At 38.4% G+C, this 144179-nt stretch overlaps 1 protein-coding gene and 2 non-coding genes across 4 annotated transcripts; 2 read left to right on the forward strand and 1 right to left on the reverse strand.

Annotated features, from left to right (window-relative positions):
- Positions 1 to 33590: 33590 nt before the first annotated feature.
- Positions 33591 to 33694, reverse strand: LOC112715726 (small nucleolar RNA R71). Its single transcript, XR_003159930.1, has one exon. It is a non-coding gene; the product is annotated as a small nucleolar RNA R71 (small nucleolar RNA).
- Positions 33695 to 54643: 20949 nt separating this feature from the next.
- Positions 54644 to 58955, forward strand: LOC112805275 (E3 ubiquitin-protein ligase At1g63170). 2 transcript variants are annotated; one of them, XM_072198584.1, is made up of 5 exons: positions 54644 to 55612; positions 56632 to 56751; positions 57052 to 57188; positions 57884 to 58044; positions 58385 to 58955. In XM_072198584.1, the coding sequence occupies exons 1-5, from the start codon at positions 55020 to 55022 to the stop codon at positions 58556 to 58558; spliced, it is 1185 nt and encodes a 394-aa protein (XP_072054685.1). In that variant the 5' UTR covers positions 54644 to 55019; the 3' UTR covers positions 58559 to 58955. The 2 variants fall into 2 exon arrangements, with proteins under 2 accessions (XP_072054685.1, XP_025703463.1); XM_025847678.3 differs by having other exon boundaries at positions 57052 to 57184; positions 57880 to 58044.
- Positions 58956 to 89840: 30885 nt separating this feature from the next.
- LOC112712932 (small nucleolar RNA R71) lies at positions 89841 to 89944 on the forward strand. Its single transcript, XR_003157983.1, has one exon. It is a non-coding gene; the product is annotated as a small nucleolar RNA R71 (small nucleolar RNA).
- Positions 89945 to 144179: the final 54235 nt, after the last annotated feature.

Here is a 144179-nt window from a genome sequence, read left to right on the forward strand (position 1 = left end):
GAGCAGAAGATGTCGGACCAACTGCGCGATCACCTCGAACGCAAGAAAGACATGTCCACATGATACACGATGGATTTGCCGGGGGAGGAATCTCCAAATAATCTCGCAAAAGACATCTCAAAGATGTATATCACGTCGTAGGAAAGGAGAAAGCACCCGACATCCCCGCGATCACTTTTACCAAGGAAGACGCATCCGGCATCGCATCAGGGCATGACGATCCCATGGTCATCATTATTATACTGGCAAACGCAAATCTTCACCGCACGTTGATAGACCAGGGGAGCTCCGCTGATATCTTATTTAAAACTGCTTTCGACAAACTTGGCTTGGAAGAAAAAGAACTTCGAGCATATCCAGACAACCTGTTCGGGCTAGGAGATACCCCAGTTCAACCGATGGGATACATCTCGCTCCACACAACTTTTGGAAAAGGAAGTCAGTCAAGAACACTCAAAATAGATTACATTGTAGTCGACGTAAGTTTAGCCTACAATGCCCTAATAGGTCGGACAACGTTAAATCAGCTCGGCGCAATAGTCTCGACTTCGCATCTATGCATGAAGGTCCCAACTGCAGGAGGAATAGCTATGATAAAAGCATATCAGAAGATAGCATGCCGCTGTTACAATGAAAGTCTAAACCTCAGAGGCAGAGGAGAAGAATTTCACACAATTGAGCTCGGTGGAGTTCAGAGGCGGGAAGAGCTCCGCCAACAACCCGAAGGTGAAATAGAGAAAATCCAGATCGGGGATACCCAGGAGCAAACGACCAATATCGGCACACTCCTAAAAGGAGACATAAAAGAATCACTCATACAGTTTCTACAAGACAATGCCGACCTCTTTGCGTGGAAGGCCGCAGACATGCCAGGCATAGATCCCAAGCTAATGTGCCACAAGCTAGCAGTCTACCCAAGATCTCGTCCGGTACAACAAAAGCATAGAAAGCTAGGACCAGAACGCTCTCAAGCTGTGGAAGAACAGGTACGAGCTCTACTGGAAGCAGGTTTCATAAGAGAAGTCAAATACCCGCTATGGCTTGCTAATGTCGTATTGGTAAAAAAGTCAAACGGGAAGTGGAGAATGTGCACTAACTATACCAATCTCAATAAAGCCTGCCCAAAAGATCCTTATCCACTCCCAAGCATCGACGCACTGGTAGATGCCTCCTCCGGATATAAATACCTCTCCTTCATGGATGCATACTCAAGATATAACCAAATCCCAATGTACCCACCCGACCAAGAAAAAACCTCATTCTTAACCCCAAAGTCAAATTACTGCTACATTGTCATGCCCTTCGGTCTTAAAAACGCGGGAGCCACTTACCAAAGATTAATGAACAAGGTTTTTTCGGATCACATCGGAAAGGTCATGGAAGTCTACGTGGATGAGATGCTAGTAAAGACACAAAACGAAGAGTTGTTATTATCCGACTTGACACAAGTATTCAACACTATCAGACGATACGGCATGCGACTCAATCCTGCAAAATGCACCTTCGCAGTAGAAGCTGGTAAATTCTTAGGTTTTATGATCACACAGAGAGGAATCAAGGCATACCCGGATAAGTGCAGGGCCATACCCGATATGAAAAGTCCGACTTGTGTCAAAGAGGTACAACAACTCAACGGGAGGTTGGCAACCTTGTCCAGATTCCTGGCCGGATCAGCGATAAGATCTCTCTCCTTCTACGCACCCTAAGGAAGGGAAAGGAGTTTGAATGGACAGCGGAATGCGAGCAAGCCTTTCAAGACTTCAAAAGATTCCTGGGACGACCATCTATACTAACTCGGCCACGGGAAAGAGAACCACTCATATTGTACCTCGCGGTAGGAAATCGGGCAATATCCTCAGCACTAGTCCAAGAAGACAACAGCGGGCAACAGCCCATATATTTTATCAGCAAAGCATTATAAGGATCCGAACTGAACTACCAGAAAATAGAAAAGTTTGCTTACACTCTCATACTAACATCACGACGACTTCGCCCATACTTCTAGGCTCACACCATTAGAGTTTGGACCAACTAGCCCATAAAAGGGATCTTACAGAAAACAGACTTGGCAGGTGGTGCACGAAATTGCAATCACACCTTTGCAATCCGAACAACTAACCAGCAAGTGCACTGGTCGTCCAAGTAATACCTTACGTGAGTAAGGGTCGATCCCACGAAGAATGTTGGTATGAAGCAAGCTATGGTTATCTTATTAATCTTAGTCAGGATGCCAACAAAGTTTTTTTTAATTTAATTGTAAAAAGTGAAAGTGTTTGGAATAAGTAATTGTTACTCAATAATGGAGAATATGTTGGAGTTTCGGAGATGCTTTGTCCTTTTTATTTCAGCTTTTCTCTTGTACTCCTCTTCACACACGCAAGGCTCCTTCCATGGCAAGCTGTATGTAGGGTGTCACCGTTGTCAATGGCTACTTCCCATCCTCTCAGTGAAAATGGTCCAAATGCTCTGTCACATCACGGCTAATAATCTGTTGGTTTTCGATCATGTCGGAATAGAATCTATTGATTCTTTTGCGTCTGTCACTACGCCCAACAATCGCGAGTTTGAAGCTAGTCACAGCCATTCAATCCTTAAATCCTACTCAGAATACCATAGACAAGGTTTAGACTTTCCGGATTCTCATGAATGCCGCCATCAATTCTAGCTTATACCACGAAGATTCTGATTAAGGAATCTAAGAGATACTCATTCAATCTAATGTAGAACGGAGGTGGTTGTCAGGCACACATTCTTGGATTGAGGAAGGTGATGAGTGTCACGGATCATCACCTTCTTCATGGTAAAGCGCGAATGAACATCTTAGATAGGAACAAGCGTGTTTGAATGGAAAACAGAGATAATTGCATTAATTCATCGAGATGCTGCAGAGCTCCTCACCCCAACAATGGAGTTTAGAGACTCACGCCATCAAAGAGTATAAAATTCAGATCTAAAAATGTCATGAGATACAAAATAAGTCTCTAAAAGTTGTTTAAATACTAAACTAGTAACCTAGGTTTACAGAAAATGAGTAAACTAAGATGGATAGTGCAGAAATCCACTTCTCGGGCCCACTTGGTGTGTGCTGGGGATGAGACTTAAGCTTCTCATGTGCCTGGGCTGTTTCTGGAGTTGAACGCCGGTTGTAACCTGTTTCTGGCGTTGAACTTCAACTTGTAACCTGTTTCTGGCGCTGAACGCCAGACTGCAACATGGAACTTTCTTTGAACGCCAGTTTACATCGTATATTTTCACACAAAGTATGGACTATTATATATTGCTGGAAAGCCCTAGATGTCTACTTTCCAACCCAATTAAGATTGTGCCAATTGGATTCCTGTAGCTCCAAAAATTTCATACCGAGTACAGAGAGGTCAGAATCCAACAGCATCAGCAGTCTTTTTTCAGCCTGAATTAGATTTTTGCTCAGCTCCCTCAATTTCAGCCAGAAAATACCTGAAATCACAAAAAAACACACAAACTCATAGTAAAGTCCAGAAATATGATTTTTCCCTAAAAACTAATAAAACATACTAAAATCTACATGAAATTACCCCCAAAAAGCGTATAAAATATCCACTCATCACAACACCAAAATTAAATTGTTGCTTGTCCTTAAGTAACTAGATAAATAAAATAGGATAAAAAGAAATCAAGAAACAATAATATCTCAGAGTTTCAAGTGAAGCTCAGATTCTAATTAGATGAGCGGGGCTAGTAGCTTTTTGCTTCTGAACAATTTTGGCATCTCACTTTATCCTTTGAAGTTCAGAATGGTTGGCATCCATGGGAACTCGGAATTCAGATAGTATTATTGATTTTCCTAGTTTAGTATGTTGATTCTTGAACACGGTTACTTTATGAGTCTTGGCCGTGGCCCTAAGCACTTTGTTTTTCAGTATTACCACCGGATACATAAATGCCACAGACACATAACTGGGTGAACCCTTTCAGATTGTGACTTAGCTTTGCTAAAGTCCCCAATTAGAGGTGTCCAGAGTTCTTAAGCACACTCTTTTGCCTTGGATCACGACTTTAACCACTCAATCTCAAGTTTTTCACTTGGACCTGCATGCCACAAGCACATGGTTAGGGACAGCTTGATTTAGCCGCTTAGGCCTGGATTTATTCCCTTGGGCCCTCCTATCCATTGATGCTCAAAGCCTTGGATCCTTTTCACCCTTGCCTTTTGGTTTTAAGGGGTATTGGCTTTTTCTTTTTCTTTATCCAATGATTCCTTGTAAATTTTTTTTTCACTGCTTTTTTTTGCTTCAAGAATCAATTTCATGATTTTTCAGATCAGCAATAATATTTCTCTTGTTCATCATTCTTTCAGGAGCCAACAATTTTAACATTCATAAAATTCAAGATAAAAAATATGCACTGTTCAAGCATTCATTCAGAAGACAAAAAGTATTACCACCACATATAATTAATTAGAATTTTCCTTATTAAATACTCAAAAAATATAAATTGCCTCTTTATTCTAAAAATCTACTATTTTATTCATGTTTGATGATGATGAGAAAAATAAATTATGACTTAATTGAAAATAAAATCAAAATAGATATACTAATTACTACTACTTATATATAACTTCTAAGGTAAATTCCTATAATAACAACTATCACAGAGTTAAAGCTAAAATTAGAACTCAACAACCTTTATTTTGGGAAGTGGATGTTTCTCTAGTCTGTGGGGTGTTTGGTCCATCAAGAGATAATTTCTGACGCTTCAGTTCCTTTAAGTCACGCCCTTACTCTTCTTGTTCCCTAAGCAATTTGCAAAGCATGCTATTTTGATTATTCTGTTCTTCCTTTATTTGGTCCATAGCTTCTTGCAACTTGGTAACAGATGCTTCAAGATATTCCCAATATTCAAATTGAGGGATTTCCGGGAGAAATTCCTATGCTCTCCTCTTGATGGGGTCATCCTGCACTTGTTGTTTTTCCATTGTGGTTTTAGTGATTGGCCGCTCAACTGAGATATACTCAGTTATTCCCATCCTCACTCCAGCATCTTTGCAGAGCATAGAAATTAAGCTTGGATAAGCCAACTTGGCATCTTTGGAGTTCTTGTTTGCAATTATGTAAAGTTCACATGAAATTAGTTGATAAACTTCCACTTCTTTTCCCAACATAATGCAATGGATCATCACTACTCTTTTAACGGTGACTTCAGAACGGTTGCTAGTGGGCAATATAGAACGCCCAATGAAGTCTAGCCATCCTCTGGCGACTGGTTTGAGATCTTCTCTCTTGAGTTGATTTGGGACGCCCTTGGTGCTGGTGGTCCACCTGGCTCCAGGGATGCATATATCCTCTAGAATCTTGTCCAGGCCCTTGTTTGTTCTCATCATTCTCCTATTAAAGGAGTCTGGGTCATCTTTCAGCTGAGGTAGCTTAAAGATCTCCCTGATTTTGTCAGGGTGGATGTGAACAATCCTTCCTCTGACCAAGGTCCGATAGTCATAGAGAGCAGTTCCAGATATTCTATGCCTGTCTCTTTGCCACAAATTAGCGTAAAACTCCTGAACCATAATCCTTCCCACTTTTGTTTCAGGATTAGCTAGGATTTCCCAGTTCCTGTTTCGAATTTGCTCTTGGATCTCCGGATATTCATCTTCTTTCAAATCGAATTTGACTTCCAGGATCACTGATCTTAGACCCATTATTTTGTAGTAATGGTCTGAATGTTCTTTGGTTAAGAACTTCCCTTAATTCCAAAGTGGTTTTGGAATACTCTATTTCTTGCCTCTTTGATTGGGTTGTTTTCCTTTAGAAGCCATTATCTTAGTGGGTATGATTTAGTGATCACGGATAAACACACCAAACTTAGAGGTTTGCTTGTCCTCAAGCAAAAGAAAAGAAAGGAGAGGGATAGAAGGAGAGCTAGTGTCGAATGGTGGATGAGAGGAGGGGAGCCGAATGTGGATTTAAAAGGGAGGGGTGGGTTTTTCGAAAATTTTAAAAAGATAAGATAGAAGATATGATTTGTAAAAGATAAATATGATAAGAAAAAGATATAATTTAAAAATAAAAAGTTGTGAATGATATTTGGAAAAGATAAATCTGAATTTTTAGTTTGAAAAAGATTTTAAAAGATAATTGAGTTTTGAAAAATTTGAAAAAAAGTTGGATTGGATTGGAAAAAGATTTGTGTTTATGGATTAAGATACATTTGATATTTTTGAAAAAGTGATTTTAGAAATTAGGATTAAAATTTTTGGAATTGAAGGATGAGAGTTTGTAAAATGTTTATGCAAGAAATCATGAATTGAAACATAAAAAATTTAAAAATTGTGAAGTAAAAATGAATTTACCTCCTCCCCACCATCCTGGTGTTAAACGCCCAAACACTGCATGTTTTGGGCGTTTAACGCCCATTTGCAGCTTCTTCTGGGCGTTCAACGCCTAGCTGTTGCTTCTAGCTGGGCGTTCAATGCCCAGATGGCTATTCTTCCTAGCTGTTGCCAGAAACTCCTTTGTCATTGGGCGTTTTTCTGAACGCCCAGGACGCTATAAATCTGGCGTTGAACGCCCAGAAGGTGCTTCTTTCTGGCGTTCAATGCCCAGAAGATGCTCCCTTCTGGCGTTCAATGCCCAGATGGCTATTCTTACTAGCATTGAACGCCCAGTGAGTGCTTCTTTTGGGCGTTCAGCGCCCAAAACAGCTCTTACTGGCTTTTTTCGCACTAATGAGCTTCTTTTTGCTGTTTTATCCTCTGAATCCTTTTGTAACTCAGTGAATTCAAGAAATTGCTATTTTACCTTGAAGATAATTGACATAAACCTGTAAAAATCAATTAATTAACAAATAAGCCTAGTAAATGGCTGGGTTGCCTCCCAGCTAGCGCTTCTTTGTTGTCTTTAACTGGACTATTACTAAGCTTTAATCAAGTCTCAGTTTTGAGCATTCTTGCTCAAAATTGCTTTCAAGGTAATGTTTAACTCTCTGTCCATTAACAATGAACTTTTTGTTAGAATCATTATCCTGAAGCTCTACGTATCCATATGGTGACACACTTGTAATCACATATGGACCTCTCCACCAAGACTTCAATTTTCCGGGGAATAATCTGAGCCTAGAATTAAACAACAGAACTTTCTGCCCTGGCTCAAAGACTCTGGATGACAGCTTCTTGTCATTCCATCTTTTTGCTTTCTCTTTGTAAATTTTTGCATTCTCGAAAGCATTGAGTCTAAATTCCTCTAGCCCATTTAACTTGAGCAATCATTTTTCTCCAGCTAACTTGGCATCGAGGTTTAGGAATCTGGTTACCCAGTAGGCCTTATGTTCCAGTTCCACTGGCAAGTGACAGGCTTTTCCATACACGAGCTGGTATGGAGAAGTTCCTATAGGAGTCTTGAATGCTGTTTTGTATGCCCACAGAGCATCATCCAAGCTTCTTGCCCAATCCATTCTACGGTTAATCACAGTCCATTCCAGGATTCTTTTAAGTTCTCTGTTGGAGACTTCAACTTGCCCATTTGTCTGTGGATGATATGGAGTGGCTACCATGTGGCTAACTCCATATCGAACCAAAGCAGAGTAAAGCTGTTTATTACAAAAATGAGTGCCCCAATCACTGATTAATACTCTATGGGTACCAAATCTGCTGAAGATGTGTTTCTGGAGGAATTTTAGCACTGTCTTAGTGTCATTAGTGGGTGTTGCAATAGCTTTCACCCATTTGGATACATAATCCACTGCATCCACTGCCACCAAAATATAAGTGTTTGAGTATGATGGTGGGAAAGGCCCCATGAAGTCAATACCCCATACATCAAACAACTCAATCTCCAAGATCCCTTGTTGAGGCATGGCATAACTGTGAGGCAGATTGCTAGATCTTTGGCAACTGTCACAATTAAGTACAAACACTCGGGAATCTTTATAGAGAGTAGGCCAGTAGAAGCCACATTGGAGGACTCTAGTGGCTGTTCGCTCACTTCCAAAATGTCTTCCATACTGTGATCTATGGTAGTGCCAGAGGATCTTCTGTGCTTCTTCTTTAGGCATGCATCTACGGATTACTCCGTCTGCACATCTCTTGAAGAGATATGGTTCATCCCAAAGATAGTACTTTGCATCTGTGATCAACTTCTTTGATTGCTGCCTACTGTACTATTTGGGTATGAATCTTACTGCCTTGTAGTTTGCAATGTCTACAAACCATGGCACATCCTGGATGGCAAAGAGTTGCTCATCCAAAAAGTTTTCAGAGATCTTAGTAAGATGGAGGGACACCCTTCTACTGGTTCTATTCGGGACAGGTGATCTGCTACTTGATTCTCTGTCCCTTTTCTGTCTCTTATTTCTATATCAAACTCTTGCAGAAGCAACACCCATCTTATGAGTCTGGGTTTTGAATCCTGTTTTGTGAGTAGATATTTAAGAGCAGCATGATCAGTGCACACAATCACTTTTGATCCTACTAAATAAGATCTGAACTTGTCAATGGCGTAAACCACTGCAAGTAACACTTTTTTCTGTGGTTGTGTAGTTCTTCTGTGTGTCATTTAGAACACGACTGGCATAATAAATGATGTGCAGAAGCTTGTCATGCCTTTGTTCTAACACTTCACCAATGGCATGGTCATTGGCATCACACATTAATTCAAATGGTAATGTCCAGTCTGGTGCAGAGATGACTGGTGCTGTGACCAGCTTAGCTTTCAGAGTTTTAAATGCTTGCAGACACTCTTTATCAAAGATAAATGGCGTGTCAGCAGCTAGCAAATTACTCAGAGGTTTGGCAATTTTTGAAAAATGCTTTATAAACCTCCTATAAAATCCTGCATGCCCCAGAAAGCTTCTGATTGCCTTAACATTGGCAGGTGGTGGTAATTTTTCAATTACCTCTACCTTAGCTTGATCCACTTCTATTCCCTTGTTCGAAATTTTGTGCCCAATGACAATTCCTTCAGTCACCATAAAGTGACATTTCTCCCAGTTTAAAACCAGGTTAGTCTCTTGGAACCTCTCTAGAACAAGTGCTAGATGGTCAAGACAAGAGCTGAATGAGTCTCCAAATACTAAAAATTCATCCATGAAGACTTCCAGAAAATTTTCCACCATATCAGAGAAAATTAAGAGCATGCACCTTTGAAAGGTTACAGGTGCATTGCACAGACCAAATGGCATCCTTCTGTCTGCAAATACTCCAGATGGACATGTGAATGCTATTTTCTCTTGATCCTGGGGATCTACTGCAATTTGATTATAACCTGAATATCCATCTAGGAAGCAGTAGTATTCATGACCTGCTAGTCTTTCTAGCATCTGGTCTATGAAGGGTAAAGGAAAATGATCCTTTCTAGTAGCTGTATTGAGCCTTCTATTATCAATACACATACGCCACCCTGTAACTGCTCTTGTAGAAACCAGTTCATTTTTTTCATTATGAACCTCTGTCATGCCACCCTTCTTAGGGACGACTTGGACAGGGCTTACCCAGGGGCTATCAGAAATAGGATAAATAATCCAGTCTCTAGTAATTTAGTGACCTTCTTTTGCACCACCTCCTTCATGGCTGGATTTAGCCGCCTCTATGGTTGAACCATTGGCTTAGCGCCACCCTCCAATAGGATTTTGTGCATGCACCTGGCTGGGCTAATGCCCTTAAGATCACTGATGGACCACCCAAGAGCTGTCTTATGTGTCCTTAGCACTTGAATTAGTGCTTCCTCTTCCTGTGGTTCTAAGGTAGAGCTTATGATTACAGGAAAGGTATCACCTTCTCCCAGGAATGCATATTTCAGGGATGGTGGTAATGGTTTGAGCTCGAGTTTAGGAGGTTTCTCCTCTTCCTGAGGGATTTTCAGAGGTTCTATTATTCTCTCTGATTCCTCCAGATCAGGCTGAACAGACTCTCAGTCATATTGACCTCTTTTACCAGAGAGATAATAATATCAATGCTCATGCAGTCGTTTGGGGTGTCTGGATGCTGCATAGCTTTGACAACATTCAACTTGAACTCATCTTCATTGACTCTCAAGGTTACTTCCCCTTTTTGGCCGTCAATAAGGGTTCAGCCAGTTGCTAGGAAAGGTCCTCCTAGAATGAGAGTTGCACTCTTGTGCTCCTCCATTTCCAGCACCACAAAGTCAGTAGGAAAGGCAAATGGCCCAACCTTGACAATCATGTCTTCAATCATGCCTGATGGGTATTTAATGGAGCCATCAGCAAGTTGGAGACATATCAGGGTTGGTTTGACTTCTTCAGTCAAACCAAGCTTTTTGATAGTAGATACAGGTATTAGGTTGATACTTGCCCCAAGATCACATAGAGCTTGCTTGGTACAAGTACCCTCTAATGTGCATGGTATTATAAAGCTTCTGGGATCTTTAAGCTTCTCAGGTAAGCTTTTCAGAATGACTGCACTGAATTCTTCAGTGAGGTAAACTTTTTCAGATTCCCTCCAATTCTTCTTATGACTTAAGATTTTTTCATGAACTTAGCATAAGAGGGTATTTGCTCAAGTGCCTCTGCAAACAAAATCTTTATTTCAAGAGTCCTGAAATAGACTGCAAAGCGGGCAAATTGCTTATCCTGTTTCGCTTGGCAGAGTTTCTGAGGATAAGGCATTTTGGCTTTGTATTCCTCAACCTTACTTGTTGTAGGTTTATTGCCCACAGATGTGGGTTGAGAAGCCTTTTTAGAGGGGTTGCTATCAACACTTTTATGTGTCTGATCTCCCACTGGCGTTTGAATGCCAGGGGTGGAAGCTGGAGTGGCATTAGACACCAACTCCTTGCCTGTTTCTGGCATTTGAACGCCAGAACTGTGCTTCCTTTGGGCGTTCAACGCCAATTCCTTGCTTGTTTCTGGCGTTGATTGCCAAGACTGAGCATGATTTGGGCGTTCAACACTAGCTTTCAACCCATTTTCTGGCGTTTGAGTGCCAGGATTATTCTTCTCTGGGCTCTTATTGTCCTCAAATGGATTTTGGGTGGTTTGCTCATTTCTTGGCTTCCTGCTACCTTGAAGTAAGGTATTTAATGTTTTCCCACTTCTTAATTGAACTGCTTGGCACTCTTCTGTTATTTGTTTTGATAACTGCTGTTCTGTTTGCTTCAACTGTACTTCCATATTCATATTAGCAATTCTTGTTTCTTGTAGTATCTCCTTGAATTTGGCTAACTGTTTTGTTAGAAAATCTAATTGCTGATTGAATTTAGCAGCTTGATCTGCAGTACTGAGTTCAACAATTACTGTTTTAGCCTCTTCAATGATGGAAGATTCACTGCTTAGGTACAGATGCTGATTTCTAGCAACTGTATCAATAAGCTCTTGAGCTTCTTCTATTGTCTTTCTCATGTGTATAGATCCACCAGCTGAGTGGTCTAGAGAAATTTGAGCTCTTTCTATAAGCCCATAGTAGAAGATGTCTAACTGCACCCACTTTGAAAATATTTCAGAGAGGCATTTTCTTAGCATCTCTCTGTATCTCTCCCATGCATCATAAAGGGATTCATTATCTCCTTGTTTGAAGCCTTAGATGCTCAGCCTTAGCTGTGTCATCCGTTTTGGAGGAAAATAGTGATTCAGGAATTTTTCTGACAGCTGTTTCCATGTATTTATGCTGTCCTTAGGTTAGTTATTTAACCACCTCTTAGCTTGGTCCTTTACAGCAAATGGAAATAGTAACAATCTGTAGACATCCTGATCTACTTCCTTATTATGTACTGTGTCAGCAATTTGTAAAAACTATGTCAAAAACTCTGTAGGTTCTTCCTGTGGAAGACCAGAATACTGCCAACTTTGCTGCACCATGATAATGAGCTGAGGATTCAACTCAAAACTACTGACTCCGATGGAGGGTATACAGATACTACTCTCGTATGAAGCAGTAGTGAGGTTAGCATATGACCCCAGAGTCCTTCTGGACTGTTCATTTCCACTTAAGTCCATAATGGAGAAAGGGAGATGATGTAAATTTATTTTATTTATTTTATTATATATAAAAATTTCGAAATAATAATAATAAAATAAAATAGAATAAAGATGACAATAAAATTAAAAATAAACAAAAATAAAAAAAGAATTTAAAAATATTTTATGAAGATTTTTGAAAAAGTGAGGAGAGAGAAAGTGGTTAGGATATTTTCGAAAAAGATATAAATTTTTTTTTAAATCTTAAAAGGATAAGGTTTGAAAAATCTTGAAATTGAAATCTAAATTTTTTTTAGTTCGAAAATATGGCTTAAAATTAGTTAGAAAAGATATTTTTTTGAATTTTAAATTTTATGATGAAAGAGAAAAATGCACAAAAGACACAAGACTTAAAATTTTTAGATCTAATGCTCCTTGTTTTCGAAAATTTTGGAGGGAAAACACCAAGGAACACCAAACTTAAAAAATTTTAAGATCAAAACACAAGAAAACTCAAGAACATCTTGAAGATTCACAAGAACACCAAGAACAAAAGAAAGAACACCAAACTTAAAATTTTTAGAAAATCACAATAAAATTTTCAAAAATTAAAGAAAGATTAACAAGAAAACACCAAACTTAAAGTTTAGCACAAGATTTAATCAAAGAAAAATTATTTTTGAAAAAAGTTTTAAAAGGAAGATACCCAATTGCCAAGAACATAAGCCAACACTCTAGCCAACTGAGCTATAAATGTAACGTGTTTTGATATTGTATATAAAAAATATATTTTTTGAAAACTAATATTTTGAAAAAACACAAGGAAAACACGAAAAATACACAAAATAGGAAAAATCAAAGATCAAACAAGAAAACTTGACAAGAACAGTTTGAAGATCAAGGAAAAATAAAGAACACAAATTCGAAAATTTAAAGGAAAATATGAAATATGCAATTGACACCAAACTTAAAGTATAAAACTAAACTCACATAAAAATTAAAAATTAATAAGGAAAAATAATATTTTTGAAAAGAAAATAAAGGACTCAGATTTAATGGCTCTATAGCAACAAAAATAAATTATTCCTAATCTAAGCAACAAAATAAACCTTAAGTTGTACAAACTCGAACAATCCCTGGCAACGGCGCCAAAAACTTGGTGCACGAAATTGCAATCACACCTTTGCAATTCGCACAACTAACCAGCAAGTGCATTGGGTCGTCCAAGTAATACCTTACGTGAGTAAGGGTCTATCCCACGGAGATTGTTGGTATGACGCAAGCTATGGTTATCTTATTAATCTTAGTCAGGATGCCAATAAGGTTTTTTGAATTTAATTGTAAAAAGTGAAAGTGTTTGGAATAAGTAATTGTTACTCAATAATGGAGAATATGTTGGAGTTTCGGAGATGTTTTGTCCTCTTTATTTCAGCTTTTCTCTTGTACTCCTCTTCACACACGCAAGGCTCCTTCCATGGCAAGCTGTATGTAGGGTGTCACCGTTGTCAATGGCTACTTCCCATCCTCTCAGTGAAAATGGTCCAAATACTTTGTCACAGTACGACTAATCATCTGTTGGTTCTCGATCATGTCGGAATAGAATCTATTGATTCTTTTGCATCTGTCACTATGCCCAACAATTGCGAGTTTGAAGCTCGTCACAGCCATTCAATCCTTGAATCCTACTCGGAATACCACAGACAAGGTTTAGACTTTCCGGATTCTCATGAATGCCGCCATCAATTCTAGCTTATACCACGAAGATTCTGATTAAGGAATCTAAGAGATACTCATTCATTCTAATGTAGAACGGAGGTGGTTGTCAGGCACATGTTCATGGATTGAGGAAGGTGATGAGTGTCACGGATCATCACCTTCTTCCTGGTGAAGCACGAATGAACATCTTAGATAGGAACAAGCGTGTTTGAATGGAAAACAGAGATAATTGCATTAATTCATCGAGACGCTGTAGAGCTCCTCACCCCCAACAATGGAGTTTATAGACTCATGTCGTCAAAGAGTATAAAATTCAGATCTAAAAATGTCATGAGATACAAAATAAGTCTCTAAAAGTTGTTTAAATACTAAACTAGTAACTTAGGTTTACAGAAAATGAGTAAACTAAGATGGATAGTGCAGAAATCCACTTCTGAGGCCCACTTGGTGTGTGCTGGGGCTGAGACTTAAGCTTCTCACGTGCCTGGGCTGTTTCTGGAGTTGAACGCCAGGTTGTAACCTGTTTCTAGCGTTGAACTCCAACTTGTAACCTGTTTCTGGCGCTGAACGCCAGACTGCAACATGGAACTGGCGTTGAACGCCAGTTTACGTCATCTATTTTCGCGAAAAGTATGGACTATTATATATTTCTGGAAAGCCCTGGATGTCTACTTTTCAACCCATTTGAGAGCGTGCCAATTGGATTCCTGTAGCTCCAAAAATTTCATTCCGAGTGCAGAGAGGTCAGAATCCAACAGCAGCAGCAGTCCTTTTTCAGCCTGAATCAGATTTTTGCTCAATTCCCTCAATTTCAGCTAGAAAATACCTAAAATCATAGAAAAACATACAAACTCATAGTAAAGTCTAGAAATATGATTTTTGCCTAAAAACTAATAAAAATCTACTAAAAACTAACTAAAACATACTAAAATCTACATGAAATTACCCCCCAATAAGCGTATAAAATATCTGCTCATCAGCAGGCAGAATCTTGCAATGGGCAGTCGAGTTGTCCGAATTCAATCTTCAATACGAATCTCGGATGCCCATCAAATCTCAATATCTGGCCGACTTTATTCTGGAATTCACGGACACACTGAAAATCCCGACAGAATGGAATGTCTATGTGGATGGTTCCTCAAATAAAACGGGAAGTGGCATGGTGTAATAATTGAAAGCGACCAGGGAACCCAAATCAAACTATCCCTCAAATTTGGGTTCCCTGCCTCAAACAATCAAGTGGAATATGAAGTACTACTAGCTGGTTTGAAGCTGGCTAGGGAGGTTGGAGCTCAAAAACTTATCATATTCAGTGACTCACAGGTAGTTACTTCACAAATAGCAGGAAGCTACCAAGCCAAAGATCCTACTATGAAAAAATACTTGGACAAAACCAAGGAACAGCTCGAACAATTCAGAGAATATAAGATTTGTCACATGCCCCGAGAACAGAATGCCCGGGCCGATGCACTCTCAAAACTAGCCAGCACCAAATCAGGGGGCAACAATAGAAGCCTCATCCAAGAAATTCTATAGAATCCATCAATCTCATAAGAAGAAAAAGTCCTAGTCATAACAGGTCGCGATCAGGGATGGATGACTCCCATAATTAACTACCTCAGAACAGAAGCTCTCCCCACAGATGAGAAAGAGACAAAGAGGTTAAAACGGGAAGCACAATACTATTCCATCATAAATAATACTCTATACAAAAAAGGGATTTTAATACCACTGTTAAAATGCGTGCCGACTTCCAACACAAAAGAGGTCCTAGAAGAAGTACATAGTGGCATTTGTTGGAATCACCTCGGAGCGCAGGCACTCGCCAAAAAGGTACTTCGGGCAGAATTTTATTGGCCAACCCTTCAAAAAGAAGCTGTAGAATTTGTAAAGACATGTTCATCATGTCAGAAACATGCCAACTTCCATATCGCCCCACCAGAGGAACTCATCAGCGTGACCTCACCTTGGCCGTTCGCAAAATGGGGACTCGACCTTCTCGAACCTTTTCCTCAAGGATCGAGACAAGTCAAATTCCTCATAGTGGGAATAGACTACTTCACAAAGTGGATTGAGGCAGAACCCCTAGCTAACACCACTGCTCAACAGGATGCAAAGAGAGCCTGGGTCGAGGAGCTCCCACAGAAGATAGGGAACTTAAGGCCAAAGAAGCATGTTTTCAATCAAAGCACATAATTAGGAAGGCAAATGTAAAACCATGCAAATAGTATGAATAAGTGGGTGAAGAGTTGATAAAATCCACTCAATTAAGCACAAGATAAACCATAAAATAGTGGTTTATCAACCTCCCCACACTTAAACAATAGCATGTCCTCATGCTAAGCTCAAGAGAAGCTATAAAGATGAAGGGGAATGGTAGGATGTATGAAATGCAACCTATCTATACGAATACAACTACATGCAGAATGTTTCTACCTACTTGGTTAAAGGTAAATAAGCTTTTCAAGACAAACATAAATCAGATTTCTCTAATTCAAATCATACAGTGAAAACAAGCAAGCTTGTAAGAAGATAGCTCATGAAAGCAGGGAATATAGAATCAAGCATTGAACCCTCACTGGTAGTGTATATGCGCTCAAATCTCTCAAGTGTCTAGAGTCAATCTCTCTACTCTTCTCTAATCATGCTTTCTAAACTTTTGTTCCTCATCTAATCAATCAACAAATATTTAGCATACCAATGCAAACATCATGAGGTCTTTGCAGGGTTGTAATGGGGCTGAGGTAAAGGTAAGGGTATATATAAGGCTAAGTGAGCTAATTAAGTGAATCCTTGATTAGTCTAAGATCTCACCTAACATACATGCTTTGTAAAGCAAAGCTTCTTTACCTATTCTCCCATATTTTTCCCACTTTTGATGTTACATGCTCATGTATTAGTTTTAATTTTGTCCCATGTGCATTGCTTTATTTTGCATTTGGGGAATTCTTTTGTATCCCCTTTATTCATACTGAATTAATTTTTTTTCTTTTTTTTAATGCACATGGTAATTCAATTATTTTGATTTCACATGAGCATGCTTCCCAAAATTTTTATTTTGAATTATTTCATTCTTTTCAGCTTCCTACCCTTTGTTTTTATCATCCATGTTCCCAATAGGTTTCCCACACTTAAACAATTACACAATTTCTATCTTAAGCTAACCAATGATTCAACTTGGGATTTTAAATTTGTTTTTCTGCTTAAGGCTAGTGTTGTGGTTTATAGAATAAGAGGGAATTAAAGGCTCAAGGGGGCTAACAAGGGTGATGTAAAAGGTAGGCTAATTTTGGGATAAGTGAGCTAGAATCAAACAATGGCCTCAATCATATGCAAGCATGTAAATATATTAAATATTGGACATATAGAATGGAACAAAATATAGATTACAATCATAGAGAAGGGAACACACAGGAATAAAATATTTATGCTTAAATAATGTAACCATATAAATAAGCTCAAAGTCTCACAGGTTGTGTGTTCTTTGGCTCAAAAACCATGTTCCAAATACAACTTCAAACAAATTTAACAAAAAATTTTCCAATTTAAATTAGTGAAATACTATAAAAATTTCTTGAAAAAGAAAATATTACTTCAACCAAGTAGTAACTAAATGCACAAAATCAAATAAACATGTAATTAAACATGCAAATGCAGCAACTAATTTAACAAAGAAAATTTAAACATTGGTGTTGAAATAGGAAAGTACTAACCCATGGAGATCGGTATCGACCTCCCCACACTTAAAGATTGCACCGTCCTCGGTGCATGCTGAGATGTGCAAGTGGACGGGTTTCTCCGACTAACGCTTTTCTCCAAAGATTATGCAGATGGACTTGTTTGTCTTCCCATTAAGAAACTTTTCCTCTCCCTTCGTGGTAGCCATCCTGAAAGAAGAGGGAAAAGAAGAAAAATAACCCAAAAATAAAATATGGGTATTAATGCCAGATAATAAGGGTCTCAATTACATGGTAGCTACAGCATGTAAGTGAGAAAACAGTAGAAGTACATGGCAAAGCAAGAGTGCAAAAATTTGCAACAGTGGGAAAGAGAGTGCAAGATAATATTAATTCATGTCAATGCAAAATTAATACAAATATCATAAAAGAGTAGCATTGACTTAAACAATATTACCCAACAGTATAAAACAAGTCACTGAGTACCAAAATAATACCAGAAAAGACACAACAGTTGAATATGAACAAGTAACACCAATGGAAAAATTAATAAATTTAGAAAAAAAAATAAAAAGATGCACAAAATTAAAATGCAATGGAAGAAAGTATGCAAATAAATTAAATAAAATAGAATGGAGGTTAAAAAGATGAGAAGTCAAAGAAAATAAGAAAGGAAGGAGAAAGAAATAAGAAAAAATAAGAAAAATAAGGATTTGGAGAAGAAAAGATAAGATATTTGGCAAATTAGGATAAGTTGTGCGACGCAAGCGACGTGGTCGCGTGGGGCACGCGGTCGCGCGACTTGCACTTATACTGATTGACGCGGTCGCGTCGGTCCCGCGGTCGCGTGACCCGTTTTATGCTACTGGCGCGAGGGCAGCCTCGCGCTCGCACAACTCTCTGTTCAAATTATTATTAGTGCCAAATTTTAAGTGACGCGATCGCATGGGGCATGCGATCGCGTGAGTGGGTTTTAGAAGAATGTGACGCGGTCGCGTGGGTAGAATTGTGCGTTCAGCACCAATCCAGCACCACTCTAGCACAACAATTGGTTGTGCACCCTTTTACGTCGAAATCCAGGGCACGCGGCCGCGTGGGGCACGCGGTCGCGTGGGAGGCCATTATTCCCATATGACGCGGTTGCGTGGGACGATTTGTGCCATTGGTACGCCTCCAGCCACGCTCTCGCGTGACTCTCTGTTCTTTTTTATTGTTTCCCCACTCCTTGCGACGCGAACGCGTCGCTGATGCGGTCGCGTCGCGTGGCAAATTTTTTTTTTTATGCATGAAAAATGCAGAATGCAATGCTAATATGAATGTTATGTAAAACTCCAGGTTCAATATAATAAGATAAAATAATACTCGGAAACAAATAAAACTAGATAAAAATGAAAAAGAAACGATCATACCATGGTGGGTTGTCTCCCACCTAGCACTTTTAGTTAAAGTCCTTAAGTTGGACATTTGGTGAGCTCCCTGTTATGGTGGCTTATGCTTGTATTCATCCAGGAATCCCCACCAGTGTTTGTACTTCCAGTAACCTCCGGGGTCCCAAACTAGGAATGTAAAGCCCTTAAGAAGCTTCAAATAGATTCTTAGGCTTCCGGGGTGACAAATGTCAGAACAGATTCCAGGATCCCAAACCTTACTTTTACACCTGTATTTGTCTCGATCTGCATTTTTCCAGCCTGGTGAAAGGTGATCTGAATTCTCACTGCAGTGACCAAACAGCTTCCTAGACCCATTCAGTTGAGCTCTATACCAACCTTTGCATTTAAGCTTTGAGCTTTCAACCATAATGAACCTTGCAGGACAATTCTTACCACTGGCCATCTTCCTCTTACTTTTAATGCCAAAAAGAGCTCTAAGCTGACCATCCGTCTCTAGTAGCCCATATTCAAGTGGGAAAGTAAAGGATAAGGATAGGAATTTTACCCACTTGAATGTTGTGTTGGACGGTAATGGTCTTGGGAGAGATATTTCTAATGAATTTGCAAGCTCCACTCCCTTGTGCTCTTCTCTGACAACTTCCACCTCTTTGTAAGCTTTTTCAATTTCAACCTCTTCCTCTTGGTAGCTCTCTTCCAATTTAATCTCCTCTTCATTGCTTTCCAAGGGCATGGGAGGTTGTGCTTCTTCTTCTTGAATCTCCATTTCTTGATCAACCTCTTCCAAGTCTTCAACTGTGATATGCCTTGGAGGTTGTACACCCTCCTCAGCATCAATTTCAAATGTCTTGGAAAAGGGTTCTATGACTGGACTTTCCCATGGAGGTTCTGCATCTCCTAAACCTTCAACCATTTCTTCCTCTGCAACTATTATGGTTTTATCCACTTGTTCTGATACAAAGCCATGTTCCTCATTGTCCACCGAAGTTTCTAGTGTCTCCTTCATGCTTTGCTCTTCTTTTGATTCTCCACATGCAGCCATGGGAGTACTTTGAGTGTTCAGATGTTGGGAAGCTATTAGATTTACTAACTTGCCTAAAGCGGCCACAAAATTTTGCACACTCTTATTCATCCTTTCTTGCCCTTGAAGAATAACACGAAGTCTGTCATCCATTGGAGGCTGGGGTGGATATGAAGATTCATTGGTTGGGAGAGAGGGTTCATAATAGGAAGGTGGTTCATCTTGATAATGATATGGAGATGGTGAATATTGAGGTGGTGGTTCATGAGAGTAGTTGTGTTGGAAAGGTGGTGGTTCTGTGTGTGGTTCATTTGGCTCATAAGGTGGTTGGTATGGTGGATGAGGGATAGGGTCATATAGAGGTGAATGGTGGAAAGGGGCTTGTGAGTATGGTGGTCCAAAGTTATGTTGAGGAAAGGGTTCATAGGCATATGGTGGTGGTTGTTGATAGTCCACTGGAGGTGGTTGTTGCCATGAGGGTTGATCAAATCCTTGTGGCTCCTTCCATCTTTGATTGTTCCAACCTTGATGCCTGTTCTCATTGTAATTTCTTCTTCCTGCAACATAATTGTAACCAGACTCGTAGCCAAAGGGGTGAGAGTTCATCATAGTAGGAGAAAATAGAAACAAAAACTAACAAAAAGAAAATCTTTTGAAAAAGATAAGATTTTGAAAAAGATAAGATAGGATTTTGAAAAAGATATGATTTTTGAAAAAAAGATAAGATAAGATTTTGAAAAAGATATGATTTTTTAGAAAGAAAAAAATTTGATTTTTGAAAGATAAGATAAGATAAGATAAAAATTTTAAAATCTGAATTTTTTTTTTGAAAAATATTTACAATAACCAATAATAAGACACACGTTTGCAATTTCCCGGCAACGGCGCCATTTTGAAGTTAGGATTTTTGCTAATAAAGAATTTTATAAAAATAGTCGCGTTGTAGATATAGTTTCTAAACCAACAAAAATCCTTTCGTGCAAACGTTTTGGTTGTCACAAGTAACAAACCCCTAAATAAATTGATAACCGAGTATTTAAACCTCGGGTCGTCTTCTCAAGGAATTGCAGAGAGGTATGTTCTTATAATTGGTTATGAAGATTGTAAATTTGGGGTTTCAAGAATGAGGAATAAGTAATTTAATGACGAGTAAATTAAATGGCAATTAAAATAAATAATAACTGTAAAGAAACCTTAGGCAAGGTAAGAGAAATTGGAAGTCCAACTCAGTTATCCCTCTCAACAATAATGAAAGTTGAATCTTAATTCCACTTAGTTAACCTTTACTAAAGCAAAGGAAAGTCAAGGGACTAATTAGTTTGACCTTCGAATCCTATTTATTTCCTAAGAAAAGGTTGGGATCATTGAAGTTCAGTTCAATTAGCAAAGATAGCGATTATCAATTATGCTGAGTTTGATAACTGTTGAGTTACTGATTTCTTAACCAAGACCAAAAAGGGAAAAATAAATTGCTGGAATAAAAATGTCCTTAGATGGGAAGCAACATTAACATAAATTAAAGAGAAAGCAATATTAAACTGAAATACCTCAAATAACATTAATTCAAATAATAATCTGTAACATGGAAGAATTCATAAATTAAATAGCAAAAGTAAATAATCAATCCAAAGTAAAATAAAATAAAAGGGAAGCTTAAAACAAGGAGACATTAAACCTGGATCGAGAGTCACTCTTAAAAACTAAGAGAAGTCCTAAATCCTAATTTCTAAAAATCCTACCTAAATCCTAAGAGAGAGGAGAGAACCTCTCTCCAAACTAAATCTAAATCATGGAAAGTGAATTATGAGAGCATGATTATAAATGGATGCATTCCCCCACTTTATAGCCTCTGGTTTATGCCTTCTGGACTTGGATTTGGGCCAAAAAGGGCTTCAGAATCTGCTATGAGCGTTTTCTGCAATTTCTGGTGTGTGGCCTCTGTCACGCGTCCGCGTGGGTCCCATGTGGGTCACACGGTCGCGTCAATTGGAGTCTTCCTTGTCGCGCGGTCGCGTCAGTCATGCGGCCGCGTCACTTCTTCTTCGCGCTTGGCATGCGCCCGCGTCGTCCATGCGGTCGCGTCGCTCCAGTTTCTTCACAAACTCCGTTTTATGCTTTCCTTCCATTTTTGCATTCTTCCTTTCCATCCTATGAGCCATTCATGCCCTATAATATCTGAAAACACTTAACACACATATCAAGGCATCTAATGGTAATAAGAGAGGATTAAAGATAGGGAACTTAAGGCCAAAGAAGCATGTTTTCAATCAAAGCACATAATTAGGAAGGCAAATGTAAAACCATGCAAATAGTATGAATAAGTGGGTGAAGAGTTGATAAAATCCACTCAATTAAGCACAAGATAAACCATAAAATAGTGGTTTATCAAAGCACCCAACATCCCGGCAATCACTTTTACCAAGGAAGACGCATTCGGCATCGCATCAGGGCATGACGATCCCATGGTCATCATTATTATACTGGCAAACGCAAATCTTCACCGCACGTTGATAGACCAGGGGAGCTCCGCCGATATCTTATTCAAAACTGCTTTCGACTAACTCGGCTTGGAAGAAAAAGAACTCCGAGCATATCCGGACAGCCTGTTCGGGCTAGGAGATACCCCAGTTCAACCGATGGGATACATCTCGCTCTACACAACTTTCGGAAAAGGAAGTCAGTCAAGAACACTCAAAATAGATTACATTGTAGTCAACGTAAGTTCAGCCTACAATGCCCTAATAAGTCGGACAACGTTAAATAAGTTCGGCGCCATAGTCTCGACTCCGCATCTTTGCATGAAGTTCCCAACTGCAGGAGGAATAGCTACGATAAAAGAACATCAGAAGATGGCGCGCCGCTATTACAACGAAAGTCTAAACCTCAGATGCAGAGGAGAAGAATTCCACACAATTGAGCTCGGTGGAGTTTAGAGCCGGGAAGAGCTCCGCCCACAACTCGAAGGTGAAATAGAGAAAATCCAGATCGGGGATACCCCGGAGCAAACGACCAATATCGGCACACTCCTAAAAGGAAACATAAAAGAGTCACTCATATAGTTTCTACGAGACAATGCCGACCTCTTTGCATGGAAGGCCGCAGACATGCCAGGCATAGATCCCAAGCTAATGTGCCACAAGCTAGCAGTCTACCTAGGATCTCGGCCGGTACAACAAAAGCGTAGAAAGCTAGGACCAGAACGCTCTCAAGCTGTGGAAGAACAAGTATGAGCACTACTGGAAGCAGGTTTCATAAGAGAAGTCAAATACCCGATATGGCTTGCTAATGTCGTATTGGTAAAAAAGTCAAACGGGAAGTGGAGAATGCGCACTGACTATACTGATCTCAACAAAGCCTGCCCAAAAGATCCTTATCCACTCCCAAGCATCGACGCACTGGTAGATGCCTCCTTCGGATATAAATACCTCTCCTTCATGGATGCATACTCGAGATATAACCAAATCCCAATGTACCCACCCGACCAAGAAAAAACCTCATTCTTAACCCCAAAGGCAAATTACTGCTACATTGTCATGCCCTTCGGTCTTAAAAATGCGGGAGCCAATTACCAATGATTAATGAACAATGTTTTTTCGGATCACATCGGAAAGGTCATAGAAGTCTACGTGGATGACATGCTAGTAAAGACGCAAAATGAAGAGTGGTTATTATCCGACCTGACACAAGTATTCAACACTATAAGACGACACGGCATGCGACTCAATCCCGCAAAATGCACCTTCGCAGTAGAAGCTGGTAAATTCTTGGGTTTTATGATCACACAGAGAGGAATCGAGGTAAACCCGGATAAGTGCAGGGCCATACTCGACATGAAAAGTCCGACTTGTGTCAAAGAGGTACAACAACTCAACGGGAGGTTGGCAGCCTTGTCCAGATTCCTGGCCGGATTAGCGATAAGATCTCTCCCCTTCTACGCCACCCTAAGGAAGGGAAAGGAGTTTGAATGGACAGCGAAATGCGAGCAAGCCTTTCAAGACTTCAAAAGATTCCTGGGACGGCCACCTATACTAACTCGGCCACGGGAAGGAGAACCACTCATATTGTACCTCGCGGTAGGAAATCGGGCAATAGCCTCAACACTGGTCCGAGAAGACAACAGCGGGCAATAGCCCATACACTTTATCAGCAAAGCATTATAAGGATCCGAGCTGAACTACCAGAAAATAGAAAAGTTCACTTACACTCTCATACTAACATCACGACGACTTCGCCCATACTTCCAGGCTCACACCATTAGAGTTCGGACCAACTAACCCATAAAAGGGATCTTATAGAAAACAGTCTTGGCAAGCAGAATCTTGCAATGGGTAGTCGAGTTGTCTGAATTCGATCTTCAATACGAAGCTTGGACGGCCATTAAATCTCAATATTTGGCCGACTTCATTGCGGAATTCACGGACACACCGAAAATCCCGACAGAATGGAATCTCTATGTGGATGCTTCCTCAAATAAAATGGGAAGTGGCATGGGTGTAATAATTGAAAGCGACCAGGGAACCCAAATCAAACTCTCCCTCAAATTCGGGTTCCCTGCCTCAAACAATCAAGTGGAATATGAAGCACTACTAGCTGGTTTGAAGCTGGCTAGGGAGGTTGGAGCTCAAAAACTTATCATCTTCAGTGACTCACATGTAGTTACTTCACAAATAACAGGAAGCTACCAAGCCAAAGATCCTACTATGAAAAAGTACTTGGACAAAACCAAGGAACAACTCGAACAATTCGGAGAATATGAGATTCGTCACATGCCCCGAGAACAGAATGCCTGGGCCGATGCACTCGAAAAAATAGCCAGCACTAAACTAGCGGGAAATAATAGAAGCCTCATCCAAGAAATTCTATAGAATCCATCAATCTCAGAAGAAGAAAAAGTCCAAGCCATAACAGGTCGCGATCAGGGATGGATGACTCCCATAATTAACTACCTCAGAACAGAAGCTCTCCCCACAGATGAGAAAGAGGCAAAGAGGTTAAAACAGGAAGCACAATACTATACCAACATAAATAATACTCTATACAAAAGAGGGATTTCAATACCACTGTTAAAATGCGTTCCGACTTCCAACACAAAAGACGTCCTAGAAGAAGTACACAGTAGCATTTGTGGCAATCACTTCAGAGCGCAGGCACTCACCAAAAAGATACTTCGGGCAGGATTTTATTGGCCAATCCTACAAAAAAAAGCTGTAGAATTTGTAAAGACATGTTCATCATGTCAGAAACATGCCAACTTCCACATCGCCCCACCAGAGGAACTCATCAGCGTGACCTCACCTTGGCCGTTCGTAAAATGGGGACTCGACCTTCTCAGACCTTTTCCTCAAGGATCGGGACAAGTCAAATTCCTCATAGTGGGAATAGACTACTTCACAAACTGGATAGAGGCAGAACCCCTAGCTAATGCCACTGCTCAAAGAAGTCGAAAATTCCTATGTAGAAATATCGTTACAAGGTTTGGGGTTCCATATTCCATCACCACGGACAATGGTACTCAGTTCACAGACGCAGGCTTCAAAAAGCTAGCAGCCGACTTGAATATAAGACAACAATTCACCTCTATTGAACATCCCCAAGCCAATGGACAAGCTGAAGCTGCCAACAAAGTCATACTGGCTAGGCTGAAGCGGAGGTTACAGGATGCAAAGAGAGCCTGGGCCGAGGAGCTCCCAGAGGTTTTATGGGCATATCGAACAACGCCACATTCCACCACAAAGGAATCACCCTTCCGATTAGCATATGGAATGGAGGCAATGATCCCAGTAGAGATTGAAGAAAGGTCGCCTAGAGTGATCCACTATAGCGAAGAAGCCAACTCCCAACTTCAAAGGGAAGAGCTCAACCTACTTCCAGAAGTCCGAGAAAGAGCTCGGATAAGGGAGGAGGCATTAAAACGACGAATGGCTTCCAAATACAATCAAAAGGTAATACAGCGATCCTTTGCTGAGGATGACCTCATTCTAATCCGAAACGACATTAGAACAACTCGACCTGGAGAAGGAAAGCTGACACCAAACTGGAAAGGACCCTACCGAGTCATAGAAGTGTTGGGAAAAAGCTACTACAGGCTTTCCGAACTCGACGGGAGAGAGCTTCCTAGGTCATGGCACGCCTGCAACCTAAGAAGGTACTATAGTTAGGGATGATAAAGGACCTTGGGACAAGGCGCACTCTTTTTCCTGAAAAGGATTTTTAATGAGGCGCCAAGACCAAGACCTACAAATCACCCGACTTAGGAAATTAACCTCCGCATGTATATATTTGCATTTTCTTTTAATAAGATCTATTCAGATTTTCTACAAACGCTCAAGCCGCATTATTCCAAAACATTCATTGCCCGATTATAAAGCTACAGATCGACAGAAAGTGAAAACCAAATTCACTGCGCGATCATGATAAATACCAAAAATGAAGACCAAATTCATTGAAAGGTCAACCAAACGAGGGTTAAAACCCAAACTCTAAGGAATCGGCAAAAATGAAAACGGAATAATGCAAGAAGTTATCGAAAGTGATCCAAAGAAAGGACCTGACGAGGTCCTAATAAAATGGATTGCTAAAAAATAACTTGAAGACTGGCCGGCATAAAGAAGTCGGACCAGCCACAATGACCCAAGTTATAAGTAAAGCCCTGGAAAGAGGTCTGGCCAACCCTATAAAAGAGGATTACTATAACTTAGAAGAGCCCGACATGATGAAGTCGGACTCCTACAAAAAGGTTACAAAAGGTAATCCCTGAAAGAGACCTGAACAAGGTCCAAGAAAGAGGATTACCAAGTAACTCGACAGGGCCCAACACGATGAAGTCGGCCCAAGATGTAAAGCTACAAAAGGTAATCCCTGAAAGAGACCTGAACAAGGTCCAAGAAAGAGGATTACCAAGTAACTCGACAGGGCCCAACACGACGAAATCGGCCCATGATGTAAAGCTACAAAAGGTAATCCCTGAAAGAGACCTGAACAAGGTCCAAGAAAGAGGATTACCAAGTAACTCGACAAGGCCCGACATGACGAAGTCGGCCCAAGATATAAAGTTACAAAAAGGTAATCCCTGAAAGAGACCTGAACAAGGTCCAAGAAAGAGGATTACCAAGTAACTCGACAAGATCCAACATGATAAAGCTACCCCTGGAAGAGACCTAAGTAAAGTCCAAAAAGGAGGGCTACAAACAAACAACTTGGGCAAAACAAAGTTGAAGAAATCGGCAAACTCAGTATTACAATTCCTAACGAAAACCTGAACAAAAGTTTAAGATTATTGAAAGCAGCGTCAGGCAAAGGAGTCAAGCCGATCATCCCAATACTCTCAAAGACTACGAAGACACCAAGACAAGCGCAAACAGATATGATATAAAAACAGAAAGTCGTAATAATAGCCAGCATCAGAGGCCAACAAATGCAACCCACAAAGCCAGAAAACTATTTTGTTTACCAAAATAAAGTTGCTAAAACCAGCAACTAAAAAGGTGTCAAAAGTCAACAAAATAAGAGTTCAAACGCCCACAAACCGGGCTATCTACATAAAGTAACTACAGAAATCAATCAAGCACCCGAAGGCTTCTCGGCAGCATCAGCACGTGGTGAAGGAGGGCGAGTCTGGAGAGGCACTGCGTCCACTGTCCCGTCATCCTGATTCAATATCTGGCAATCAGGATCAGCTACAGAATAAGCAGGAGTTGAAGAAACCGACACGACAGAAGCTTTGGCGACAGTCTCAGAGGGAGGCTCAACATCATCATCATCAGGGTCCTCGGGAATGATCTTGCCATCCTTCACAACATTATCCAAACTAAATAAAGCAAGGTCAGCCTCCGGGGCAATAACCTGAACCTGCTCCTTCAGGTTCTCATAAGCAGTAGTTACGCTGATCATAAGGTGACCCTGGAGCTCAGAATAATCAACCCGGGCCGACTCTAACTCCTCCTGAAGACGCATAACTTCCCGGTAGGACGTGACGTAGCTTTCTTTGTGCTTCAATGCCACATCCTCAGCCAACCGCATAGAGGCCGCCAGGGTAAGAGTGTTGGCTTTCTCCCCGTCCACCTCCGTCTTCAGTTTAGTCACCTCCGCTTCAAACTCCTTGTTTAGACTCTTCATCCGATCAAACTCTTGCTTAGCTTCCTCCACAAAGGCTTTGGTAGCATGCAGAGGCAGATTTTGGGCAGTTCGATATAAAGCAGCTCCCATATGAGCCATCTTAACACTACTCCGAGTTATAAAATCTAAGTGATGAAGGAGAGATACATCATCCATAGAGAGGGCACCATAAGGTGCAATCTGCTGGTCCATAAAGCCAATAGGGTCAAAATCCGGGGCATCCAGATTGAAAGGTTCAATAGTTCGAGGTCTTTTAGGAGGAGGGACGACCGAAGAAGAAACCACAGCAGCAGTAGAAGATTGTGGGGATCCACTAAACGGACCCGAGGTATAGGGATCATTCTCCTCGGGCCAGGAGAGCTCGGCACAGACGGCTTCAAAGGAACTTGAGATGTTTCTTCCCCATCTACACGGGCCGAGGTGTTTTGATCTGCAGTAGCTTTCCTTGCCTTCTTGAAGGCCTTCATTGCATCATTATTCTTGGCCATCTCTGAAAAATGGAAAACAACAATTTATCATACTAGGAAAAAAGGGGGGAAAAACAAAATACAAAGAAATAGTATACATCAAGTAATACCCAATATATCTCAGAAAAGGGAGGGGTCTCCCAAACATTTTTTGGTATCTAAATGAGGAGGTTCCCCCCAAAGATCCTCCAAAACCGTCATAAAGGCCTGTTCGACCTCATCAAGCATCTCCCATGCATAACGGGATACCACTACATTCTGCTGCCAATGTAAAGGGAAGGATGGCTCCCTATTCGCTTCTAGAAAAAAGGGACGAGCTCCTTCAACAGCTCGAACCTTGAAAAAATAATTCTCGAAGTCCCTAAGAGACTCATCATACATGGTAAAAACCTTGTGTCCTTGTGCAGATCTAAAAGAAACCCATAAGGCTTTCTTTTTTGAAGAAATTTTGGGCTTAGTTAAAACAAACAAGTAAAGGAAAAGAGTTTGAGAGGGGATAACATTCAGTTCTTGACAAAGAAGTTGAAAATTTTTGATAAAGCCCCATGAGTTTGGGTGAAGCTGGGACTGAGCTACATTACACGACCACAATAAATCGGTCTCAAACGAGGTAAAGGAAAGGTGATGTCCAACTGGCTGAAGAAATACTCATAAGCATAAAAGAAAAGGCGCTCCCCCTGGTTCAGGGCAGGAAAGCAAACCCTCTCCTAGGAGTCAGGTGCCACCAACTCATAATTCTTCTCTTGATCCCTACTCTTGCAGAGACGGTGATGCTTCCCAAGCTCCACACAGAATTCAGCATTTACCGCAGAAACACACATCAAAATAAGGGAGTCCAGCCAATTGGACATACCCTCAGGAACCTTAGAAGATGTCTCTACAATATTTTTGAGAGAAAACATAGCCAACTAGTCCTACAAACAAGAAAAGGAGAGTGGATTACTAAAAACATCTCGGACGAAACTAAAACAACTCAGCCAGCACAGTCCAAACACGGCACAGACAGCAAAAGAAACCCCAGGACCCACTCCCAGAAGGTCCAGGGGCATCCTTTGGGGGCAATCAGGGAACAAAGAGTCAGGAAAATTTACAAGGATAAACGCCCCAACAAAATTTGCAGCAAGAACAAAGAAGAACTTTTCCCCAGAAAGTAACATCCCAAAAAGAAAAACAAAACACAAATAAGCCGCCAAAAGAAAAAAAAGGTTCCTTCACGAAGCCATCTCCATCAAAGAAAAGCAATCAACAGAACAAAAGCCATTAAAAGGAGAAAACTTCCTCAAAACAACAAAGTTCAGCAAAACAAGAGTAGCATACGAAGCCCTAAGAAGCCAAATCAGGAGAAAACACCCAGAAGCATACATGAGGGCAAAAAGAAGACCCAGAAGGCGCGCATCACAGTGATAAACCGAACGTGATAATATACAAAGATTCAAGCTTTCCAACATGCACTCAGTCAAAACCTCAAAACCAAATATAGAGCAGCAAAATAGACGACGGAAGAAAAAAAACCAACCTAAAAAAAGGAGAAGAATGCGGAAGAAGGTTAAAAATGAAGAGGCCAGAAGTTGCCGTCAAAAGCACTCACGATCGCCAAAACCACATTGAGACACCAAGAAACGTAAGTTTTCAGGGAAGCTGAGAAAGAAAAAGGGAGTTACGAAATAGAAAAGAGAAACCATTTTGTGAAAAGTTCAAAAAGAACAAAGAAACGGAGCATTAAAACCAATTAATGAAGGCGTTAAAACCCTCATGCATTCCCGAGGCAAGGACGCTAAAAAGCGCACGCTCTCAGAGGAAACGAAACGTTATACATTCAAAAAACTCTATAAGGATAAAATCAACAAAATGCTTGAGTTCGGCTTCACCTAAGAAGATTCGAAGTCCTAAAACTAAGACTCGACCTACAAATAAAGACCAAGCTCGAGCAGGGGCACTGTTCATACCCTGGGTCAAAGCTGTCCGACCCGGGATGTTCTACAGTCAAAGTGACCGACCTCTTCAGGTCAGGATGACCCGACCTCTTCTCAAAGAGCTTGGCTAAATTGCTACAGAGGCCTAAAAAGGCCCAAACGAAGGGACACATCCCAAATCTAAAGGCGGCAAAGCCTAAAGAAAGATAAGGCGGTTCCCCTTAAAGATAAGATGACCTCACTCAAAGATGAGATATCTCCAGAAAGGTCACTCCACACCATTATAAATACACTGGAGCACGCAGGTATAACTCATACTCTGATTCTACTCAATACCTTCTTAATATCCTTGCTAACTTAAGCATCGGAGTCCCTTGCAGGTACCCCCACCCTCCGGGGACGAAGGATCAGCACCACCACCAAGTCCAAAAAGTCGGACACAGCGGCTCCAGCCACCATCATCAAGTCGGACACAGCAGTTCTGACCAGTACAGAAGATCTTGTCCGAGATCGACCTACGGTTTCAGGTAACCCTCAGAACACTTATTCTAAGATATTCATTCGCACTTCAACCTGATAAATGTGATGATCCGTGATACTCATCACCATTCTCAACCTATGACTGCGTGCCTGACAACCACCTCTGTTCTACCTTCGATTGACTGAGTATCTCTTGGATTCCTAAATCAAAATCTTCGTGGTATAAGCTAGAATTATTAGCGACCATTCCTTAGATCCAGAAAGTCTAAACTTTGTCTGTGGTATTCCGAGTAAGATTTGGAAGGGGATGACTGTGACGAGCTTCAAACTCGCGAGTGTTGGGCGTAGTGACAGACGCAAAAGAATCACTGGATTCTTTTCCAACATGATCGAGAACCGACAGATGATTAGCCGTGCGATGACAGCGTATTTGGACCATTTTCACTGAGAGGACGGGAGGTAGCCATTAACACCGGTGAAACCCAAACATACAGCTTGCCATGGAAAGGAGTAAGAATGATTGGATGAAAGCAGTAGGAAAGCAGAGGTTCAGAAGGAACACAGTATCTTCATACGCTTATCTGAAATTCCCACCAATGAATTACATAAGTATCTCTATCTTTATTTTATGCTTTATTTATCTTTATATTTGAAAACCATTATAACCATTTGAATCCGCCTGACTGAGATTTACAGGATGACCATAGCTTGCTTCAAGCCGACAATCTCCGTGGGATCGACCCTTACTCACGTAAGGTTTATTACTTGGACGACCTAGTGCACTTGCTGGTTAGTTGTGCGAAGTTGTGAAGAAGAGTGATATTACAATTGTGCATACCAAGTTGTTGGTGCCATTGAGATCACAATTTCGTGCAACAAGTTTATAGCGCCGTTGCCGGGGATTGTTTGAGTTTGGACAACTGACGGTTCATCTTGTTGCTCAAATTAGGTAATTTTCTTCTTATTTTGTTTTCCAAAAAGTTTTCAAAAATTTTTCAAAAAAAATAATTTTTGAAAAAAATACAAAAAAAATTATAAAATCATAAAAATAAAAAAAATATTTTTGTGTTTCTTGTTTGAGTCTAGTGTCAATTTTTAAGTTTGGTGTGAGTTGCATGTTTTTAAAATTTATGCATTTTTTCGAAAAATTCATGCATTGCATTCTTCATGATCTTCAAGTTGTTCTTGATAATTCTTCTTATTTGATCTTCATATTTTCTTGTTTTGTATCTTTTGTTGTTTTTCATATGCATTTTTGCATTCATAGTGTCTAAACATGAAAATTTTCTAAGTTTGGTGTCTTGCATGTTTTTCTTTTCTTGAAAATTTTTCAAAAATAAGTCTTGATGTTCATTATGATCTTCATAATGTTCTTGGTGTTCATCTTGACATTCATAGTGTTCTTGCATGCATTAGTTGTGTTGATTCATAATTTTCATGTTGTGAGTCATTTTTGTGTTTTTCTCTCTCATCATTAAAAATTCAAAAATAAAAAAATATATTTTCCTTATTTTACTAAAAAATTCGAAATCTTTGGGTTGACTTAGTCAAAAACTTTTAAAATAAGTTATTTCTTGTTAGTCAAGTCAATATTTCAATTTTAAAAATCCTATCTTTTCAAAATCTTTTCCAAAAATCAAATATTTTTTATTTTTTTTATTATTTTCAAAAATTTAAAAAATTGATTTTCAAAATCTTTTTCTTAATTTCATTTCAAAAATTCGAAAACTTTACTAACAATTAATGTGATTGATTCAAAAATTTGAAGTTTCTTACTTTCTTGTTAAGAAAGGTTCAATCTTTAAATTCTAGAATCATATCTTTTAGTTTCTTGTTAGTCAAGTAATCAAATTTTAATTTTAAGCATAAAATCTTTTCCAAAATATCTTTTTCAATCATATCTTTTCAAAATATCTTTTTTAAATCATATCTTTTTCAAAATCAATTTCAAAATCTTTTCTAACTTCTTATCTTTTCAAAATTGATTTTCAAATCTTTTTCAACTAAATAATTGACTTGTTTGTTTCTTATCTTTTTCAAAACCACCTAACTACTTTTCTCTCTCTAATTTTCGAAAATTCCTTCCTCTTTTTCAAAATTCTTTTAATTAACTAATTGTTTCAAATTTTAATTTTAATTGTATTTCTTCTCTCAATTTTCGAAAATCACTAACTATTTTTCAAAAATAATTTTCGAAATCCTCTTCCTCTCATCTTCTTCTATTTATTTATTCATTTACTAACACTTCTCTTCATCTTAAAATTTGAACTCTCTCTTCTCTTCTGTGTTCAAATTTTTCTCCTCATTCTTCTATTCTTTTCTTCTTCTACTCACATAAAAGAATCTCTATACTGTGACATACAGGATTTCTCTTTCTTTTCTGTTTTCTTCTTTTTCATATGAGCAAGAGCAAGGACAAGGACATTCTTGTTGAAGCATATCCTGAACCTGAAAGGACTCTGAAGAAGAAGCTAAGAGAAGCTAAAGCACAACAATCCAGAGAAAACCTTACAGAGAATCTCGAAAAAGAAGATATGGCCGAACCCAATAACATTGGTGAAGGCACAAGGAGGATGCTTGGTGATTATACTACACCTACTTCCAATTTTTATGGAAGAAGCATCTCAATCCCTGCCATTGGAGCAAACAATTTTGAGCTGAAGCCTCAACTAGTTGCTCTGATGCAACAGAACTGCAAGTTCCATGGACTTCCATCAGAAGATCCCTATCAGTTTTTAACTGAATTCTTGCATATATGTGATACTGTTAAGACTAATGGAGTAGATCCTGAAGTCTACAGGCTCATGTTTTTCCCCTTTGCTGTAAGAGACAGAGCTAGAACATGGTTGGACTCACAACCTAAAGATAGCCTGGACTCTTGGGATAAGCTGGTCACGGCCTTCTTGGCCAAGTTCTTTCCTCCTCAAAAGCTGAGCAAGCTTAAAGTGGATGTTCAGACCTTCAAGCAAAAAGATGGTGAATCCCTCTATGAAGCTTGGGAAAGATACAAGCAGTTGACCAAAAAGTGTCCTTTTGGCATACTTTCAGAGTGGACCATTTTAGATATATTCTATGATGGTCTATCTGAGCTTTCTAAGGTGTCACTAGACCATTGTGCAGGTGGATCCATTCACCTAAAGAAAATGCCTCCAAAAGCTCAAGAACTCATTGACATGGTTACAAATAACCAATTCACGTACACCTCTGAGAGGAACCCTGTGAGTAATGGGAAGCCTCAGAAGAGGGGAGTTCTTGAAATTGATACTCTGAATGCCATATTGGCTCAGAACAAAATGTTGACTCAGTTAGTCAACATGATTTCTCAGAGTCTGAATGGATGGCAAAATGCATCCAACTGTACTAAAGAGGCATCTTCTGAAGAAGAAGCTTATGATCTTGAGAATCCTGCAATGGCAGAGGTGAATTACATGGGTGAACCTTATGGAAACGCCTATAATTCCTCATGGAGAAATTATCCAAATTTCTCATGAAAGGATCAACAAAAGCCTCAACAAGGCTTTAATAATGGTGGAAGAAACAGGTTTAGCAATAGCAAGCCTTTCCCATCATCTTCTCAGCAATAGACAGAGAATTCTGAGCAGATCCCCTCTAGCTTAGCAAACATAGTCTCTGATCTATCTAAGGCCACTTTAAGTTTCATGAGTGAAACAAGGTCCTCCATTAGAAATTTGGAGGCACAAGTGGGTCAGCTGAGTAAAAAAATTACTGAAACTCCTCCTAGTACTCTCCCAAGCAATACAAAAGAGAATCCAAAAAGAGAGTGCAAGGCCATTGATATTATCAATATGGCCGAATCCAAAGAGGAAGGGGAGGACATGAATCCCAATGAGGAAGACCTCATAGGACGTCCTCCAGACAGAAGGGAGTTCCCTATTGGGGACCTAAAGGAATCTGAGGCTCATATAGAGGCCATAGAGATTCCATTAAACTTCCTTCTGCCATTCATGAGCTCTGAAAACTATTCTTCCTCTGAAGAGGATGAGGATGTAATTGAAGAGCAAGTTGCTTAATATCTAGGGGTCATCATGAAGCTGAATGCCAAGTTGTTTGGTAATGAGACTTGGAAAGGTGAACCTCCCTTGCTCATTAGTGAACTAGATACATGGGTTCAGCAAACTCTACCTCAAAAGAAACAAAATCCTGGTAAATTCTTAATATCCTATACCATAGGCACCATGACCTTTGAGAAGGCTCTATGTTACCTGGGGTCAGGTATAAATCTTATGCCACTCTCTGTAATGGAGAAACTGGGATCTTTGAGGTATAAGCTGCAATAATCTCATTAGAGATGGCAGACAAGTCAATAAAACAAGCTTATGGATTGGTAGAGGACATGTTGGTAAAGGTTAAAGGCCTTTACATCCCTACTGATTTCATAATCTTAGACACTGGGAAGGATGAGAATGAATCCATCATTCTTGGAAGACCCTTCCTAGCCATAGCAAAAGTTGTGATTGATGTTGACAGAGGTGAACTAGTCCTTCAATTGAATGGGGACTACCTTGTGTTTAAAGCTCAAGGTTATCCTTCTGTAAACATGGAAAAGAGGCACGATAAACTTCTCTCAATACAGAGTCAAAAAAAGCCCCCACAATCAAACTCTAAGTTTGGTGTTGGGAGGCCACAACCAAACTCTAAGTTTGGTGTTGAACCCCCACATTCAAACTCTAAGTTTGGTGTTGGGAGGTACCAACAATGCTCTGAACATCTGTGAAGCTCTATGAGAGCTCACTGTCAAGCTATTGACATTAAAGAAGCACTTATTGGGAGGTAACCTAATTTTTATTTATCTATATTTCTATTGTTCTTTTATGTTTTATTAGATTTATGATCATGTGGAGTCACAAAAAAATTACAAAAATTAAAATCAGAATCAAAAACAGCAGAAGAAAAAGCACACCCTGGAAGAAGAGCTGTCTGGCATTTAAACGCCAGAAACAAGTATCAGGCTGGCGTTAAATGTCAGAAACAAGCTACATTTGGGCGTTTAACGCCAGAAACAAGCATCAGTCTGGCATTAAACGCCAGGATTGCATATAGAGGGCATTTTACACGCCTAAAGGGTGCAGGGATGAGAAATCCTTGACATCTCAGGATCTGTGGACCCCACAGGATCACCTCAGGATCTGTGGACCCCACAATATCCCCACCTACCTTCTCCCTCTCTCTCACACCTTTTTCATAACACTCTTCCCCAACCATCACCTCTTCACCACTCACATCCATCCTCTCTTCCCCATAAACCCCACTGGTGCACAAAATTGCAATCACACTTTTGCAATCCGCACAACTAACCAGCATGTACACTGGGTCGTCCAAGTAATATCTTACGTGAGTAAGGGTCGAATCCAACGAAGATTGTTGGCTTGAATCAAGGTATGGTTATCTTATTATTCTTAGTCAGAATACCAATAGGGTTCTTTAGCCTCAATTGTAAAAAGTGAAAGTGCATAAAATAAGTAATTGTTACTCAATAATGGAGAATATGTTGGAGTTTTGGAGATGCTTTGTCTTCTGAATTCGTGTAACATAATGCTTCCTCACTTTCAAAAGAGCAAAGTTCCTTCCATGGCAAGCTGTATGTAGGGCGTCACCATTGTCAATGGCTACTTCCCATCCTCTCAGTGAAAATGGTCTAAATGCTTTGTCACAACACGGATAATCATCTGTTGGTTCTCGATCATGTCGGAATAGAATCCATTGATTCTTTTGCGTTTGTCATAACGCCCAACAATCGCGAGTTTGAAGCTCGTCACAGCCATTCAATCCTTGAATCCTACTCAGAATACCACAGACAAGGTTTAGACTTTTCGGATTCTCATGAATGCCGCCATCAATTCTAGCTTATAACACGAAGGTTCTGATTAAGAAATCTAAGAGATACTCATTCAATCTGATGTAGAATGGAGGTGGTTGTCAGGCACACGTTCATGGGTTGAGGAAGGTGATGAGTGTCACAGATCATCATCTTCTTCATAGTGAAGCGCGAATGAACATCTTAGATAGGAACAAGCATGTTTGAATGGAAAACAGAAATAATTGCATTAATTCATCGAGACGCTGCAGAGCTCCTCACCCCCAACAATGGAGTTTAGAGACTCATGCCGTCAAAGAATATAAAAATTCAGATCTAAAAATGTCATGAGATACAAAATAAATCTCTAAAAGTTGTTTAAATACTAAACTAGTAACCTAGGTTTACAGAAAATGAGTAAACTAAGATGGATAGTGCAGAAATCCACTTATGGGGCCCACTTGGTGTGTGCTGGGGCTGAGACTTAAGCTTCTCACGTGTCTGGGCTATTTCTGGAGTTGAACGCCAGGTTGTAACCTGTTTCTAGCGTTGAACTCGAACTTGCAACCTGTTTCTGGTGCTGAACGCCAGACTATAACATGGAACTGGCGTTGAACGCCAGTTTACATCGTCTATATTCACGCAAAGTATGGACTATTATATATTTCTGGAAAGCCCTGGATGTCTACTTTCCAACCCAATTAAGAGCGAGCCAATTGGACTCCTGTAGCTCCAAATAATCCATTCCGAGTACAGGGAGGTCAGAATCCAACAGCATCAGCAGTCCTTTTTCAGCCTAAATCAGATTTTTGCTCAGCTCCCTCAATTTCAGCCAAAAAAATATCTGAAATCACAGAAAAACACACAAACTCATAGTAAAATCCAAAAATATGATTTTTGCCTAAAAACTAATAAAAATCTACTAAAAACCAACTAAAACATACTAAAATCTACATGAAATTACCCCAAAAAAGCGTATAAAATATCCACTCATCACAACACCAAACATAAATTGTTGCTTGTCCTCAAGCAACTAGATAAATAAAGTAGGATAAAAAGAAATTAAGAAGCAATAATATCTCAGAGTTTCAAGTGAAGCTCAGATTCTAATTAGATGAGCAGGACTAGGAGCTTTTTGCTTCTGAACAGTTTTGACATCTCACTTTATCCTTTGAAATCCAGAATGATTGGCATCCATAGGAACTTAGAATTCAGATAGTATTATTGATTATCCTAGTTTAGTATGTTGATTCTTGAACACAGTTACTTGATGAGTCTTGGCCGTGGCCCTAAGCACTTTGTTTTCCAGTATTACCACCGGATACATAAATGCCACAGACACATAACAGGGTAAACCTTTTCAGATTGTGACTTAGCTATGCTAAAGTCCCCAATTAGAGGTGTCTAGAGTTCTTAAGCACACTCTTTTGCTTTGGATCACGACTTTAACCACTCAGTCTCAAGCTTTTCACTTGGACCTGCATGCCACAAGCACATGGTTAGGGACAGCTTGATTTAGCTGCTTAGGCCTGGATTTATTTCCTTGGGCCCTCCTATCCATTAATGCTCAAAGCCTTGGATCCTTTTCACCCTTGCCTTTTGGTTTTAAGGGTTATTGGCTTTTCTTTTTCTTTATCCAATGATTCCCTTTTTTTTCGCCACTTTTTTTTTCACTGCTTTTTCTGGCTTCAAGAATCAATTTCATGATTTTTCAGATCATCAATAATATTTCCCTTGTTCATCATTCTTTCAAGAGCCAACAATTTTAACATTCATGAAATTCAATATCAAAAATATGCACTGTTCAAGCATTCATTCAGAAGATAAAAAGTATTGCCACCACATCTAAATAATTAGAATTTTCCTTATTAAAAACTCGAAAAATATTGACTCTTTATTCTAAAAATCTACTATTTTATTCATGTTTGATGATGATGAGAAAAAATAAATTATAGCTTAATTAGAGATAAAATCAAAATAGAGATACTAATTACTACTACTAATATATAACTTCTAAGGTAAATTCCTAATAAGAACAATTATCACAGAGTTAAGTTTAAGATTAGGACTCAACAACCTTTGGTTTGGGAGATGATGGGTGCTCCTTCAACTTGTGGGGTGTCTGGTCCTTCAAGAGACACCTTCTGGCGCTTCAGCACCTGTATCTCCAGATATTCGTCTTCTTTCAAATTGAATTTAACTTCCGGGATCACTGATCTCAGACCCATTATTTTGTGGTAATGGTCTGCATGTTCTTTGGTAAAGAACTTTTCTTAATTCCACAGTGGTTTTGGAATATTCTCTTTCTTGCCTCTTGAAGTAAATTATTTTCCCTTAGGTGCAATGATCTTGATGAGTTTTAGCTCAGTGATCACGAAAAAACACACCAAACTTAGAGATTTGCTTGTCCTCAAGCAAAAGAAAGGAAATGAGAGGAATAAAAGGAGGGGCAATTTCAAAAATTCAAAAGATATGATGAGATTTTAAAAAGGATAACTTTGAATTTAAAAAGATAATATGATGAGTTTGAAAAAGAATTCAGAAGAAATTAAAAAGATTTGAAAAGAATTCAAAACGATAATTGAGTTTTGAAAAAGGTTTGAAAAGATATTGAAGAAAAATTAAGAAACATGTTTAGGATAAAAAAATTTTGGAATTGAAGTTGAAAGATGAGAGTTTGTAATATGTTTATGCAAGAAATCATGAATTGAAACATGAAGATTGGAAAAAATTTGAAGGGAAAATGAATTTACCTCCTCCCCACAATCCTGGCGTTAAATGCCCAAACGCTGCATGTTTTAGGCGTTTAACGCCCGTTTGCAGCTTCTCTTGGGCGTTCAACGCCCAGCTATTGCTTCTAGCTGGCGTTGAATGCCAGGAACTCCTTTGTCACTGGGCATTTTTCTCAACGCCCAGGACGCTATAAATCTGGTGTTGAACGCCCAGAAGGTGCTTCTTTCTGGCGTTCAACGCCCAGATGGCTAACCTTACTGGCATTGAACGCCCAGTGAGTGCTTCTTTTGGGCGTTCAGCGCCCAAAACAGCTCTTACTGGCTTTTTTTCGCACTAGGGAGCTTCTTTCTGCTGTTTTATCCTCTAAATCCTTCTGTAACTTTGTGAACTCAAGCAATTGCTATTTTACCTTGAAGATAATTGACATAAACCTATAAAAATCAATTAATTAACAAATAAGCCTTGTAAATGGCAGGGTTGCCTCCTAGTAAGCGCTTCTTTATTGTCTTTAGCTGGACTATTACTGAGCTTTAATCAAGTCTCCGTTTTGAGCATTCTTGCTCAAAATTGCTTTCAAGATAATGTTTAACTCTCTGTCCATTAACAATGAACTTTTTGCTAGAATCATTATCCTGAAGCTCCATGTATCCATATGGTGACACACTTGTAATCACATATGGACCTCTCCACCGGGATTTCAATTTCCCAGGGAATAATCTGAGCCTAGAATTAAATAGCAGAACTTTCTGCCTTGGTTCAAAGACTCTGGATGATAATTTCTTATCATGCCATCTTTTTGCTTTCTCTTTGTAAATTTTTGCATTTTCGAAAGCATTGAGTCTGAATTCCTCTAGCTCATTTAACTGGAGCAATTGTTTTTCTCCAGCTAACTTGGCATCAAGGTTTAGGAATCTGGTTGCCCAATAGGGCTTGTGTTCCAGTTCCACTGGCAAGTAACAAGCTTTTCCATACACCAACTGGTATGGAGAAGTTCCTATAGGTGTCTTGAATGCTGTTCTGTATGCCCACAGAGCATCATCTAAGCTTCCTGCCAAATCCCTTCTACGGTTAATCACAGTCCGTTCCAGGATTCTTTTAAGTTCTCTATTAGAGACTTCAGCTTGCCCATTTGTCTGTGGATGATCTGGAGTGGCCATGATGAATTGGATTTTTGACGGTTTAGAATTTCACTAATGAAATCTCGTTGTAAAGTATAGTTTCTAAACCAACAATAATCCTTTCATACAAAAGATTGTTTGTCACAAGTAACAAACCCCTAAAATTAATAACCGAAGTATTCAAACCTCGGGTCGTTCTCCCTAGGAATTGTAATGAAGTGTCTTGTTATTGATTGTGAGTTATTTTGGGGTTTTGATAAGAAGCATGAAAGATAAATGGCAAGAAAGTAAACTAAGGCCTAAAAAGGTCTTGGCAAGGGTTGGTGGTCAAGGATCTCTATCCTAATCACTAACCACAATATGAGAATTGGTAAGGATTAATCTCATTAAATCATCATCTAACTAGTAGTAAAGGAAAGTCAAATGAGCTATATCAATCCTAGTCCATAAGTCCTAACTCTCCACTAATTCAATTAGTGAGAACTAGAGTCAATGGATCCCAATCATCAATTACTTGGACATTAGTAACTCAAGATGTCCTAAGTTACCTTTCCAAGCCAAGAGTATAAAATTCTACTCTAAAATCCAACCAAGCATTTCATCAAATACTTGGAAGGCATAAAAGGAAAGCATAGTAAATTAATAACAAGAATAGAATCTAACAAAAATTATTGAAATGAATTAACAACAACAATCAAAAGAAACACATTTATTATGAATTACCTTGATTGAATTGAAAGAGAGTAGAAGAAACAAAAGTAGATCTACAACAAAACACAAAAACAACATAAAGGAAATTACAATAAAAGAAGGGAAGAAGAATGAATGTAACAACAAGGAATTGAGAAGATAGAAGTAGAAGAAGATGTATTAAAATCTAGATCTAAGAACTAAACCTAATCCTAATCCTAATCCTAGAGAGAAGTGAGAGCTTCTCTCTCTAGAAACTACTTCTAAAACTAAACTATGACTAATGGTAACTAACATGTGTTTCCCTCTTCACTCCTTGGTTTAAATAGCATCAGAAATGAGTTGGATTAGACCCACAAGGCTTTAGAATTCGCTGGCCACGTTTTGCTTTAAGTGAACCAGGTGGCAGCAACGGCGCGTGCGCGTACTATGCGCGTACGCATCACCATGCGCAGTTCAACCATAGCAAATCTTATATCGTTTCGAAGCCCCGGATGTTAGCTTTCCAACCCAACTGGAACCGCATCATTTGGACCTCTGTAGCTCAAGTTATGGTCGTTTAAGTGCGAAGAGGTCGGCTTGACAGCTTTCCGGTTCTTTTATTTCTTCATGAGTTCTCCAACTTTTCATGCTTTCTTTCTTCATTCCCTTGATCCAATCTTTGCCTCCTAAACCTTAAATCACTTAACAAACATATCAAGGCATCTAATGGAATTAAGGAGAATTAAATTTAGCTATTTTAAGTCCTAAAAAGCATGTTTTCACTCTTAAGCACAATTAAAGGAGAATATACAAAACCATGCTATTTCATTGAATAAATATGGGTAAAAGGTGATAAAATTCCCTAAAATCAATACAAGATAAACCCTACAAATTGGATTTATCAGGCCACCCTATGGCTAACTCCATTTCGAACCAAAGTAGAGTAAAGCTGTTTATTGCAGAAATGAGTGCCCCCATCACTGATTAGTATTCTAGGGATACCAAATCTGCTGAAGATGTGTTTTTGGAGGAATTTCAGCACTGTCTTAGTATCATTAGTGTGTGTTGCTATAGCTTCTACCCATTTGGATATATAATCCACTGCCACCAGAATATAAGTGTTTGAGTATGATGGTGGGAAAGCCCCATGAAGTCAATACCCCATACATCAAACAACTCAATCTCCAAGATCCCTTGTTGAGGCATGGCATAACTGTGAGGCAGATTACCAGATCTTTGGCAACTGTCACAATTAAGTACAAACACTCGGGAGTCTTTATAGAGAGTAGGCCAGTAGAAGCCACATTGGAGGACTCTTGTGGCTGTTCGCTCACTTCCAAAATGTCTTCCATACTGTGATCCATGGCAGTGCCAGAGGATCTTCTGTGCTTCTTCTTTAGGCACACATCTACGGATTACTCCGTCTGCACATCTCTTGAAGAGATATGGTTCATCCCAAAGATAGTACTTTACATCCGTGATCAATTTCTTTGTTTGCTGCCTATTGTACTCTTTGGGTATGAATCTTACTGCCTTGTAGTTTGCAATGTCTGCAAACCATGGCGCTTCCTGGATGGCAAAGAGTTGCTCATCCGGAAAGTTTTCAGAGATCTCAGTAAGAGGGAGGGACGCCCCTTCTACTGGTTCTATTCGGGACAGGTGATCTGCTACTTGGTTCTCTGTCCCTTTTCTGTCTCTTATTTCTATATCAAACTCTTGCAAAAGCAACACCCATCTGATGAGTATGGGTTTTGAATCCTGCTTTGTAAGTAGATATTTAAGAGCAGCATGGTCAGTGTACAAAATCACTTTTGATCCTACTAAATAAGATCTAAACTTGTCAATGGCATAAACCACTGTAAGTAACTCTTTTTCTGTGGTTGTGTAGTTCTTCTGTGCGTCATTTAGAACACGACTGGCATAATAAATGACGTGCAGAAGCTTGTCATGCCTTTGTCCCAACACTGCACCAATGGCATGGTCACTGGCATCACACATTAATTCAAATGGTAATGTCCAGTTTGGTGCAGAGATGACTGGTGCTGTGACCAGCTTAGCTTTCAGAGTTTCAAATGCCTGCAGACACTCTTTATCAAAGATAAATGGCATGTCAGCAGCTAACAGATTACTCAGAGGTTTGGCGATTTTTGAAAAATCCTTTATAAACCTCCTATAAAATCCTGCATGCCCCCGAAAGCTTCTGATTGCCTTAACATTGGCAGGTGGTGGTAATTTTTCAATTACCTCTACCTTAGCTTGATCCACTTCTATTCCTTTGTTCGAAATTTTGTGCCCAAGGACAATTCCTTCAGTCACCATAAAGTGACATTTCTCCCAGTTTAAAACCAGGTTAGTCTCTTGGCATCTCTTTAGAACAAGTGCTAGATGGTCAAGACAGGAGCTGAATGAGTCTCCAAATACTGAAAAGTCATCCATGAAGACTTCTAGAAAATTTTCCACCATATCAGAGAAAATTGAGAGCATGCACCTTTGAAAGGTTGCAGGTGCATTGCACAGGCCAAATGACATCCTTCTGTATGCAAATACTCCAGATAGACATGTGAATGCTGTTTTCTCTTGATCCTGGGGATCTACTGCAATTTGATTATAACCTGAATATCCATCCAGGAAGCAGTAGTATTCATGACCTGCTAGTCTTTCTAGCATCTGGTCTATGAAGGGTAAAGGAAAATGATCCTTTCTGGTAGCTGTATTGAGCCTTCTATAATCAATTCACATACGCCACCCTGTAACTATTCTTGTAGGAACCAGTTCATTTTTTTATTATGAACCACTGTCATGCCACCCTTCTTAGGGACGACTTGGACAGGGCTTACCTAGGGGCTATCAGAAATAGGATTAATAATCCCAGCCTCTAGTAATTTAGTGACCTCCTTCTGCACCACCTCTTTCATGGCTAGATTCAGCCACCTCTGTGGTTGAACCACTGGCTTAGCATCACCCTCTAATAGGATCTTGTGCATGCATCTGGCTGGGCTAATGCCCTTAAGATCACTAATGGACCATCCAAGAGTTGTCTTGTGTGTCCTTAGCACTTGAATTAGTGCTTCCTCTTCCTGTGGCTCTAAGGTAGAGCTTATGATTACAGGAAATGTATCACCTTCTCCCAAAAATGCATATTTCAGGGATGGTGGTAATGGTTTGAGCTCGGGTTTAGGAGGTTTCTCCTTTTCCTGAGGGATTTTCAGAGGTTCTATTATTCTCTTTGGTTCCTCCAGATCAGGCTGAACATCTTTAAAGATATCCTCTAGCTCTGATTCGAGACTCTCAGCCATATTGACCTCTTTTAACAGAGAGTCAATAATATCAATGCTCATGCAGTCATTTGGGGTGTCTGGAAGCTACATAGCTTTGACAACATTCAACTTAAACTCGTCCTCATTGACTCTCAGGACTTTCCCTTTTTGGACGTCAATGAGGGTTCGTCCAGTTGCTAGAAAAGGTCTTCCTAGAATGAGAGTTGCACTCTTGTGTTCCTCTATTTCCAGCACCACAAAGTCAGTGGGAAAGGTAAATGGCCCAACCTTGACAATCATGTCTTCAATTATGCCTAATGGGTATTTAATGGAGCCATCAGCAAGTTGGAGACATATCCGGGTTGGTTTAACTTCATTAGTCAACCCAAGCTTTTTGATAGTAGCTGTAAGTATTAGGTTAATACTTGCCCCAAGATCACATAGAGCTTGCTTGGTACAAGTACCTTCTAATGTGCATGGTATCATAAAGCTTCCCAGATCTTTAAGCTTCTCAGGTAAGCTTTTCAGAATGACTGCACTGCATTCTTCAGTGAGGTAAACTTTCTCAGTTTCCCTCCAATCCTTCTTATGACTTAAGATCTCTTTCATGAACTTAGCATAAGAAGGTATTTGCTCAAGTGCCTCTGCAAACGGAATCTTTATCTCAAGAGTTCTAAGATAGTCTGCAAAGCGAGCAAATTGCTTATCCTGTTCCGCTTGGCGAAGTTTCTGAGGATAAGGCATTTTGGCTTTATATTCCTCAAACTTAGTTGTTGTAGGTTTATTGCCTACAGATGTGGATTAAGAAGCCTTTTTAGAGGGGTTGCTATCAGCACTTGTATGTGTCTGATCTCCCACTGGCATTTGAATGCCAGGGGTGGAAGCTGGAGTGGCGTTAGACGCCAGCTCCTTACCTGTTTCTGGCGTCTGAACGCCATAACTGTGCTTCCTTTGGGCATTCAACACCAATTCCTTGCTTGTTTCTGGCGTTGAACGCCAGGACTGAGCATGGTTTGGGCGTTCAACGCTAGTTTCCACCCATTTTCTGGCGTTTGAGCACCATGATTATTCTTCTCTGGGCTCTTATTGTCCTCAGATGGATTTTGGGTGGTTTGCTCATTTCTTGGCTTCCTGCTACCTTGAAGTGAGGTATTTAATTTTTCCCACTTCTTTATTGAACTGCTTGGCACTCTTCTATTATTTGTTTTAATAACTGCTGTTCTGTTTGCTTCAATTATACTTCCATATTAATATTATCCATTCTTGTTTCTTGTAGTATCTCCTTGAATTCGGCTAACTGTTTTGTTAGAAAATCTAATTGCTGATTGAATTTAGCAGCTTGATCTGCAGGACTGAGTTCAGTAGTTACTGTTTCAGCCTCTTCATTGATGGAAGATTCACTGCTTAGGTACAGATGCTGATTTCTGGCAACTGTATCAATAAGCTCTTGAGCTTCTTCTATTGTCTTTCTCATGTGTATAGATCCACCAGCTGAGTGGTCTAGAGAAATCTGAGCTCTTTCTGTAAGCCCAGAGTAGAAGATGTCTAACTGCACCCACTCTGAAAACATTTCAGAGGGGCATTTTCTTAGCATCTCTCTGTATCTCTCCCAAGCATCATAAAGAGATTCATTATCTCCTTGTTTGAAGCCTTGGATGCTCAGCCTTAGCTGTGTCATCCGTTTTGGAGGAAAATAGTGATTCAGAAATTTTTCTGACAGCTGTTTCCATGTCTTTATGCTTTCCTTAGGTTGGTTATTTAACCACCTCTTAGCTTGGTCCTTTACAGCAAATGGAAGCAGTAATAATCTGTAGACATCCTGATCTACTTCCTTATCTTGTACTGTGTCAGCAATTTGTAAAAAATATGCCAGAAACTCTGTAGGTTCTTCTTGTGGAAGACCAGAATACTGACAACCTTACTGCACCATGATAATGAGCTTGAGGATTCAACTCAAAACTACTGACTCCAACGGAGGATATACAGATACTACTCCTGTATGAAGCAGTAGTGGGGTTAGCATATGACCCCAGAGTCCTTCTGGACTGTTAATTTCTACTTAGGTCCATGTTGGAATAAAGGAGGTAATGTGGATTTAAATTTTTTTTGAATATCGAAAATTAAAATAAAAATAAAATAAATGAAAAATTAAATAAAAATTAGAAAATTAGAAAACCAAATAAAATAAAAAAATTGAAAACAAAAATAATTAATTAATTGAAAAATTTTGGATATAATTTTCGAAAATTGAAGAGAGAAAAAAAGTGGTTAGGAAGTTTTGAAAAAGATATGATTTTTAAAAAATTTGACCAAGTCACCAAAAGGATTTGAAAATAATGAATAATTAAAGGAAAAGATATTTCTTATTTTTGAAATTTTATGATGAAAGAGAAAAACACACAAAAGACACAAGACTTAAAAATTTTTAGATCTAATGCTCCTTGTTTTCGAAAATTTTGGAGGAAAAACACCAAGGAACACCAAACTTAAAAATTTTAAGATCAAAACACAAGGAAGACTCAAGAACACCTTGAAGATTCATAAGAACACCAAGAACAAAAGAAAGAACACCAAGCTTAAAATTTTTAGAAAATCACAATAAAATTTTCGAAAATTAAAGAAAGATTAACAAGAAAACACCAAACTTAAAGTTTGGCACAAGATTTAATCAAAGAAAAATTATTTTTGAAAAAAGTTTTAAAAGGAAGATACCCAATTGCCAAGAACATATGCCAACGCTCTAGCCAATTGAGCTATAAATGTAACGTGTTTTAATATTTTATATAAAAAATATATATATTTTGAAAACTAATATTTTGAAAAAGCACAAAGAAAACACGAAAAATACACAAAATAGGAAAAATCAAAGATCAAACAAGAAAATTTGACAAGAACAATTCGAAGATCAAGGAAAAATAAAGAACAAAAATTCGAAAATTTAAAGGGAAATATGAAATATGCAATTGACACCAAACTTAAAGTATAAAACTAAACTCACATAAAAATTAAAAATTAATAAGGAAAAATAATATTTTTGAAAAAAAATTGAAAAGAAAATAAAGGACTCAGATTTAATGACTCTATGGCAACAAAAATAAATTATTCCTAATCTAAGCAACAAAATAAACCTTTAGTTGTTCAAGCTCGAACAATCCCCGGCAACGGCGCCAAAAACTTGGTGCACGAAATTGTAATCACACTTTTGCAATCCGCACAACTAACTAGCAAGTGCACTGGGTCGTCCAAGTAATACCTTACGTGAGTAAGGGTCGAATCCCACGGAGATTGTTGGCTTGAATCAAGCTATGGTTATCTTATTATTCTTAGTCAGGATACCAATAGGGTTCTTTAGCCTCAATTGTAAAAAGTGAAAGTGTATAAAATAAGTAATTGTTACTCAATAATGGAGAATATGTTGGAGTTTTGGAGATGCTTTGTCTTCTGAATTCGTGTAACATAATGCTTCCTCACTTTCAAAAGTGCAAAGTTCCTTCCATGGCAAACTGTATGTAAGGCGTCACCGTTGTCAATGGCTACTTCCTATCCTCTCAGTGAAAATGGTCCAAATGCTCTGTCACAGCACGACTAACCATTTGTTGGTTCTCGATCATGTCGGAATAGAATCCATTGATTCTTTTGCGTTTGTCATCACGCCCAACAATCGCGAGTTTGAAGCTCGTCACCACCATTCAATCCTTGAATCCTACTCGGAATACCACAGACAAGGTTTAGACTTTTCGGATTCTCATGAATGCCGCCATCAATTCTAGCTTATACCACGAAGATTCTGATTAAGAAATCTAAGAGATACTCATTCAATCTGATGTAGAACGGAGGTGGTTGTCAGGCACACGTTCATGGGTTGAGGAAGGTGATGAGTGTCACGGATCATCATCTTCTTCATAGTGAAGCGCGAATGAACATCTTAGATAGGAACAAGCATGTTTGAATGGAAAACAGAAATAATTGCATTAATTCATCGAGATGCTGCAGAGCTCCTCACCCCCAACAATGGAGTTTAGAGACTCATGCCGTCAAAGAGTATAAAAATTCAGATCTAAAAATGTCATGAGATACAAAATAAATCTCTAAAAGTTGTTTAAATACTAAACTAGTAACCTAGGTTTACATAAAATGAGTAAACTAAGATGGATAGTGCAGAAATCCACTTCTGGTGCCCACTTGGTGTGTGCTGGGGCTGAGACTTAAGCTTTTCACGTGCCTGGGCTATTTTTGGAGTTGAACGCCAGGTTGTAACCTGTTTCTGGCGTTGAACTCCAACTTGCAACCTGTTTCTGGCGCTGAATGCCAGACTGCAACATGGAACTGGCGTTAAACGCCAGTTTACATCATCTATCTTCGCGCAAAGTATGAACTATTATATATTGCTGGAAAGCCCTGGATGTCTACTTTTCAACCCAATTGAGAGCGCGCCAATTGGACTCCTGTAGCTCCAAATAATCTATTCCGAGTGCAGGGAGATCAGAATCCAACAACATCAGCAGTCCTTTTTCAGCCTAAATCAGATTTTTGTTCAGCTCCCTCAATTTCTGCCAAAAAAATACCTGAAATCACAGAAAAACACACAAACTCATAGTAAAGTCCAGAAATATGATTTTTGCCTAAAAACTAATAAAAATCTACTAAAAACTAACTAAAACATACTAAAATCTACATGAAATTACCCCCAAAAAGCTTATAAAATATCCGCTCATCACCCACCTACCTTCAATTTCAAAATCTCTTTCCCAACCAAACCCACCCTACATGACCAAACCATAAACCCCTCTCCCTCCACTATATAAACCCCTACATCCTTATTCATTTTCACACATCACTACCCTCTCTTCTCCCCCTTGGCCGAAACTCACACCTCTCTCCCTCTCCTCCATATCTTCTTCTTCTTCTTCTTCTTCTTCTATTCTTTCTTCTTTTGCTCGAGGGCGAGCAACATTCTAAGTTTGGTGTGGTAAAAACATATCTTTTTTTGTTTTTTCATAACCATTTATGGAACCTAAGGCCGGAGAAACCTCTAGAAAGAGGAAAGGGAAGACAAAAGCTTCCATCTCCGAGTATTGGGAGATGGAGAGATTCATCTCAAAGGTCCATCAAGACCATTTCTATGAAGTTGTGGCCAAGGAGAAGGTGTTCCCCGAGGTCCCTTTCATGCTCAAGAAAAACGAGTATTCGGAGATCCGACATGAGATCCAAAGAAGAGGTTGGAAAGTTCTTACCAACCCCATTGAACAAGTCAGAATCTTAATGGTTCAAGAGTTCTATGCAAATGCATGGATCACTAGGAACCAGGATCAAAGCATAAACCCAAACCCAAAGAATTTGCTTACAATAGTTCGGGGGAAATGCTTAGATTTCAGTCCGGAGAATGTAAGGTTGGCGTTCAACTTGCTTATGATGCAAGAAGATGCACGCCCCTACACTAGAAGGGTCAACTTTGATCAAAGATTGGACCAAGTCCTCATGGACATATGTGTGGAAGGAGCTCAATGGAAAAGAGACTCAAAAGGCAAGCCGGTTCAATTGAGAAGACTGGACCTTAAGCCTGTGGCTAGAGGATGGTTGGAGTTCATCCAACGCTCCATCATCCCTACTAGCAACCGATCTAAAGTGACTGTGGATCGGGCCATCATGATCCATAGCATCATGATTGGAGAGGAAGTAGAAGTTCATGAAGTCATCCCTCTAGAACTCTACAAAGTAGCCGAAAAGCCCTCTACCTTGGCAAGGCTAGCTTTTTCTCATCTCATTTGCCATCTATGCAACTTAGCTGGAGTCGTCATAGAAGGAGACATCCTCATTGAAGAGGACAAGCCCATCACTAAGAAGAGGATAGAGCAAACAAGAGAGTCCATTCATGGATCTCAAGAGACGCATGAGGAAGCTCATCATCAAGAAATCCCTGAGATGCCTCAAGGGATGCATTTTCCTCCAAACAACTATTGGGAACAACTCAACACTTCTCTAGAAGGATTGAGTCATGACATGAATCAATTAAGGGTGGAACACCAAGAGCACTCCATCAATCTCAATGAGATTAGAGAAGATTAAAGAGCTATGAGGGAGGAGCAACAAAGGAAAGGAAGAGACATAGAGGAGCTCAAGAACACCATTGGTCCTTCAAGAAGAAGGTGCCACCATCACTAAGGTGGACTCATTCCTTAACTTCCTTGTTCTTATCTCTCTGTTTTTTTTTCAGTTTTTGAGCTTCATGTTGTCTATGTTTGTGTCTTTATTACATGATCATTAGTGTCTAGTGTCTATGTCTTAAGGCTATGAATAATTCCATGAATCTTTCACCTTTCTTAAATGAAAAATGTTTCTAATACAAAAGAACAAGAAGTACATGAGTTTCGAATTCATCCTTGAAATTAGTTTAATTATATTGATGTGGTGACAATACTTTCTGTTTTCTGAATGAATGCTTAAACAGTGCATATTTTTGATCTTGTTGTTTATGAATGTTAAAATTATTGGCTCTTAAAAGAATGATGAAAAAGATAAATGTTATTGATGATCTTAAAAATCAAAAAATTGATTCTTGAAGCAAGAAAAAGTAGTGAAGAACAAAGCTTGCGAAAAAAAGCAAGCAGAAAAAGCCAATAGCCCTTAAAACCAAAAGGAAAGGGTAAAAAGGATCCAAGGCTTTGAGCATCAATGGATAGGAGGGCCCAAGGAAATAAATCCAGGTCTAAGCGGCTAAATCAAGCTGTCCCTAACCATGTGCTTGTGGCATGAAGGTCCAAGTGAAAAGCTTGAGACTGAGTGGTTAAAGTCGTGATCCAAAGCAAAAGAGTGTGCTTAAGAGCTCTGGACACCTCTAACTGGGGACTTTAGCAAAGCTGAGTCACAATCTGAAAAGGTTCACCCAATCAAGTGTCTGTGGCATTTATGTATCCGGTGGTAATACTGGAAAACAAAGAGCTTAGGGACACGACCAAGATTCATAAAAGTAGATGTGTTCAAGAATCAACATACTTAACTAGGAGAATCAATAACACTATCTAAACTCTGAGTTTCCATGGATGCCAATCATTCTAAACTTCTAAGGATAAAGTGAGATGCCAAAACTGTTCAGAAGCAAAAAGCTACAAGTCCCGCTCATCAAATTAGAACTAATATTCATTGATATTTTGAGATTTATAGTATATTATCTTCTTTTTATCCTATTTGATTTTCAGTTGCTTGGGGACAAGCAACAATTTAAGTTTGGTGTTGTGATGAGCGGATAATTTATACGCTTTTTGGCATTGTTTTTAGTTAGTTTTTAGTAAGATCTAGCTACTTTTAGGGATGTTTTTATTAGTTTTTATGCAAAATTCACATTTCTGGACTTTACTATGAGTTTGTGTATTTTTCTGTGATTTCAGGTATTTTCTGGCTGAAATTGAGGGACCTGAGCAAAAATTTGATTCAGGCTGAAAAAAGACTGCTGATGTTGTTGGATTCTGACCTCCTTGCACTCGAAATAGATTTTCTGGAGCTACAGAACTTCAAATGGTGCGCTCTCAATTGCGTTGGAATGTAGACATACAGTGCTTTCCAGCAATATATAATGGTCCATACTTTATTCGAGCCTAGATGACGCAAACTGGCGTTCAACGCCAGTTCCATGCTGCATTCTGGAGTAAAACGCCAGAAACACGTCACAAACCAGAGTTAAACGCCAAAAACACGTTACAACTTGGAGTTTAACCCCAAGAGAAGCCTCTGCACGTGTAAAGCTCACGCTCAGTCCAAGCACACACCAAAGTGGGCCCCGGAAGTGGATTTCTACACTTAGACTTATTTCTGTAAACCCTAGTAACTAGTTTAGTATAAATAGAACTTTTTACTATTGTATTCAGAGTCTTTGGATGGATCTTTAATCAGTGTATGAGATTTTAGACCTTCAGGGGGGCTGGCCATTCAGCCATGCCTGGAACATCACTTATGTATTTTCAACGGTGGAGTTTCTACGCACCATAGATTAAGGTGTGGAGCTCTGCTGTTCCTCGAGTATTAATGCAATTACTACTATTTTCTATTCAATTCATGCTTATTCTTATTCTAAGATATTCATTCGCACTTCAACCTGATGAATGTGATGATCCGTGACACTCATCACCATTCTCAACCTATGAATGCGTGCCTAACAACCACCTCCGTTCTACCTTCGATTGACGGAGTATCTCTTGGATTCCTTAATCAAAATCTTCGTGGTATAAGCTAGAATTATTGGCGGCCATTCCTAAGATCCCGAAAGTCTAAACCTTGTCTGTGGTATTCCGAGTAGGATCTGGAAGGGGATGACTGTGACGAGCTTCAAACTCGTGAGTGTTGGGCATAGTGACAGATGCAAAAGAATCACTGGATTCTATTCCAACATGATCGAGAACCGACAGATGATTAGCCGTGCGGTGACAGCGCATTTGGACCATTTTCACTAAGAGGACGAGAGGTAGCCATTGACGCCGGTGAAACCCGAACATACAGCTTGCCATGGAAAGGAGTAAGAATGATTGGATGAAAGCAATAGGAAAGCAGAGGTTCAGAAGGAACACAGTATCTTCATACGCTTATCTGAAATTCCCACCAATGAATTACATAAGTATCTCTATCTTTATTTTATGCTTTATTTATCTTTATATTCGAAAACCATTATAACCATTTGAATCCGCCTGACTGAGATTTACAAGATGACCATAGCTTGCTTCAAGCCGACAATCTCCGTGGGATCGACCCTTACTCACGTAAGGTTTATTACTTGGACGACCCAATGCACTTGCTGGTTAGTTATACGAAGTTGTGAAGAAGAGTGATATTACAATTGTGCGTACCAAGTTGTTGGCGCCATTGAGATCACAATTTCGTGCACCATAACTCTCCTAACAACTTGTTTTACTTTTGAACCTCTTAGAGGTGTATGGAGAACTAAGACCTCTTTTGTGTATTTTGGGCTATGGTTTTGTATATATCTATGGATTTGGATCCTCTAAAGTTTGAATTTCACTTTAGAGAGTAAAGTGTGATTTTCTACCCTTAAATAGTTTCTCTTTCACATTTATTATTGGTTCCACCTACGAAATAAATGGTAAGAGATCACACTTTACTCTCTAAAGTGAAATTCAAACTTTAAAAGATCCAAATCCTATATATATATATATATATATATATATATATATATATATATATATATATATATATATATATATATATATATATATATACTTCTATTCTAATAGTATCCCTCTAAACCAATAATATTGAAGTTAAAAAAAAGTCTAATTAAAGAATTTATACTTGCATTTTTTATTTCTCAATGGTAGAAATATATATAAAGAGTATGTTGAACCTTTTTTAAAAATATAGCCTAGACTAATATTTTCATTATTTAAAATTGAAAATAAATGAACCAACCTTATATACCCTATATATCCTGAGCGTTGTGCTTTTAATTTTGCAATTTTGTTTTAGCTATTTTCTTTAAGACTCCTAGTATATTATGCTCTTTCAATTATTATACGTATTATATTTCATTTTAGAATTTATAATACCACGTCACCACTATTTTACGATTTAAGCGTAAAGTTTTGTGTGATAAAGTATTACATCTATGATTTATTTTCTTTGCAACGTTTAGTTTCTTTTAATGTTATTTTATTAGCTTTCATGTATTGTATATTGTCAAATCCTTTGAATTTCTACGAAGGATCTTTATGATTATAAACTTTTAATTTTTGCAAAGTATACTTTGATTTTCTTTTATAATCATTGCTTTACTTTCATTTGCATTGTTTATGACTCTGCACATTTACTATTTAGTGATTTTTTTCTGTTGCCAAACAGAAAATTTTGATGTGCGTAAAACTAGCATTCATAAGAGAAGTAAGTTTTACTCCCAAATATTAAATTTCAAATCACAATTCATGTTTTGTTTTGATCTTTTTTATTTGTAAAACATAAAATCAATATAATCATTAAATAAAAAGATATTTTTACATGAGATATTTAAATATAAAATTATTTTATTTTTTAAAAAATTTATTAAAAAAATATTTTTTCATAAAAATTTACTCAATCAAATTCTTAATAAAAAATTTAATATTTTATTTTAATAAATACACCACGATTATATTAAAAATTAATATACATAATTTTTTATAATAAATTTTTTAATTAGTAACTTGAGCTAAACCCAAAAGGTTGTAGTTTCTTAAATCATCAATCACAACTGCAACTATTCTCATGATATTAACGGCACAAAGTCTTAGTAAGGGATTTAATTAATGCAAAAAAAAAAAAAAAGAAGAATGATGTCGATATCATCGTTATCTATCTATTGGAAATCAATGCCACGACGACATCTGTATCTCGTGAAAGTTCATGAAATACTTAGTTTAGAAATGCTCATTGTAACATTTGGTAATAATTGATATTGGACCTGCCAGGCTACCAAGTACCAACTGTTCTTAGCGCGAAGAAAATAAAAATAGAAAAAAAATGGAAAAAGAAAATGAAAAAGATAAACACCAATTAACTAAATCACGAAAATAAACATTAAAACGGCACCGGATAGAGGCATCACTACCACCAAAAGACGCTTCAATACCTCAATTTCCGTTTTCAGGCATCACTCACAAACAATTTTCTTTCAAATTTATCGATTCTTTGTCTCTTCTCTGTAACACTACCACAGAGCAATTTCACACGTTCTGAGTCGACTCACCGAGTCACCTATTCCGGGAATCACAGCAGAAGAAACGCAACGAACGCATGGCGGCGACACCGTCGTCGAACCGTTCCCCCGACGACTTCACCGTCGATCAAACGCCGCTAATCGCGAACTCTAACGGCGGCGGTGGTGGAGGCGAATCGAACTCCGGCCGCAGATTCGTTCGGCGGCAGAGCCTCCGCCAGGCTGCGCGGTTTCTCCGGCAGGGGAGCGGGCGTAGGTCGATGCGGGAGCCGTCGATGGTGGTGAGGGAGACGGCGGCGGCGCAGCTGGAGGAGCGGCAGAGCGATTGGGCGTACTCGAAGCCGGTGGTGGTGCTCGACGTCCTCTGGAACTTCGCGTTCGTGGTGGCAGGCGTCGCTGTGCTAGTCCTGAGCCGGAACGAGTCGCCAAACGCGCCGCTGAGGTTGTGGATCTTAGGGTACGCGGCGCAGTGCATTGTCCACGTGGCGTGCGTGTGCGTTGAGTATCGGAGGAGGAGGAGGAGGACGGAGCAGCAGCAGCAGAGCACGAGCGACGTCGTTCAAGGTGTTGATGGAGTTGGCGTCGGGGGAAGTGGAGATTTAAGCTCCGGTTCCATGGAAGGTTCTGGACACTATTTGACATTGGCTCAATTCGATGAGGACGGCACAAGGTAACCTTTCTTTCTTTTCTTATTTTTAAAATTTTTATTGTTGAATGTTATATAGGTGAAGCTGTAGCTTGAGTTTTATAGTGGTTTATGGATGATGGACTGATTTTGAATTGAAATTTATGTTGTAATTCTGATTGTTGTTAATTTGTTATGATAATAAACATTAGGTCAGTAGAATAAATTGATGCCTGGTGTGAATTCATGCTGCTTTGAGTGATGGAGCCTTATAATTAGGATTCGGATTCTACTAAGTGTGTGTCTGGATTAACCTTTTCCTTTTTCTTTAAACAGCTATAATCAAAGGCTTTAATAACTGTAGGTTTAGCTTATTTAGAATCAGAATAGGTTATAATCAAACTTTTAATTGTGATAGCTTTTGACGAAAAGCTGAAAAGCGATGAATTTTCCTCACATAAATTGTTACCAAAAATGTGTTTATTTCCATCTTTTAGTCTTAAGAAACCCAGTATATGTTTTATATGGGCTTACAAGGTGATGAAACTGCAACGGACTGATGGGAGTTTCATGATATGCTCAATGTTTGACTGAATTGCTTTGGGAAACAATCTTCTCATCAGTTCAAAATATATTAAATGCTTTATAGAGAGAGAGATGATAGTTATATTGTTCAATTTCTCAAAGCACACGTATAAGTGATATATTGATAGTGAAGAAACACTTTTGAACCAAAATGACCAAGTTTAAATCATATTTTTTTAATTTGAATTTGTAATAAAAGATTATATTAGACAAGTGCCTTATCTCCCTGATTTAATTTTAAAATAAGTTGTATGCTGCCACTATTAAGATTAATAACTTGTGTCACCACTTATTAACATGATGCATTTCTCTCTTAATTTCTAACCTTGTGTGTAGAAACATGGTTTTGATGGTTAAAAAGTGTACTGTGGTAATTTCTGAAATCAGTATCATTGAGTAAGAGTTTATGGTTTATTTATCAGTTTTCTTTTTCTCTGTATGCATTTTCATGTTTACCCTCTTGTTTTCTCCCCAAGCAGCATGGCAAAGCATTTGGAATCAGCCAACACAATGTTTTCCTTTATTTGGTGGGTTGTTGGGTTCTATTGGGTATCAGCTAGTGGTCAAGACTTAACCCAAGAGGCTCCTCTGCTTTATTGGTTTGCTCTCTCTCTCTCTCTCTCTCTCTCTCTCTCTCTCTCTCTCTTCTCTCTCTCTCTCTCTCTCTCTGTGTGTGTGTGTGTGTGTGTGTGTGTGTGTGTGCCCAGTCACACCTACATGGCACACTAACTCTCTCTCCCATAAGATCAACTTGTCTGTGTTAGTCACACCTACATGGCACACGAACTCTCTCTCCCATAAGATCAACTTGTCTGTGTTATTTATATCAATATGCTTTATTCAATACCTTGACAAAACCTACTGGATTTGGCCATTGACAGGATTTACTTTTGTGGCAGGTTATGTATAGTCTTCCTGGGTTTCGATGTTTTCTTTGTCGTTTTCTGCATTGCACTGGCATGCATCATTGGTATTGCTGTTTGCTGTTGTCTTCCGTGCATCATTGCACTTCTATATGCAGTTGCAGACCAGGCAAGTTATAGTCATTACTGTTTCTTGTTTGCATTTAGGACTTGGTGTGGATTTATGAATCTAGTGCCTTTAATAAGTTTTTGTTTAGCATTATGTATTTAGTCTGAAAGGGAATTTCTATTTGATATAAAAGAGAGATTTATATGTTTTTTAATGGGGTTCTCATAATAATTTTGGGATTTTGTTGGGGGCGAATGTCATACACAACCAGAGGTATATATACACAAAATCATTATTTCAAATTTTCGGTGCATGTTCTCGTCAAAAGTAGATTTTAAATTACATTCGCAAGAATTCAGCAACTTGTCTCATGTCGTCTTTAACATTAACCAATATCAAGAAACAATAGCATTTTTAAGCATAGAAAAATCAGTTCCTCTCGATGTGAGCAGCCATTATTTTCTTTTCTTTTTCCAGGGGAGGAAAAAAATAAGGGAACTGTTGGTGATAGTTAAAATCTAGTTATTAGTGGAAGTTAAGCAAGCAACAAAATTGTTACAATCACTGCTTCCAATCTGCAATAGGTGTCTGCTTCACAGAAAGTCCAGATTAGCATTCTTCATATTAACTTCGATTTAACATGAATCGGTGTCTTGTAGCTTAGTAGTATTTAATTGTAAGAAATTTGTTGCAATGTATTAATTACATTGTTCCTTTTCCCTCTTGCCTTTTCTGGGGGTCTAAAAAAATTGCAGGAAGGGGCATCCAAAGAAGATATTGAGCAGTTGTCGAAATTCAAATTCCAAAGGAATGAAAACAATGAGAAACTCACTGATAATACACAAGGATCTGCTGGGGGAGTAATGATAGAATGCCGAGTTGATTCACCTATTGAACATGTTCTTTCTGACGAGGATGCGGTATGTAGTACTTTTTTGCTATGTGTAAGCACACTTTTTATATCTTGATGCAGTGGTCTTGTCATTTTGTTATCTGGACGATGGAGTCGTGTCCTGAACACATTCTTATGCAGGAGGATGCAATATGTATATATTTTGGTTGTTTGCACTTAACCTTGCATCTCTTTGCGGGCTTTTGTTAATAGTATCTGGAAAACTTTAATATAATAAGAATTGACACTATGATTCATGAACGGTCAAGTTAAATTTGGTATTATCTTGTTTTGAAGAAACTGGTTTCAATCTGTTATCTTTCTAATACGAAGTATTTCCTCACTCCTGATTTGGTGCTGAACTCTAGGAATGTTGCATCTGCCTTTCTGCTTATGAGGATGGTGTTGATCTAAGACAACTTCCCTGTGGTCACCATTTTCACTGTGCTTGTGTGGACAAATGGCTATACATTAATGCTACCTGCCCCCTCTGCAAGTATAATATCCTAAAAAGTAGCAGAAGTGCTCAAGAGGAAGTGTAGAACATGTCGGAGAAGTTTCTAGAAGCTATTTGGAGAATTTGCATAGGCCTTTGGTTTGCAGTATAATAGGCACGGTATGCTAATATACATACACAGTTGCTGCTACTGCTGCTGCTTCTGTGTGCTTGTGCATCTTCTAGTGATAGTTATTTAAAATATTCTTCCTTATAGTAGCTTCTAACTGCTTGTGTATATCAGCTTTGTTCATTGTACGCCTGGCAATAAATTACATGGAGGCAATTTGGTTCTCATTTTTTCTTTCGACATCATTATTATTGTCAAGTCTGTAAGCGGCCATGGATGGTGGCATTATGTTCATCATCATCATCCAACCTGCCTCCATGTGTGTCTCTGTTAGCGAGTTTCTTAAATTGAAATGAAGGCGTAGTTTGTTACAGACAGTTGTTAGCTATCTGCCAATAGTTAGATAGGTTGCTGAATGCTGATAAATGCAGTATGAGACTCAAATCAATGAGTGGCTGCACGCCGAATCCCAGGAAGAGCATCAAAGCTGGCAGCTACAAGGTTGAAGGATTTGTATGCATGGGATACATCTGATTCTGAAGTTTGGTGGCGTGATGGGGAGTTTCATACATTCCAAGTGAATTCCACCCAAGGGATTGGACTTAGTTCAATGTAGTTGGCCTTTCATATGATCGATAATTTAATTGTGGATGTTGCAAAGGAAATGCTCGTCATTGTGTTGTGTCCATTCTCATTTTTCAGCCCCATAATGAAACTTCTGAAGAGAGATAGGTTAAAATATTAAAAACCTTTAATATTATTAGATGCAAAAAATAAGTTTACATAAAATTCTAATTCTTCAAATGTTTATATTCTTTACGAATTTCTAGATATATCGGCTGACTGGACAAACCATCAAGTTTTATTCGTACTTACTACCCACAGCAGCACACTTCTCATTCCTAATAGTTATTGTTGTTCCTCACTCTCATCCAAGGTTACTTTAGCATTGCTATTAAGATCTCGGTGACATGTAAGCCAAAGTCAGACTCGAAAAGTTTGTATTGAGTTAAAAAAATACACGTTAACGTAAAAGATATATTAATCCTAAACCAAAACAACAATATACGTTAACTTTCAGAACACAGCAAAGAAAAAAAATATACTAGTCACCAAGTATCTTCACATCTTCAAATCTTTGTTTTATATGTTGGAAATTTTAAATAAATATTTTGTTATCATCATTATTATATGACTTTTTTTCATATGCGTCACTAAGCAGGCATTCAACCACTCATTTCTCATCTAATTATGAAGTCTATATTTATAGCAGAAAATTTTTTTCAATTAATGTCATTACTATAGACAAGGTCAAAATTAATTTCAATTCGAAAAACATTAATGAATAAATAATATTTTTTTTATTTCAACCAACTTTTGAGACAGTGAACTAATTCCAGTTATATTTGAGAATTGATTATCATGTCATACATTTAATATCAAATTCTCTTGTTGACTATAAAATGCCAAAAATCGAATAGAAAAAAAATCGTGTGGATAAAATTTAATTAAAGGATTTAACTTCTTATCAAATGCAGAAAATAAAGCATTTGAATTTAAACAAGTTATAGAAAGAAGTAACTCAATATTTATTATTGTAAAATGGTTGTTAAGCTGTTGTTTATCAACTTGATATGTGTTCAGAGGGTATTTTCGTCATTTTAGAGCTAAGGAACAGAATGGTAATCTCGTCACGTTCAAAGATCTAAATACTAAAAGAATCATACCATGCCGGTCTTGGACATAAAAAAAGACCAAGAGTCCGTCTCAAAAATAGTGGTGCTGAAATGACGACAACTCATAAGGCCCATTGGACTAAGTCAGGACAGCAAGAGGCCCAACATTTTTCAAGTCCAATGGAAGACACAAATTTAATTTTATTTTTGAATTTATTAGGCATTTATTTTAGTTTGTTTTGCTGTTAGAGTTTGTTGGAAGATTTGATTTACTTCAAATTTGCTTAGTAGTATTTTTAGGAATTTTAAATTTAAATCAAATATGATCTAATCTAATAAGATCAAATCTGATTTAAATTAGTTATCATATCTTTAGGATTTTAAAATTTAAATCAAATCTACTCTAATCCAATAAGATCAAATTTGATTTAAATTAGTTATCTTATCTTTAGGAAATTTAAATTAAGTTATCTTATCTTTATCTTTTAGTTAGTTTGTTAGGGGCCTATTTAAACACCTTTAGTGACATAATTTACATAACTTTTGATGAATAAAAAGTTTAGTTGCTTTATGCATGTTTTTAGTGTGATTAAGTGAGGTGAGTGATTTGCTTCGCTTATTGCATGAAGAAGATTAAAGGATCCAACACTAAGGCGATTTGCGTGGTGGTCTCTTTCAATGTTCATCCTTCTAATCTAGGTTGTCAAGGACAAGTTCTTTGAAGGTCTAGTAGGAAAAATCCTTCCGGTGACCTAGGTTGCTAAGAACAAGTTTCTTAGAGGTCTAGTAGGAAAACCCTTTTAGTGACATAGGTTGCTAAGAACAAGTTTTTTAGAGGTCTAGTAGGAAATTCCTTTATCTATCCTTTATGTTTCTACTGTATTTTTCTGTTGCATCTTTTCTCCATCTTTTTTCTTATCCCTTCATCCTTCTTCGTTCTAATAAATTCTTATCATCTGGTAACAGTTACACGTCGTAGGTAAATTCTTATTTATCTACATGTTCCATAGGTCTTGTTTAGTATCTTTGTTTTTTCTCTTTAATTTCTGCATATTCACTTTAGGGTCCACAAAAAAAAGAGTCGTAAAAAAAAGATTGAGTATTACGATAGTGATAATGAAAGAATCTCATATGCGAAAAGGGTTTGACGTGGCGGAAATTGGTGAATTAAGAAATTATTAATAGAAATACGTTGCAAGTACAGTCCTTAACAAGCCGAAAATCCGCTTATCAATTTAGAAGGGTTGTCACAATATTGAAATTAAAATACTGGGAGTATGAATCACAGGTCGTCTCCCAACGAGTTGCAGGAAGATGTGCTATTTTATCAATCAGGTGTTTTCAAAAATAGTTGAGTTGATAAACAGGAAATTAATTTAGAGAATTTAATTAATTTTAAATAAAAGCCTTGATTGGGAGTAGATTAGTTGGAAGCCCTATTCTTGTTGAAGTACTCTCAAGATTAATTAATAATTGGAAGTTGCTCTGCTTAGTTATCCTTTACTAGGTAAAGGAAAGTCAAGCAAGTTGGAAAGTTGTTTCTAATCACAAGTCCTAATCCTCTCCCATGGGAAGGACTAGTGTCAATGATTAGAAGGTGATTCAACTCAAGGTTTCCTTTCAATCATCTCCTAATCAAGTTATGGAACTACTCACTCATCATAATTATAAACTTCACAGAATCAATGGGAAAAATAAAAGAAGACATGATAAATAATAATGAAAGGGATTAATTAAAAATAAAAATAGTCTATATTAATAACTTGTGAAAATAATCAAATGTCAACTCTGGAGGAATTAGGAATATGGAAGAATAAATGAAAAGTAAATAACAGAATATAATGACTAGTACCGGAGGTAGACTCTTCTCAAAAGCTAAAGCCAAAATCTTCAATATCCTAATGAATGTTCCAGTGAGTAAAACCTAGGGGAGAAGTAAATTCTGATCTAAAAACTAAAAATTATGCGAAATGAATGTTGTTCTCTGTCTCTGCATGTTCCCTGGCTCTAATCTGTGTTTCTGGGCCAAAAACTGGGTTGAAATCTGGCCCAGAAACTCTGCCAGCGACTTCTGAAATTCTGCAGATCGCGCACGTCACGCGGCTGCGTCGTCCACACGTTCGCGTCACTCAGCGTTTCTCGTACCATGCGTGCGCGTCATCCACGCATTCGCGTCGTTCATGCAGCTTCCAATCCACGCGGTTGCGTCAGGCACGCGAGCGCGTCACTGTTATTTCTTCCATTTCGCGCGGTTGCGTCAGCCATGCGACTGCGTGACTTCTCGCTGGTTATCTCCTCAATTCTTTGTGTTCCTTCCATTTTTGCATGCTTCCTTTCCATCCTTTAAGCCATTCCTGCCCTGTAATTCCTGAAATCACTTAACACACATATCAAGGCATCTAATGGTAATAAGAGAGGATTAAATAAAAGAAAATAAAAGCCAAAGAAGCATGTTTTCAATCATAGAGTATTTTTAGGAAGGAATTGTAATTACATGCAAATCATATGAATAAGTCGGCAAAGACTTGATAAAACCACACAATTAAACACAATATGAATCATAAAATATTGGTTTATCAACCTCCCCACACTTAAACATTAGCATGTCCTCATGCTAAGTTGAAGGAGATAAATATGAATGAGTAGGAACATGCAAGACTCATGTAATGCAATGCAACCTATATGCATATGAATACAACTATATGAGTTGGCCTACATGATTAAAAATAGATAAGTTCTCTAAGACAAAATATGGGGCAGATTTCACTAATTCAGAGCATATTGTAAAAGTAGATAAATTTGTAAGAAGATAGCTTGTGAAAGCAGGGAATACATGACTGAGCATTGAACCCTTACTGTTGGTGCATGTGTACTTTAATCATCTCTAGCATATGGGGTTATCACTCCATCCTTCTCTAATCATGCTTTCAAAAAAAATTGTTTTTCACCTAATCAATCAACAATTTTAAAATGCCAATGTAAACATCATGAGATCTTTTTATGGTTGTAATGGGGCTAAGGTAAAGGTGAGGATACACATATGGCTAAGTGAGCTTGTATATTGAATCTTTAATTAACCCAAGCTCCTACCTAACACACATATACTCTATATAATTTCAACATTCATCTTAGCTACCCAGAATTTTCTTTTCACATTCCATATTCATGTATCAACCTTTATTTTAATTTTATCACATGTACATTAATTATTAAATTATGACTTATCATTGGGGTGATTTTGCCCCCTTATTCACTAAAATAAAGATTATATATATATATATATATATATATATATATATATATATATATATATTTATTTATATTTTTTTCTTTTTTTTGTATAGCTTATCAACGCACATAGATTTGTAATTTCCTTTTATGGTTTCACATGAATAGGTACCCAAATTTCCTTTATCCTATTATGATATTTTTTCTATTACCCTTTATTCCCACAATTTTTCCACACTCAATTAACACACAAATTCTATCTTAAGCTAACCAAAGATTCAATTGGGATTTTCAATTGTTTTCCGCTTAAGGCTAGTAATGTGGTACAATATGGAATGAATGGGATTAAAAATAGCTCAAAGTGGTTAACAAAGGTAGTTAAAAAGGGTTGGCTTATTTGGGATATGTGAGTTAAACAAACAATGACCTCAATCATATGCATGCACATAACACATTAATTTTGGAGATATAGGATAAAACAAAATTCAGATTACAATCATAGAGAAGTAAACACACAAGAAAAAAAATGTTTATGGTTAAATAGTGTAACCATGTATTTAGGCTCAAGGTCTCACGGGTTGTGTGTTCTCTTTTTTTTTTCTTTTTTTAGCTTAAAAATTCTGTTCCAATTTCAACTTCAAACAAATTTAATATAAATATTTTGATTTAAATTAGTGAAATTTTGAAAAATATATGGTCTTAAAAGAAACTTATTGTCTTTTCAATCAGGTAGAACATGCATGCAATTAACCTACTAATATACAATCTATCATATTCTAAAGAAGAAGAAATTGGTGTTAGGGGGAAAAGAATTACCTCCGGAAGTCAGGTACTGACCGACCTCCCCACACTTAAGGCTTTGCACTGTCCTCGGTGCCATCTGTCAGGAACAATGGTGGGCTAGTGGCAGTATCTCCACAGTCGGGACCGTCATGCCTCCCTGTGCTGGTAAAGGAAGTGGAGTCCGGAGTGCCTGGGTCCTCGTCAGGTCTGTGGTTTCCTGTAAGTAGCTCCTTGAGATAATTGAAACGGCGGTAGTTGCGGCGCTCTTGGAGCTTTGCTATCTTGTCTTGTTGGTCCAACCGCTTCAATATTTGATGTAGCAGCTGACTAGTAGATGGTGGAGGAAATGCAGTATCCTCTGTGGACTGGCTGGTAGTGGCAAGTGGTGGCCTGAGATATCTTCTGTTAGGGACGTACTGATCATCCCGTGGAAGTATGGCTTTGGTGTCTCCAGCTCTGTAGGAGACTCCGGCTGCTGAGACAAGATCAGAGACCAAGGCCAGGAAAGGTAGGTTTCCCGCGATTTGCACGTGTCCCATAGCATTCCAGATATGTCTCGGTAAATTTAGAGGCTGGTCTGTGAGGATGCACCATAGTAGAACGGCCATGTCTGCGGTGAAGGATGACTCATGAGTGCTCGGAAAGTCGTAATGGGACATAATCTGTGCCCATACGTGAGCCTCTAAGGTAAGTGCGGAAGCCGAAAAATTCTCTTAGGACAGGAACGATGGTATCCGAAGATTTATTTGCTGCCAGGTTGAGCGATAACTCTGAGAACAGCGTCCCAGTCAAAGTTGTACGCCTGGCACTTGATTGCGGCTTCTTGAAAAGCGTCCAATCCTTCCGGAGCAGGGGGAAAATCTAAGGCTCGCTGAATGCCTTCTTCTGTAATGGGGACTTGCTTCTGACGTATATAAACAGATTGCAGGGTCGGCAGGTGGAAGTTAGAGTAGAACTCAACTACCCAAGAAAGATTGACCTGTCGTGGCTGTCTTTGTAGGAATCCCCAATGTCTTTATACAATTTGCGGCTCAACAAAATCGGCAATACGAGGCGGAAGGATAAGAAGGTGTTCATTGTTGTAATTCCGAGCTGCCAGAATAGGAAACATCTGCTCACAGTAGCGATTTAGAAATCGTGCAGTGTCCTTTGCTGGGAAGGCTCTCTCCTTTTCATCAACCTTTATAATCCATTTAATTCTTTTTGTTGTGGGCTTGACTGTAGTTGAAGAAGGCTCTGCCACTAATGCTCTTTTTGTTCTTTTCCTTGCTGTGGATTTGGGGGTAGCTTTCTCTTTCCCTTTCTTGGTGGCCATCCTAAAAGGAAACGAGGAAAGACATTAGCATTCAAGGGTTATAGCAAGGAAAAGAATAGGAAAGGTGGTAATCAATGCACAGGTATGGATAATGATGTGAATACATGGTCATGACTACATGTGGCAAATCAACAATGGAAATATAGCAAGTACATGTGAGGAAAATTGAATGCAAGGTGTTTGTTGGCATGCCGGCAAAGGGCACGAGTAGCATAGATCAAGCATTCAATGTCCAAATTAGATTACCAAGTCTCTCAAATTAAAAATATGTTTGAAAAAACAATTATATTTAAGTAATGAAATAGAAAAGGGGTTTTGTGAAAAGCAGGCATATAGAGTAGTAGATTTAAAAGAAATCTAAAAATAGTGCAAAATGCCATATGGGTGTTTTCACAAACACATAGCATGCATGTTAAATAAGGTATGGAAAATATTAATTAGAACATGCAATTAACCCTTATAAAAATAATATATAATTCTTTAAACAAATCCCAAACAATCCATAAGCAACATATAAAAATAATGACCCAAATATAATTCCAACACCAATAGGAGGAATAGGAAAAGAAAAAGAAAACATGGATAGGAAAAGTAGAAGAGAAAGAAAAAAGAAAACAAGATAAGAAAAAGAAGAATGAAAAAGTAAGGAGGGAAGAAGAGAGAAGAAAAACCTTGATAATGGTGGTGGAAGAGAGGGGGTGGAAGAGAGAAAGAATGGAGGAAAAAGGAAGAGGGGAGAAAGAAATAAGATTGGGGGGAAAGAAAAGATAAAACAGTCTGGCAGATTTGAATGAGTTGGGCGGCGCAAACGACGCGGATGCGTGGGGCACGCGGTCGCGTGGAAAGCCCTTAAGTGAGGTGACGTGGACGCGTCGGTCACACAGACGCGTGACGTGATTTGCGCTAATGGTGTGAGGGCAGCTTCGTGCTCGCACAACTTTCTGTTTAAATTGTGTTTTGCCAGAATTTGGGGGTGACGCCATCGTGTGGTTGACGCGATCGCGTGGATGGCCAGATGGAATTAACGGCGCGGACATGTAGGGCACGCGTTCGCGTGGAAGGACTTGTGCGAATAGCACAAATGCAGCCCAAGTCCAGCTCAACTCTCGGCCATTCACCCTTGTTACGTCGAATTGCAGGGCCACGCGTTCACGTGGTCAACCCGGACGCATGGGGAGGCCAATTTACAAATGACGTGGTTGCGTCATCCACGCGGTCTCGTGGATCAAAGTGTGCCAAAGGCACGCCTCCAGCCACATTCTGGCGCAACTCTCTGTCCAATTTTCTTTATTTCCAATGCTCATAGGACGCGGACGCGTCGGGGATGCTGGCGCGTCGCATGCGATTTCTCTCTCTTTTTTTTATGCAAATGCAGTATGCAGATGAGGTGCAAGATATAGGCAGTAGTACTGAGAAGAGTTATAGATGAGGAAAGATAAGGAGAATAAGAGGAACGATCATACCGTGGTGGGTTGTCTCCCACCTAGCACTTTGCTTTAACGTCCTTAAGTTGGACGCTTCAGTAGCTCAGTTTTCAGTTGCGAGGGGATCCTCCAAGAGGAAGATATCTAACTTCTTGTTTTTTGTCACCTTCTCACCATGGTAGAGCTTCAAATGATGTCCATCAGCCTTGATGAGTTCAGAGCTTGAAGGGTGACTTAGGTGAAAAACTCCGTACGGCTCAGCCTTCTCGACTCTATATGGACCTTCCTACCTTGATCGCAGCTTGCCTGGCATGAGCCTCAGTCTAGAGTTGTAAAGGAGGACTAAATCCCCAGGTTGGAACTCTTTCCTCTTGATGTGTTGATCATGTACAGCTTTCATTTTCTCCTTGTACAGCCTTGAGTTCTCATAAGCTTCTAGGCGAAGGCTCTCCAATTCTTGCAGTTGCAACTTCCTTTCAGCTCCGGCTTTCTCAAATCCCATGTTGCACTCCTTTACTGGCCAAAAAGCTTTGTGCTCCACTTCAACTGGAAGATGGCAGGCCTTTCCATAGACTAAGCGAAAAGGACTCATACCAATGGGTGTCTTGTACGCTGTTCTGTATGCCCAGAGTGCATCTTGTAGCCTGGTGCTCCAGTCTCTTCTATGAGGTTTGACTATCTTCTGCAATATGCGCTTTATCTCTCTGTTAGACACCTCGGCTTGCCCATTAGTCTGAGGATGGTAGGTTGTTGCTACTTTATGAATGATCCCATGCTTCTTCAGTAATCCTGTTAGTTTCCTGTTACAAAAATGGGTGCCTTGATCGCTCACGATTGCTCGTGGTGATCCAAAGCGACAAATAATGTGGTTTATAACAAAGGAAACAACAATGTTAGCATCATCAGTACGGGTAGGAATTGCTTCCACCCATTTAGAAACATAATCTACAGCTAAAAGTATATAAAGGTGACCATTAGAATTTGGAAATGGACCCATGAAGTCAATGCCCCAAACATAAAAAATTTCACAGAAAAGCATAATTTGTTGAGGCATTTCATCCCTCTGGGATATATTACCAAACCTTTGGCATGGGGGACAAGATTTACAAAATTCAGCAGCGTCTTTAAAAAGAGTACGCCACCAGAATCCACAGTCTAAGATTTTTCTAGCTGTTCTTTGAGGGCCAAAATGTCCTCCACTCTCAGATGAGTGACAGGCCTCTAAAATGGACTGGAATTCTGATTGAGGCACACACCTTCTAATTACCTGGTCAGCGCCACATCTCCATAAATATGGGTCATCCCATATATAATATTTAGACTCGCTTTTCAGCTTGTCTCTTGGTGCTTAGTAAACTTTGGAGGAAAAGTGCGGCTAACTAGATAATTAGCGACAGGTGCATACCAAGGGACTACCTCAAATACTGCTTGTAGGTTATCAAATGGAAAATTACCAGCTATAGGAGTGGAGTCATCTTTAATGTGCTAAAGGCGACTCAAGTGGTCTGCCACTAGATTCTGGTTACCACTCCTATCCTTTGTTTCTAAATCAAATTCTTGTAGTAGCAGTATCCAACGTATAAGCCTTGGTTTAGATTCCTTTTTAGCTAATAAATACTTTAGAGCTGCGTGATCTGAATACACTACTACCTTAGCAGCTCTTTTTCAGTAGTAGTATAGTTAGACTGAGCAGTGTCTAAAGTCTTAGATGCATAAGCAATGACAAAAGGTTCCTTACCTTAAAGTTGAGCCAGCGCTGCTCCTACTGCATGGTTGGAAGAATCGCACATGATTTTGAATGGCTGGCTCCAGTCAGGTCCTCTCACAATTGGAGCTTGAGTCAGGGCGGTCTTCAGCTTATCAAACGCTTGTTTGCAATCCTTGCTGAACTCGAACTCGATATCTTTCTGCAGTAACCTGGATAGGGGAAGTGCTACCTTACTAAAGTCCTTAATGAATCTTCGGTAAAAACCTGCATGGCCAAGGGATGAACAGACTTCCCTCACAGAGGAGGGGTAAGGCAAACTAGAAATAACATCCACCTTTGTTGGATCTACAAAAATGCCAGTATTAGACACAACATGTCCTAGTACAATTCATTGTTTTACCATAAAATGACATTTTTCAAAATTCAATACAAGGTTTGTACTGACACATCTATCTAGTACTCTAGATAAACTATCCAAGCAAAGGCTAAATGAATCACCATAAACGCTAAAATCATCCATAAAAACCTCCATACAGTCCTCAAGAAGGTCAGAGAAAAGACTTATCATGCACCTTTGGAAAGTAGCTAGTGCATTACACAAGCCAAATGGCATTCTCTTATAGGCATAAGTCCCAAAAGGACATGTAAAAGTAGTCTTTTCCTGATCTTCAGGGGCTATATGAATCTGGAAATAGCCTGTGTAACCATTTAAAAAGCAATAATGTGATTTACCTGACAGGCGATCTAGCATTTGATCAATGAATGGAAGAGGGTAGCGATCCTTATGAGTGGCTTGGTTGAGACGCCTATAATCAATGCAGATCCTCCAGGCATTCTGTACTCTGGTTGCTATGAGCTCTCCATGATCATTCTTTCACTGTAATGACTCCAGACTTCTTGGGCACCACCTGTACTGGGCTTACCCATTCACTGTCTGAGATGGGGTAGATAATATCTGCCTCTAGTAGTCTGGTCACTTCCTTCTTGACAACCTCTAAGATAGTGGGGTTCAGTCTTCTTTGGGGTTGACGAACGGGTCTTGCTCCGTCTTCTAAAAATATTCTGTGCTCACAAACTTGAGGGTCGATGCCAACTATGTCTGCCAAACTCCACCCAATTGCTTTCTTGTGCCTCCTCAACACACTAAGTAGTTGCTCTTCTTGTTGAGAAGTGAGGTCCTGTGCAATGATAACTGGAAACTTCTGCTTGTCCTCGAGGTAAGCATATTTGAGGTGTGGAGGGAGGGGTGCTTCATAACTCCATTCAGATTGAAGGTTACTACTCGGTCGTCTATTTCAAAAGAGTATGTTTCTGAAAAAGCATCTAATTTGAACTTCGAGGTCTTCAAGAAAGGTCTTCCAAGTAGGATTGATGATGGCTTCTCTGAGTCATTTTGGGGCATCTCCAGGATGTAAAAATCAATGGGGAAAGTAAGACCTTTAATACCCACTAATACATCTTCAGCAACTCCAGCCACTGTAATAATACTTTTATCTGCTAATACAAAACGAGCTGCCAATATTTTTAAGGGAGGGAGCCTCAAAACATCATATAGAGACAAAGGCATTATACTAACACACGCTCCTAAATCACACATGCAATTAGAAAATATCACACCTCCAATGGTACAGTTAACCATGCATGGGCCTGGGTCACTACATTTTTCAGGTATATTTCCCATTAAAGCAGATATAGAACTACCTAAAGGAATAATTTCTAATTCATTAATTTTGTCTTTATGTATTGGTGGATGAAATTGTGATCATCAACAATGGCTCCAAAGACTTGGTGCTCTCAAACATAATCACACTTTGTCACAACTCCGCACAACTAACCAGCAAGTGCACTGGGTCGTCCAAGTAATACCTTACGTAAGTAAGGGTCGATCCCACGGAGATTGTTGGTATGAAGAAAGCTATGGTCATCTTGTAAATCTCAGTCAGGCGGATTTAAATGGTTATGGAGTTTTTGAAAATATAAAGATAAATAAAGCATAAAATAAAGATAGAGATACTTATGTAAATCAATGGTGGGAATTTCAGATAAGCGTATGGAGATGCTTGTTCCTTCTGAATCTCTGCTTTCCTATTGCTTTCATCCAATCATTCTTACTCCTTTCGATGGCAAGCTGTATGTTAGGGGATCACCGTTGTCAATGGCTACCATCTATCCTCTCAGTGAAAATGTTCCAAATACGCTGTCACCGCACGGCTAATCATCTGTCGGTTCTCGATCATGTTGGAATAGAATCTCGTGATTCTTTTGCGTCTGTCACTAACGCCTAACACTCGCGAGTTTGAAGCTCGTCACAGTCATTCAATCATTGAATCCTACTCGGAATACCACAGACAAGGTTTAGACTTTCCAGATTCTCAAGAATGCTGCCAATGGATTCTAGCTTATACCACGAAGATGCTGTTTAAGGAATCCAAGAGATACACACTCTAGCTTTTGTTGCTTATAGAACGGAAGTGGTTGTCAGTCACGCGTACATAGGTGAGAATGGTGATGAGTGTCACATAATCATCACATTCATCATGTTCTTAGGTGCGAATGGATATCTTAGAATAAGAATAAGATGAATTGAATAGAAAATAGTAGTAATTGCATTAAAACTCGAGGTACAGCAGAGCTCCACACCCTTAATCTATGGTGTGCAGAAACTCCACCATTGAAAATACATAAGGACTAGAGGTCCAGGCATGGGTGAATGACTAGCCTCCCCAAATATGAAATATTGTATCCAGAATGAATAATACAATAGTAATAAGTCCTATTTATACTAAACTAGCCACTAGGGTTTACAGAAATAAGTCTAAGTGCAGAAATCCACTTCCGGGGCCCACTTTGGTGTGTGCTTGGGCTGAGCTTGAGCTTTCCATGTGTAGAGGCTTTTCTTGGAGTTAAACGCCAAGTTGTAACGTGTTTTTGGTGTTTAACTCTGGTTTGTGATGTGTTTCTGGCGTTTTACTCCAGAATGCAGCATGGAGCTGGCGTTGAACGCCAGTTTGCGTCATCTAAACTTGAATAAAGTATGAACTATTATATATTTCTGGAAAGCCCTGGATATCTACTTTCCAACGCAATTGCGAGCGCGCCATTTGGAGTTCTGTAGCTTCAGAAAATCCACTTCGAGTGCAGGGAGGTCAGAATCCAACAACATCAGTAGTCCTTTTTCAGCCTGAATCAGATTTTTGCTCAGATCCCTCAATTTCAGCCAGAAAATACCTAAAATCACAGAAAAACACACAAACTCATAGTAAAGTCCAGAAATATGATTTTTGCATAAGAACTAATAAAAATATACTAAAAACTAACTAAAACATACTAAAAACTATGTAAAAACAATGCCAAAAAGCGTATAAATTATCCGCTCATCACAACACCAAACTTAAATTGTTGCTTGTCCCCAAGAAACTGAAAATCAAATAGGATAAAAAGAAGAGAATATACTATAGATCCCAAAATATCAATGAAGCTTAGTTCTAATTAGATGAGCGGGACTTGTAGCTTTTTGCTTCTAAACAGTTTTGGCATCTCACTTTATCATTTGAAGTTTAGAATGATTGGCATCTATAGGAACTCAGACTTCAGATAGTGTTATTGACTTTCCTAGTTTAGTATGTTGATTTTTGAACACAGCTACTTTATGAGTCTTGGCCGTGGCCCTAAGCATTTGTCTTCCCGTATTACCACCGGATACACAAATGCCACAGACACATAACTGGGTGAACATTTTCAGATTGTAACTCAGCTTTGCTAAAGTCCCCAGTTAGAGGTGTCCAGAGCTCTTAAGCACACTCTTTTTGCTTTGGATCACGACGTTAACCACTCAGTCTCAAGCTTTTCACTTGGACCTTCATGACACAAGCACATGGTTAGGGACAACTTGATTTAGCCGCTTAGGCCTGTATTTTATTTCCTTGGGCCCTCCTATCCATTAATGCTCAAAGCCTTGGATCCTTTTTACCCTTACCTTTTGGTTTTAAGGTCTATTGGCTTTTTCTGCTTGCTTTTTCTTTTTCTTTCTATTTTTTTTGCTTCTTTTTTTTCGCAAGCTTTTTATTCACTGCTTTTTCTTTCTTCAAGAATCAATTTTATGATTTTTTAGATCATCAATAACATTTCTCTTGTTCATCATTCTTTCAAGAGCCAACATATTTAACATTCATAAACAAGAATATCAAAAATATGCACTGTTCAAGCATTCATTCAGAAAACAAAAAGTATTGTCACCACATCAAAATAATTGAATTAATTTTAAGGATAAATTTTGAAATTTAAGTACTTCTCTTTCTTTTGCAATTAAAATAGTTTATTTAATAAAGGTGAAGGATTCATGGAATTATTCATAGCTTTAAGACATAGACACTAGACACTAATGATCATGTAAATAAGACACAAATATAGACAACCATGAAGCATGAAAATCAAAAAACAGAGAAATAAAAGAACAAGGAAATTAAGGAACGGGTCTACCTTAGTGAGGGTGGCGTCTTCCTCCTCTTGAAGAACCAATGGTGCTATTTTTTCTGCTATTTTTGATTTTGTTTTTAATTTTTGCAATTGTTTAGTGACTCCACATGATCATCAACCTAATAAAACATAAAAAAATAGAAATATAAACAAATAAAAATTGGGTTGCCTCCCAATAAGCGCTTCTTTAATGTCAATAGCTTGACAGTGAGCCCTCATGGAGCTTTACAGATAATTAGAGCAAGGTTGGGGCTTCCCAACACCAAACTTAGAGTTTGAATGTGGGGGCTTTGTTTGACTCTGTATTGAGAGAAGCCTTTCATGCTTCCACTCCATGGCTGCCATCTCCTCTTCTTTTTCAAAAATTTTTGTAAGGTTTCTCTGGATTGTTGTATTTTAGCTTCTCTCAGTTTCTTCTTCAGAGTCTTTTCAGGTTCAGGATCTGCTTCAACAAGAATGTTCTTGTCCTTGCTCATGCTCATATGAAAAAGAAGGGAACAAAAAATAATAATAGGGATCCTCTTTACCACAGTATAGAGGTTTTTTTATGTGAGTGGAAGGGAAGAAGAGTAGAAGAGAAAAATTCGAACATAGAAAGAGGGAGAGAATTTCGAAAATTATTTTATTTTAGTTTATTTTATTTTATTTTTTGAAAAATTGGTTAGTAAATTTTTGAAAATAAAAAATTGAAAAAGTGGTTAGATGATTTTGAAAAAGTTTTGAATTTAATTTTGAAAAGATAAGAAGTTAGAAAAAGATATTGTTAAAATTAAAGTTTGAAAAAGATATGATATGAAAAAGATATGTTTGAAAAGATAATATTAAAAAGATATGATTTTGAAAAGATATGATAAAAAAGATATGATTAAAAAGATATTATTTGAAAAAGATATATAGAAAAAGATATGATTGAAAATATATGATTTTGAAAAGATAAGATTGAAAAGATATTTTTGAAAAGATATGATTTTTAAAAGATATGGCTTTAAAAAGATATGATTGAAATTAATTTTGAAAAAGATTTGATTTTTAAAATCACAATTAATGACTTGACTCACAAGAAACAAAAAGATATGATTCTAGAATTTAAAGTTTGAATCTTTCTTAACAAGAAAGTAACAAACTTGAAATTTTTGAATCAAAACATTAATTGATGATGTGATTTTCGAAAATATGATATAAAAATAGGAAAAAGATTTTGAAAAATTTTGAAAAAAATTTTAGAAAAATTTTCAAAAAACAAAGGAAAAGATTTGATTTTGAAAAAGATTTTGAAAAGATATATTTTTGAAATTGAAATCTTTGACTTGACTAACAAGAAACAACTAATTTAAAAAATTTTGAAAAAGTCAACCCCAAGATTTCGAAATTTATGAGAGAAATAAGGAAAAGATATTTTTTTGATTTTTTTTGAATTTTAATGATGAGAGAGAAAAACAACAAAAAGACTCAATGCATGGAAATTTTTAGATCAAAACACATGATGCATGCAAGAACTCTATGAATGTCAAGATGAACACCAAGAATACTTTGAAGATCATGATGAACATCAAGAACTTATTTTTGAAAAAATTTTTAATGAAAAGAAAACATGCAAAACACCTAACTTAGAAATCTTTCATGTTTAGACACTATGAATGTAAGAATGCATATGAAAAACACCATACAACACAAAACAAGAAATTATGAAGATCAAACAAGAAAATTTATCAAGAACAACTTGAAGATCATGAAGAACACGATGCATGCATGCAATTTTTGAAAATTATTTTTAGAAAAAATTAAAACATGCAATTGACACCAAACTTGTGACTTGACTCTAGACTCAAACAAGAAACACAAAATATTTTTGGTTTTTATGATTTTATTAATTTTTTTGTATTTTATTTTATTTTTTTCGAGAACATATAGGAAAAAGGAAGTAATGAATTCAAAGTCCTCAATCAAAATCCCAGGAATCATGCCAGGTTAGTCTAAAGCTTGATGGCCAGCCAAGCTCTAGCATACCATTTTGAAATTCTAGAATTCATTCTTAAAAACTCTGAAGGATTTTTCGAAAACAGATGAGAAATTTTTGAAAGATTTTTGAAATTTTTTTTTTGAAAATAAACGAAAAGAAAATTACCTAATCTGAGCAACAAGATGAACCGTCAGTTGTCCAAACTTAACAATCCCCAGCAACGGCGCCAAAAACTTGGTGGACGAAATTGTGATCATCAACAATGGCTCCAAAGACTTGGTGCTCTCAAACATAAATCACACTTTATCACTACTCCGCACAACTAACCAGCAAGTGCACTGGGTCGTCCAAGTAATACCTTACGTGAGTAAGGGTCGATCCCACGGAGATTGTTGGTATGAAGCAAGCTATGGCCATCTTGTAAATCTCAGTCAGACGGATTTAAATGGTTATGGAGTTTTCGAAAATATAAAGATAAATAAAGCATAAAATAAAGATAGAGATACTTATGTAAATCAATGGTGGGAATTTCAGATAAGCGTATGGAGATGCTTGTTCCTTCTGAATCTCTGCTTTCCTACTGCTTTCATCCAATCCTTCTTACTCCTTTCCATGGCAAGCTGTATGTTGAGGGATCACCGTTGTTAATGGCTACCATCCGTCCTCTCAGTGAAAATGTTCCAAATGCGCTGTCACCGCAAGGCTAATCATCTATCGGTTCTCGATCATGTTGGAATAGAATCCCGTGAGTCTTTTGCGTCTGTCACTAACGCCCAACACTCGCGAGTTTGAAGCTCGTCACAGTCATTCAATCATTGAATCCTACTCAGAATACCACAGACAAGGTTTAGACTTTCTGGATTCTCAAGAATGCTGCCAATGGATTCTAGCTTATACCACGAAGATGCTGTTTAAGGAATCCAAGAGATACACACTCTAGCCTTTATTGCTTGTAGAATGGAAGTAGTTGTCAGTCACGCGTTCATAGGTGGGAATGGTGATGAGCATCACATAATCATCACATTCATCATGTTCTTAGGTGCGAATGGATATCTTAGAATAAGAATAAGATGAATTGAATAGAAAATAGTAGTAATTGCATTAAAACTCGAGGTACAACAGAGCTCCACACCCTTAATTTATGGTGTGCAAAAACTCCACCATTGAAAATACATAAGGACTGGAGATCCAGGCATGGGAAAATGGCCAACCTCCCCAAATATGAAATATGGTATCCAGAATGAATAATACAATAGTAATAAGTCCTATTTATACTAAACTAGCCACTAGGGTTTACAAAAATAAGTCTAAGTGCAGAAATCCACTTCTGGGGCCCACTTTGGTGTGTGCTTGGGCTGAGCTTGAGCTTTCCATGTGCAAAGGCTTTTCTTGGAGTTAAACACCAAGTTGTAACGTGTTTCTGGCATTTAACTCTGGTTTATGACGTGTTTCTGACGTTTTACTCCAGAATACAGCATGGAGCTGATGTTGAATGCCAGTTTGCGTCATCTAAACTTGAATAAAGTATGGACTATTATATATTGCTGGAAAGCCTTGGATGTCTACTTTCCAGAAAAATTGAGAGCGTGCCATTTGGAGTTTTGTAGCTTCAGAAAATCCATTTCGAGTGCAGGGAGGTCAGAATCCAACAGCATCAGCAGTCCTTTTTCAGCCTGAATAAGATTTTTGCTCAGATCCCTCAATTTCAGCCAAAAAATACCTGAAATCACAAAAAAACACACAAACTTATAGTAAAGTCCAGAAATATGATTTTTTCATAAAAACTAATAAAAATATACTAAAAACTAACTAAAACATACTAAAAACTATGTAAAAACAATGCCAAAAAGCGTATAAATTATCCACTCATCATGTATGCATAAATCCTTTAGAAACTCTATGTATTTAGGTACTTATTGAATAACATCAAAAAGGGGAACAGTTACCTCAATTTTTTTTAATATTTCTACCATTTTGGGATCAGGTTCCAACTGCTTCCTGGGCTTCCTTGTAAGTTGTGGAAATAGAATAGGAATGGCATTTTCTACAGTGTCTGTGTCCTTTGGTGCTTCTTCCTGTGATCTAGCATCTTCTTCCTCAGCCATGTCCTGTATACCCTTTTCTTCCTCAACATCTTCTATTTCCACTACCTCTTCGGCTGAGGCGTGTTCAGGTAGGTTTGGCTCTTCCTGATTCCTCTCTTGCAATGTGGTTTTGAACCTCAGGGCGATGGCATTAATACCACCCTTTGGATTGGGTAATGGTTGAGAGGGGAGTCCACCAGAGCTTGAGGACTAGTTGTTAGAGTTGTTTAGTGATCCAATCTGTGAGACAGGGGCTTGCAAAGTAGAATTCAAACCATTCAGAGTAGAAGTGAGGGTGTTTTCCATGGCCTATTGTCTCCAATCAATAGATTGTAGTAACTCATCATTAGGATATGAAGAGGGATAAGTGATCTGAGAGGTCTGCTGAGATGCTTGAGGCTGTCTTAGATGAGGTGCTCTGTAGGCCTGATTCTGATTCTGCTGCCTGAAGTTATTATTATTCCACCTCTGATTTCTATTGTTATCTCTGCCTCCTCTGTTATGATTGTCCCTCCAACCCTGGTTAGAATTATCTCTCCAGCCTTGGTTAGAGTTATCCTGCCATCCATGGTTATAGCTGCCACCTTGATTGTACCCTTGATTGGGGCGATCATAGAAGTTATGAGTGGTTGCTACAGTTTGATCTTCCGGTTGGAGTTGCGGACACTCATCAGTGTAATAACTGTAATCTGCACAGATTCCACATACTCTTCGTGGAACCAACTGCTGGCTGTGCTGTGGTAGAGAAGGATGAACTTGCTGAGCCTGTTGTTGACTTAGCTGCATCTGCATCAGCAAGTTAGTCATTTCACATAAGCTCTGAGCTATAGCAGCAGTCTCTTTGCTAGTGGACACCTCTGTAAAAGCTCTTGACCGACTTTGTTTCTGCCTGTGATTCCTAGTAGATTCAGCTAAGTTGCTGAACAATTGCCATGCTTCTTCCGTAGTCTTGTACTTTTTCATAGACCCATTGCTAGCACCTTCCAATGTGGTCCTATCTTGAGATTTCATGCCCTGTGTAAAGTAGCCAAGCAACACTATCTTGTCAATCATATGGTGGGAACATGCTTCTAGAAGATTATTGAAGCGTTCCAAGTATTCATAGAGAGTCTTAGATTCATCCTGAACGATCATGGACATGTCTTTCCTCAGTTATCGGCAACCTCAGCTGGAAAGAATTTCTCCGAAAATTCTCTTCTAAGTGTATCCCAGTTGGAAACAGTTGTTCCGGGTTGAGTGTAGTACCACTCTCTTGCCTTTCCCTCAAGAGAGAATGGGAAGGCTTTTAACAGAATGGAAGTTTCATCAGTACCATCACGCTTAACAGTAGAACAAGCAGTATGAAAATCCCTAAGGTTCTTGATAGGCTCTTGAGTAGGTAAGCCATGAAACTTGGGCATCAAGTTGAATAGCGAAGACTTTATTTTGAAATCTACAGCCACTGCTGGGTGGAGTGCCTGGAATGGTTGTAGTGTAAAATCAGGGGCTCCTTCCTCCTAAATAGTGATTCTCCTAGGTGCTGCCATGTTACCTGCACGTAAATCAATTGGATCAGTAGAGAGGGGGCTTGTTTCTTCCTTAGATGACGTTTTAGGTTCGTCCGCAGAGAGGACTCGCCGACGCCGAGCTTGCCTTATACGTGAAATAGTTCTTTCAATCTCAGGGTCAAATACTGACAAGCTTGGATCAAGAAGTGAACGCGTCATTTAACAAAAGAAACGTACAGCTCACAGTGACAAAATAAAAAGAAAAATTGCAATTAAATAAATGCCAATCAATAAATTAGCACACTGTTGCAACTCCCCGGCAATGGCGCCAAAAATTGACGTGGCAGAAATTGGCGAGTTAAGAAATTATTAATAGAAATACGTTGCAAGTACAGTCCTTAACCAACCGAAAATCTGCTTATCAATTTAGAAGGGTTGTCACAATATTGAAATTAAAATACTGGGAGTATGAATCCTAGGTCGTCTCCCAACGAGTTGCAGGAAGATGTGCTATTTTATCAATCAGGTGTTTCCAAAAATGGTTGAGTTGATAAACAGGAAATTAATTTAGAGAATTTAATTAATTTTAAATAAAAGCCTTGACTGGGAGTAGATTAGTTGGAAGCCCTATTCTTGTTGAAGTACTCTCAAGATTAATTAATAATTGGAAGTTGCTCTGCTTAGTTATCCCTTACTAGGTAAAGGAAAGTCAAGCAAGTTGGAAAGCTGTTTCTAATCACAAGTCTTAATCCTCTCCCTTGGGAAGGACTAGTGTCAATGATTAGAGGGTGATCCAACAATAAACCCAATTATAATTTTTCTCTTGAGTGATTCAACTCAAGGTTTCCTTTCAATCATCTCCCAATCAAGTTATGGAACTACTTACTCATCATAATTATAAACTTCACAGAATCAATGGGGAAAATAAAAGAAGACATGATAAATAATAATGAAAGGGATTAATTGAAAATAAAAATAGTCTATATTAATAACTTGTGAAAATAATCAAATGTCAACTCTGGAGGAATTAGGAATATGGAAGAATAAATGAAAAAGTAAATAACAGAATATAATGACTAGTACCGGAGGTAGACTCTTCTCAAAAGCTAAAGCCAAAATCTTCAATATCCTAATGAATGTTCCATTGAGTAAAACCTAGGGGAGAAGTAAATTCTGATCTAAAAACTAAAAATTATATGGAATGAATGTTGTTCTCTATTTCTGCATGTTCGCTGGCTCTAATATATGTTTTTGGGCCAAAAACTGGGTTGAAATCCGGCCCAAAAACTCTGCCAGCGACTTCTGAAATTCTGCAGATCGCGCATGTCACGCGGCCACATTGTCCACGCGTTCGCGTCACTCAGCGTTTCTCGTACCACACGTGCGCGTCATCCACGCATTCGCGTTATTCATGCAGCTTCCAATCTGCGCGGTTGCGTCAGGCACGCGAGCGCGTCACTGTTTTTTCTTCCATTTCGCGCGGTCGCGTCAGCCATGCGACCGCGTGACTTCTCGCTGGTTATCTGCTCAATTCTTTGTGTTCCTTCCATTTTTGCATGCTTCCTTTCCATCCTTTAAGCCATTCCTGCCCTGTAATTCCTGAAATCACTTAACACACATATCAAGGCATCTAATGGTAATAAGAGAGGATTAAATAAAAGAAAATAAAAGTCAAAGAAGCATGTTTTCAATCATAGAGTATTTTTAGGAAGGAATTGTAATTACATGCAAATCATATGAATAAGTAGGCAAAGACTTGATAAAACCACACAATTAAACACAATATGAATCATAAAATAGTGGTTTATCAGGGTTCTCGGTTGTAAATCCTTGCATTTAAAGGAAGGAATGATCCTGAAGCGTATGTCGGATGGGAAAGCAAGATAGAGTCGATTTTTGCAAATTGCATTCTTTTAGAGAAAAAGAAGGTAGAGTCAATCATTTTAATATATATATATATATATATATATATATATATATATATATATATATATGTATGTATATATTTGAATGTGATATTGAGTTAACAATGAAAGAATGGTATTTTTGGTAACTAAATGATTGATGAGTAATGGGTAGGTGCTTGGTGAGTTATGATGTTACTTGAAATGGATTTGATTAGGATTTGGTTGGTTTTGGTTTGGAAAACTTGAGGTTGAGTTTTGGTAAAAACACAATTTTAACTAACTTTGATGCGCTGTAACTTGGCTCTCGGACCCTCAAATTTGGTGAAACTTGTTTTAAATAAAAATTGGGTCCAAGTAGTTTATGATGTTTGAAGAACGGATGAAAAATGATTTTTAACGAAAAAGTTATGTGCGTTCAAAGTTTGGGCCTAAAAACAGGATTCTGCAGAAAGTGCTAAAAACTAGGAAATTGGGTATGCGTGTGTACGTATGCTATCGTGCGCACTCATGGATCAGAGCGAAGTGGGGACTCGTGCGTATGCATGAGGGGGTGTGCGTACGCACACGCTGTAGATTTTGCAAGTTGTGCAGACGCACACTATGATGCGTACGCACAGGCTGAAAAAGTTGTCTGGTGCGTTCGTATGCACGGGAAGGAAATTTTGTCTGGTGCGTGCATACGCACAGTACCATGCATACGTATGATGTCTTATTTTACACTAAAAATTCTATTTTTAAATGTTCGACCTTTCCGGCAAGCTTGTGACCCTCTGAAACCACTATTTTGTTGAAAATTCATAATTTTTGAACTATCAATCATTCCTCTAGTTTTTCAAAACCTTTGAAAACTCTGTTGAAGGTCCGACGGCTAGGTTTTAGGCTACAGAATATGAGTAAGTGTCTTGAGGGAGCTAGTTTTGATCTCGAAGGAGACTTGAGAAATGTATGATCGACTTGATGAGATGTTAAAAGTGATGAATGAGACATGATTTAAGAATTATGTTGACATTGATGAATTATGTTTGAGATATTCATATGACTTATATAATTGAATGAGCTGAGACACGGGTTTCCCTGGGTGAATGTAGTGTCTTACCACCACTTGCTCTAGGTTGATACCCGATACTCTATTAACTCTCTGTCACAAGATGTGAGTGGACACTTTATCTCCTGGAGTTCCCCCATGGGCAAGCATATATATATATATATATATATATATATATATATATATATATATATATATATATATATATATATATATATATATATATATATTAGTTTGAACTTGGAGATTTTTTCATGGATATTTTTTAGCTTGGGGATGTACGCACTGGTGCGGAATTTTGAAAACCACAAACGAATCGGCAAGTACACCGGGTCGTACTAAGTAATACCTCAGGTGAGTGAGGGTCGATTCCACGAGGATCGATGGACCAAGCAACATTAATTGAGTGATTCACTTTGTCAGACAAGCAATAAGAGGTGTTTTGAGTGCAATTAGCATTAAACAATAATTTAGGAATTAAGAAAGCAAATAATAGCTTAAGTGTGAAAAGTATATGAGAAATAGTTAAGATTTCAGAGATATTTATTTTTCTGGATTAATAATTCTTACAAACTACTTCAATTATGCAACATTTAATTAATGGCAAACATTAGTTGACTAAACCCTAATGCCTTAGTGATTTAATCTCCTTTGACCCAATCAACTGCCAATTCCTTGGTCACTTAATTTAGATTAAAGGTTTAAGTCCAATTCTATCTTATCAGCCGCACAAACCCTAATTACTCAAAGATAAGCTGATTATATGTCATGTATCATGTTAAATCCATGCAATTTGAGAGTTATGAGGATTTACTTTCAAGCTGTTATTCAAGTGAGTTAACTTTTCCAAGATTCAACAAGAATTAAATAGAAAAAGAGTTATCTTCCAATATACTCTAATTCCTAAGATAAAGAACGAAAGTAATCCTTGAATTCAAATCAGTACATTAAGTAGAATGACAATGGAATTAATCCATAGAATAAACAGAGCTCCTAACCTTAACAACGGAGGTTTAGTTGCTCATGGCTCAAAGAAAACTAGGGTTCCAAAAGTGTGTAAAAGTGTGGAATAAGGAAAAAAGAGAAGAGAAGAGCCCGAAGGACTAAATCTTTTTCCCTATTATATCTAACCAAACTGATTTGAAAATGAAATAAAATAATGACTCCTAAAATTCCAAAAAGATTGTGTTTTATTTTAAATGATAATGAAAATAAAATAAAATAAAATAATTATTAACTAAATCTAAACTAATGAAGCCCCTTCTGTACAATCCAAATTCGTGCTACTGGCGCTAAATGCCAGACTCGGCATTTAGCGCTGCTGAGGCCGAAACGAATGGTGCATTTATCGTCTTCTTGGCGCTAAACACCAGGCTCGACGTTTAGTGCCACTAGCATGTGGTTCTGGACACGAATTATGAAGCACCTGGTGCTAAACGCCAGGTCATAGTGTTTGGCGCCAGCTTCATAGAGGGATTGCATGCGTTACAAGATGCTTGGTGCCAAACGCCAGGTAGCGGCATTTGGCGCTAGCTTGGCAGCATCAATTTTCTTCCTTTTTCTTCTGAACGAACTTACCAAACTCGCTCGGATTTTTCCTGAAATAAATAAAACCACAATGCACCTCAAAGTAGAATCTAAATAGGTTTCAAACACTAAAATCAAAATAAAACTCAACAAATTAATATCTAAAATAATAAAAAATAGAGAAAAGATGCTCACGCATCACGCACAGAAGGTTTGTCCAAGGTTAGATGCCAAGACATATCGGATTGACTATATAACCAATAGATGAGACTCATCAGTCATAGAATATTCATACATCATGTGCATTTGTATGTTTTGCTTGAGTGTGCATTATTTTAGTTTGCTTAACTGCTTAAATCTGCTTATCTGCTACTTGTTCAACTTACTGTAATTGTACCTCTACCTGTGTTTTCTTTGTTTGATTTGCTTGTGTATGTATCTGAGAGACCCTCTTTTGGCGGAGGTGTCTTGAGGGTTATTCTACCGGTGATTCGAAGGTTTGGAGGAGACAGAAGGTGCAGAGTTAGACTAGGGCTAGAATCCCTTAGTTTGATTTCCTATATTATTGGTTTATAATAAATTTTTAAAATTAATCTGAGTGTTGGAGTTCTAGGATTGCCTCTAGCTTTCCTGAGACCTTATACATGATCTTTATGCGCACTATTACCATGCTTAGAACTCTTAGTTTTAATTCCATACATATTTTTGCTGCTTTTCAGATGCAGATCGAGAGGTACCTCGTTGACCGTCTGGAGATCTTCCTTACAAGCAAACAATTGTCTTTTAGGCTGTCATTTTGTTTTAGGCTATGTACAACTTTTGATTCTCCAATAGTTTTCTCAATTTCACAAAAATATTCAAAGAATATTATTCTTTGATCAACGGAACAGAGTGTGCTAGGGCTCCGTGAAAGAAGGATATCGTCGGTTAAGAATTTTCACAAAATAATTCCTTTGCAAGTATAGTCCAAACCAACAAACAACCTTCAATCAAGTTTAATTTTGGTTGTCACAAGTTCAACCCAATAAAAATAACCGAGAGTATTAGTCCCGAGTCGTTCTCCCTAGAAATTACAATCGAGTGCTCAATTATTGGTTATGAGTTTCACGGGGTTGGGTTGATAAAAAGGTGGTGCACAAAATTATGATCTCTAATAATGACATTCAACTTGGTATCTGCGTTTATAACTCAGCACTTTCTTCACAACCTCGCACAACTAACCAGCAAGTGCACTGGATCATCCAAATTATAAACCTTACGTGAGTAAGGGTCGATCCCACGGAGATTGTTGGTATGAAGCAAGCTATGGTCATCTTGAAATTCTCAGTTAGGCAGATAATATATGGTTATGGAGTTTTTGAATAATAATAATAAATAAACAAAAAATAAAGATAGAAATACTTATATAAATCATTGATGGGAATTTCAATAGGCGTATGAAGATGCTATGTTCCTTCTGAATCTCTGCTTTCCTACCACCTTCATCCAATCCTTCTTACTCCTTTCCATGGCAAGCTGTATGTAGGGCATCACCGTTGTCAATGGCTACATCCCATCCTCTCAGTGAAAAAGGTCCAAATGCTCTGTCACAGCACGGCTAATCATCTGTCGGTTCTCGATCATGCTGGAATAGAATCCCTTGATTCTTTTGCGTTTGTCATCACGCCCAACAATCACGAGTTTGAAGCTCGTCATAGTCATTCAATCCCTGAATCCTACTTGGAATACCATAGACAAGGTTTAAACTTTCCGGATTCTCATGAATGCCGCCATCAATTCTAGCTTATACCACGAAGATTCTGATTAAGGAATCGAAGAGATATGCGCCCGGTCTAAGGTAGAACGGAAGTGGTTGTCAGTCACGTGTTCATAGGTGAGAATGATAATGAGTGTCACGGATCATCACATTCATCATGTTTAAGTGCAACAAATATCTTAGAATAAGAATAAGTCGAATTGAATAGAAAATAGTAGTAATTGCATTGAAACTCGAGGTACAGCAGAGCTCCACACCCTTAATCTATGGTGTGTAGAAACTCCACCGTTGAAAATACATAAGTAATGAAGGTCCAGGCATGGCCGAATGGCTAGCCCCCAAATGTGATCAAAAGACCGAATGGTCAAAAGACTAGACACCTAGTACATTAGTTAAAAGTTCTATTTATACTAAACTAACTACTAGGGTTTACAAAAGTAAGTAATTGATGCAGAAATCCACTTCCGGGGTCCACTTGGTGTGTGCTTGGGCTGAGCTTTAACTTTACACGTGCAAAGGTTTCTCTTGGAGTTGAACGCTAAGTTGTAACGTATTTTTGGCATTCAACTCTGGTTCGTGACGTGTTTCTAGCGTTTGACTCCAGAATGCAGCGTGGAACTGGCGTTGAGCGCCAGTTTGCGTTATCTAATCTCGAATAAAGTATGGACTATTATATATTGCTGGAAAGTTCTGGATGTCTACTTTCCAACGCCGTTGCGATCGCACCATTTGAAGTTCTGTAGCTCCAGAAAATTCATTTCGAGTGCAGGGAGGTCAGAATCCAACAGCATCAGCAGTCCTTTGTCAGCCTTCTTATCAGAGTTTTGCTCAGGTCCCTCAATTTCAGCCAGAAAATACCTGAAATTATAGAAAAACACACAAACTCATAGTAAAGTCTAGAAATGTGAATTTAGCATAAAAACAAATGAAAACATCCCTAAAAGTAGCTAGATCCTACTAAAAATTACCTAAAAACAATGCTAAAAAGCGTATAAATTATCCGCTCATCACAACACCAAACTTATATTGTTGCTTGTCCCCAAGCAACTGAAAATCAATTAGGATAAAAAGAAGAGAATATACTATAAAGCTCAGAATATCAATGAATATTAATTCTAATTAGATGAGCGGGACTTGTAGCTTTTTGCTTCTGAACAGTTTTGGCATCTCATTTTATCCTTTGAAGTTTAGAGTGGTTGGCATCTCTAGGAACTTAGAATTTCAGATAGTGTTATTGATTCTCCTAGTTAAGTTTATTGATTCTTGAACACAGCTACTTTTATGAGTCTTGGCCGTGGCCCTAAGCACTTTGTTTTCCAGTATTACCACCGGATACATAAATGCCACATACATATGACTGGGTGAACCTTTTCAGATTGTGACTCAGCTTTGCTAAAGTCCCTAGTTAGAGGTGTCCAGAGCTCTTAAGCACACTCTTTCTGCTTTGGATCACGACTTTAACCACTCAGTCTCAAGATTTTCACTTGGACCTGCATGCCACAAGCATATGGTTAGGGACAACTTGATTTAGCTGCTTAGGCCTGGATTTTATTTCCTTGGGCCCTCCTATCCATTGATGCTCAAAGCCTTGGATCCTTTTTACCCTTGCCTTTTGGTTTTAAGGGCTATTGGCTTTTTCTGCTTGCTTTTTCTTTTTCTTTCTATTATTATTTTTTTTCGCCATTTTTTTCTCAAGCTTTTGCTTTTTCACTACTTTTTCTTGCTTCAAGAATCAATTTCATGATTTTTTAGATTATCAATAACATTTCTCTTTGCTCATCATTCTTTCAAGAGCCAACAATTTTAACATTCATAAACAACAAGATAAAAAATATGCATTGTTCAAGCATTCATTCAGAAGACAAAAAGTATTGTCACCACATCAATATAATTAAACTAAATTCAAGGATAAATTTAAAACTCATGTACTTCTTGTTCTTTTGTATTAAAAACATGTTTCGTTTAAGAAAGGTGAAGGATTCATGGAATTATTCATAGCTTTAAGACATAGTTACTACATACTAATGATCATGCAGTAAAGACACAAAACATAGGTAAACATATATCATAAAAAATCGAAAAACAGAGAAATAAGAATAAGGAATGAATCCACCTTAGTGAGGGTGGCACTTTTTTGAAGGACCAATGGTGCTTTTTGAGCTCCTTTATGTCTCTTCCTTGCCTTTGTTGCTTGATCCCTAGTGATTTTGGTGCTTCTATCCTTTAGTTGCTCCCAATAATTGTGTGGAGGAAAATGTATCCCCAGAGGTGTCTCAGGGATCTCTTGATTTGCAGTCAAATGCTCTATTACTGAGCTGTGGACCCTTGAGATGAACCTCTTCATCTCCCATGACTCAGAGGTGAAAGCTTTTGACTTCCCTTTTCTCTTCTTTTTTTTTGAGGTTTCTCTGGCCTTAGGTGCCATCAATGGTTATGGAAAAATAAAAAAGCTATGCTTTTACCACACCAAACTTAGAATGTTGCTCGCCCTCGAGCAAAAGAAGAAAGGATGGAAGAAGAAAAAGATATGGGTGGGATCGGGTGGGTAAAGAGATGATGGATGTGAGTGGTGAATAGGTGATGAGGGAGAGTGATTGAGGTGTGAGAGAGAGGGGGAAGGTAGGTTGAGGTAGGTAGGGATCCTGTGGGGTCAACAGATCCTGAGGTGTCAAGAATTTTCATCCCTGCACCAATGAGGCGTGTAAAAATGCCCTCTGCATGCAATCCTGGCGTTTAACGCTAGATTGATGCTTGTTTCTGGCGTTAAACGCTAGCTCTATGCTTGTTTTGGGCATTCAATGCCAATCTGCAGCATGTTTTTGGCGTTGAACGCCAGCTTTTCTCAGTGTGCAATCCTGGCGTTTAAACGCCAGATTGCTGCATGTTTCTGGCATTCAACACCAGATCCATGCTCTGTTCTGGCGTTGAACGCCATCCAGATGCTCTTTACTGGCGTTCAAACGCCAGCAAGGTCTTCCTCCAGGGTGTGCTGTTTCTTCTGCTGTTTTTGATTCTGTTTTAAATTTTAGTATTTGTTTTGTGACTCCACATGATCATGAACTTAATAAAACATAAAAGAACAATAAAATAAAAATAAAAAATAAAATTAGATAAATAAAAATTGGGTTGCCTCCCAATAAGCGCTTCTTTAATGTCAATAGCTTGACAGTGGGCTCTCATAGAGCCACACAGGTGATCAGGTCAATGTTGTAGACTCCCAACACCAAACTTAGAGTTTGAATGTGGGGATTCAACACCAAACTTAGAGTTTGGTTGTGGCCTCCCAACACCAAACTTAAAGTTTGATTGTGGGGGCTTTGTTTGACTCTGTATTGAGAGAAGCTTTTCATGCTTCCTTTCCATGGTTGCAGAGGAAGATCCTTGAGTCTTAAACACAAGGTAGTCCCCATTCAATTGAAGGACTAATTCTCCTCTGTTAACATCTATCACAGCTCCTGCTGTGGCTAGGAAAGGTCTTCCCAGGATGATGCATTTATCCTCCTCCTTCCTAGTGTTTAAGATTATGAAATCAGCAGTGATGTAAAGGCCTTCAACCTTTACCAATACGTTCTCTACCAATCCATAAGCTTATCTTACTGAATTGTCTGTCATTTGCAATGAGAATATAGTAGGCTGTACCTCAATGATCTCCAGCTTCTCCATTACAGAGAGTAGCATAAGATTTATGCCTGACCCTAGGTCACACAGAGCCTTTTCAAAGGTCATGGTGCCTATGGTACAGGGTATTAAGAATTTACCAGGATCTTGTTTCTTTTGAGGTAAAGTTTGCTGAACCCATGTATCTAATTCACCAATGAGTAAGGGAGGTTCACCTTCCCAAGTCTCATTACCAAACAACTTGGCATTCAGCTTCATGATAGCTCCTAGATATTGAGCAACTTGCTCTCCAGTTACATCTTCATCCTCTTCAGAGGAAGAATAGTTTTCAGAGCTTATGAATGGCAGAAAGAGGTTTAATGGGATCTCTATGGTCTCTATATGACCTTCAGATTCCTTTAAGTTCTCAATAAGGAACTCTTTCTTGCTTGAGAGACGTCCCCTGAGGTCTTCCTCATTGGGATTCACGTCCTCTCCTTTCTCTCTAGGTTCGGCCATGTTGATTATGTCAATGGCCTTGCACTCTCTTTTTGGATTCTCTTCAGTATTGCTTGGGAGAGTACTAGGAGAAATTTCAGTGACTTTCTTACTCAGCTGGCCCACTTGTGCCTCCAAATTTCTAATGGAGGACCTTGTTTCACTCATGAAACTTAAAGTGGCCTTAGACAGATCAGAGACTATGTTTGCTAAGTTAGAGGTGCTCTGCTCAGAAGTCTCTGTCTGTTGCTGAGAAGATGATGGAAAAGGTTTGCTATTGCTAAACCTGTTTCTTCCACCATTATTAAAGCCTTGTTGAGGCTTTTGTTGATCCTTCCATGAGAAATTTGGATGATTTCTCCATGAGGGATTATAGGTGTTGCCAACGGCTTACCCCATATAATTTACCTCTGCCATTGCAGGGTTTTTAGGATCATAGGCCTCTTCTTCAGAAGATGCCTCTTTAGTGCTGTTGGATGCATTTTGCCATCCATTCAGACTTTGAGAAATCATGTTGACTTGCTGAGTCAACATTTTGTTCTGAGCCAAAATGGCATTCAGAGCATCAATTTCAAGAACTCCCTTCCTCTGAGGCGTCCCATTATTCACGGAATTCCTCTTAGAAGTGTACATGAATTGGTTATTTGCAACCATTTCAATAAGTTCCTGAGCTTCTGCAGGCGTTTTCTTTAGGTGAATGGATCCACCTACAGAATGGTCCAGTGACATCTTACAGAACTCAGACAGACCATAATAGAATATATCTATCATGGTCCATTCTGAAAACATGTCAGAAGGACACTTTTTGGTCATTTGCTTGTATCTTTCCCAAGCTTCATAGAGGGATTCACCATCTTTTTGCTTGAAGGTCTGAACATCCACTCTAAGCTTGCTCAGCTTTTGAGGAGGAAAGAATTTAACCAAGAAGGCCGTGACCAGCTTATCCCAAGAGTCCAGGCTGTCCTTAGGTTGTGAGTCCAACCATGTTCTAGCTCTGTCTCTTACAGCAAAAGGGAAAAGCATGAGCCTGTAGACTTCAGGATCTACTCCATTAGTCTTAATAATCTCATAGATCTGCAAGAAATCAGTTAAAAACTAGTAGGGATCTTCTGATGGAAGTCCATGAAACTTGCAATTTTGTTGCATTAGAGCAACTAGTTGAGGTTTCAGCTCAAAATTGTTTGCTCCAATGGCAGGAATTGAGATGCTTCTTCCATCAAACTTGGAAGTAGGTGTAGTATAATCACCAAGCATCCTCCTTGCATTATTGTTGTTGGGTTCGGCTGCCATATCCTTTTCTTGTTCGAAAATTTCAGTAAGGTTGTCTCTGGATTGTTGTAATTTAGCTTCTCTTAGTTTCCTCTTCAGAGTCCTTTCAGGTTCAGGATCAGCTTCAACAAGAATGCCTTTTTCCTTATTCCTGCTCATATGAGAAAGAAGAGAACAGAAAAGGAAGAGGAATCCTCTATGTCACAGTATAGAGATTCCTTTATGTTAGTAGAAGAAGAAAGGAATCAAAGAAGGAGAAGAGTTAAGAATCCAAACATAAGGGTGAAGATAGGTTCAGATTCTTGATATGAAGAGAAGTGTTAATAAATAAATAAATAGAAGAAGATAAGAGGGCGAGAATTCGAAAATTAATTTTGAAAAAGGGTTAGTGATTTTTGAAAATTAAAGGAAGAGTTAAAATTAAAATTAAAATTTAAAACAATTAGTTAATTAAAAAGAATTTTAAAAAAGGATGAGATATTTTCGAAAAATTGATAGGGAAAATTAGTTAGGTGGTTTTGAAAAAGATAAGAAACAAATAAAAAGTCAATTAGTTAGTTGAAAAAGATTTGAAAATTAATTTTGAAAAGATAAGAAGTTAGAAAAGATATTTTGAAATCAAATTTTTGAAAAAGATAAAATTTTGAAAAAGATATGATAGAAAAGATATTTTAAAAAAAAGAATTGATTTTTAAAATTAAAATTGATTACTTGACTAACAAGAAACTAAAAGATATGATTCTAGAATTTAAAGATTGAACCTTTCTTAACAAGAAAGTAACAAACTTCAAATTTTTGAATCAATCACATTAATTGTTAGTAAATTTTTCAAAATTTTGAAATAAAGATAAGAAAAAGATTTTGAAAATAAATTTTAAAAATTTCAAAAATAATAAAAAATTGAAAAAGATTTGATTTTTGAAAAAGATTTTGAAAAGATAAGATTTTTAAATTTGAAATTTTGACTTGACTAACAAGAAATAACTAATTTTAAAATTTTTTGACTAAGTCAACCCAAAATTTCGAAAATTATGAGTAAAACAAGGAAAAGATATATTTTTTTAATTTTGAATTTTTAATGATGAGAGAGAAAAACACAATTATGACCCAAAACATGAAGATTTTGGATCAAAACCCATTATGCATGCAAGAACACTATGAATGTCAAGATGAACACCAAGAACACTTTGAAGATCAAGATGAACATCAAGAACATATTTTTGAAAATTTTTTTTATGCAAAGAAAACATGCAAGACACCAAACTTAAAAATCTTTAATGCTTAGACACTATGAATGCAAAAATGCACATGAAAAACAATAAAAGACACAAAACAAGAAAACATCAAGATCAAACAAGAAGACTTTCCAAGAACAACTTGAAGGTCATGAAGAACACTTATGAATGCATGAATTTTCGAAAAATGCAAGAACAAGATGAATATGCAATTGACACCAAACTTAAAACATGACACAAGACTCATACAAGAAACACAAAATATTTTTTATTTTTATGATTTTATTATTGTTTTTGGATTTTTGTATATTTTTTTCGAAAACAAATAGGAAAAATAAAATACGAAATTCAAAATTTTTAATAAGAATTCCAGGAATCTTTCAATGTTAGTCTAAAGCTTCGGTCCAGAAATTGGACATGGCTTAATAGCCAGCCAAGCTTTAGCATACATAGTTCAAGCATGTGAAGAGGAAGCCTTAGTTCAAAAGAATTTAGACATGGCTTTACAGCCAACCAGGCTACAACATGCTTCATGAAACACTAGAATTCATTCTTAAAAATTTAGAATAATTTTTTCGAAAACAGAAGTAAGATTTTTTTGAAAGATTTTTTTGAAACTTTTTTTGAAAATAAAACAAAAAGAAAATGACCTAATCTGAGCAACAAGATGAACCGTCACTTGTCCAAACTCAAACAATCCCCGGCAACGGCGCCAAAAACGTGGTGCACGAAATTGTGATCTCTAATAATGGAATTGAACTTGGTATGCACGTTTATAACTCAGCACTTTCTTCACAACCTCGCACAACTAACCAGCAAGTGCACTGGGTCGTCCAAGTAATAAACCTTACGTGAGTAAGGGTCGATCCCACAGAGATTGTTGGTATGAAGCAAGCTATGATCATCTTGAAATTCTCAATTAGGCGGATAATATATGGTTATGGAGTTTTCGAATAATAATAATAAATAAACAGAAAATAAAGATAGAAATACTTATATAAATCATTGATGGGAATTTCAGATAGGCGTATGAAGATGCTGTGTTCCTTCTGAATCTCTGCTTTTCTATTACCTTCATCCAATCCTTCTTACTCCTTTCCATGGCAAGCTGTATGTAGGGCATCACCATTGTCAATGGCTACATCCCATCCTCTCAATGAAAAAGGTCCAAATGCTCTGTCACAGCACGGCTAATCATCTCTCGGTTCTCGATCATGCCGGAATAGAATCCCTTGATTCTTTTGCGTTTGTCGTCACGCCCAACAATCGCGAGTTTGAAGCTCGTCACAGTCATTCAATCCCTGAATCCTACTCGGAATACCACAGACAAGGTTTAGACTTTCCGGATTCTCATGAATGTCACCATCAATTCTAGCTTATACCACGAGGATTCTAATTAAGGAATCCAAGAGATATGCACCCGATCTAAGGTAGAACGGAAGTGGTTGTCAGTCACACGTTCATAGGTGAGAATGATAATGAGTGTCATGGATCATGACATTCATCATGTTGAAGTGCAACGAATATCTTAGAATAAGAATAAGTCGAATTGAATAGAAAATAGTAATTGCATTGAAACTCGAGGTATAGCAGAGCTCGACACCCTTAATCTATGGTGTGTAGAAACTCCACCGTTGAAAATACATAAGTGATGAAGGTCCAGGCATGGCCGAATGGCCAGCCCCCAAATGTGATCAAAAGACCGAATGGTCAAAAGACTAGACACCTAGTACATTAGTTAAAAGTTCTATTTATACTAAACTAGCTACTAGGGTTTACAGAAGTAAGTAATTGATGCAGAAATTCACTTCCGGGGCCCACTTGGTGTGTGCTTGGGCTGAGCTTGAACTTTACACGTACAGAGGCTTCTCTTGGAGTTGAACGCCAAGTTGTAACGTGTTTTTGGCGTTCAACTCTGGTTCGTGACGTGTCTCTGGCGTTTGACTCTAGAATGCAGCGTGGAACTGGTGTTGAGTGCCAGTTTGCGTCATCAAATCGCGAATAAAGTATAGACTATTATATATTGCGAGAAAGCTCTAGATGTCTACTTTCCAACGCCGTTAAGATCGCGCCATTTGGAGTTCTGTAGCTCCAGAAAATTTATTTTGAGTGCAGGGAGGTCAGAATCCAACAGCATCAGCAGTCCTTTGTCAGCCTTCTTATCAGAGTTTTGCTTAGGTCCCTCAATTTCAGCCAGAAAAAACCTGAAATTAGAGAAAAACACACAAACTCATAGTAAAGTCCAAAAATGTGAATTTAGCATAAAAACTAATGAAAACATCCCTAAAAGTAGCTAGATCCTACTAAAATTTACCTAAAAACAATGCCAAAAAGCATATAAATTATCCGCTCATCAAAAGGCAAGAAATTAAAAAGAAAGAATTTAAATGACAATAAAGTAAAGAAAACAATTAAAGATAACAAATGCTAAAAAGAGGCAATCATGGCAAGGATTGAGAGTCTAGGCTTTCTATCCTACACATTAATTATCATATAATAGTTAACAAGAGCTAATCCTATTTCGTCATCTCCAACATCGGAGAAGGTATATTGTTATCTTCACATTGAGAGAAAGTCAAACATGACTAGTTAATCCCAATCCAAAAGTAATGTTAATTGAAACAAGACTAACTAATCACTCTAGATTACCAATCTAAATTGGGTATTAATGACTCAAGATTGTCCAATTTCTCTTTCCAAGCCAAGAATACTAAAAAACTACTCTAAAGTCCAACCAAGCATTTTGTCAAACACTTGGAAGGCATAAAAGGAAAGTAAGGTAAAATTGCAAGAAATATAAAATCTAACAACTACCAATGCAATAATAATAACAACTCCATTAAACATCAATGACATGAAAACATAAAATTGTATTAAAGAAAATCCAAATCCAACAATAGTGCATGAACATTAAAAGAACATAAAAGGGAAATTAACAAGTAAAATTAAGAGAACAAGGATGTAGGAACAAGAAGTTATAAAGAAAACTAGATGAAAAAAAGAATTAAAACCTAAATCTAAGAGAGTTTGACTTAAATCTATCCTAATTCTAGAGAGAAGATGGAGCTTCTCTCTCTAGAAAACTACCTAAAGCATGTTTCGTACACTACCTAATTGCTCCCCCATTTCTTCCTCTTGATTTCTGCATTAAATAGCGTCAGAAATGAGTTGAATTTGGGCCTGGATGGCTCAGAAATCGCCCCCAATGTATTCACTTTAATGAGGTCATGTGACCAACGTCACGCGTGCACGTGGGTGACGCGTGAAGAGGGAACGCGTCGCCTTGCAAATTCCCTCCTCACGCGTACGCGTGGATGACGCGCACGCGTGGCCATGAATCCTCCAAATGCTCATTTCTTCATGAATTATCCACTTTGCATGCTTTTCTCTTCACTTCTTCCATCCAATCCTTGCCTCATAAGTCTAAAATCACTCAACAAACATATCAATTCATCGAATAGAATTAAAGTGAATTATATTTAGTAATTTAAAGGTTTAAAAAGTATGTTTTCACTCTTAAGTACAAATTTGGGAGAATTACAAAAACATGCTATTTCATTGAATAAATGTGAGAAAAGTTGATAAAATCCACCAAATTCAACACAAGGTAAACCACAAAATTGGGGTTTATCAAACCTCCCCACACTTAAACCAAGCATTTCCTCATGCTAAACCAAGAAAGAGACAAGGAGTATCAACATTTATTCAATGCAAACTATCTATATGCACCCTATCTAAATGCGATCTATCTATATGCATGCAACTACTTGGTCAAAATAAACCAACTTCCAAGAACACATATATGAACACAAGGGCTAAAGCAACCATAATCAAATCAAATTCACAATTGAATTGAGTTATTGAAAAGAATTACAAACTTGCAAGAGATGATCATAGGTGAAAACATGTAATTGAACAATTGAACCCTCACCGGATGTGTATCCGCTCTAGTTGCTCAAGTGTATAGGGTTGATTCACTCAATTCTCCTCTAATCATGCTTTCTAAGATTTTTTTCATCTAACAATCAACAATTATTCAATGCATGTATACAAATATCATGAGAACTTATCCATAGGTTGTAATAAGGTTAGAGTCAAGGTAAGATTGTATTTGGTCAAGTGAGCTTTGAAATTTGAATCTTTGATTAACTTAAGCTTCCCACCTAACCTATGGCAACCTATAAAATCTAATGCAAACCTAACTACCCATTCTTCACTTTTTCACACACTCATGCATTCTCTTTTTTATCATAACACATATGCATTGTTATTATTACTTTAACTTTGGGGCATTTTGTCCCCTCTTTATTGCTTTCTTTTATATATATATATATTCTTTCATTTTTTTGTTTTTCTCCGTTTCTTTTGATGAATTATATATAAAGGTACCAATGCATATGGTTTAAATATTTAATGCATGAGCATGTACCCAATTCCCAAGGTTTTTGACAAAACTATAAAGTACACTTTTATCTTACCCAATGTTCCCAAATTTTCTACAATTGAATGATAAATACCCTCACTAGCCTAAACTAATCAAAGATCCAAACAAGGGACATTTATTATTTTTTGCTTTAAGGCTAGTAATGTGCTAAATTAAGAATAAAAGAGGATTATCATAGGCTCAAAGTTAGCTTACAATGGTAGATAAAAGGTAAGGCCATTTGGGTAAGTGAGCTCAATGAAATGAAGGCCTCAATCATATAAATGCATTCATATACAGAATAATGGACATAAAGAATCAAACAAATCAAAAATTGTAATCATAGAAAGAGAATAATACACACAAGAATGAAAATAGTGGTTAATATGATGTAACCACACAATTAGGCTCAAAACTCATAAGGTTGTGTGTTCTTAGCACAAAAACATGTTCCACAATATATAATTCAAGCAAGTTCAATGAAAAATTTTCACTCAAATTAATTGGGGTGCCTTATAGATAAATTTCTGGGAAAATTTTATTATTTTGAGTAAGCTTATTATATATATGCAAACTAAGAAAATATAACTAAAAATTATAAAAGGCCTAAAAATGAAATACAAAAGTGTTGGGATTAGAAATTTTTCACAAAAAAATAAACGGCCAATCGGTTGGACAACCTCCCCACACTTAAAAGTTTGCACCATCTTTGGTGCATTCAAAGATGAGCAAGGGGGTACAGCGACTTTTTGGATTTCCACCTTCAGCCAGTGGACCAACCGGTTGCTGCATGTTCTTTCTTCTGCTTCTGTTTTTGCTTATGACAAATCATCCTGAGCAATAGGAAACAGGATATAATAAGACAAGTAAATGCACCAGTAAGGAAGCATAGATTGTTGGAATGAGGTAATAATCACTAGAATGAAGTGAGTGAATTAGTGTGATATGGATACAAACAAGTGTGTCACAACTACACAAAAGGAGTATGTACTTCACTCATTTTAGTGTGCTTGAAATACTTAAAGTAAACTTGTTGGATAAAGCAAACAACAAGCAATAAAGAAACAGAAAAGTACTCTAGCAAGAATCAAGCAATTGTGAATTGGATGAGTAGACATTGGTTGATGTGCAAGAAGATTTTAATGAACTAAATGAAATATTTAATGACACATTTTAAATTTTGTTCGCATCACCTAGTTGACATAAAAGGTGGAAGACATGGGTGCTATGCAACTTAAGTAAAGAGAGATAGAAATGAAAATCAATCACATAGCAAGCATGGTCCACAAAGCTTGAAAGCTAAAAAATATGCAACTAGGTAAGCTTACGATCCAATTTCACAATTCTAAAATCTCAATGCATGAAATAGGTGATGTAAATAAGGGTCAATCATAAACAAGTATCACCTAACAAAAATTGTATTGATCCCATATAATTGCCTAATAATGGATAATGAATTCAAATTACATGGTGGCTAGCTACAACATGCAATTTAGAAATCCCAAAAATATTCTCAAAGACTGTATTATGAGTACTTGTATGCACTTGTATCAAGCAAGCAAAACTCAATACCAAGCAACAATGTATATCCTCAATAAAGAAATCCAACAATAAAAAATTTCAACATCAAGAAATAGCAAATCAAATCAATAATCCAACACGTATCCACTAAAATAGAAAATTAAGCTAACTAACTAACAAACTAACTAATTAACTAAAGAAAATAATGGTTAATGGTGGTGGTAGATGATGGTTGAAGAATGGAAAAAAAGAAGAGAAGAGAGAAGAAGGAAAGAAATGGAGAGAAGAGAAGAAAAGAAGTGAGTGAAACAGGGCAGGGGCTTGACGACAAGTCATCTTAGGCTAGTTTTACTAGCATTTCTACTTGTTTTTATTAGGTTTCAAACACTTTCTTGCACAATAAGTAAGTGATTGGATGGGATTTTCATGTTTGTCTTGATTCAATCAAACATTGTTAATTTTATGTATTATTGGTGCACAAAATTGTGATCATCAACAATGGCTCCAAAGACTTGGTGCTCTTAAACATGAATCACACTTTGTCACAACTTCGCACAACTAACCAGCAAGTGTACTGGGTCGTCCAAGTAATACCTTACGTGAGTAAGGGTCGATCCCACAGAGATTGTTGGTATGAAGCAAGCTATGGTCATCTTGTAAATCCCAGTCAGCCGAATTCAACTGTATTAAGAAATTATAGTAAACGAAAATAAATAAAATAGGATAGAGTTACTCATGTAATTCAATGGTGGAGATTTCAGATAAGTGTATGGCGGTGCTATGTTCCTTCCGAATCTCTGCTTTCCTACTGCTTTTATCCAATCTTTGTCACTCCTTTCTATGGCAAGCTGTATGTAGGGCATCACCGTTGTCAATGGCTACATCCCATCCTCTCAGTGAAAAAGGTCCAAATGCTCTGTCACGGCACGGCTAATCATCTGTCGGTTCTCAATCATGTTGGAATAGAATCCATTGATTCGTTTGCGTTTGTCATCACGACCAACAATCGTGAGTTTAAAGCTCGTCACAGTCATTCAATCCTAGAATCCTACTTGGAATACCACAGACAAGGCTTAGACTTTCTGGATTCTCATGAATGCCGCCATCAATTCTAGCTTATACCACGAAGACTCTGATCTCACGGAATGGAAGGCTCGGTTGTCAGGCGAGGGGCAACCATGTGTCGTGTATCAGGAATCCAAGAGACGCATCCTAGCTCTCGCTTGTAGAACGGAAGTGGTTGTCAGGCATGCGTTCATACGGATGGATGATGATGAGTGTCACGGATCATCACATTCAACAGGTTGAAGTACGAATGGTATCTTAGAACAGGAATAAATCAAATTAAATAGAAAATAGTAGTAATTGCATTAAAACTTGAGGTACAGCAGAGCTCCACACCCTTAATCTATGGTGTGTAGAAACTCCACCGTTGAAAATACATAACTGATGAAGGTCCAGGCATGGCCGAATGGCCTGCCCCCAATGTCTAAGATCGCATAAACTGATCAAAGATGAAAATACAATAGTAAAAAGTTCTATTTATACTAAACTAGTTACTAGGGTTTACAGAAATGAGTTTAAGTGCAGAAATCCACTTCCGGGGCCCACTTTGGTGTATGCTTAGGCTAAGCTTGAACTTTACACGAGCTGAGGCTTCTGTTGGAGTTGAACGCCGAGTTGTAACGTGTTTTTGGCGTTCAACTCTGGTTCGTGACGTGTTTCTAGCGTTTGACTCCAGAATGCAGCATGGAACTGGCATTGAGCGCCAGTTTATGTCATCTAATCTCGAACAAAGTTTGGACGATTATATATTTATGGAAAGCTCTGGATGTCTACTTTCCAACGCCATTAAGAGCACACCATTTGGAGTTTTGTAGCTCCAGAAAATCTATTTCGAGTGCAGGGAGGTCAGAATCCAACAGCATCAGCAGTCCTTTGTCAGCCTTTTATCAGAGTTTTGCTCAGGTCCCTCAATTTCAGCCAGAAGTTACCTGAAATTACAGAAAAACACACAAACTCATAGTAAAGTCCAGAAATTTGAATTTAGCATAAAAACTAATGAAAACATCCCTAAAAGTAGCTAGATCCTACTAAAAACTACCTAAAAACAATGCCAAAAAGCGTATAAATTATCCGCTCATCAATTATCATGAGATTTATGCAAGATTTATTTAATTATTATAAAATGATGCAAAATCTTATGATTTTGGTTTGGCTTTGATTGTATGTTTGATTGATGACAGGTGAAAAGATGAGAGGAAGAAACAAAGAAGGAAGCAGTGCAGGAATACGCTACGTTCATTTGAAGAACGCTACGTTCCCCTGCGGCATCACATGTGGCGCTACACTCATTTTCAAAGAACGCCACGATCTCCAGCGACGCGTACGTGTATGGGATGTGCACGCGCAGAATGACATTTTTGCGATCCACGCGTACGCGTGAGTGACGCGTACGCGTGGGTGAGGGATCAACGTTCGCAACCAAAGAGCGCTACGCTCTCTTCAAACGAGCGCTGCGACACTTTCAAAATTTGGATTAAAGATTTGTCATCGACGCGTACGCGTGCATGACGCGTACGCGTGGGTGTGATTTTTGGGAGCAAGCATGCAAACGCGTGGATGACGCATCAGTGCAGAAATGATAAATTGTAATCCACGCGTACGCGTGGGTCACGCGTACGCGCGGGTAGCATTCTTTGTGCGAACGCTACGCTCGTTTGGAGAGCGCTACCAAGGGACGCATGGGCGTGGGTGTATGCGTACGCGCTGAATTGCCAGATTGCCAAATGATGCCCACGCGTGGGTGACACATACGCGTCGGTGAACGAGCACTACGTTGTCTTACGAACGCTACGTTCTCCTGAAGCTGATTCCACCGTACCAACTGAAGACCCTATTCTGACCCACTTGAACCAAGGCCAAAAAGCCCAATCCAAGTACTTGATGACTGGAGTGGAAAGTGTATAAATAGAGAAGAATTTGATTTCATTAGGGGTTCTCCTTTTTAGTTAGTTAAGAAGTAGATCTGAGGGAGTGAGAGACCTAAATTGGGAAGCTCTGCACTCAATTTCATTTTTATTTTTCGTTCTTCATCTTCTGCACTTTTTCTTTCTGTTTTGTACTAGAGCAATGATGAACTAAACCTAACTTTCATTAGGGGGAGGAGCTCTATTGTAATTCCAATGAATCAATGAAATTCTTCTTTTTCTCAATTCAATTGTGTAGCTATTGGTACCTTCTGTTTTGATTGTGAATTACTCACTCTGGAAGGGGGTTTAATTCAGTGAATGCTTTTGTAAGCCTATAAAGGGGAATCACTTGCATTCGATTTGGAGCTTTATCCTTCACTACTCTCTTCATCATCACCATTCGGGAGGAATTGAGATCCTGAGAGTTAGTGTGGCTTATGGATGAGAGATATGCACTTAATCTCTTTTCATGACAATTAGATCAATGAATTGGCAAGATTGATTATGATTAGAGAGATTGGATTGCCAAGGAATTGGGATCCAATCAATTTCAATCTGCCATAGATCTACCATATGATTGAGAAAAGAGTTGAGACTCAATTGATTCATGAAGGATTATGACATCTCCAATCCCTGATGAATCATTTCCTTTGAATTTCTTCAACTTAGATCTCTCTGATTTTGCTGTACTTTACATTGTTTATTTCTGTTTTGATTCCCCAGCACCCAAATCCATTTATAGTTCATGCAATTTATGTTTCCTTTTCATTTGAGTTTCTACAATTTTAATTTCCTACACTTTTGTATTAGCGTCCTAGCCTTGGGAATGCGCGAGGGTTTTAATGCCCTCATTAATTGGTTTTTAATGCCCCGTTTCTCTTGCTTCTTTTATTTTGAACTTTACACACAGAAACAATTTTCCTCTTCTCTGTAACTTCCCCTTTTCTTTCTTACTTTTCTGTTTTCGCCCGTCATCTACATTCTCGCGTTTCTCCTTGCGACGTTGTTTGGTGATCGTAGGTGCTTTCTTTGCTTTCGACGACAATTCCTGATTTCTTCATCTTCAATTTCCTTCCGTACTCTTCTCCTTTTTTAGGTTGGTTCATCTTTTCTTCTTTGTTTGCATTGTTTTATTTCCTGGTAAAGTAGGGATTTTACTTGAGTATATGTTTAGAAAGCTTGAACCTTTTTTGCATTTCTATACTTTTTGTCACTGTGACTTCTGGTTTCTTCTTTTCTGGCATTTTCTTGATGGTTGAAGCTTCTAGGGTTTTGCATTTTGTTGTCTGTTTCTGTATAAATGGCTTGTTTGATTTATGTGTTTTTGACAATTTTTTCGCTTGGCATGTTCTTGCTGTTTGGTAGTTCCCTTTGCTGGTAGGCTGAACCGTAATTTGAGAGGTGGCTATTTTGATGACTTTATTCGGTTTGTGGCCTTTTGGAGTGTCATTTTTGTTGTAATAGAGGCTTTACTTCCTCTTGGGGAGTGTAGAGATGTAGGCTTGTAGATTTTCCTGAGTCCTTATTCTGCCTCCAAAGGACGCCCCTGGATCTTTTTTGGAGTGGGTCTTGGGGTTTCCTTTTGTTGCTTTGACTCGCTTCTTGACGCCTATATGCTTTAGTTTCAAGTTGTCTCCATTTATGCTTGAGTTGTTTGATTAGTGTGCCGAGATGTTTTTCGAGTAATCCAATCTTCTTTTCTTCTTGTAGGACTAGTTGACCTCATGTCTTCTCATAAAAATATTGTTGAGACATCTTCCCAAGTCCCCGAGGGAATGGCTGATTGGGTGGATTCTATGGTCCTTCTGTGTGTCTCGTTGGTTGACTCAGAGTTTTGTCAACAACTTAGGCAATTTCATAGGATCTGTGGCAATGGTAGTGATGAGAAGAATTATGAGCTCGTATCTCCAACTTCTGAGGAAAGGGTCTGTTTTTCTACCCGAATTGCTGGAGAGCGTCCTTTTTTTTATGCCTACGACTTTTTTTTAGTCAAATGAATATTACTCTTCCTTTTACCCCTTTTGAGACCAACCTGTTATGGTCCTATAATGTAGCTCCATCCTATTTCACCCCAATTCCTAGAGTTTTATAAAAATCTTTCAGCTGCTGTGTCGTGAGTTCGGTATCCCTGCTTCACAATCTCTCTTCTTTTATCTTTTCGTCTTGACAAAGCCTGGTGTAGTGAAAAAGAAAGCTGCTTGGGTTTCTTTCCGGGCTTCCCAGGAGAAAAAGGTTTTTTCCATGTTTGATGAATTTTTTTCGCGATTTCAAAAATTACTTTTTTAGGGTCCGAGCTGTGGAAGGAGCTTGACCCTTTTTTCTGGATGAAAATGATGAGCCCACCTTTCCTTTAAAATGGCAAAAGAATGTAATGGTATTGAGATATTCATGGGAGATGTTAGATGGGGCTGAACAAGCTTTTGTGACTGTGCTAGAAGAAAACTGGGGGCAGCCTCCTCATCTCGACACAAAGAAATTTTTAGCTAACCCCTCTCTCCTTCGAGCTGAGCTGGGTAGTGGTCAATTTTTTCTTTTGGTTTTGCTTATCGCTTTGTCAAGTTTGTCTCTTATGAGATCTTTTTCTGACTCGTAGCTTGGTTTCCTGCTGTGATGTTTGTTTGCAGAGATGATTAAAAACAACAAATCCATGAAGGCCTTTAAAAGGGCGAGGAAGGCTACTGCAGCTCAAAATGCCTCGGCCAAGGCGGCCGGGGAGGGGTCTTCTCAGGTTTCGTCGAAGCCTTTGGTTACGAGTTCTCTTGGGCCGAGGAGGGTTATCCCTACTCCTCGGGTTCGTTTGGTTGATCCTTCACAAACTTCTGCTGGTACCTCTTCTCCTTCCACAGCTCCTCCTCCAAAAAGACCTCGAACTGTCGAGCCTTTTAGTCTGGATGCTCCCGACTTTGATCCTGTCGGGTTTGTAGATCAACAGATTACTCCCTATGGTGTCATGCCTACTGATGATGTATCCATTCTTTATCATTTGGATTTTATTACTCAGAGTGGTATTAAACTGGCACACATGGGAGTGGCTTTATACCAGACTGCTCAAGATCTTCCTATCCATGCTACAAAGGCCTTTATGGAGGAGGCAAAATCGGAGTTTGACCGGATTAAGGGTTTGAAAGAGGAGCTTGAGGTGAAAGTGACCGAACTGGAGAAGGAGTTGGAGGGAGAAAAGACTCGGGCTATTGGTCTGGCGGCTGCTGTGTAATTAGCTGAGGATACAGCGTTAAAACATAAGGATAGCTTTGTTACCACCTATAGAGAGATGATGGATCTCAGGAGCAGCTTGGAATCTGTCCGGGCCGATTATACCGAACTTCATAGTCACCTTGTAGGCAGCGTTACTGCTGCTTATGAGAATCTGAAGGAGCAAGTTCGAGTTCTTGCACCAGAGCTCGACCTTTCCCTTTTTAGTATGGACAACATTGTTAGGGATGCTAAGATTGTTCCTGATGACCTTGATGATGATGATGATGACCATCCTTCACTGCCTGCCACCAAGACGTCTGTCGCGCTGACCTCTCTGACTTCCACTGCTGATATCAACTGCCCTGAGTCAGAACCGGGTCGCCAAATCTTGAACCGGATGTTGATGCTGCCGAGAAGCCTTCGGATGTTAACTGAATTTTCTAATTGCTTGTGTAGATAGCCCAGCTTGTGGGCTTTTTAAACTCTTTATTTTGTAAATGATGTTTTGCTGACTGTTGATACCCTTTTAGTTGCTTGTTTAGCAACTTTATTTGAAAAACAAAGTAGTTTCCGAGCTTTTGGGGCTGATTCTGGTGGCCTCTGAAGTTTGCTATTTATCCTAACTAGTAGCTTTTATATTATGCCTATTTGAACTCGGCTTGGTACCTTTCTAGGTTTTGGGAGTGTTAGAACTTTTCTTTGTCTGACCTCTTTGGATTGGCTTGATTCCTTTGCCTGATGTTATTTCCAGCAACTCATTTTGTTCTTTGTTCAGTTCGCTGCGATTGCCAATTTGATATGTTGATTTTGTCCAAAGAGTTGTTAGTACCCTCTTTTTTGGACCTTGTTTAGGTCTCTTTCAGGGGTTACTTTGTAGCTTTATGTTTCGGGCCGACCTCATCACATCGGGCCCTTCTAAGTTATTGTTGTAATCCTCTTTTTTGGACCTTATTCAGGTCTCTTTCAGGGATTACTGTTATAACTTTTATGCTTTAGACCGACTTCGTCACGTCGGGTCCTGCGAACTATTTTGTAATCCTCTTTCTTGGACCTTGTTCAGGTCTCTTTCAGGGATTATCTTTGTAGCTTTATGTTTCAGGATGACTTTGTCACGTCGGGCCCTGCTGAGTTATTTTATAATCCTCTTTCTTGGACCTTGATCAGGTCTCTTTCAGGGATTACCTTTGTAGCTTTATATTTCGGGCTGACTTCGTCACGTCGGACCCTGCTGAGTTATTTTGTAATCCTCTTTCTTGGACCTTGTTCAGGTTTCTTTTAGGGATTACTTTTATAACTCTTATGCTTTGGGCCGACTTCGTCATGTCGGGCCTTTCTAAGTTATAGTAATCCTCTTTTATAGGGCTGGCCAGACCTCTTTCCAGGGATTCACTTATAACTTCAGCTACTACGACTGGTCCTACTTATAGCAATCCATTTTATTAGGACCTCGTCAGGTCCTTTCTATGGATCACTTTCTATAATTTCTTGCATTGAATTCGGTTTTTATCTTTGGTCTTTATCGTGATTGCACAGTGAATTTGACTTTCACTTTCTGCCGATCTGTAGCTTTATAATCGAACGATGAATGTTTCAGATTAATGCGGCTTGAGCATTTGTAGAAGATTTAAACAGATTTTATTCAAAAGAAAATGCAAATAAATACATACGGGAGGTTAGTCCTCTAAGTTGGGTGATTTGTAGGTCTTGGCTTGGCGCCTCATTAAAAAACCTTTTCAGGAAAAAGAGTGTGCCTTATCCTAAGATCCTTTATCATCCCTAACTATAGTACCTTCTTAGATTGCAGGCGTGCCACGACCTAGGAATCTCTCGCCCATCGAGTTTGGACAGTCTATAGTAGCCCTTTCCAAGTACTTCTATGACTCGGTAGGGTCCTTTCCAGTTTGCCGCTAGCTTTCCTTCTCCAGGTCGAGTTGTTCCGATATCATTTCGGATTAGGATGAGGTCGTTCTCAGCAAAAACTTGCTGTACGATATTTTGATTGTATCTCACAGCCATTCATCTTTTTAATGCTTCTTCCCTAATCCGAGCTCTTTCTCGGACTTCTAGAAGTAGGTTGAGTTCTTCCCTTTGAAGTTGGGAGTTGGCTTCTTCACTATAGTGGATCACTCTAGGCGACATTTCTTCAATCTCCACTGGGATCATTGCCTCTATTCTGTACGCTAATCGAAAGGGTGATTCTTTTGTAGTGGAATGTGGCGTTGTTCGATATGCCCATAGGACTTGTGGGAGCTCCTCGGCCCAGGTTCCCTTCGCGTCCTATAATCTCCGTTTCAGCCCGGCCAGTATAACTTTGTTGGCAGCTTCGGCTTGTCCATTGGCTTGCGGATGTTCTACGAAAGTGAATTGTTGTTTTATGTTCAAGTCGGCCGCTAGCTAATTGAAGCCCGCGTCTGTGAACTGGGTACCATTGTCTGTGGTGATGGAGTACGAAACCCCGAACCTTGTGACAATGTTCCTATATAAGAATTTTCGACTTCTTTGAACAGTGGCATTAGCTAGGGGTTCTACCTCGATCCACTTTGTGAAATAGTCTATCCCTACTATGAGGAATTTAACTTGTCCCGATCCTTGGGGGAAGGGTCCAAGAAGATCGAGTCCCCATTTTGCAAATGGCCAAGGTGAGGTCACACTGATGAGTTCCTCTGGTAGGGCGATGTGAAAGTTGGCATGTTTCTGGCATGATGGACATGTCTTTATGAACTCTGTGGCTTCCTTTTGTAGGGTTAGCCAATAAAACCCTCCCCGAAGTACTTTTTGGTAAGTGCTTGCGCTCCGAGGTGATTCCCACAAATGCCACTATGTATTTCTTCTATAACTTCCTTTGTGCTAGAAGTTGGTACGCATTTTAACAATGGTATTGAAATCCCTCTTTTGTATAGAGTATTGTTTATGATAGTGTAGTATTGTGCCTCCCGTTTCAACCTCTTTGCCTCTTTTTCCTCTATGGGGAGTCCTTCTGTTTTGAGGTAGTTAATTATGGAAGACATCCATCCTTGATCCTGACCTGTTATGGCCAGGATTTTTTCTTCTTTCGAGATTGATGGATTCTGCAGAATTTCTTGGATGAAGCTTCTATCGTTGCCCCCTGGTTTGGTGCTGGCTAGTTTTGAGAGTGCGTCAGCTCGGGCATTCTGTTCTCAGGGTATGTGACGGATCTCATATTCTCCGATTTGTCTGAGGTGTTCCCTGGTTTTGTCCAAGTCCTTTTTCATGGTGGGATCTTTGGCTTGGTAGCTTCCTGCTATTTGCAAAGTGACTACCTGTGAGTCGCTGAAGATGATAAGCTTTTGAGCTCCAACTTCCTAAGCCAGCTTCAAACCCGCTAGCAGTGCCTTATATTCCGCTTGGTTGTTTGAGGCAGGGAACCCAAATTTAAGGGAGAGTTCGATTTAGGTTCCTTGGTTGCTTTCAATTATCACACCTGCGCCGCTTCTGGTTTTATTTGAGGAACCGTCCACGTAGAGATTCCATTCTGTGGGGATTTCCGATGTGTCTGTAAATTCTGTAATGAAGTCGGCCAGGTATTGTGATTTGATGGCTGTCCGAGCTTCGTAGTGAAGATCGAATTCGGACAACTCGACTGCCCATTGCAAGATTCTACACGCCAGGTCTGTTTTCTGTAAAATTCCTTTTATGGGCTGGTTGGTCCGAACCCTAATGGTGTGGGCTTGGAAGTATGGACGGAGTCGTCGAGATGTTAGTATGAAAGCGTAGGCAAAATTTTTTATTTTTTGGTAGTTCAGCTCGGCTCCTTGTAATGCTTTACAGATGAAGTATACGGGTTATTTCTCACTGTTGTCTTCTCGGACTAGTGCTGAGGCCATTGCCCGACTTTCTACCGCAAGGTACAATACGAGTGGTTCTCCTTCCCGTGGCCGAGTTAGGATAGGTGGCTGTCCTAGGAACCTTTTGAAATCTTGGAAGGCTTGCTCGCACTCTATTGTCCATTCAAACTTCTTTCCCTTCCTTAGAGTGACGTAGAAGGGAAGAGATCTTATTGCCAATCCGGCTAAAAATCTGGACAAGGCTACCAACCTCCCGTTGAGTTGTTATACCTCTTTGACACAAGTCGGACTCTTCATGTCGAGTATGGCCAGGCATTTATCCAGGTTTGCTTCGATTCCTCTTTGTGTGAGCATAAAACCCAAGAATTTTCCAGCTTCTACTGCGAAGGTGCATTTTGCGGGATTGAGTCGCATGCCATGTCGTCTTATAGTGTCGAATACTTGGGTCAGATTGGACAATAACATCTCTTCATTTTGTGTCTTTATCAGCATGTCGTCTACGTAGACTTCCATGTTTTTTCTGATGTGATCCGAAAAGACCTTATTCATTAATCTATGATAAGTAGCTCCCGCATTTTTAAGACCAAAAGGCATGATGATGTAGCAGTAGTTTGCTTTTGGGGTTAAGAAGGAAGTTTTTTCTTGGTCGGGTGGATACATTGGGATTTGATTGTATCCCGAATATGCGTCCATAAACGAGAGGTATTTATATCTGGAGGAGGCATCTACCAGAGCGTCGATGCTTGGGAGTGGATAAGGACCTTTTGGGCAGGCTTTGTTGAGATCAGTGTAGTTGGTGCACATTCGCTGCTTTCCATTTGATTTTTTCACCAAGATGACGTTAGCTAGCCATAGTGGGTATTTGACTTCTCTTATGAACCCTACCTCCAGTAGAGCTTGCATCTGCTCTTCCACAGCTTGAGAGCATTCTGGTTTCAGCTTTCTACACCTCTGTTATACTGGCCGAGATCCTGGGTAGATTGCTAGTTTGTGGCACATTAACTTGGGGTCTATGCTTGGCATGTCTGCGGCCTTCCACACAAAGAGGTCGACGTTATCTCGTAAGAACTGTATGAGTGATTCTTTTATGTCTCCTTTTAGGATTGTACCGATATTGGTCATTTGGTCTGGAGTGTCCCCGATCTGGACTTTCTCTATTTCACCTTCGGGCTGTGGGCGGAGTTCTTCCCGCCTCTGAACTCCACCGAGTTTGATTGTGTGGAATTCTTCTCCTCTGCCTCTGAGGTTTAGACTTTCATAGTAACAGCGGCGCGCTATCTTCTGGTCTGCCTTTATTGTAGCTATCCCTTCTGCATTCGGAAATTTCATGCATAGGGGTGGAGTCGAGACTATTGCGCCGAGTTGATTTAATGTCGTCCAACCTATTAAGGAGTTGTAGGCTGAACTTACGTTGACCACGATGTAATCTATCTTGAGTGTTCTTGACTGGTTTCCTTTTCCGAAGGTTGTGTGTAGCAAGATGTATCCAAGCAGTTGAATCGGGGTGACTCCTAGTCCGAACAGGCTGTTCGGATATGCTCTGAGTTCTTTTTCTTCCAAGCCGAGCTTGTCGAAGGCAGTTTTGAACAAGATGTCGGTGGAGCTCCCTTGGTCTATCGGTGTGTGGTGGAGATTTGCATTAGCCAGTATAACAGTGATGACCATGGGATCGTCGTGTCCTGAGATTATACCGGATGCGTCTTCTCTGGTGAAGGTAATCACGGGAATGTCGGGTGCTTCCTCCTTCCCCTCGACATGATATACATCTTTAAGATATCTTTTGCGAGATGATTTGGAGACTCCTCCTCCCGCAAATCCGTCGTGTATCATGTGGACGTGTCTTTCTGGTGTACAGGGTGACCATTTGGTTCGTCCGACATCTTCTTCCCTTCTTCTTTTTCTTTGCTCATCGTCCCGGCTAGCTAGATACCAATCTAGCTTCCCCTCTCTTACTAGATTTTCTATGACATTTTTTAAGTCAAAACATTCGTTGGTGTGGTACCCGTGGATGCGATGATACTCACAATATTCGCCCCGATTTCCTCCTCCTTTTTTGCCTTTGAGTGGTCGAGCTGGAGGTATTTTTTCAGTATGGCAAACCTCTCTGTAGACATCCACAAGGGACACCCAAAGAGGGGTGTAATTGTGGTATTTTTTAATTTTTTCTCCATGTCGATCTTCCTTCTTTTTGGACTCTTTGTCCTTATCCTAGGAGGTGAATCCGGATTTTGAGGTCTCTCCTTGCCGAGAGTTTTCCTCCATGTTGATATACTTCTCTGCTCGTTCTTGCACTTCGTTTAGAGATGCGGGGTATTTTTTTTGATATAGATTGGCTAAAAGGTCCCTCTCATAAGCCATTGATGAGGCCCATAATGGCAGCCTCAGTTGGTAGGCTCTGTATGTCCAGGCATGTTTTGTTGAATATTTCCATGTAGTTGCGAAGACTTTCCCGTTCTCCTTGCCTGATTCCTAATAGACTTGGGGCGTGCTTAGCCTTGTCCTTTTGGATGGAGAATCTGGCCAAAAACTTTTTGGCCAAGTCGTCAAAACTCGAGATGGACCTAGGAGGTAAATTGTCGAACTATTTTATTGCCGTCTTTGTTAAAGTAGTCGGAAAGGCTTTGCAACAAACTGCATCTGAGGCGTCGGTGAGGTACATTCTACTTCTGAAATTGCTGAGATGATGGCTGGGATCCGTAGTGTCGTCGTACAGAGTCATATCTGGGAGTTTAAAGTTTTTTGGGATTTTGGTCTTCATGATCTCCTTGGTGAATGGATCTTGTTCCTTGTGGGAGCTATCCTCATGAGGGGATCGGTTGGTCTTGAGATTGGCTTCGAGTTTTAGGAGTTTGTTTTCCAATTTTCGGCGTCGCCTTATTTCCTTTTGTAGGTCTTTCTCGGCCTCTTGTTGACGTATGGCTTCTTCTTCAAGTTGTTTTAAACGGTCTTGAAGTGCCTCCATGGCTCCTGCGTTTGAATTCTTTTCGTTGTTAAGTCGAGGGGTACCCTTTGGTGCAGTGTCCACGTTTTTGTGCGGCATTCTATCCTTTAGATCTGAATTGTGGTCGTTATCATGGTCATCCGCCAATGTTCCGAGGGTTACCTGAAACTGTAGGTCGATCTCGGACGAGATTTTCTGTACTGGTCGGAGTTGTTGTGTCTGACTTGTTGGACTTGGTGATGGTACTGATCCTTCATCACTGGAGGGTGGTGGTACCTGCAAGGGACTCTGATGCTTAAGTTAGCAAGGGTATTAAGCAGGTTTTTTGTAGAATCAGAGTATGAGTTATACTTGGGTGCTCCAGTGTATTTATAATGGTGTAGGGCGACCTTCTTAGATAAGATAAGTTAGTTATCTTATCTTATCTTTGAGTGAGATCATCTTATCTTCAAGGGAACCGCCCTTCTCTCTGTAGGCTTGGGCTGCCTCTGGATTTGGGTCGTGTTCCTCCATCTGGGCCCTTTTCTGGGCTTTCCTTGCAAATTTGGCCGAGCTCTTTGAGAAGAGGTCGGATAGTCTGACCTGAAGAGGTCGGTCGCTTTATCGCCAGACATCCCAAGTCGGACAGCTTGACCCTGGGTATGAACAGTTCCTATGGAGGGAGTCCTCTTGAAGACCCGAATCAACACTTATCTGTCTTCCTAAGGATATGTGAGATAGTTAAGACAAATGGTGTGCACCCAGATATCTACAAACTGCTACTATTTCCATTCTCTTTGAGAGATAAGGCAACTCAATGGCTGGAGACATTTCCCAAGGAAAGCATCAACAACTGGGATGATTGATAAACCGCTATTTTACGGTTTATCTTGTACTTAATTTAGTGGATTTTATCCATTATTCTCACACTTATTCATTGAATTCGCATGTTTTACATTTTCCTTCCTAATTTTGTGCTATGATTGAAAACATGCTTCTTTGGTCTTAAATTTGCTAATTTTAATCCTCTCTTATTACCATTCGATACCATGATATGTTTGTTAAGTGCTTTCATGGTTTATAGGGTAGGAATGGCTTAGGGGATGGGAAGGAAGCATGCAAAAGTGGAAGGAATACAAGAAATTAAAGGAATTGCTAAGCTGTCAACCCTGACCTCTTCGTACTAAATAGATCATAACTTGAGCTATAGAGGTCCGAATGAGGCAGTTCTAGTTGCATTGGAAAGCTAACATCCGGAGCTTTGAAATGATATGCAATTTGCTATAGTTTTCATACAGTTAGGCGATGCGCACGCGTACACGTGTGATGAACGGATATTTTATACGCTTTTTGGCATTATTTTTAGGTAGTTTTTAGTAGGATCTAGCTACTTTTTACTATATTTTTATTAGTTTTTAAGCAAAATTCACATTTCTGGATATTACTATGAGTTTGTGTGTTTTTCTGTGATTTCAGGTATTTTCTGGCTAAAATTGAGGGACCTGAGCAAAAATCTGATTTAGAGGTTGAAAAAGGACTGCTGATGCTGTTGGATTCTAACCTCCCTGCACTCGAAATGAAATTTTTGGAGCTACAGAAACCCAAATGGCATGCTCTCACTTTCGACGGAAAGGAGACATCCAGGGCTTTCCAGCAATATATAATAGTCCATTCTTTGCCCGAGTTTTGACGACGTAACCTGGCATTCAAACGCCAACTTGTTGCCCTATTTTGGCGTTAAATGCTAGAAATAGGTTACAAGCTAGAGTTAAATGCCAAAAATAGGCTGTAAACTGGCGTTTAACTCCAGGAAAAGTCTCTACACATGATAGCTTCAATGCTCAGCCCATGCAGACACCAAGTGGACCCGGAAGTGGATTTTTGCATCATTTACTTATTTCTGTAACCCTAGTAACTAGTTTAGTATAAACAGAACGTTTTACTATTGTACTTGATAAACCATTATTTTATGGTTTATATTGTTTTTAATTGAGTGGTTTTATCAAGCTTTTCACCCACTTATTCATAGGATTTGCATGATTTTACAATTCCTTCCTAGTTTAGTTCTATGATTGAAAACATGCTTCTTTGGTCTTAATTTAGCTAATCTTAATCTTCTCTTATTACCATTCGATGCCTTGATCTGTGTGTTAAGTGTTTTAGGCTTCATAGGGCAGGAATGGCTTAGAGAATGAAGAGGGAGCGTGAAAAAATAGAAAGAACACAAGGAATTGAGGAGATGACCAGCGAGAAGTCACGCGGTCGCATGGCTCACGCGACCGCGCGAAATGGAAGAAATCAGAGTGATGCGTTCGCGTGCTTGACGCGATCACGCAGATTGGAAGCTGCACGAACGACGCGAATGCGTGGACGATGCACACGCGTGGTACGAAAAATGGTGAGTGACGCGATCGCGTGGACGACGCGGCCACGTGACGTGCACATTCTGCAGAATTACAAAAGTCGCTGGCAGAGATTCTGGGCCGCATTTCAACCCAGTTTTCGGCCCAGAAACATAGATTAAAGTCAGGAAACATGCAGAGACCCAGGGAGGAATTCATATAAGATCATAATTCAATTTTAGGTTTTAGATGTAGTTTTTAGAGAGAGAGGTTCTCTCCTTTTTCTTCGGATTTAGGATTAGGATTCCTCTTAAACGATTTAGGATTTCGACTCTTCATCAGGTTCAATATTCCTTTTACTTTATATTTCTCTTTTACTTCCAGATGCTTTAATGCTTGTATTACTTATGTTGCCTATTTGGCTTATGAACTTTTCATGTTAGGATTTTCTTAATTAATATAATTTGAGGTATTTCAGACTTATGATTGTTTTCTCTAATTTATGTTATTGATGCTTGGGCTTTATCCAAATTATTTTCATTCAAGTAGATTTTATTCCCTGTTGGCTTTGGTTGATTAATTGGTAACTCTTGAGTTGTCAAACTCAGCAGTGGTTGAAATTGGCAGATTCTAATTTATCTAGATCGCTCTAAAGCTAGTCTTCCCACAGGGATTGACTAGGACTTGAGGATCAAACTAATTAGTCCACTTGACTTTCCTTTGCTTTAGTAAAGGTTAACTAAGTGGGATTAAAACCCAATTCTCATCACACCTGATAAGGATAACTAGGATAGGACTTCCAATTTCTCATATATTGCCAAGAGTTTATTTTATAGTCATTTATTTATTTTTCTTGTCAATTAAATTACTTGTTCAACCCTTTCAAAACCCTAATTTACAAGATTCATAACTAATAATAAGAACACCTCCCTGCAATTCCTTGAGAAGACAACCCGAGGTTTGAATACTTCGGTTTATAAATTTATTGGGTTTTGTTACTTGTGACAACCAAAACGTTTGTACGAAGGGATTTTCTGTTGGTTTAGAATCTATACTTACAACGCGACTATATTTTTATAAAATTATTTACTGGCAAAAATCCTAACGAAGACCATTCTACAATGCATACCAAAATGATAGATATAGTGGACCCCCTTGTAGTTACCAACAAGTCCCACCCTATGCTTATGAACCACCTCCACAACATACCTTTGAACCACCAAACTCACAAGCCCCTCTCCGCCATTCACCTCTGTATGACCCTAACCCATATCCACCATACCAACCACCCTATGAACCGTATGAACCATATATAGAACCACCCCAATTCCACCCCAATTACTCCCAAGAACCACCACCTCAATATACACCATCTCCATATCCATCAATCTAAGAGCAGTATGATCCTACTTATGATAGTCGAGCGCAACAAGAATCAACAGATCGTCTCAAGGAAACAGTGGATCAATTTCATGCAACCCTTCATCAATTGAATCAAGCGATAAATCAATTAACTTCCAGACATTCAACCACTCAAGGAACCCCCATGGCTTCATGTGGAAAATCTAATGAAGAACGTAGCATGAAGGAGACATTAGAAACTCCGGTGGACAGTTAGTGCACGAAATTGTGATCATCAATGGCGCCATCAACATGGTACGCTCAATTGCAATCTCAACTCTTTATCACAACTTCGCACAACTAACCAGCAAGTGCACTGGGTTGTCCAAGTAATAAACCTTACGTGAGTAAGGGTCGATCCCACGGAGATTGTTGGTATGAAGCAAGCTATGGTCATCTTATAAATCTCAGTCAGGAAGATTCAAATGGTTATAGATGATTTATGAATAAAGCATAAAATAAAGATAGAGATACTTATGCAATTCATTGGTGAGAATTTCAGATATGCGTATGGAGATGCTTTGTCCCTTTCGTCTCTCTGCTTTCCTACTGTCTTCATCCAATCCTTCTTACTCCTTTCCATGGCAAGCTGTATGTTGGGTATCACCGTTGTCAGTGGCTACAATTCCGTCCTCTCAGTGAAAATGTTCAACGCGCTCTGTTACAGCACGGCTAATCATCTGTCGGTTCTCAATCAGGTTGGAATAGAATCCAGTGATTCTTTTGCGTCTGTCACTAATGCACAGCCTTCAAGAGTTTGAAGCTCGTCACAGTCATTCAATCCTTGAATCCTACTCAGAATACCACAGACAAGGTTTAGACCTTCCGGATTCTCTTGAATGCCGCCATCAATTCTAGCTTATACCACGAAGATTCCGATTAAGGGATCCAAGAGATATCCACTCAATCTAAGGTAGAACGGAGGTGGTTGTCAGGCACACGTTCATAGGTGAGAATGATGATGAGTGTCACGGATCATTACATTCATCAAGTTGAGGAACAAGTGATATCTTAGAACAAGAATAAGCTGAATTGAGTAGAAGAACAATAGTAATTGCATTAATACTCGAGGTACAGCAGAGCTCCACACCTTAATCTATGGTGTGTAGAAACTCCACTGTTGAAAATACATAAGAACAAGGTCTAGGCATGGCCGAATGGCTAGCCTCCCAAAGAGGGTTCAATCATCAAAACTTGATCGAAAGATCCCCCCAAATACAATAGCAAAAGGTCCTATTTGTAGAGAACTAGTAGCTTAGGGTTTACAAAGATGAGTAAATGACATAAAAATCCACTTCCGGGCCCACTTGGTGTGTGCTTGGGCTGAGCATTGAAGCTTTCATGTGTAGAGACTTTTCTTGGAGTTAAACGCCAGCTTTTGTGCCAGTTTGGGCGTTTAACTCCCATTTTTGTGCCAGTTCCGGCGTTTTACGCCAGAATTCTTGAGCTGACTTGGAACGCCTGTTTGGGCTATCAAATCTCGGGCAAAGTATGGACTATTATACATTGCTGGAAAGCCCAGGATGTGCAATTGAGAGCGCGCCAATTGAGCTTCTGTAGCTCCAGAAAATCCACTTCGAGTGCAGGGAGGTCAGAATCCAATAGCATCTGCAGTCCTTTTCAGCCTCTGAATCAGATTTTTGCTCAGGTCCCTCAATTTCAGCCAGAAAATACCTGAAATCACAGAAAAACACACAAACTCATAGTAAAGTCCAGAAAAGTGAATTTTAAATAAAAACTAATAAAAATATAATAAAAACTAACTAAAACATACTAAAAACATACTAAAAACAATGCCAAAAAGCGTATAAATTTGAGCTAGAATTGGGCTGGACTCGTGCTAGAAGCATAAGCACTGCCACGCGTACGCGTGCCCCACGCGTCCGCGCCGTTTTCAAATTTAGGCCATCCACGCGATCGCGTCAACCACGCGACTGCGTCACCCAAAGATTTGGCAATATGAATTTCAAACAGAGAGTTGCGCGACCGCGAGGCTACCCTCGCACTAATGGCACAAATCGATCCACGTGACTGCGTGGATGATGCGTCCGCGTCATGTCATAGAAGCGCTATCCGCGCGAACGCGTCACTCACGCGTCCGCGTCACAAGCGGCGAACAGCTTATCCAAAGCAGCCAAATATCTTATCTTTTCTTCCCTATATCTAAATCTTTTCTTCCCTTCTTATTTCTTTCCTTCTTTCTTCTTCCTTTTCTTACTTTCTTCTTCTCATCCCTCTTCACTTCCATTTAATTTATTTGCATAGTTTCATTCATTGCATTATTTTCATTGGTGTTAGAAATTTATTTATTTTGCTTGTGGATTATTCAAAGAATTGTTTGACAATTATATAACTTTTTAAAAGATTGCTTGCATGTTCAATTTAATACTTTCAATAACTTATTTACCATGCATGCTATGTGTTTGTGAAAAAGCCCGTATGGCATCATGCACTACTTTTATGTTATCCTACTACTTTAATGCCTGTTTTTCACGAAACCCTTTCCATATTTTATTATTTAATTATAATTGTCAATACAAACGTGATTGTCGGTTTGTTATGAGTAATAATACATTTTTAATCTTTGATGCTTGATCTATGCTACTCATGCCTTTGCCGGCATGCTAATAAACATCTTGCATCCAATACTCACCATGCCTTGCTATATTACCATTGTTGAACTAATCACATGGAATCGCGACCATGTCTTTCATTCACTATTTTCCTTACTTGGCATGATTATCACTCATACTGCCCTCTTCTTTTCTCTTCTCCCTTTTTCAGGCTGACCACCAGGACGGGTAAGGAGAAAGCCTCTACAATGAGTAACAGATGAGGAACCACAATCCCCACCACCTGCACATCTTTGAATGCACCGAGGACGGTGCAATCTTTAAGTGTGGGGAGGTCGATACCGATCTCCATGGGTTAGTTAGTCCCTTCTCAATACCAATTTTTGTTTTTCATTGTTGCATTTGCATGTCTGTTTTATTTTGTGCATATTTTACCACTTGGTTGAAGTAATATTTTCTTTTTCAAGAAACCTTTTATAGTATTTCACTAATTTGAATAAAACTTTTTGAAAAACTTGTGTGAAGAAATATTATTTTGGAACATGGTTTAAAGCTAAGAACACACAAAACCAGTGAGATTTTGAGCCTATTAGATTGGTTACATTTTATCAACCAATATATTTTATTTTTGTGTGTTTTTCTCTCTAAAATTGTGATCTTTGTCTTGCTTAATTCTATATTTCCATTATTTGATGTATGCATGCACTTATATGATTGAGGCCTTGTTTCACTACGCTTACATACCCATACGGCCTTACCCTTCAATTATCCTTTGCAAATCAATTTGAGCCTATTTTACCCATTTGTTCTTTACTTTAGCTCATTACTAACTCTAAGCGGAAAACAATAATGTCCTTAATTTGAATCCTTAGTTAGCTTAGACTAGTAAAAGTGCTCACGATTTAAGTGTGGGGAAGTTGGATTTGAAAATATTTGGTTTAAGTAATTGGGTATTGTATATTTTAGTGAAAATGTGCAAAATAATAGTTGAGCACATATTATTGCATTCAATACTTTAATCATATGCATTGAGAAGAATAAAAGAAAAATAATAAAAAAAAAGAGTGAAAAAAAAGCAAATAATAAAAGGGGACAAAAATGCCCCAAAGTAAGTGTTGGTATCAATGCATATGTACTGTACTCAAATTTAGGATGCATGAATATGTGGAAAATACAGTTAATGGGAAGTTAGGTTTTGTATTTTAATTAAATGGATTGTCTTAAGTTAGGTGGAAAGTTTATGTTAATTAAGGATTCAGATTTTAATCCACTTGGCCAAATACAATCCTACCATGACCCTAACCCCATTACAACCCTTAAAAAGACCTCTTGATTTGTGTATTGGTGCATTAAATTTTTGTTGATTGTTAGATGAAGAGAAAGCTATAGAAAGAAAGATTAGTAGAGAATTGAGAGAATTAACCCTAGACACTTGAGAGTTAGAATGATATACACTACCAGTAAGGGTTCAGCGCTTAATTCTATGTTCCCTGCTTTCATGAGCTATCTTCTTCTTGCAAGTTATTTGTATTATATTTTGTGATTTGAATTAGTGAAATCTAGTTCATATTTATTCTTGAAGGATTTATTTACTTTTTCACCAAGTAGGTAGAGTCATTTTAGCATGTAGTTGCATTCACATTCATAGGTTGCATTGCATGAGTCCTGCTTTTCCCTACTCATTTATTTTGTCTCCTTGAGCTTAGCATTCTCTCCTCTCTCTAGGTTTTAGGTTTTTAGGTTTATTTCTTCTCAATTTCAGAATTCTACCTTGCTTCAATTTAGGTTTCTTCTACTTTAATTGTTCTAGTACTTTGGTTTATTCATTTCTCTTGTTGAGTTGTTTATTTCCCTAATCTGGTTTATGAACTCCATGTTAGATTCAATTTCTTTTTAATGCAAGTTGAGGTATTTCATATTTATTGCTTCTTTCTTCAATTTATTGTTATTATTCCCTCTTGCAATTGTTGGTTTCAGATTTTATATTCTCTTATTGCTTTTCTATGCTTTTTTTTGTGCCTTCCAAGTGTTTGATAAAACGCTTAGGAGGGTTTCAAATTAGACTTTTATGTTCTTAACTTGGATTGATTATTTAGAGACTCTTGAGTTATCAAAAAGTCTTTTGTTGATTGGTAATTGAGACTTGCTAGTTGGCTTAGGCTTCACTAAATCTAGTCTTTGATTAGGACATGTGAACCTAAGTTGATTTTGCTCACTTGACTTACCTTCATTGTTAGAGGTTAATTAAGTAAAAGCAAAAGGTAATTACCATCACAATTGATAATGATAATTAGGATATGACTTCTAATTTTCTTTCCTTGCTAAGAGCTTACTTAATTATTAGTTTATTCTTCTTGCAATTTATATTTGCTTGTTCCTTATTTCAAAAACCCAAAAAGATATTTTTTTGTAACCTATAGTAAAAATACTTCCCTGCAATTCCTTGAGAGATGACCCGAGGTTTAATACTTTGGTTAATTTTATTGGGTTTGCTTAAGTGACAAACAAATTAAATTTGATTGAGGTTTAATTGTCGGTTTAGAACTATACTTACAACGCGATTATTTTTGTGAAAATCTTTGCCAACAATTTTTCCTCCATCAATGATCTAGTGAGCGAATTTCTAGCCAAATTCTACCCACCTCAAAGGATCATTAGATTGAAGACAGAAGTGCAGACCTTCACCCAAATGGATGGAGAATCACTTTATGAGGCATGGGAGAGATACAAAGCCTCGATTAGAAAATGTCCACCTAAAATGTTTAGTGAATGGGATGGATTGATGAATTTCTACGAGGGCTTGAATGGGATACAACTTTATGAGGGCTTAACTAAATTGCATGGTTTTACATTTTCCTTCCTAATTTTGTTCTATAAATGAAAACTTGCTTCCCAAGCCTTTAAATTACCAAAAATTAATTCCCCCTTTATCATCATTTGATGCCTTGATATGTGTGTTAAGTGATTTCAGGATTTATAGGGTAGGAATGGCTTAGAGGATGGAAAGGAAGCATGCAAAAGTGGAAGGAATACAAGAAACTAAAGGAATTGCTGAGCTGTCCAGCCTGACCTCTTTGCACTCAAACGGTCATAACTTGAGCTACAGAGATCCAAATGAGGCGGTTCTAGTTGCGTTGGAAAGCTAACATCCGGGGCTTGCTATAGTGGCCGTACAACAAAACGACATGCACGCGTGAATCACGCAGATGCATCGTTCTGCAAAAAAATCAGTGACTTGCACGTGGCAAAATTTGCCCCCAGTAATTTCTGGGCTCTTTCTGACCTAGTTTTCGGTCCAGAAAACACATACTAGAGGCTATAAAGTGGGAGAATCCATTCATTCATAGAACACAACTTTCATATTCACAATTTTAGGTTTTAGATGTAGTTTCTAGAGAGAGATGCTCTCTCCTCTCCCTTAGGATTTAGGATTTAGGATTTCTATTAGTTTTAGGATTATTCTTCTTCATTCCAGATTCAATGTTACTTTAATTTATGTTTTTCTTCTAATTTTAGATACTCTAATGCTTTTATTTGTATTTGACTCATGTTGCCAAATTGGCTTATGAACCCTTTCATGTTATATTTGAATTTATGTTTAAATATAATTTGAGGTATTTCAGATTTTTGATTTTTTACTTAGCTTTTTATATTCTTGGCTTTAATTGATGAATTGATTAATTAGAGACACTTGAGTTATCAAACTCATTATGATTGATAATTGTTATCTTTGCTAATTAATTTGAATTCCAATAACTCTAGTCTTTTCTTAGAAATTGACTAGGATCTGAGGAATCAAATTGATTCATCCACTTAACTTACCTTCATAGTTAGAGGTTATTAAGGTGGAAGCAAAAATCCAATTCTCATCATAATTGATAAGGATAACTAGGATAGGACGTCCAATTTTCATATCTTGTCAAGAGTTTTTCTAGTTATTAATTTATTTTTCCTGCAATTTATTTTCCCTGTTCAACCTTTCAAAAACCCAAAAATATTGTTTTCCATAACCAATAATAAATCATACTTCCCTACAATTCCTTGAGAAGACGACCCGAGATTTGAATACTTCGGTTATAAATTTTATTGGGTTTTGTTACTTGTGACAACCAAACTTTTATACGAAAGGATTCTCTGTTGGTTTAGAAACTATACTTACAACGCGATTATATTCTTGTGAATTTCTTTACCAATAGAAAACCGCTCGTCAAGGACTAACAAAGAGGAATAAAATGCCTCAAAACTTCATTTTGGAAGTGGAACTGTTTGACCTCTGGGGTATAGATTTCACGGGGCCTTTCCCCGTATCCTATTCTCAAGTACATTCTGGTCGCAGTGGAATATGTCTCCAAGTGGGTAGAGGCCATCACAATAACTACATGTGATGCACCAATTGTTCTTCAATTTCTCAAGAGACACATTTTTTACCAGATATGGGGTGCCTAAGGGTCTTATTAGTGATGGTGGTAGCCATTTTTGTAATAAACAAATGGAAAAATTGCTCCATAAATATGGAGTAATTCATAAAGTGGCCACACTATACCACCTTCAAACTAATGGCAGGTTGAACTGGCAACCAGGGAGCTAAAGAGAATTTTGAAGACAGTTGGGGTCACAAGAAAAGAATGGGCAAGAAAGCTGGATGATGCCCTCTAGGCATATAGAACCGCATTCAAAACTTCAATTAGAAAGTCACCCTTCTAGCTAATTTATGGAAAATTCTGTCACCTTCCTGTGGAGCTAGAACATAAAGCTTTCTGGGCTACTAAGCTCCTCAATCTTGACTCCCAAGCTGCAGGAGAGAAAAGGCTGTTGCAACTCAATGAACTGGATGAATTCAAGTTGGAAGCTTATGAGAATGCTAAGATATACAAGGAGAGAGCCAAAAAGTGCTATTATACAACTCTAAACCTAAGATTTTTCTTGGGAAACTCAAGTCTAAATGGATTGGCCCCTATCTGGTGACTAAGGTTTTCATGCATGGAAGTCTTAAACTTTTGAATGAAGCTACAAAGGATACATTCACAGAAAATGGTCATAGAGCTAAGCACTACTTGGGAGGACCCTGGAACAAGAAGGAGAGCATTCATGAACTGAGTTAAACAAGAATGGAGGATGTCAAGCTAATGACATTAAAAGAGTGCTTGTTGGGAGGCAACCCAACCAGAGGTAATTTTCTTTTCTTAGTTGTTTCAATAAAAGGGTTAAGTAGATTTATCTGTATTGCAAGGAGCTAAGTTTGGTGTTGTACACCCAAACAATTCAAGGGTGAATGAACGATGCTATGTTTGGTGTTCCACTAAAATATCATTAAAAACACATTTCAACCCTCAGCATGATTAGTCACTAGCTCCAAACAATCAGGAAAACTACTTAACCATGTTTGCTTTCTAGTTTATAGTTGGTTTTCTTTAATAGAAGCACAAGGTTTCATGTATGTGATTAATCTGATGCATAACAGACAGTGACAAGGAACTAAATTTGGTATTCACACACCAAAGTAAGTTCAAAAGCCTACCACCATGCATGCATGCTAACCATCTTTCAAGTGCTTGGGGAACAAGAAACTTCGAATAACTTTGCAGGAATTCAATCAATCTCTTAGAGGAACTAGGCACCTTCATCCAAGAACACAAAGAAGGATTCAAAAGCTATGGAGAATGATGACAAAGAGAAAGCTGGAAGATGCCACCAAGAGGTTGTATTGTTACTTAATTCCCTCTGATTTGAAGTGCTCTAAATTGGAAGTTTAAATGTACCCTGCTTATTAGTTTAATTTGATTGCATTCTGTTTGATTACTGTCTTTCAATTATCATTTAAAGTGTTCTAGTCTGAGTGTCTGATTCATTTCCATCTGCTTGAATGTATGTCTTGTTCCCTTTTGCTTGAATAAAAGAAAATGTTGAAACAGAAAATAAAATTGTCCGATTTGGTAGGAACTAGAATAGGGATCAGTGGTGGTATATATGTTTGATTGTTTAAGCAAGCTCACTAATAAAGATGAAGGGTAGAATGATCCTTTGTAGTGTGAATTTGGCTACTGTCTGATGAAACCTTAATGAATAAATATCCTTGGAAAGAAGAAAAGGAAGAAAAGCCGAGAATTGGCAACACAAAAATGAAAGAAAGAAAGAATAAAGCTAGACACCAATAGCTTGGACCTTAAGAATATATACCTGTGGTGCTTTTTGTGCTAGGATTTGCTTGGACAATTGGGTTCTAAGGAGTATTTTAAAACTTGGTAACTTGGGTTAACTAACCTGGGAATATCAACCGAAAGTCCACTATTAAGAGCAACCTAGCTACAAAGCATTTAGTAACCTAAAGATGTGTTGGGCATCAATTCTCTTAAGAAGAATTGTAAGCCAAGTGTCTGTGGTGAATATGTGTTGACTGAAAAATAAGCTAAAAAGCTGCTGCAACACATGACACTAAGCTGCAATTGAGGAATAAGTTTCCCAGCAGAAGAAAATCAAAAAATCAAACACCAAGGATGGATAAATAACAAGGTTCACAACAGCAACCCATAGTTGACATTTAAAGGGACAATTCAAACCTAGAAACTAATAAAAGTAGAGCTTCAATTACATTCTGCATGAAACCCCATGAACCTAAGCTAAATGCTTTCAAATAAGGACAAGTATGCTTTTCTGTTTTCTTTCATTTTATCTTATGTTTCACTGCTTGCTTGGGGACAAGCAAGATTTAAGTTTGGTGTCTTGATGACAAGTCATCTTAGGCTAGTTTTACTAGCATTTTTACTTGTTTTTATTAGGTTTCAAGCATTTCTTGCACAATAAGTAAGTGATTGGATGGGAATTTCATGTTTATCTTGATTCAATCAAACATTGTTAATTTTATGTATTATCATGAAATTTATGCAAGATTTATTTGATTATTATAAAATGATGCAAAATCTTATGATTTTGGTTAGGCTTTGATTGTATGTTTGATTGATGACAGGTGAAAAGATGAGAGGAATAAATAAAGAAGGAAGCAGTGCAGGAGAACGCTACGTTCATTTGAAGAACACTATGTTCCCTTGCGGCATCACATCTGGCGCTACGCTCATTTTCATAGAACACCACGCTCTCCAGCAATGCATACCCGTATAAGATGCGCACGTGCATAATGACATTTTTGCGATCTACGCGTATGTGTGAGTGACGCGTATGCGTGGGTGAGGGATCAACGTTCGCAACCAAAGAGTGCTACGCTCTCTTTAAACGAGCGCCTGCGACACTTTCAATATTTGGATTGAAGATTTGCCACCGACACGTACGTGTGCATGACGTGTACGTGTGGGTGTAATTTTTGGGAGCAAGCATGCAAACGCGTGGGTGACGCATCAGCACAGAAATGATAAATTGCAATCCACGCGTACGCGTGGGTCACACTACGCGTGGGTACCGTTCTTTGCGTGAACGCTACGCTCATTTGGAGAGCGCTACCAAGGGATGCGTGGGCATGGGTGTATGCGTAAACGCCAAATTGCCAGATTGCGAAACTACGCGCACGCATGGGTGACGCGTATGCGTCGGTGAACGAGCGCTACGTTGTCTTACGAACGCTACGTTCTCCTGAAGCTGATTCCACCGTACCAACTGAAGACCCTACTTTGACCCACTTGAACCAAGGCCAAAAAGCCCAATCCAAGTACTTGATGACTGAAGTGGAAAGTGTATAAATAGAGAAGAATTTGATTTCATTAGGGGTTCTTCCTTTTTAGTTAGTTAGGAAGTAGATCTGAGGAAGTGAGAGACCCAAATTGGGAAGCTCTGCATCAATTTACTTTTTATTTTTTATTCTTCATCTTCTGCACTTTTTCTTTCTATTTTGTACTAGAGCAATGATGAACTAAACCCACTTTCATAAGGGGGGAGGAGCTCTATTGTAATTCCAATGAATAAATAAAATTCTTCTTCTTCTCAATTCATTTGTGTAGCTATTGGGTAACTTCTATTTTGATTGTGAATTACTCCGAAAGGGGGTTTAATTTAGTGAATGCTTGTGTGAGCCTCAGAGGGGAATCACTTGTATTAGATTTGAAGCTTGATGAGCGGATACTTTATACGCTTTTTGGCATTGTTTTTAGGTAGTTTTTAGTAGGATCTAGCTACGTTTAGGGATGTTTTCATTAGTTTTTATGCTAAATTCACATTTCTGGACTTTACTATGAGTTTGTGTGTTTTTCTATGATTTCAGGTAATTTCTAGCTGAAATTAAGGGACTTGAGCAAAACTCTGATAGAAGGATGAAAAAGAACTGCTGATGCTGTTGGATTCTGACCACCCTGCACTCGAAATAGATTTTTTGGAGCTATAGAACTCAAAATGCGCGTTCTCAATGGCATTGGAAAGTAGACATCCAGAGCTTTCCAGTAATATATAATAGTCCATACTTTATTCGAGATTAGACGACGCAAACTAGAGCTCAACGCCAGTTCCATGTTACATTCTGGAGTCAAACGCCAGAAACACGTCACGAAACAGAGTTGAACGCCAAAAACACGTTACAACTTGGCATTCAACTCCAAAAGAAGCCTCTGCACGTGTAAAGCTCAAGCTCATCCCAAGCACACACCAAGTGGGCCCCGGAAGTGGATTTCTGCATCAATTACATACTTTTGTAAACCCTAGTAGCTAGTCTAGTATAAATAGGACATTTTCTTTGACCATTCGGTCTTTTGACCAAATCCTGGATTGTATTTTTGATCCTGTGATCACGTTTTGGGGCTGGCCATTCGGCCATGCCTGGACCTTCATCACTTATGTATTTTCAACGGTGGAGTTTCTACACAATAGATTAAGGGTGTGGAGCTCTGCTGTACCTCGAGTTTTAATGCAATTACTACTATTTTCTATTCAATTCAGTTTATTCCTATTCTAAGATATTCATTGCACTTAACCATGATGAATGTGATGATCCGTGACACTCATCATCATTCTCACCTATGAACGTATGACTGACAACCACCTCCGTTCTTCCTTAGACTGAGCACATATCTCTTGGATTTCTTAATCAGAATCTTTGTGGTATAAGCTAGAATTGATGGTGGCATTCATGAGAATCCGGAAAGTCTAAACCTTGTCTGTGGTATTCCGAGTAGGATTTAGGGATTGAATGATTGTGACGAGCTTCAAACTCACGATTGTTGGGCGTGATGACAAACGCAAAAGAATCAATGGATTCTATTCTGACATGATCGAGAACCGACAGATGATTAGCCGTGCCGTGACAGAGCATTTGGACCTTTTTCACTGAGAGGATGGGATGTAGCCATTGACAACGGTGATGCCCTACATACAGCTTGCCATGGAAAGGAGTAAGAAGGATTGGATGAAGGCAGTAGGAAAGCAGAGATTCAGAAGGAACACAGCATCTTCATACGCCTATCTGAAATTCCCATCGATGATCTACATAAGTATTTCTATCTTTATTTTATGTTTTATTTATTGTTATTTTCAAAAACCAATATAACCATTTATTATCCACCTAACTGAGATTTACAAGATGACCATACTTGCTTCATACCAACAATCTCCGTGGGATTGACCCTTACTCACGTAAGGTTTATTACTTGGACGACCCAGTGCACTTGCTGGTTAGTTGTGCGAAGTTGTGAAGTTATGTTTGGAACATGGTATCATGCACCAAGTGTTTGGCGCCATTACCAGGGAGAGAACGAACATGGATGCCACTATCAGAAATCACAATTTTGCCTATTAAGTTTTTGGCGCCGTTGCCGGGGATTGTTCGAGTTTGGACAACTGACAGTTCATCTTGTTGCTCAGATTAGGTAATTTTCTTTTTTGTTTTATTTTCAAAAATTTTTCAAAAATCTTTCAAAAATTTATCACCTGTTTTCGAAAATTTTCAGAGTTTTTAAGAATGAATTTCAGAGTTTCATGTAACATGTTGAAGCCTGATTGGCTTTAAGGCCATATCCAAATTCTTTTGGATTGAGGCTTCCATGCATATGGAGTTGGATGAAGTATCAGTTGTTGCATGCCTGACTTATATCCTGAAGTTGGCTGGCTATTAAGTCGTGTCCAACCCTTGGATTAGAGCTTTAGGCTAACATTGAAAGGTTCCTGGAATTCTTATTGAAAATTTTGAATTTCTTATTTTCTTTTTCCTATAAAATTTTGAAAAATATATAAAAAAAATTAAAATCGAAAAAAAAATCAAAATAAAAAATATTTTGTGATTCTTGTTTGAGTCTTATGTCATGTTTTAAGTTTGGTGTCAATTGCATATTCATCTTGTTCTTGCATTTTTCAAAAATTCATGCATTCATAGTGTTCTTCATGATCTTCAAGTTGTTCTTGGTAAGTCTTCTTGTTTGATCTTTAAATTTTCTTGTTTTGTGTTATATGATGTTTTTCATGTGCATTTTTGCATTCATAGTGTCTAAACATGAAAGATTTCTAAGTTTGGTGTCTTGCATGTTTTCTTTGCATTAAAAGTTTTTTTCAAAAAATATGTTCTTGATCTTTATCATGATCTTCAAAGTGTTCTTGGTGTTCATCTTGATATTCATAGTGTTCTTGCATGCATCATTGGTTTTGATCCAAATATTTTCATGTTTTGGGTCATTTTTATGTTTTCCCTCTCATCATTAAAAATTCAAAAATAAAAAAATTATCTTTTCCTTATTTCTCTCAAAATTTTGAAAATTTGAGTTGACTTAATCAAAAATTTTAAAATTAGTTGTTTCTTACAAGTCAAGTCAAATTTTCAATTTAAAAAAAATCTTAGCTTTTCAAAACTTTTTCAAAAATTAAATCTTTTTCATTTTTCTTACTATTTTTCGAAAATTTTTTAATATAATTTTCAAAATCTTTTTCTTATCTTTATTTCAAAATCCTTGACACCTAGGATCTGTAGACCCCATAGGATCATCTCAGGATCTGTGGACCCCACAGGATCCCTACCTACCCCAACTCACCTTCTCTCTTCTTCACCAATCACCTCAATCTCTCTTCTCCATCACCTCTTCACCACTCACATCCATCCATCCTTCCCACCCAAACCCACCCTACATGGCCGAAATACAAACATCTCTCACTCTCCTCCATATTTTCTTCTTCTTCTTCTATTCTTTCTTCTTTTGCTCGAGGGCGAGCAATATTCTAAGTTTGGTGTGGTAAAAGCATAGCTTTTTTGTTTTTCCATAACCATTTATGGCACCTAAGGCCTGAGAAACCTCAAGAAAGACGAAAGGGAAGGCAATTGCTTCCACCTCTGAGTCATGGGAGATGGAGAGATTCATTTCAAGGGTCCATAGCTCAGTAATAGAGCATTTGACTGCACATCAAGAGAGCCCACTCATATACCTCAACAAGAGCATGAGGAATTCCCTCATCAAGAAATCCCTGTGATACCTCAGGGGATACATTTTCCTTCACACAATTATTGGGAGCAACTAAAGATAGGAGCACCAAAATCACTAGGGATCAAGCAACAGAGGCAAGGAAGAGACATAGAGGAGCTCAACAGCACCTTTGGTTCTTCAAGAAGAAGGCGCCACCCTCACTAAAGTGGACTCATTCCTTAACTTCCTTGTTCTTAATTCTCTATTTTTCGATTTTTATACTATATTTTTGACCATGTTTTGTGTCTTTACTTCATGATCATTAGTATTTAGTACTTATGTCTTAAGGCTATGAATAAGTCCATGAATCCTTCACCTCTCTTAAATGAAAAATGTTCCTAATTCAAAAGAACAAGAAGTACATGAGTTTCGAATTTATCCTTGAAATTAGTTTAATTATATTGATGTGGTGACAATACTTTTTGTTTTCTGAATGAATGCTTGAACAATGCATATTTTTTATCTTGTTGTTTATGAATGTTAAAATTGTTGGCTCTTGAAAGAATGATGAACAAAGAAAAATGTTATTGATAATCTGAAAAATCATAAAATTGATTCTTGAACCAAGAAAAAGCAGTGAAGAACAAAGCTTGCAAAAAAAAGGGGTGGCGAAAAAAAATATATGAAAGAGAAAAAGCAACCAGAAAAAGCCAATAGCTCTTAAAACTAAAGGGCAAGGGTAAAAAGGATCCAAGGCTTTGAGCATCAATGGATAGGAGGGCCCAAGGAAATAAAATCCAGGCCTAAGCGGCTAAATCAAGCTGTCCCTAACCATGTGCTTGTGGCATGCAGGTCCAAGTGAAAAGCTTGAGACTGAGTGGTTAAAGTCGTGATCCAAAGCAAAAAGAGTGTGCTTAAGAGCTCTGGACACCTCTAACTGGGGACTTTAGCAAAGCTGAGTCACAATCTGAAAAGGTTCACCTAGTCATGTGTCTGTGGTATTTATGTATCCGGTGTTAATACTGGAAAACAAAATGCTTAGGGCCATGGCCAAGACTCATAAAAGTAGCTGTGTTCAAGAATCAACATACTTAACTAGGAGAATCAATAACACTATGTGAAATTCTAAGTTCCTATAGATGCCAATCATTCTAAACTTCAAGGGATAAAGTGAGATGCCAAAACTGTTCAGAAACAAAAAGCTACAAGTCTCGCTCATCTAGTTAGAACTAATATTCATTGATATTTTGAGATTTATAGTATATTCTCTTCTTTTTATCCTATTTAATTTTCAGTTGCTTGGGGACAAGCAACAATTTAAGTTTGGTGTTGTGATGAGTGGATAATTTATACGCTTTTTGGCATTATTTTTAGGTAGTTTTTAGTATGATCTAGCTACTTTTAGGGATGTTTTCATTAGTTTTTATGCTAAATTCACATTTCTGGACTTTACTATGAGTTTGTGTGTTTTTCTGTGATTTCAAGTAATTTCTGGCTGAAATTGAGGGACCTGAGCAAAACTCTAATAGAAGGCTCACAAAGGACTGCTGATGTCGTTGGATTTTGATCTCCCAGCACTCGAAATAGATTTTCTGGAGCTAATAAACTCCAAATGGCGCGCTCTTAATGGAGTTGGAAATTAGACATCCAGAGCTTTCCAGCAATATATAATAGTCCATACTTTATTCGAGATTAGATGACGCAAACTGGCGCTCAACGCCAGTTCCATGTTGCATTCTAGAGTCAAACGCCAGAAACACGTCACGAACCAGAGTTGAACGCCAAAAACACGTTACAACTTTGCGTTCAACTCCAAAAGAAGCCTCAGCATGTGTAAAGCTCAAGCTCAGCCCAACTACACACCAAGTGGGCCCCGGATGTGGATTTCTGCATCAATTACTTACACTGTAAACCCTAGTAGCTAGTCTAGTATAAATAGGACATTTTACTATTGTACTAGGTGTCTTTGACCATTCGGTCTTTTGACCAAATCCTGGATTGTATTTTTGATCCTGTGATCATGTTTTGGGGGCTGGCCATTTAGCCATGCCTGGATCTTCATCACTTATGTATTTTCAATGGTGGAGTTTCTACACACTATAGATTAAGGGTGTGGTGCTCTGCTGTACCTCGAGTTTGAATGCAATTACTACTATTTTCTATTCAATTTAGTTTATTCCTATTATAAGATATTCGTTGCACTTAACCATGACGAATGTGATAATCCATGACACTCATCATCATTCTCACCTATGAACGCATGACTGACAACCACCTCCGTTCTACCTTAGACCGAGCACATATCTCTTGGATTCCTTAATCAGAATCTTTGTGGTATAAGCTAGAATTGATGGCGGCATTCATGAGAATCCGGAAAGTCTAAACCTTTCTCTGGTATTCCGAGTAGGATTCAGGGATTGAATGACTGTGACGAGCTTCAAACTCGCGATTGTTGGGCGTGATGACAAATGCAAAAGAATCAATGGATTCTATTCCGACATGATCGAAAACCGACAGATGATTAGCCTTGCCGTGACAGAGCATTTGCACCTTTTTCATTTAGAGGATGGGATGTAGCCATTGACAACGCTGATGCCCTACATACAGCTTGCCATGGAAAGGAGTAAGAAGGATTGGATGAAGGCAGTAGGAAAGCAGAGATTCAGAAGGAGCATAGCATCTTCATATGCCTATCTGAAATTCCCATCGATGATCTACATAAGTATTTCTATCTTTATTTTATGTTTTATTTATTGTTATTTTCGAAAACCAATATAACCATTTATTATCCACCTAACTGAGATTTACAAGATGACCATAGCTTGCTTCATACCAACAATCTCCGTGGGATCGACCCTTACTCACGTAAGGTTTATTACTTGGACAACCCAGTGCACTTGCTGGTTAGTTGTGCAAAGTTGTGAAGTTATGTTTGGACCATGGTATCATGCACCAAGTGTTTGGCGCCATTACCAGGGAGAGAACGAACATGGATGCCACTATCAGAAATCACAATTTTGCCTATCAAAGCTCTAACCTTCACTACTCTTTTGATCAACACCATTCGGGAGGAATTGAGATTCTAAGAGTTAGTGTGGTGATGAGCAGACAATTTATACGCTTTTTGGCATTGTTTTTAGTATGTTTTAGTTAGTTTTTAGTATATTTTTATTAGTTTTTAGTTAAAATTCACTTTTCTGGACTTTACTATAAGTTTGTGTGTTTTTCTGTGATTTCAGGTATTTTCTGGCTGAAATTGAGGGACCTGAGCAAAAATCTGATTCAGAGGCTGAAAAGGATTGCAGATGCTGTTGGATTCTGACCTCCCTGCACTCGAAGTGGATTTTCTGGAGCTACAGAAGCCCAATTGGCGCGTTCTCAACGGCGTTGGAAAGTAGACATCCTGGGCTTTCCAGCAATGTTTAATAGTCCATTCTTTTCCCAAGATTTGATGGCCCAAACCGGCGTTCCAAATCAGCTCAAAACTGCCCGGCGTTAAACACCGGAACTGGCACAAGAATGGGCGTTAAACGTCCAAACTGGCATAAAAGCTGGCGTTCAACTCCAAGAGAAGTCTCTACATGAAAATGCTTCAATGCTCAGCCCAAGCACACACGAAGTGGGTCCGGAAGTAGATTTTTATGTCATTTACTCATTTCTGTAAACCTTAGGCTACTAGTTCTCTACAAATAGGACCTTTTGCTATTGTATTTTCATCTTTTGATCACTTTAGATCTCTAGATCATCTTTGGACATCTAGTTCTTAGATCATTGGGAGGCTGGCCTCACGGCCATGCCTAGACCTTGTTCTTATGTATTTTCAACGGTGGAGTTTCTACACACCATAGATTAAGGTGTGGAGCTCTGCTGTACCTCGAGTATTAATGCAATTACTATTGTTCCTCTATTCAATTCAGCTTGTTCTTATTCCAAGATATTCATTCGCACTCAAGAACTTGATGAATGTGATGATTATGTGACGCTCATCATCATTCTCACTTATGAACACGTGCCTGACAACCACTCCTGTTCTACAAGCAAACAAGGCTTGAATGTTTATCTCTTGGACTCCTTAATCGGAATCTTCGTGGTATAAGCTAGAACTGATGGCGGCATTCAAGAGAATCCGGAAGGTCTAAACCTTGTCTGTGGTATTCTGAGTAGGATTCAATGACTGAATGATTGTGACGAGCTTCAAACTCCTGAAGGCTGGGTGTTAGTGACAGACGCAAAAGATTCACTGGATTCTACTCCAACCTGATTGAGAACCGACAGATGATTAGCCGTGCTGTGACAGGGTGCGTTGAACATTTTCACTGAGAGGACGGGATTGTAGCCACTGACAACGGTGATGCCCAACATACAGCTTGCCATGGAAAGGAGTAAGAAGGATTGGATGAAGACAGTAGGAAAGCAGAGAGACAGAAGGGACAAAGCATCTCCATACGCTTATCTGAAATTCTTACCAATGAATTACATAAGTATCTCTATCTTTATCTTTATGTTTTATTCATCATCCATAACCATTTGAGTCTGCCTGACTGAGATTTACAAGATGACCATAGCTTGCTTCATACCAACAATCTCCGTGGGATCGACCCTTACTCGCGTAAGGTTTATTACTTGGACGACCTAGTACACTTGCTGGTTAGTTGTGCAAAGTTGTGATAAATAGTTGAGGTTGCAATTGAGCGTACCATGTTGATGGCGCCATTGATGATCACAATTTCGTGCACCATGTGACTTATGGATGAGAGATATGAACTTAATCTCTTCTCATGACAATTAGATCAAGGAATTTGCAAGATTGATTATGATTAGAGAGATTGGATTGCCAAGAAATTGGGATCTAATCAATTTCAATCTGTCATAGATCTACCAATATGATTGAGAAAGGAGTTTAGACTCAAATGATTCATGAAGGATTATGATATCTCCAATCCCTAATGAATCATTTCTTTTGAATTTCTTCAACTTAGATTTCTCTGATTTTGCTGCACTTTACATTGTTTATTTTTGTTTTGATTCCTCTGCACCCAAATCCCTTTATAATTCATGCAATTTAAGTTTCCTTGTCATTTAAGTTTCTGTAATTTTAATTTCATGCACTTTAAGATTTAGTTATTTACCTTTCTTGCAACTTAAGATTCAGTCCTTTTATTTTCTTGCACTTTAAGTTTCATTCATTTAAGCTTCCTGCCATTTACTTCACAAGTTCTTTACATTCTGCCCTTTAGATTCCTTGCAATTTATATTCTGTCAATCAATTTCACTCAATTCACCACTGTTAGCTTGACTAAATTTATCACCTAACTAAAGTTGCTTGATCCATCAATCCCTGTGGGATTGACCTCACTTTGTTGAGTTTTACAATTTGATGCGACCCGATACACTTGCCGGTTAGTTTGTGCGAAAATATAATTTCCACTCATCAGGGCTCACGCGTACGCGTCAAGTCACGTGTGTGCATCAGGTCACGCATTCGTGTGCATGGCAGAAATAGCGTGCGACGTCTATGCTTGGGTCACGCGTAGGCGTGATAGGAGAAAAAGAATATGACGCGTACGCATCGTCGAAGCGCACGCATGATGGGAGAGAAAAAAAGATGACGCGTACGCGTGCTCAAGGCAAACTTGTGCTAAATGCACAATTTCAGTACCCCTTTTCGCATAAGTCTCTAGTTTTTGTACTGCACCTGGAAATTTTGGGGGTCACATGTACGTGTGGAAGGTTAGAATCTTGGGGTTACGTGTACGCGGGGGTTGATGGATCAAGTAATTTTAGTATAGTGATTAGTCTAGTTAAGCTAATATTGATGAATTGAGTGAAATTGGGTTAACAGAAAGTAAATTGCAAGAAATCTAAAGTGCAGAATGTAAAGAGCTTGAAAAGTAAATGGCAAGAAGCTTAAATAATTGAAACATAAAGTGCAAGAAATTAATAAGAACTGAATCTTAAATTGCAAGGAATGTAAATAACTAAATTTTAAAATGTAAGAAAGTAAAAGTGCAGAAACTTAAATTACATGAATTATAAAGGGGAATTGGTGCAAGAGATCAAAACAGCAAGGGACAATTTAAATTGAAGTGAAATCAGAGAAATCTAAATTGAAGAAATTCAAATAAAATTATTCATCAGGGATTGAAGATATCATAATCCTTCATGAATCAAATGGATCTCAACTCCTTTCTCAATCATATGAGTAGATCTATGGCAGATTGAAATTGATTGGATTCCAATTCCTTGGTAATCCAATCTCTCTAATCACAATCAATCTTGCCAATTCCTTGATCTAATTGTCATGAGAAGAGATTAAGTGCATGTCTCTCATCCATAAGCCACACTAACTCTCAGGATCTCAATTCCTCTCGAATGGTGTTGATTAAGAGAGTAGTGAAAGATAGAGCTCCAATTCTAATGCAAGTAATTCCCCTTTCGAGGCTCACACAAGCATTCAATTGAATTAAACCCCCTTCCGAAGTGAGTAATTCACAATCAAAATAGAAGTTATCCTATAGATACACAAATGAATTGAGAAGAAGAAGAATTTCATTGATTCATTGGAATTATAATAGAGTTTCTCCCCCTAATGAAATTGGGGTTTAGTTCATCATTGCTCTAGTACAAAACAGAAAGAAGAGAAAGTGCAGAAAAATTCCAAAAGGAAAATATAAGTAAAATTGAGTGCAGAGTTTCCCAATTAGGGTCTCTGACTCTGTAGCCTTCCGATCCCATTTTCTAAATCAAATTTTCCTTTATTTATACACTTTCTAATTCAGTCTTCAAGTATATGGATTGGGCTTTTTGACCTTTGTTCAAGTAGGTCAGAATGGGTCCGTGTTGGTACTTAAAGTCTGCTTCAGGAGAACATAGCATTCTTAAAGAGAGCATAGTGCTCACCCACACGTATGCATCCCCTACGTGTGCGAATCCTTGCTTGTTCAGTACTCGTCACGTGTACCCGTGATGCACGCCCACAGGTCACATGATGCTCTCCCATGCGTGCGCGTCACTCACGTGTACGCGTGGACTTCAAAACATCACTTCCACGCTGCAACCTCATACATGCATTTTCGCGACCCATCACAATGTCACAACCACGTGTACGCGTCGATAGCCAAACTTTGAATCCCAATTTTGAAAGTTGTCGCAGGCCCTTGTTGAAGAAGAGTGTACCGCTCTTGGCTTGAGAGCGTAAATCACACCGACGCGTATGCGTCATCTACGCGTACGCGTAGATCTTCGAAAAGGCTGTTCCACGCGTGCGCGTCATGTATGCGTACGCGTCGCTAGAGAATGTAGCACTCTTTGAAAGGAGCGTAGCACCAAGGCTTATGCTGCAGAAGAACGTAGCGTTCTTCAAACAAACGTAGCTTTCTTCTGCCCTGCGTCTTTCTCTGCTTTTTCCTTGCATCTTTTCATCTGTCATCAATCAAACATGCAATTAAAGTCTTACCAAAATCATAAGATTTTGCAAGGATTCATAATAATCAAATAAATCTGGAATAAATCTCATGATAATGCATAAACTTAACAATATTTGACTGAATCAAGACAAGCATGAAACTCCAATCCAATCACTTACTTATTGCCTAAGTGTTCTGAGGGTTACCTGAAACTGACGGTCGATCTCGGATGAGATCTTCTGATGTGTCAGGAGCTGTTGCATCCGACTTGTTGGGTCTTGATGTGCTACTGATCCTTTGTCACCGGAGGGTGGTGGTACCTGCAAGAGACTCCGATACTTAAGTTAGCACGGGCTTTAGGCAAGTTTTTTGTAGAATCAGAGTGTGTGTTATACCTGGGGGTTCCAGTGTATTTATAGTAGTGTGGAGTGACTGTTCTTGAGATAAGTTAGTTATCTTATCTTTAGGTGAGGTCACCTATCTTTTAGGTCAGCTGCCTTTAGAGTGGGCTGCGTCCTTCTGTTTGGGCCTGCTTGGGCCTTTATGGCAATTTGGTCGAGCTCTTTGGGGAAGAGGTCGGTGACGACCGACCTTTTCAACAGGTCGATCACTCTTGACGTCGTCCATCAGGATAGTGTAGCCCAGACTAAGATATGAACAGTGCCCATGCTTGAGTTCGAATCTTTCAATGAGGTCGTGCTTTCTGAGCTTTGATCTTGGTCCAATCTGTTACTCCGTTCACGAGCTTTATGTTATTTTTAAATGCGAAGTGTTTTTCCTTTTGGCTCTTTTATTATGCCTTTGTTTTGGCTATGTATTTGTACAGTCCGACTTGTGGACTTTACTGAACTTGTTGGTTTTGTAAGTTTCTGTGGATGATTTTCTTGACACTTAATTGCTTCTTAGCAACTCTTATTTTGAAATACAAACACTTTAAACTCTTGGGCTGCCCCTTAGGCAGCCTTTGAGTCTTCAATGTTTTAATTTGAAGTATGCGTTTTGCTAATATATCAATCAAACTTTCTGACGATTTATTTGATGTTTGGAGGTTGTTCCTGCATTGCGTTTTTATCCTTGTAATCCTCAGAGGTTTGTTATTTCCCAGTCCAACCTCTTTTTGAATGGTGGGTTTTTCTACCCTTGCCTTTTGGATTATGCCTTGTTTTGAGTTTTTGTTAACTACCCTCTGCTTTGGCGAAGTTATCCTTGCGGCTTGGTATCCAGGCTGTTTGTCCGATAACTTTTTAGTGTTCTTTGCATAGAACCCTTTTAGTTTGTTTGGATGACTTTTGTAGCCTTGTTTTTAGATTGCGTCTTCTTTGAGTGGAGTTGTATCCTTCTAAGAACTTTTGAGCCTTAAGTTGTTTTTCAGCCTTTTTGGCTTTTGCTTGTCCTTGTTGCCTTTGTCTTTCTAGGTCGCGCTTCTTCTTGGCTGGCGTGGACCTATATGGCTTTGTTGGCCGAGTTTTAGTCATATTCCAACAACTTTTTAGGTAGTGTTCCGAGGAGGAACCTTTTCTTTATAGTTTGTTTGGAAGACTTTTTAGCTCCGTTTTTAGACTGTGTTTCAAGCTTTTAAGTAGAATCCTTTTCAGGACTTTGTACCTTTTTAGCTGAGCACTTTTTTGGTCTTTGCAAGATGTTTTTTGTCCCTTTTTAGTGATCTTCTCATTGGTTCGACTTCTCTATCGGGCCTTCTTAAGTTATTTTTAGTAATCCCATTTTTTAGTTAGACCTCGTTAGGCCACTTTTTCTGGGTTACTTTTTATAACTTCTTGCATTAACTTGCTTCTACCGCGTAACCTTGCCGACTTCTTGTAATCGGGCGATGAATTTTTGCGTTTTGTGTGCTTAGATTAATGCATCTTGGTAGGAAACTTTTTAGGGAATTGATAACTTTTATTTGAATAATAATAAGATAAAAATATAAATGAAAGTGTGTACATGTGGTTGCTTACCCTTGTAGGTCGGGCAGTTTTCTAGATCTCGGTCTGGCGCCTCAGTAAAAAACCTTTTTAGGAAAAAGAGTGCGCCTTGACCTAAGATCTTTTTCTAGCTATAGTACCTTCTTAGGTTACAGGCATGCCATGACCTTGGTAGCTCCCGCCCTTCGAGGTTGGCCACCCTGTAGTAACCTTTCCCCAGTACTTCTGTAACTCGGTATGGTCCTTTCCAGTTGGTTGCTAGCTTTCCTTCTCCTGACCGACCTGCTCTAATATCATTTCGGATTAGGATGAGATCGTTGGCGGCGAAGCTTCGCTGGACTACCTTCCTATTATACCTCAGAGCCATTTGATGCTTTAAGGCTTCCTCTATGATCCAAACTCTTTCTTGGACTTCTGGAAGTAGGTCAAGTTCTTCCCTTTGAGCTTGGGAATTGGTGTCTTCCTTATAGAGGATCACTCTAGGAGATCCTTCTTCTACTTCCACGGGTATCATTGCCTCCATTCCGGTGGTGGAGTGTGGCGTTGTCCGATATGCCCATAGGACCTGCGGGAGCTCGTCTGCCCAAGCTTCCTTGGCGTGTGGGTGCTCGACAGAGTTGAACTGGTGCTTGATTATAGAATTGGCTACCATGTTTCTAAAGCCCGTTTCGGTGAACTGAGTGTCATTGTCTGTGGTAATGGAGCATGGGACCCCAACCTTGTGACAATGTTTCTGTACAAGAACTTCTGACTTCTTTGGGCGGTGGCAGTGGCTAAAGGTTCAATCTCGATTCATTTTGTGAAATAGTCTATTCCTATGATGAGGAACTTGACTTGTCCCGATCCCCGGGGGAATGGTCTGAGGAGATCGAGTCCCACTTTGTGAATGGCCAGGGTGAAGTGACACAAATGAGTTCTTCGGGTGGTGCGATGTGAAAGTTGGCGTGCTTCTGGCATGGAGGTGATAGCGAGAATTATTGTCGATTAGGAATTTCTCTTATAGAAAGAAGAAGAACTTCGTTGTAAGCATAGCTCTAAACCAACAAATAACTCTCACATCAAATTAAACTTTGGTTTTGTCACGAGTACAAACCCCAAATGAAAATTAACTGAAGTATTTAGACTCTAGGTCGTCTCACAAGGAATTGCAATGAAGTGAATGATTATTGGCTTTGAAGGAACAAAGGGCGTTTGATAAGGGGCAAGAAAGTAAAGGGGCAAGAATTTAAATGACAAGAAGAGTAAATCAAGCAAGTAATTAAAGAAAGCAATGAATAAAAAGAGACATTCATGGCAAGGTTTGAGAATATAGGCTTTCTATCTTAGTCAAACAATGATTAATTCATCTTATTTAGTCAACTTTAACAAATGGAAGAAGGTATCATGTTATCTTCATATAGGCAGAACGTCAAACAAGACTAGTCAATCATATCACAATAATAAACAAGAATTTATCTTATTACGTCATCCCCGACAATAGAGGAAGGTATCATGTCATCCTCATACTCAGACTAATATTAATCCAAAAGCCCTAATCACTTACTAATTGAATTAGCAAAAGATTAGCATCAATGGAAACAATATTAGCTAACAATTCTAGATCACCAACATAGGTTGGGTTTTCATGACTCAAGATTGCCTAATTACTCTTCCCAAGCCAAGAATGCTCAAGATCTACTCTAAAGCTCAACTAAGCATTTTGTCAAACACTTGGTGGGTATAAATGGAAAGCATGGTAAATGTGCAAGAATAATAAAATCTTACAACTACTAATTGTAATAAAAGTGGATCAACAACTCAAATCTACAATAAAAGAACATCAATCATCAAATTACATTAAAAGTAATCCAAATTCAACATGATCACTCATAAACATAAAAGAGGCATAAAAGTAAAATTAACAAGAGAACTAATGAGAATTAGAGTGTAGGAACAAGAAATTGTAGAAGAAAGAAGATGAAATCAAGAAATTAAATCTAGATTTAAGAGAAATTAAACTAATCCTAACCTAATTCTAGAGAGAAGAGGGAGCTTCTCTCACTAGAAAACTTACTAAAGGCTCATGTTGACTAACTAAGTGCTCCCCCTTTGCTCATGCTTGAATTCTGCATGAAATAGTGATGAGCGGATAATTTATACACTTTTTGGCATTATTTTTAGGTAGTTTTTAGTATGATTTAATTAGTTTTTAGTATATAATTATTAGTTTTTATGCAAAAATCACATTTCTGGACTTTACTATGAGTTTATGTGTTTCTCTGTGATTTTAGGTATTTTTTGGCTGAAATTGAGGGACCTGAACAAAAATCTGATTCAGAGGCTAAAAAAGGACTACAGATGTTGTTGGATTCTAACCTCCCTGCACTCGAAATAGACTTTTTGGAGCTACAGAAGCCCAATTGGCACGTTCTCAATTGCGTTGGAAAGTAGACATCTTGGGCTCTCCAGCAATATATAATAGTTCATACTTTTCCCAATTTTTTATAATGCAAACTGGCGTTTTAACACCAAATTTCTACTCTTTTCTGGCATTAAACGCCAGAACTGGCATAAAAGCTAGAGTTAAATGCCTAAACTGGCACCAGAGCTGGCGTTTAACTCCAAGAAAAGCCTATGCATGTGAAAGCTTCAATGCTCAGCCCAAGCACACACCAAGTGGGCCCGGAAGTGGATTTCTGCATCATTTGCTTATTTCTGTAAACCCTAGGTTACTAGTTCATTATAAATAGGACCTTTTACTATTGTATTTACATCAGGAAATCTTTAGATTAGTTTTGAGACTATCTTTGTATCACTGTTGATCTCTTGATCACGTTTAGGGGGCTGGCCATTTGGCCATGTCTGGACCTTTATCACTTATGTATTTTCAACGGTGGAGTTTCTACACCTCATAGATTAAGGTATGGAGCTCTGCTGTTCCTCATGAATTAATGCAATTACTACTATTTTCTATTCAATTCAAGCTTATTCTTATTCTAAGATATTCATTCGCACTTTAACATGATGAATGTGATGATCAAGTGACACTCATCACCATTCTCACTTATGAACGCGTGCCTAACAACCACTTCCGTTCTACCTGAAAACAAGCTTGAATGTATATCTCTTGGCCTCCTGGTCTACGACGCATGGTTGCCTCTCCTGACAATAGAGCCTTCCATTCTGTGAGATCAGAGTCTTCGTGGTATAAGCTAGAATCAATTGGTAGCATTCTTGAGATCCAAAAGGTTTAAACCTTGTCTGTGGTATTCCGAGTAGGATCTGGTATGGGATGACTGTGACGAGCTTCAAACTCGCAAGTGCTGGGCGCAGTAACAGTGCGTCAAAGGATCATTGGATCTTATTCCAACACAAGTGAGAACCGACAGATGATTAGCCTTACGTAACCCGTAGCCATACCATTTTCACTGAGAGGACGGACGGTAGCCATTGACAACGGTAATCCCCCAACATACAACTTGCCATGAAAAGGAGTGCGCATGACTGGATGAAGGCAGTAGGAAAACATGGATTCAAAAGGAACAAAGCATATCCATATGCTTATCTGAAATTCCTACCAATGAATTATATAAGTATCTCTATCCTATTTTATGTTTTATCTATCTTTTAATTATCAAAATCCCATAACCATTTGAATCTGCCTGACTAAGATTTACAAGATGACCATAGCTTGTTTCAAGCCGACAATCTCTATGGGATCGACCCTTACTCAAGTAAGGTATTACTTGGACGACCTAGTGCACTTGCTGGTCAGCTACGCGGAGTTGTGAAGAAAGTGTATGAGATCATGATTTCGTGTACCAAATAGCTTCAGGAATGGGTTGGAATTGGGCCTGGGCAACTCAAAAATTGCCCCCAGCGTTTTGCCTTTAAGTGAGTCACGTGCGAGCATCGACGTGTACGCGTCATGCATGCGTCCGCGCTGTTTGGAAATTTTTCTATCCACGCGTACGCGCCATGTACGCGTATGCGTCGCCATGCGACGTCACTTCTGCTCGCGTGCACCTGATACGCATGCGCGTCCATTGATGCATTCCCAATCCTTGTTTTTTCATGCATTCTCCACTTTGCATGCTTTTCCCTTCACTTCTTCCATCCAATACTTGCCTTATGGATCTGAAATCACTAACAAACACGTCAAGGCATCAAATGGAATTAAGGTTAATTAAAATCACTAATTTAAGGGCGTAAAAATCATGTTTTTTACATTTAAGCACAAATTGAGAGAGAATTACAAAATCATGCTTTTTCATTGAATAAATATGGAAAAAGGTGATAAAACCCCTAAAATAAGTACAAAATAAACCACGGAATCGGGGTTTATCAAACCTCCCCATACTTAAACTAAGCATGTCCTCATGCTAAACTCAAGAAAGAAGCAAAGGGTATCAACATTTATTCAATGTAAACTACCTAAATGCAACCTATCTACATGCAATCTATCTAAATGAATGCAACTACTTGGTCAAAATAAGTCAACTTCCAAGAATACATATATAAGTACAAGGGCTAAAGTCATAGCAGTCAAATCAAACCCACGATTGAATTGAATTATTGAAAGATTTTACAAACTTGCAAGAATAGATGATCATGGGTGGAGACATGTAATTGAGCGATCGAACCCTCACAGAATGTGTATCCGCTCTAGTCACTCAAGTGTATGGTTGATTCACTCAATTCTTCCCTAGTCATGCTTTCCAAGATTTGTTTTTCGTCTAACAATCAACAATCATTCAATGCATGCATACAATCATCATGAGGACTTTCCATAAGGTTGTAATGGGGTTAGGGCTAAGGTAAGGTCATATATGGTTAAGTGGACTAAAATTTGAATCTTTGATTAGCCTAGACTTCCCACCTAACCTATATAATAACCTATACAATTAAGTACTAATCTAACTACCCATCCTTCACATTTCACACACTTATGTATTTTTTTCTTCATTTGCAACACTCATGCATTCTATTTTTGGTCACCACACATATGCATTGATTTTTGTCGAGCTTTACTTGGGGCATTTTGTCCCCTTTTTATTGCTTGTCTTTTTCTTTCTTTTTCTATTTTTTTCTTTTGGTGTATATATATATATATATTTTCCTTTATTTTGTATATATATATATATATATATTTTCTTTTTGCAATAAAGTGTATACAAAAGTATTAATGCATATGGTTTTACATTTAATTAACACATGAGTATGTACTCCAATTCCCAAATATAGAAATACAAAGCACCTTTTTATCCCAACTAATGTTTCCCAATCTCCCCAAAATTGAATAATAAATACTCTCACTAGCCTAAGCTAATCAAAGATCCAAACGAGGAACTTTTATTATTTTTCGCTTTAGGCTTGTAATGTGCTAAAATAAAGAACAAATGGGTTAAGCATAGGCTCAAAATTGGTTACAATAGAAGACAAAAGGTAGGCTATTTGGGTAAGTGAGCTATTTGAAATAATGGCCTCAATCATGTAGTTGCATGTATACATAGAATAATGGACATATAGAATCAAACAAATCAATGATTACAATCATAGAAAGAGAATAATGCACACAAGAATGAAAATAAGTGGTTATATGATGTAACCACACAATTAGGCTCGAATCTCACATGCTTGTGTTCTTAGCTTGAAAACATGATCCACAATTGTATAATTCAAGCAAGTTCTAAAAATTTTTTTCAATCAATTGGGGTGCCCTATAGATAAAATCCTTGGAAAATATCATGATTTTGACTAAGCTTAATATATACATATGCAATGCAAGAAAATGCAACTAAAAATCCTAAAATGAAATGCAAAAAATGTTGGGATTAGAAACTTATTACCCAAAAATGCCGAGTGGTCAGATGACCTCCCCACACATAAGAGTTTGCACCATCCTCGGTGCATTCAAAGATAAATAAGGGGATACAGTGACTCTCCGAGTTGCTACCTTCAATTGATAGGTCAACCGGTGCTGTATGTCCTTCTTCTCGCTTCTATTTTTGCTTATAATGACTCCTCCTGAACAATAGAAAACAGGAGATAATAAGACAACTAGAAGCACAAGCAAGTAAGCATGGATTGTTGGAATGAGGTAAATCACTAGAAATGAGTGAGTGAATTAATATGACATTGATGAAAAATAGGCGTGTGGGTCCTAACTTGCATGCGATTTAGAACTCACACCCTAGTATTTAAAAGCCATGTCACAATTATACAAAAGAAGTATGCACTTCACTAATTCTAGTGTGCTTGAAGTACTTCAAAAGACTTGTAGGGTAAATCAACCAAACAAGTGGTAAAGAAGCATAAAAGCATTCAATCAAACAATCAAGCAATTGTGAAATTGAATAGTGCATGGACATTGATTGATGTGTAAGTAAACTTAGTGAACAAGGTGGTATATGAAACTTACACAACAATCAATGACACATATTGAAGTTGTTGCAACACCTAAGTGACATAGAGGTAAAACACATGGATGCTATGGAACTTAGAAAAAGGAAGATAGAAGTGGAAATCAATCACATAGCAAGCATGGTCCACAAAGCTTTACAAAGCTAAAAAATATGTCACTAGGTAAGCTTTCGATCCAATTTCACAACTCTACAATCTCAATGCATGAAATAAGTGATGTGAATAAGGATAAACCACAAACAAGCATCACCTAAAAAATGCAATGATAATATACAATTGCCTAACAGTGGATGACGAATGCACGGTGGCTAAAACATGCAATTCAAAAGAGTTAATAAGCTTATAGGCAATGTAACATGTACTTGGTATTCACAAATATTAAGCATTAAGAAACCAAAACCAAGTGACAAAATATAAA

The sequence above is a fragment of the Arachis hypogaea genome, chromosome 1, assembly GCF_003086295.3.
Source record: "Arachis hypogaea cultivar Tifrunner chromosome 1, arahy.Tifrunner.gnm2.J5K5, whole genome shotgun sequence".
NCBI classification, from domain to species: Eukaryota; Viridiplantae; Streptophyta; class Magnoliopsida; order Fabales; family Fabaceae; genus Arachis; species Arachis hypogaea.

Bases quoted from the DNA above. Each gene is read 5' to 3' on its own strand.
- LOC112805275 (XM_072198584.1), top strand. From the start codon at position 55,020: ATGGCGGCGACACCGTCGTCGAACCGTTCCCCCGACGACTTCACCGTC. The intron at 55,613-56,631 runs GTAACCTTTCTT...CTCCCCAAGCAG, and splicing joins TTCGATGAGGACGGCACAAG to CATGGCAAAGCATTTGGAAT. The intron at 56,752-57,051 runs GTTTGCTCTCTC...CTTTTGTGGCAG, and splicing joins GAGGCTCCTCTGCTTTATTG to GTTATGTATAGTCTTCCTGG.